Raw genomic sequence first — 123,822 nt, forward strand, 5'->3', positions numbered from 1 at the left:
TCATTGAATCACATGCACTTTGGTGGTATTTCCCACTTGTTCCCCAGGAAGACCTTGCCTCCCTAATGACATTTTACAGGACTTCGGCAGAAACCATCTGATTGTTCTCCAGGTTCTCCCCAACATCACTTACCTTAGAGGCCTGGTGAGAGACAGGTAGGTGGTCAATAAACGTGTTAAATTGAAAGGAATCTCTACAATACTAACAAACACTCCCCGATCATCAGTAATATATGCTTTAAGTCCCTGCATTTATTTTTTGAATTATATTTACCCCCAGGCATTTCTCAGCATATTCAATGAAGGTGTAAGACTATGGTTATGACTTAGACATCTCAGCTGTGTTGGGTGACCAGAAGCTGAGATAGCTGACAAGTCTGTTATCTTCAGTGCTCTTCTTAAAATTGCTTTGAAATATTAATGCTGTTTTATTTTCAAATGTAAGTAGAGTCCGTGTTTTTGTATCAGTTCCAAGATGGACAGTTTAAAATGCATTTTTCTGAATTGGGTTGATTCAGGTCAAAGCTTAAAAGAAAAATGCGTATACGGATAAATAGTCAGAGATTAAATCTGTAAACAACCCTCCATTTGCTAATGCTCTTTTGTCCTTCTTGGTTTTGTATTTTGCAACAAAATAACTTGAAGAATGTGTTGACATCTAAGCATATAAATGCAACTTATCAAATTGATGTAAGTGAAAAAATGTATTTTAGGGTAACAATTAGCGTTAAGAGTTAACAGATTAATATAGAATACGTAAGGTAATGGACACAAACCTGGCAGCAAAATTCTGCTGATCCAGCATCTACATTTTTCTCTACTAGAAGCTCCACATGCTTCATCTTTCTATTTAGACAACAGCTTGTGTTTCTTCCCAGTGTGTGTCTCTAGCTCTTCACAAAGAAGTATTAACTTACCTGCCTCAAGCTTGTACTAGGAAATTAACATAAGATATTTTCATTTGACCGTGATCACATGAAGCCCTCTCTAATCTCATTTGGCACATAACCCATCAGATTTATGGAAATTCTCAGTGAACTCTGACCTTGAAGTATAACCATTGCATAAACTGTATGTGAGATGCGGCTGTGGTGTTCACGAGGTATACCCTTGACCTTGGCGACTGGCTGACTCTTCGCCTGGGTCTAGTAGTCACTCGGAATCCAAAAGAGAATGTACAATCAACCCAGGCTTCCAAACCTATGACACTGGGGCTGATTAGCAGGGAGAGGGGTAAGACGGAATGAATAATAAGGTGAATAAAGATAGCCAGAAACTGCAAACAGCAGGAATCCTATTTCCACAGAACTTAAAAATAAAGTAATAATAAAGAGAGTAGTCAATTATTAAATAATTTTTTTCCTCTTCAATGATGTCCAGGTTATTTAACGTCTTGACTTCTTCAGTCATTTGGAACATAATTTCAGCATAACTATCAAAAGGAAAGTTGTGAAACTTTTAACAAACCCGTGATCGGACCCTGGTAAATAGTATCTTACAGAGGGAAAGAAAAATTAAAAAGGCATTTGGCAGCAAGATACACCATAACAAGGCTGGTATTCAAAGTCATGTGGGTAAGCTTCAAATGAAGGCATACTCTTGAACCTCATCATCTGCCACAGCTACCAGGTATCAGAGAGGAAGTGAGGAGAGGAGGAATTACAGGAAAAATGATTATGAAGTTCTTTCCAAATAAGCAGTATTATCTGAAAGGGCCACTGGATGATATCTGTAGTGATCTACTAAATCCAATCTATATTATCAAACATATGTATATTTTGAGTATTTTGAGGCTGAAAATAATGTGATTCAGAGCACAAAGTCAGCCCTCCTGGTTCAAACTCCTGTTCTGCCTTTCCTTCACATGTGTCCTTAGGAACATAGATTTCACCTTGCTATGCCTTGGTTTCCTCATTTTGTAGACCTATCTAACCTCTTAGGGTTTACATGAAGATTAAAATTAAATAATTTATACTAAGTGCTTAGCACTGGGCCTGACTCATATGATTACTGCTCAATATATTTTTAGCCATCTCCTCCTCCTCCTTTTCTTTTAGACAGCTATTCAAAACAGACACATTGTCTCCTGACTCCCTTCCAATATGTGTCTAGGTACATGCAGCCACTACTTTGTATTTTTCCACTATTTTAAAAATATTTTATCATAGACTTCTGGAACCATTGCTGATTGATCTCAAAAAACCAACCTTCTCCCAACAGATGAGGAAACTGTGACTCAAAAAAAAAGTAAATGGCTTAACCTAAGCAGTAATGCAAGCAGTAACTGCTTTCTAAAACAATAAAACAAGTTATATCATTCCCATCTAAACGTTATACCAAACCTGCCTTTGCTGGCCACTATAAACTACTATTCTGCTGTTCGGAGAAGCTCTTGAAGTAGATTTGCTAAGTTATCTAAAGTTTTTGCTAAGCAAACATAACTACTGTACTTATTTGCCTCATTGACCTGCCTTGCTTGAATTGTGTTTAAGCTTTTGATGGCAAGAGACAAGCTCTAAAACCCAACTACACATCAGAACCATCTTTTGCAGAACTTTCTCAAAAAAATACCTATTCCTTTTCTTGTCCCATCTAGCGAGTCAGGATTTCTACGAATGTGGTGCCTGTGACCGAATCTTTAGAACATTGTTTCTGTGATTCCAGCTCTTAGACAGTCTTTGGGAAACGCTGATACTGTAAAACAGCATCTTTTAGCATGGTGTCAAGCAAGTGAAACGAAGTACATTTTACAGAATCTGAAGGGTTTTTTTTGTCAATATTAACTCCCTTATCAATAAATAATAGAAACATGTATTTTCTTTCTTCATGGCATACCAATATGTGCATGTATAATATGTCTAAATAGCATTTTTCACTTGCAGTATTTTTAGTGCCATATTTACACTTCCACAGCCATAGTAGTATTGAAACCTAGAATTACCTGCTGCTATCCTGGTCCTATTGCCACTTCAGTCATCTCTCTATATTGAGATTACTTGTTACCCAATTTTTATGAAGCCATCACAGTTTATCAGTCAGTCTTAGATTGCTTTAAAAGAAATCCCCCGTCTAAAATGCATTACAAGTTCATGTGGATCTATACACATTACTCATATAGTTTATTAAAGTTAACTTGCATTTTAGAATTTCACAGCACTCTTGTGATGAATAAAGAAGACAATTCAGGGTATCATGAAGCCAGAGTCTCTGAACTGGAAATTATAGATGTTTAAGCTAACAACTGTGGCAATTTCCAAAAATACACTTCTATAAAGATGCTGAGAAGATAGAATATGTGGACACACTTCTTATGTTCTGCAACCCTTTAAACCCTCATGCCCCCTTTTTTCCCTTTAGTCTTTACTACAATCTCATTTCTGCTGAGTCTCCATATAACTTAAGGAAAACCCTCTTCTGCACCAGCACTGTGAGAGGATTCCAAGATTCTTGGCAGCCAAAATAGAAAGCCAGTCCTACAGCGAGTAAATTGACCTGTGTGTTTGAGTTGCTTACCCTCCTGGGTGAAATCGGCCCCCTGGGACACTAAGACCCTTCCAGAAATCACGCCTTGCACCTCACAATGGAATCCTAGAGTGAACCAGAAGCATCTCACTCAGGTATGAGATTAAAGGATCAGCCCAACGAGGTTTCAGAAGCAAGAGAAGCCTCCTCCCTACTTTGCTGTTGGAAAATTACTTGCACATATCAATCCTAAACAGCACCCACATAAAAGCGAGGGAGTATCTCTTGGATAGGCCAAGGGAAATATTAAATCAAGACTGTTTTATAGTTTGGGTTAGCCATTTGCTATTACTCTTTAGTACAATGAAACAAAGAAACATGAACGGGGCACTGTAACAGAGTGTGAGTGCGTACCCTGGGAATGCAAGCTTTCTTTTCTGCTATAATTGCATTTACTGGTGCTGTTCCATTCAGCATAAATGTGGCTACTAGTATTCATCTAAAAGATGCCCTAAGGCTTAAACCTTCCCCAAGTGGTGAGTAAGAATGGTGGGAATGTGGTTGGGGAATTTAAAACCCACTCAAACATCATTAATTAGAAATTCCCTGATGAAATTAAACCTTTGTATTTTGGTGGGATCATTTCTCGACATTGTGAGTGATTCTTTTTTTTAATTGCTGAGTCGCACTCAGAACTAAGTGTACCCAATTTCTAAGAAAACTTGCCAAATTAGCAATGTTTTTCCAAACATCTGAAATTAATGAATAAGTAAGTTAAACGACTTTAAGTAATTTCATATTCAAGTGATTTCAGTGTATTTAGCTCCAAGGCCTGAGGCAAGACTTCCAACCGCTGAATTTGATGCCATCACTGAATACACTTATCAGACAAATGACTGGAAGCGTGCACCATCAGCTTTCACGGACGTCACAGACATGCATGATCTGAAAGCAGAGCAGAGCAGGGGGCCGCTGTGCCTAGAAAAGAATACGAATTATTTTAGCTAATTTTAATTATATTTTAGCTTCTGTCAATTTCAAACACTAGAGGGAGATCATAGAGACTGGAAGGTTCAATTTTCCTTACCAAAGAGGGCAGCAGCAACCCATTCATCTCATGAATTCCATCATAATTGTACAAGAAATTGATCCCCATAATCAGTTTTCAGTCCAAAGCGTATTTCCACCAACATCTCCTTAGTAAGTTACAGTTTGAATTGTCTCCCACATCTTAATACGTAATTTTATTAATACTATATAGAGGCATCCATTGCTATTTATTAGTGGGTACTGTTCATTGAATGAATAATGTATGGAAGGAACTCTGCTAAGCATTTTATCCACCACGTCTCACATAATCTTCACCATAACTCTCTGCCATGGACATTATTACTCTCCCACCTAGCAGAAGAGGACTGAGACTTAGGGAAGCTGAATAACTCTCTTAGGTCGCACACCTAGTAAGTGAAAAAGCTGGAAAGTCCAACTCAGGTTCGTATGACTTACAAGTGCAAAATTATGCTCCCAGTAAATAATAAATGGAAGGCCAAGATCATAGCAAAGACTCACTCAGCAACTCCTGACACAATTTGCTCAGAAGTAGGCTTATCACATTACAGTTTCCTACTGATTCCTCTTCAACTGAACTTTTTAATTTGAGTCTACAAATGTAGATTAATGCATTATAGAATAGTATAAACTACTCATTTGAATATTATTGAATTGGGGTGTCCCAAGGAAGTTAGTGGAGCTAAGATTATAGAAAGATATTCATCTGATTGTCCAGCCAATAAACTACAGCTACTGATGACATAAAAAAGTCTAATATGTTGAGTATTGACGCACACACAATATTCAGAATGTACTTAGAAAAATGAGTATTTTCTAATAGCATTAAACTTTCCAGCCAGTTTAAATCTTCTTCCAAATGGTTTCATGAGGATACTTAGCTTGGAGATCACAGCCTACATTAGAGATCCTGGTGATGGATCTAGAAATTTTTAAGACTTAATTATCAACCATTATCAATGCAAATAGCACAATGGTGGAATCAATGATGCAACTGTCTGGGAGCCAGGAGAAGTGGTTCCCAGTCTTGGGTGGATGACGTTAAGCAAACCATTTAGCTTCTTGGGGCTTTAGAAGATTGGGTGGTTTTATTATTCAGGTAGATGTTTCTTTAAGAAACAATTTAAGCCGGGCGCGGTGGCTCACGCCTGTAATCCCAGCACTTTGGGAGGCCGAGGCGGGTGGATCACAAGGTCAGGAGATCGAGACCATGGTGAAACCCCGTCTCTACAAAAAATAGAAAAAATTAGCCGGGCGCGGTGGCAGGCGCCTGTAGTCCCAGCTACTTGGGAGGCTGAGGCAGGAGAATGGCGTGAACCCGGGAGGCGGAGCTTGCAGTGAGCCGAGATTGCGCCACTGCACTCCAGCCTGGGCGACAGAGCTAGACTCCGTCTCAACAAAAAAAAAAAAAAAAGAAAAAAAAAAAAAAAAGAAACAATTTAAATAGCGTTTTTTAAAAGTAATTGATCATTCAGTAAAATAAAAACTAAAATTCAGTAATTAGAAAAAAAAGGTGTTGTTTTTGTTTACCTCTGACACTATGGCCTAAGAATAAGAGATTGCTATCTTTGTTGCTATTTTTATTAGATAACTAATTTTAAAAGCAAGCTAATTTCAAGTGTTAGGTTGTTGTACATGGGTGTTCAAGTTTGCATAATATGTAGAAACCTTGGATGTAACTTTTATCACAAAAACTATTCATTTTATTTAACAAAAGTAAACAGATTTGTTGTACCTATGTAACATCCTAGACCCATGTAAGTGATTATAACAATTGGATTCCTATTTCTTTAAAAAAAAAAAAAAAAAAAGCCAGGTGCAGTGGCTCAAGCCTGTAATCCCAGCACTTTGGGAGGCCGCAGTGGGCGGATCATGAGGTCAGGAGATCGAGACCATCCTGGCTAACCCGGTGAAACCCTGACTCTACTAAAAAAAAAAAAATACAAAAAAACTAGCCGGGCGAGGTGGCGGACGCCTGTAGTCCCAGCTGCTCCGGAGGCTGAGTCAGGAGAATGGTGTGAACCCGGGAGGCGGAGCTTGCAGTGAGCTGAGATCCGGCCACTGCACTCCAGCCTGGGCGACAGAGCGAGACTCCGTCTCAGAAAAAAAAAAAAAAAAAAAAATTCCTGTGTTCTTTCCAGAGAAGAACAGTGATTAAAAAGAATATTTTCCTTCAGTAGAAAGAGGGTATTTGTACAAGTGAAAAATTAAGGTCAGAAAAAACAAGTGAGGAGCTTGAGCTATATATCTTCAGACCACACAGCTGAGCCAGAAGTGTCCTGCTTGCTTTGACAGTGGTTTATTCTCTGACCCAAAGACCCTGAGGTAGGATTCAAAGGCTGATGGGTTCATCTGCAAGTCCTGCTGATGAACTTGGGTAGCTGTGGCTTCCCAGCTGCTGAGACAAAGCTAAAATGGGAATGAAGTCTTGGGATGTCCACTCTTCTGGCCACTTAATGGAGCTAAAATGAAAGAAATGAAACAAAAGCAGTAACACGTTAATTTTACAGGTCTTTTTGTCTTCCAAATTAAATGTTTGTACTTTTTACAATTTTACAAATGGCATATTTTAATTTTTCATTAATTCTATGGCTTGAATGTCCCCTTCAAAACGCATGTTGAAATTAAATTGCTATCATGACAGTATTAAAAGGTAGGATCTTTAGAAGGTGATTAGGCCTTGAGGGCTCTACCCTCATAAGTGGATTCATGCTGTTATCATTTGAGTTGGTTACTTGCAGAGGGAGTGGGCTCCTGATAAAAAGATAAGCACAGCCACCATTTTCTGTCTGTCTCAATCATCTTCCTTGCCATATGCTGCCTGGTTCCACATTTTGATGCAGCAGGAAGACCCTCAGCAGATGCAGGCTCTCAGTCTTGGACTTCACAGCCTTCAGAATCATGAACCAAATAAATCATTTTTCCGTGAAATTACCCAATCTGTGCTCTTCTGTGATAGCAGCAGAAAATGGACTAAGACAACTAAAAAGAGAACAGTGAAGATATGGAAGCACACTACAAATGGTGTTTTATTTGACTAATTCATTTCAATAAGTATGTGTTGAGCCAAGTCCTAGAAATACGAAAGTGAAAATGGCCCAGTAATTGTCCTTAACACTGCATTCTTTTAACTTTTTAAAAATATAATATAATTTTCTAAAAATGTTGTGCCTTACAAAAACCCATAATCCAACAATGGCTCAACTAATTGGAAAAATGTGCCAAGTGAATCATTAGACAGAAGAAAATTCTTTTCCCTACCACAAAATAGAGTTACCTTTAGGATATTAGGTTTAATTTCCCTGCCAAGGAATTTGAGTAATGATTTACTGCAGTGGTAAACCTTACATTGTACAACCACTTCATTAGTTTTTGTGTAACTGGAAAAGGTAAATAATCCACCCTTGGCAGATATTTCTGTTACTTATCCCTTTTTTATATAATCTTTGAATAAGACTCAAGGATTTTGCTGTATAAATGATGCTCAAATATTTATGTACATTGTATGTTTTCCTCTAAAGCTCATCTAACATATATATATGTCTTTTATATATAAATACATTTTAAATTAAATATATTATATAATTAATATATACAACACAAAATATGTGGACTGGTATATATCAAAATGTAAATAATAATTATTCCATTGAGTCGAAGTCCAGATTATTTTTATGTTCATTTTTATGAGATATTCCAATATTTGCTGATTATGTATAACTTTTATAATTAAAAACATAGATTTGTAGATTCTTTCATTAATTTTCCAATGTTATACAATAATTATGTATTATATTTATAATCAGAAAATGTATGTGCTGTTTGTATTGTTATATATTATTTATATGAGAAGATTATAATTATGCTTCAAATATATACCAAAAATAAGAGATGGAAATGCACACACACACAATAGTGACCACATGTATAAAATGTAACTAATGGAAGTGATCCTTCTATTTTCTGGAGTTTTTTCTCATTTTGTAAAATGGGCATGTATTGATTTCATAATAACATGAGAACTTTATTTTTTAAAGACAAGTTTTTAAAAAGAAATACCTAATTGAAATACACTGTTTCCTGGATTTTTTTGTTTCTGAAAAGCTATGATTTTTTATTTAAAATCAAAATATACTTCAATGTTTATGGACAAATTTTGGGAGTAAAAATGAGTAAGTAATAGTAGATTTTGTGATAGATTTAAAACAAGAATGTGTTCAAGTATGCACTAAAAAGAAAATCTAGTATAAAGCATAGGAAATGAACTCAACACCATGATCACACAGCCAAAAATTAAGGCTAACATTGGAACACTGTAAGGGAGGTTGAACATCCGAGTGTAATATCCTGTCTTTCTAACTTGACGTGGAATCCATCAGTCTAAAGCCAGCCATATGGAAATGTAAAAGCCAGGTGGAAAAACACCTAGATAACTAAGTCCAACAAGTCTGAACTGCTCTACTTGGCTGAAGTGTGGAGCACTGATCTCAGTCGATAGAGCAAGGTTGGTGCCGTCTGACCAGATAGAAAGGAGAATGCAGGCTCACAGCAGTAAGAGGGTTTGGAATGGCATGGAGGGGCAGAAGGCAGAACTTGAATGGTCCCAGGAGCTGTGGAAAGCAGCTTCAGGGACATTTCCTAGAGTATCCAGGCCCTCAGCCACTGAGGCTTAGATGGGCTTAGATGAAGCCCTTTGAGACAAGAGGTAGGTACATAGTAAGTTCCCCCACATCATGGAAACTTCAGGAGGGCTTCAACCTCTGTGTGTATTAATTTGCCCATCTCTAACTTGGTGATAATTCTGTTATTTGTTTGTACATTTATTTAGCACATACTAGGTGTCAGGCATTATTCTAGGACTACAGTAATAAGATTAAACAAAAAAATGACAGTGATAAGTGTCAGTTTAAAAACAAGGCACAATACGGGGCTGGACTAAGAAGGAAATGATCTGGAGAGTTGTTCCTGGGAAGTGAGCAGAGCTCTGAATGGTAGGAAAGAGGGAGCCATAAGAACAGCTGCAAGCACAGCCTGAGCAGAGGCAGGTGAAGGGAGCGAGGTGCAGAGTGCCATGAGGTGAGAGGGCAGTGCCCACCAGGCACGTGGGAGCAGAAGGAGCTACAGGGATTGGCATGTGTTGGTTGAGGAGCTCACCATCAAAGGGTGCCCTGCTGGTAATGGGAAGCCAGTGGAGAAGGAGTTGAGAGGGAACTTGAGCCAACTTGGATTTTTAAGAGTTTACTTGTCTATGTGGAGGTGAGATTATAGGCGCACCACAGTGGAAGCTAGAAGATGAGGTCTAAGAGCCACTGCAGCTGTACAGTTCTGGTCCAGTCTGGGAAGACAGTGTTTGGGATGACAAGAAGTGGTCCAGTTATATTGAAGGTAGGGTGGATAAAACTATATGAGGGATTGAATATGAGGGAATGAGAGAGAAGGAAGAACCAAGAGTGAATCATAACTTTTGCCTAACGCATTCAGTGTATGTCAGTGCCATTTATTAAGACAGGAAAGACTGGAGGAGAACAGGGACGGGGATCATTGAAGAAGAGGGTAGAAATTCAAGATATGTTTTAGGCACATTCAGTTTGAGATCCCTATTAGTCAGCCAGGAAGAGAGGTAAACACGCAGTAGTGAGGCTTCTATTACCTCCCTCACAGGACTGTTGGCAGATTGAGGAGATGGTCTATGTAAAATTCAAGGCACATGGCAGGCACGTAGTAAAAGGACTGTATTTCTATGATGCTCATCTATGTGAATGAAGATGAGTTTGTGCTGTGATTAATCCAATGAGGGTGTTTACGTTCTATAAAATATAGCCAGAGTTTAGAAACAGTTTATAAAACTTTATTAACACATGAAACCTTTTGTGAAATCGACACTAGGTATTATTAACTTTTATTTAATTAAAAACCTGTCTGTGTATTAAAATGCCTTACAGTTTGATTAATGGAAATAGATTAGAAGGCAACGTTTTGTCATACTAAAGGTGCCTTCCATCGCACTTTCAGAGAGAGAGCAAATGACTTGGGACACCAACTAAACAAAAATCAGCAGCTACTAATGAGGCTTGTTAGTGATGCTAATCTATGTAAATGTTATTAATTGAGAACATCTATCTTTTATCTCTAACATTTGGTAATCAGGCAATTAAAAAACAATGACATTCCCGGTGGTGGTTCTTCCTGGTTTCTTTTTTCTTTCTTTCTTTCTTTTTTTTTTTTTTTTTTTTTTTTAGTGATCAAAGAGTTCAGAGTAAGAAAAAAAGAAAGTCCCTTATCAAGAGGTAGGCCTTGCCTTGGGCTACTAGGCCTCATTAAAGACAGAAAAGCTCTGTTGATCACCAATTAACCTGATTTGTAGGAACTCTGATAAAGACCTCCAACAACAGGAGTTTGCTTACTATGGTAAATGACACAGTTTGTTGACAAAAATAAAAGCAACTCATTGAAAAAAAAAATAAAAGAAGACTATAAAGAATTCATTGGTAACGAAAAGTCATTTTGTTCAGGGGCCTGTGCTTGGAGGAGAGAGGAAGTTTTGCCCGTCTGGTGGCCTAGTGCCCACACCAAGGGAGCCAATCACACCTAAGTCAGGTAGAACCAGAACCCAAAGATGTCTTTCTGATCATCTTGTCAAATCTCTGCTTGCTCCTCCAGGGGTAGCAAACAACTGATTTCATCAACTTTGTGAAGGGCGACTGGACCCTGTAGGGTGTACCACATTCCCGGACCAATGGAATTCAGACCTAGGGTTGCCTTGGGAGCCAATTGTTAAAGTTTTCAAGTATTCTCTTTTTAAATTTAACATGGTTTCAAATTATACTGGACAATGCTTGTTGTACGGTCTTATAGATCAAATACATAGTTAACAGAAATAGCATTAAAGACAGCAATAAGGAAACTACACCCCATTAAAGACAGCAATAAGGAGACTATACACACATTTGAATTTAGTGGAATTCAAATCTAGGATTGCCTTGTGATCCAGTTGTTAAAATTTTCATGTATTCCATTTAAAAATTTAACATAGTTTTAAATTATACTGGATAATGTCTATTGTATGTTTTATATATTGAAGATACAGTTAATAGAAACAGCATTAAAGACAGCAATAAGGAGACTAAACAACTACACACATTGCTTGGCACTTTGTCATGGATTACCTCTATTGATCTTCACAATAATCTTATGGCATGCATACTATCCCAGAAAGAGAGAGAAAGAGATACCCTGTATTTGACACCTCACCCAAAAAGTTAGTAATTCATCAAATATCCTTTAAACCATTTATTTAAGCAGCTCTTATTTGGTTCTGGCTTTCTTTTCCTTCAGAATCTTAAAGGGCTTCAAGAAACCCTTAACTACAGAAAGTAAAATTCCACTGGTGAACTGTGAACTTACCATTTGGGTGGTGAACATACAATGTCAATTTCCCTCAAATGTCTCAGTCCTCCAAGGACTCTGAGAAAAGCAGCCAAAGCATAGAGCAGCTGTTTCGAATGCAAACTATAGAAATCCCTGGTGGGGGTGCATGGAGGGCAATGGCTCACGCCTGTAATCCCAGCACTTTGTGAGGCCGAGAAGGGGGGATCACGAGGTCAGGAGATTGAGACCATCCTGGCTAACACGCAGAAACCCTGTCTCTACTAAAAATACAAAAAATTAGCCGGGTGCGGTGGTGGGCGCCTGTAGTCCCAGCTACTTGGGAGGCTGAGGCAGGAGAGTTACTCAAACCCGGGAGGCGGAGGTTGCAGTGAGTGAGATGGCGCACCGCACTCCAGCCTGGCGACAGAGCGAGACTCCATCAAAATAACAATAACAATAATAATAATAACAACAACAACAACAACAACAAATACAGTTTTAAAAATCCCTAAGAGGTGTAAAATTGTAGTAAAATCATTGTAAACGTGTGTGAATGGGGTGTATCTGGCTCCTTTTACTTCCCCTCTTGTATTCCCCAATGGCATCCTTCTCCTCCATCCTGTAGAGTGACCCTAAGAGGCCCAACGCAGGCCAGAAAGAAAGCAGCATAAGCACTGCCCCCACCGTCCTTAAAACAGTGTGTTTGCTTTATCATGATCCACTCAAGGAACAGCCTAAGAAGGAACATTTTGTTAGGAAAATCAGAATCTCTATTTGTATTCATCTTACATTAATTATTATTTGCATTATAATTTTTGGTAGTTGCTAGCTTCAAATCAGTATAAGTTTGAATATACTGCCACTTCCAAACATTGTTTTCTACATAAGAAGTCTCCATGAATTTAAAAAGTTTAAAATACTTCCTGTAGCATGCTGTTTTATTTCTTTCGTTTGATGGTCAAAGAGAGAAGCTCAAGACTGAAAGTGAACTAGTGATAAGCATAGCTCATTAGCCGGCTGGACTATTGTGAAATTGACTATGATTGCATTTCTGTAATATGATAAATGATGTAAACAAAAGATTTACATTTGAGACGGACTTCCCAGAGCTTTAGTAACTGCACATTGTAAGATATAGGTGTAGGTGTAGGATGGAGGAAAAAGCCTCTTGTCTCTTAATTGGGTGTTTGTTTCACTGAGCTGATAGATTCTGAATGCTAGATAAAATTTATAACAAAGTATTTCTGAATATTAACATAAGGCAGTGGTTTTCAAATTTTAGTGTCTATAAAAATCCCCTGGTGCTTGCTAAATATAGTAAATCCAGTCTGAGGACCCCAAAGAACTTTAACAGGCAACCCTTTACACACACACACACACAGACACACACACATCCTAACTGGTGATTCTGTTACAAATAGTCCAAGAAGTAAAAAAAAGTTTTCGTTTTTTGTTTGTTTGTTTATGAGACAGAGTATCACTCCCATGCCTGAGGCTGGAGTGCAAGGACACAATCTCAGCTCACTACAGCCTCAACTTCCTGGGCTCAGGTGATCCTCCCAACTCAGTCTCCCAAGTAGCTAGGATTACAGGCAGGTGCCACCACAGCCAGCTAAGTTTTCATATTTTTAGTAGAGACAGGATTTCACCATGTTGCCCAGGCTGGTCTCAAACTCCTGACCTCAAGTGATCTGCCCACCTTGGCCTCCCAAAGTGCTGGGATTACAGGTGTGAGCCACTGCACCCAGTTGTCAAAGTTTTGAGGCTAGTTTTACTTCATCCAAAAAATATGTGGTGAATGTTTAGTATGCATAAAGGGAAGATATCCAGAGGCTGTAAGATATGTATGATGCCTTTCCTTCTTCCTCTTTTATCTAAGAGATGATTACAAAATTAACTCAAAGTGAGAGACTTGGTGTCCCACTGTAAATTGTATTTATAAGCTAGAAAATCCATCTCAGGAGATCTGAATTAATGTTAAAATAACAATTTGGTTCTTGCATTACTTCTTGACATATTTTACAACAAGAAATTAATCACATTTGCTCCAAATCTAGGGTATTGGATTCTATTTCCGTTTTAAGGATTTACTGAGTAGTGCTAGGAAACATAGGCAAGAAGAGAGAAAAAAACAATGTATTGCTTAGTGATTTGGGGGAACCACCAAGTGACGTGGATATTGTGCAAAGAATACAGATGATTCCATCTGTGTTTTTTAAATACCTTCCTCTGCTTGGTTACCTCTCCATGATTTGTGTGAGAAGCATCCCTTGGACAACTGCCCACAATTCTGGCTTTCTTCAGGTCAACAAAACCTAGTTACAAGGTTTTAAATCATACCAGTAGGTAGCTGAGGTTTGTAGGAAGGGTTATACACTAGGAGGATGGGAAGAATGGTTGAAGTCAGGTGGGCATAATCTAGAAAGTTTTCCCTGATAAGCGAAAGCAAGCAGGACTCAGAAGAAGAGAGAGAGAGAGGAACGAGGGTTGCTTGGTGGAGATGATTCTGACAGCCACAAACGGAGCAGGAAGGGAGAGATTAAAAGTGACATACAAAGGGATTGCCTGACTTAAGGTCTTGAAACCAATAGGTAATAATTTGAATATGACCCAGAAGCTAATGGGAAGTCATTTGAGGGTCTTGAGAAAGGGAGAATGGAAACAGCAGGTATAAAAGATTATCCGAGCTGCAGAAGATTGGACCAATTCGAAGAATGAGAGGCCAGGGACTGAGGAGGGCTGGCAGGGAACCCCAGATCACAGTGATGTCCTACAGCAGTCGGGAACTTGGTGATTACAATGAGGAAGCAAAGCCATGCAGGTTAAGTGGCTTGTCCCCGACCCAATTGCTAGTTACTTTGCTTGCTTATTTGTATTCAGTATATACGTATGTGTATCCTGTCTTATTCTTAATATAAGATTTAATGTAGTTTGTTTATTGTGTCTACTCCACCAGTTTCCAAAATGTTTCACCAAATAAGCTATAAGCCAAAGTTCAATGAAATCCCAATTTCTGGGGGTGGATCTCAGACTTCAATATATATTTTTAAACTGCTGCAATAATGCTAACATGCAGCTAGGGTTGAAAACCACTTTTCCAAAAGCAGCAAAAGGAACAGATGCTGTCATGTCCCTGAGATGCTCAACACTGGCGACAAGATTAGGGACAGATTTCTGTTAGCTGAAGCCAAACAGGAAATGCCCTGGGCAAACAGCTTTCCTTTTTTTTCTGTTTTGTTTTGTTTTGTTTTTATTTTTATTTTTTTTATTTTTTTATTTTTTTTTTGAGACGGAGTCTTGCTCTGTCGCCCGGGCTGGAGTGCAGTGGCCGGATCTCAGCTCACTGCAAGCTCCGCCTCCCGGGTTTACGCCATTCTCCTGCCTCAGCCTCCCGAGTAGCGGGGACTACAGGCGCCCGCCACCTCACCCGGCTAGTTTTTTGTGTTTTTAGTAGAGACGGGGTTTCACCGTGTTAGCCAGGATGGTCTCGATCTCCTGACCTCGTGATCCGCCCGTCTCGGCCTCCCAAAGTGCTGGGATTACAGGCTTGAGCCACCGCGCCCGGCCTGTTTTCATTTTTCTAAAAGAAATGGTAAGTACCTGTTTCCACTGACAAAACTTTTAGGAGTAAAACTCAAGTCAGAAAGTAGTGCATGACTTTTCTATAAGGTTTTTGTGAAAAAGTCACTAAGGTCCGCTAGAATTTTTTTAAAGCAATACAAACACTTTGTACAACTGCACAGTTCCCCTGCGGACATTTATCAGTGCCAGTGACTAGGTTCACAACACTGATATACAATGGAAGGCATTACTCCAGAAAACTGAGCAAAATGGCCCAGCTAATTAAAAAGAAAAAGTATAAAATCCTAAATGAATATGAGATGTTTGAACAAACTTCCAGCAGATGCTGAATTGCCAACAGCTCATGAAATAATTCTCAGACATGAACCTATAGTGAAGATAGTTTATGATCTTATTTAAGCTGAGAACTGCGTGCTTTAATCACTAGACATGACGAAGGAAAAGGTTATTCATTTGTTGCTTGTGTTTTAAAAGTGAGATTTTTTTTCAAGTTCAGCAGGAGGCCAACCCTCTTCAAACTAAAACCAAAAGCTTTTTCTTTAGAAAAATGTGATGTTTTCATCTGAAAGTAGGTTTCTTTCTTTCCAATAATGCCGATACCTGGTTGAAAAGCAAAGTTGTATGTCTTAGAAAGAAACACGGCTCATCAGAAATCCAGCTAGAACTGCCACCTGCTTAGGTCTCATTTCTAAACTTTAGCTCCCCTACCTGCCTTCCATGCCATGTTTTCTTATTAGATGTTAAGATTGAACCTGCAACACAAACACAGGGAAAGAGAAAGGGGAGAAAAACAGAGACAGCAAGATTAGCCAATAGCGTGGGAGAAAAGAGAAGGCAGTAGGATGGGGGCGGGGGTGGGGGTTGGAAATTGCATGTGTTTGCCTAATGCCAAAAACTCCCAGACAGCAAGATTTGGAAAACAATTTTAAGAAAATTTCAGTGATCTAGATGCTTTGCCCACCCGACACCAAAAATCTGGTCACCTGGGGCATCTGGGAGATTTTCTGGATTCTTCATTTTCCATCCGAATGTTTGGCCATGCTTGGATGCCACCAGACAGCATTTGTGGACAGACTGGCTAAGAAGATGTCTACAAACGGAGAATCTGACCTCCTTTGTTAGAATCAAGTTAATCTGATTAATAAGGTAGAAAAGTTTAAACCCAGTTAGGGGTATGTCTGGTTAAATTTGGATTAACAGAAACTATACCATGAAGAACCCTAAAAAAGAACGGCAGTAATTACGCCCACATGGAAGAGGGGCATGAGTTAAACCTGCGCCACCAGACCAGAGAACATGCCTTCCAATATGGCAAGATTGTTGTAGATGTATTAATACAACTTCGTCTTAATTATATGATTGATGTGGGCTTCAAAAGAAAACTCAGAAGCCACAGTGCCTCCGAGGGCATGAGCATTATTGAAAGGATAAAGATAAAGACAGCTTCCCCAGAAGAAAACCACTCAAAGAGGAAGCCTGGGAGGTTTGCATGGCAGAACTAATCAATAATGTCTTAGTTTTATCTATATTAAGTTTAATAAAATTTGATGACATCCGTGATTGAAGATCACACACACAATTATGGCAACATCAAAGGTATTCTGCAGCATATATTCAGCCTGGGAAGTATAGCAAATCAGAGACTGGATGTATATGACACTGCACACCATGAGAACACAGAGAACCCCAAGAGGGGAGCATTCCCTGAGTGCCTTCTCCTCCTGTGTTTACAAAATAAGCAGGGTAAGCTTTCTCACCAGCCTTCACCAACCAACTTTTCCTCTCATTCTCTCAGTTGTCTGATGTCAGAATTTTAAAACAGTAGGTAAAAAATAAATATATATACTTCTTTTTTTAATTTATTTATTATTATTATTATACTTTAAGTTCTAGGGTACATGTGCATAACGTAGAGGTTTGTTACATATGTATACTTGTGCCATGTTGCTGTGCTGCACCCATCAGGAGTTATACCTGATATAAATATATATATACTTCTAAAGGTACTTCCAAAATCTGCTGAATAAACAAAAGCCTGCCCTGGATTGATTTTCCCTTTATTTTATCCCATGAAGCCAAAGGAAATGAGAGAATTTCAAAAGTGACTAAGCACAGAGGAAAGGGGGAAAACTGGAGAAATTGCCACCCAGTCCCTTGCAAAAAAGGGGACGAGGAATTTGTTGTCAAATTTCACATGCAACTCTGTAGAGCAAAAGAAGAAAATGAGACCTGCAATTACCTCAGCTTTAAGAGCTCAGTGAAAATCGCTTTAATCCCCCAGAGTCTGTACCACTGTCATATTTTACTTTCTCTTCAACAGGTGTACAAATTGTTTGGACTGGAGCTGGAAAACAGCATTCAGATCCTATAGGCTGAACGTGAGCAAAGTGTTAGCTTAGTTGCAGCTGGTCATCTCCTATCTTCTTTAGGAATGAGGAATTGGTGTCACGGTAACTTATTTTAATCAGTGTGGCAGCAAAAAATATTATGACTTTCCTCACAAAAGTGATTCAGGTAAGTGAGCCTTCCCGGGGTTTTATATCAAAGAGGTAAAAGCAATCATTGTTTGTTTGAATTCAATTCTAACAATTCAACTGAGGAAAACAGTGAGTGTTAGTCATGTTTTTTATACCTGTGTTTAATGCCATTTTATACTTGAGGATCTCTGATAAGCCAAACACCCAAGCAACATCACACATTATGAAATTTGAAGGGTTTTTCCTTTCTTTTTGCTTTGCTTTAAAAAAGTCATACGTCACAGAATTCCCCCCAAAAGGGTAGTAAAGTTATATTATTAACAAACTGAAAAAGTAACCATGCTTGTGACAGGAATCATATTCCTAAAACTGATTTGGGTCCTTTTTTTTTTTTTTTTTTTTTTTTGCAATTTTAGAACTTTTGATCAGCAATTAGTTCTCACCCACGTTGACTGTAGATTTTTTTAACGTGCTAAAAGGTACATAGGTACCAAAATATAGGGCTTATTTGGTGAATCTTCATCCTCATTACGACGTTTTCTGGACAACCGCATACGGATTCGGTATGGGACATTCCTTATTCCTTTGGCCCAGACAGCTTTGTTGAACCTGGTATCAATGTGCACATCTGGAGTTCCCATCTCCTTCATGGCAAATTTTCAAATCTCTTGGAGTACCCAAGGGAACACTTGTTGATGGAGTATTCTTGGGTCACCACCTCATTGATGGCAGAACGGCCCTTTTTCTTCTCACCACTCTTCTTTGCAGGAGCTATGCTGCCGAATCCAAGTTGGAAAGGAAGACCATTTTTATCTCACAAAGCAAATGAAAATTTTCTAAACAAAAGCTAAGTGATATATTGTTTTCAACAATGTCCTCATTTCCCTGCATAAGTGGAAGATCTAAGACTCTTAAGTAGGGCTTTTGATTCAAAAGCCACATTGCTTCTGTTATGCAGCTCTACCTTTAATTAAAGAAACCAACACAGGCCAGGCATGGCAGCTCACTCCAGTAATCCCATCACTTTGGGAGGCCGAGGCAGGTGGATCACTTGAGCCTAGGAGTTCGAGGCCAGCCTAAGCAGTATGGTGAAATCCTGTCCCTATCAAAAAAAAAAAAAAAAAAATTAGACAGCCTCATAACCCTGTCGATCAATAGATAGACAGATAGATAGATAGATAGATAGATAGATAGATAGATAGATAGATACATGGAGATAGATAGATAGATAGATAGATAGATAGATAGATAGATAGATAGATAAAAAATAAAATAAAGAGGCCAGGCGCAGTGGCTCACGCCTGTAATCCCAGCACTTTGGGAGGCCAAGGATCACTTGAGGTTAGGAGTTCAAGATCAACATGGCCCAAGGTAAAATCCCATCTCTACCATAAATGCAAAAATTATCCAGGTGTGGTGGCACACGCCTGTAATCCCAGCTACTCGGGAGGCTAAGGCAGGAGAATCGCATGAACCCAGGAGGCAGAGGTAAGCCAAGATCGCACCACTGCACTGCAGCCTGGGCAACAGAGCGAGACTCTGTCTCAAATAAATAAATAAGCACAATATTTTAAAGGTATGCTTCTTTCCAGGTTCCCATGCTATTCTCTACAGCTATTTAATAGAAATTCCATGACCATTTAGGCACTGAGAATGAGAGGACCTTCTCCTAGCACCACCAGGGTAAACAGCTTTGCATGGCTCAGTTCAGGTCCTCTGAGAAACAGAAACCAAGATAAAATTAGCCATGCAAGAGACTTGAGCGTTTAAGTTTGTGAGTCTTCTACTTTGGTAGAAGTAGGTCAGATCTTGGGATTTGAGTGTTGCTTCACCAAGAAGACTTCACATCTCTCTGTCCTTGAAAGAAGCTGTCTGCATCTTGTATTTCCTTGCCTCGTTGGGAGACATTCTATTTTGAACTGGCTGAAGCCTCCATCCCCAGTGAAGAGCAATATTATTAACTCTGATTGACCAGGACTGACGGTAAGAGAGTGAGAGTTAGTGCTACATGAATTACACAGAGTGTGTATCAAGATGAAAATAAAAGCTGCAATGTGCAGACAGGAAGGGCGAAGGGTCCATTGAAAATCAGAGAGATTAGCAACTCATCACATTATTTGTGGGTTATCAGGAGACAGAGGTAATGAAAGTGAGACCTATATCCTTGATCAATAAGAGTTTGACTGCATTTTGAGTTCATTTTCCCCTGCCGAGAGAGAGACAGCAGGCTTACTATTGATCACCGTGTTAATCCATAACCAGACTGGGCCTTAGCCTGGTGGAGCAAGCAGGAAAAATAAGATAATAAGCAGGAACTCTTGATCTTTTATTATGGTGTGCTAGATAAAGAGAGTGTGGGGGTTCAAGGTGGAATACTTTATAGTTAACCCTTACGGTCCCTCTTAATTTGAAATGCATGAGAAGAAGAATTGCAGCCCACCTTACTCTGACTTTTATTTGACCTTATTTTATCTGCTTCCTATCTAAAGTGTGCCTTGGCCCCTTTTCAAAGACTGCAGGCTGATGTAAGTGGGCCAAGGGACAGCCAAAAAGATGTTAGGCCCAGAGTAAAGGAGGAAGGCCCTCCAAACCCTGCTCGCAAAATTCAAGCGAAATTAAGCATTAATTGCATCTGTTTTTTATATTTTAGAGTCACTTGATCCAAGAATATTTACGTACATGAGTTGTCAATAATATGTGTCACTGTGCTGTTTCAATAGCAAGCATCATTTAGTTTTTCATTAAAGCATTTGACTAAAGCAGTCATTGCATTGATGTAGACCCATCTTAGAAAGATGGTCCACCTTTTCTTTCAGATCCATCAGAGTTCCCACCTTTGTGTAAACTAGACCCCGGCTATAATTTAGGCATTTCCTGACCTGTCTATTAAAAATCGCCAGGCACAGTGGCTCATGCCTGTAATCCTAGCTACTAGGGATGCTGAAGCAGGAGGATCACTTGAGCCCAGGAGTGGGAGGCTGCAGTGAGGTGTGATAGCTTGGGCAAAAGAACGGACTCTGTCTCTAAAAATAAAAAATAAAATCTTTCTCAGTGACTCAATATTTACTCATAGTAGTTTTTACTGAAATTTAGACTAATTCTACCACAGCTCCGATTAATCCACATTTTGACACCTTTGTGCAAATTAGAAAAATGTGACTCCCCCAGGCAAGCACAGCCTAAAAGCAACCAGATAAGATTTCCACCTACCCTCATCCCTTCCCCCAGGCACCATTGTGCCTAATCCTAAACAGTGCCCTGAAGTCGGGGCACCAGCAGAGAAAGCAGGAGGATCATGTGAATGTAGCCCATCTACCTGCACCTTGCACGGGAGTAGTTTAGTCTTCACTCTGTGTTTGTCCCAACTCAGCTGTCTCTCATTTACAGGCTTCCTGTGCTTTTCCAACTGAGTTTTCATCTGATTCTTCAAAACGCTCATCCTTTCACACAAGTTGCACCTATTAGTAAATGGCAACTTAAGTCACCCTAGAGTTAAGTATTCTGAAACAAAGGGAGAGAGAAGTGGTGTAGGTGTGATCACATTAGTATGAGAGAGAGAGAGACAGAGAGAGAAGCGGAGAAAACAGGATTTAAAGTGCTCTGCTTTGGAAACATAATACTTAAGTTGCTCTAATAAGAAAAATGGGGAGATCTATACAAAAATAACGAATTTAAGTATAAAGCAATTTAAAAGGAAATGTTTTGTGACCATTTAGCACTTTATCATTGGATAATCAAGGAAGTTAAACAACCTGAATGAGTTTATACAGTGATTATGTGGGAAAACGGGACCCCAACCCAGGACTTCGAAGCTGGAACCAATCATTTTTATAAGAGTTAGTCCAAAAAAAGCTGAGGCAGCAAAGTCTACTACGGAATTGATTTTCAGAAACAGGCAATGCTGCTTTGAACTATCATACTTAATGCTGATGATAAGTAAACGCTTCTGAAGTGGATGAAACACGGAAAGTTCTCCTCAAAGCTTAAGGATCCAGCTTGAGAGGGCTTGTTAGTAGTATTAATTTACATTGTGAATAAAGAAAAGATTGTTGAGGAAAGAGGATTTTTCTCCATTTTAAAATAACAAACGGCAGCCATTATTTATCTGAAGCCTCCATAAAACAAGACAATCAAGTCATGTAACATTATTTGGAGATGGAAGATAGAATAAATGATTGTGGCATCAGTTTAGAATAATGAATGCCAGACAGAATATCTCACTTGGATCAGCCAAAAGCTAGTTGTGAGACTTTGGGAAATTTCTTTGGGCTTTTCTCTCTTCTAGAATGATCCACATGATCTTTCCAGCTTTAACATTCCATTGTCTTCCATAGTCAAATGATCTTAGCAGCCTTCTCAGCACCCATATGTGATCAGAAATACCAATTATTGGTCTTTGCAGCAAAGTGATCAAAAAAGAAGACTGCCATCCAAAGAAGAAAATGAAGTTTGTTATCTGATCCCATAAGATGTTTAAGACTTGGGTTTCATTGGCTCTTATTTTAAGAAATCAAGAATAACTTAACAGAGTGGATGTCACCAAAAACAGTTCATGGAAACAGTCAAAAACACAATGGCTTTGGGAAAATGTTCATTTCCAATTTCATAAAAATGAGGATCTAATTTAAAATGAAAAAATGATGTTTGGATATTGCTATCATTTGAATGTCTGTGTCCCTCCAAAACTCATGTTGAGACTTAATCCCCAATGCAACAGTATTAAGAGGTGGGGCCTTGGGGGAAATGATTAAGTCATGAGGGCTCTGCACTTGTGAATGTGATCAATGCCCTTAGAAAAGAGGCTTCGGAGAGCTCTTCATCCCTTTTCCCCTTCTGTCATGTGAAGACACAGCATTTGTCCTCTCTGGAGTACACAGCAACAAGGAACCATCTTGGAAGCAGAAAGCGACCACTTAGTGGACACTGAATCCATCAATGCCTTGGCTGTGAACTTTCCAGGCTCCAGAACTGTGAGAAATTGATTTCTGTTATTCATGAATTACCCATTCTGTGGTATTTGTTACAGCAGCAGAAATAGACTAAGACAGATTGATTTAAAAACTGAGATAGAAGATCCTCTTGTAAAAAAACTGTTTTGCTCCAAAAGCAATTGCAACAAAAGGAAAAATTGACAAATGGTATCTCATTAAATTAAATAGCTTCTGCACAGCAAAAGAAAGTATCATCAGAGTGAGCAAACAACCTACAGAATGGGGGAAAATTTTTGCAAACTATCCATCTGACAAAGGCCTAATATCCAGAGTCTACAAAAGACTAAACAAATTTACAAGAAAAAAGAAAAACTTCATTAAAAAGTAGGCAAAGAATATAAACAGACACTTCTCAAAAGAAGACATTCACATGACCAACAAACAAATGAAAAAAAGCTCAACATCACTTGTCATTAGAGAAATGCAAATCAAAACCACAATGAGATACCATCTCACACCAATCAAAATGGTGATTATTAAAAAATCAAGAATCAGGGCCAGGCACAGTGGCTCACACCTGTAATCCCAGCACTTTGGGAGGCCAAGGCAGATCACCTGAGGGCAGGAGTTCAAGACCAGCCTGACCAACATGGTGAAACCCCGTCTATACTCAAAATACAAAAAGTAGCCAGGCATGGTGGTACATGCCTGTAATCCCAGCTGCTTGGGTGGCTGAGGCAGAAGAATCATTTGAACCCGGGAGGTGGAGTTTGCAGTGAGCTGAGGTCGCACCATTGCACTCCACCCTGGGCAACAAGAGTGAAACTCCGTTTCAAAAAAAAAGTCAAGAAACAATAGATGCTGGTGAGGTTGCAGATAAATAGGAACACTTTTACACTATCGATGGGAGTGTAAATTAGTTCAACTATTGTGGAAGACAGTGTGGTGACTCCTCAAAGATCTACAAGCAGAAGTACCATTTGACCCATTCTGTCATAAAGATATATGCACCTGTATGTTCATTGCAGCAGTCTTCACAATAGCAAAGACATGGAAGCAACTCAAATGCCCATCAATGATAGAATGGATAAAGGAAATGTGGCACATATAAACCATAGAATACTACATAGTCATAAAAAGGAATGAGATCATGTCCTTTGCAGGGACATGGACAGAGCGGGAAGCTGTTATCCTCAGCAAACTAATGCAGAAAATCTGCACATGTTCTCACTTATAAGTGGGAGGTGAATGATGAGAACACATGGACACAGGGAGGAGAACAACACACACTGGGACCTGCTGGGGGTGGGGCAGGGAGAAGGAGGGCACCAGGAAGAATAGCTAATGGATGCTAGGCTTAATACCCAGATGATGGGTTGATCTGTGCAGCAAACCACCATGTCAGACATTTATCCATGTGTGCCATGGTGGGTTGCTATGCAGTTTTTACCTGTATATCCTGCGCATGTATCCCAGAACTTAAAAGTTGAAGAAACATGAAGAAAAAGATAATAAGAGTTGGAGAAAAAATATTGTTATAAATAGAAAACAGATTCTTGACAAAAAAAAATGGCAAATATCAAAAAGTACGAAGAACAAAATATTCTAAAAGTACTCTGGAATCTGCGAACCCCAGTCAGTGCCACATCCCCAGTCCGCCGCCATGGTCGCCTATAAACTGGTGCTGATCTGGTGCTGCAAGGTTGCGTGGAATCTGGAGAACCGCTTCGGTGGCTGGTACCATGCCAATCTGAGCCCGGCAAGCCACGAGGAGACAAAGCGCGGAGGGGGGCAGGCACTGCCAGATGGTGGCTATGAGTTTGACATCTGCTTCACCTCAGTGCAGAAGAAAACGATCCAGACCCTCTAGACAGTGCTAGATGCCATTGATCAGATGTGGCTGCCAGTAGTGAGGACTTGGCGCCTCAAAGAGCGGCACTATGAGGGTCTAACCCGTCTCAATAAAGCAGAAACTGCTGCAAAGCATGGTGACACCCTGTAAAGATCTGGAGGCACTCCTATGATGTCCCATCACCTCCGATGGAGCCCGATCATCCTTTCTACAGCAACATAAGTGAGAATGGCAGGTATGCAGACCTCATAGAAGATCAGCTACCCTCCTGTGATAGTCTGAAGAATGCTATTGCCAGAGCTCTGCCCTTCTGGAATGAAGAAATAGTTTCCCAGATCAAGGAAGGGAAAAGGGTACTGATTGCAGCCCATGGTAACAGCCTCGGAGACATTGTCAAGCATTTGGAGGGTCTCTCTGAAGAGGCCATCATGGAGCTGAACCTGCCTACTAGTATTCCCATTGTCTATGAATTGGACAAGAGTTTGAATCCCATCAAGCCCATAAAGTTCCTGGGGGATGAAGAGACCATGTGCAGTCATGGAAGCTGTGGCTGCCCGGGGCAAGTCCAAGAAGTGAAAGCCAGCGGGCGGGCTGCTGTCCCCAGGAGCACCGTCCCTGCCCGTCGCATCCCTCTGCCGCTCCCTCCTGCACCTGTCACACTGACCACATCAGTAGACATCTTGAGTTGTAGCTGCAGATGGGGACCAGTGGCTCCCATTTTCATTTTAACCATTTTGTCTCCTGCACCCACCTGTTTCATACAATCTAGTCAGAATAGCACTTCTAGGGCACAGGTTCTCAGTCCAAGCTGTGGAAAAGCTCCCCTTATTCAAGAGAGTTTAAAGGTAGTGACTTGGGTTTTTGCAAGTGCTTTGTTTACTAAGGACTTGTGGGGAGGAACCATGCTAAGCCATGACCAATGAGGAGAGGCAAGAGAGACTGTCTGCCCCCTGGAGCCAGTCCTGTGCTCTTCTGCAGTCAGGCTACTGCCTGGCGGCTCTAGTCATTCCGGTGAAAGAGGAATGTAACCTGCATGGTGATGTGACAACTGTTTCCTTTCTGACCCCAGAGAAACTTGCTCTAGAAGGTTGAATCAATCCTGAATTTAGTCAAGGTGTTATATTTTTAAAAAAAGAAAAAAATTATAGTATATATAAATAATACAAAACGATAACCCTTTTGGGGTTTCTCATGGCAGTTGAAATAATCCCACATGTGGTCATCAGAAAATAAGCCATTCCTCATACCAACATGGAATAAGCTCCTTGACCTCTGAGGGGCAAGAGTGCTTCCCACTGTGTGTTTCAGAATCCCTCCCCGCCTCGTTTTGTGGCAGTGAAATGCTTCTTGGTCCTGTCCAAGTATGTCTTTCACTGATTTCTGAATCATATTCTAGTTGCTTGGCCCTGCCACATGGGTCCAATGTTCATTTGAGTATAACTGTACTAAATTCTTTTTCTAGATCAGTATAATAAAGGAGTGATGTGCAATAGAAAATAAAAAATTCGACCGGGCTTGGTGACTCACACCTGTAATCCCAGCACTTTGGGAGGCCGAGGTGGGTGAATCACCTGAAGTCAGGAGTTTGAGACCAGCATGACCAACATGGTGAAACCCCGTCTCTACTAAACATACAAAAATTAGCCTGGCATGGTGGCAGGCGCATGTAATCCCAGCTACTCGGGAGGCTGAGGCATGAGAATGGCTTGAACCCAGGAGGTGGAGGTTGCAGTAAGCCAAGATGGTGCCATTGCACTCCAGCCTGGGCTACAGAGCAAGACTCTGTCTCAAAATAAATAAATAAAATAAAATAAATAAATAAATAAAGCCATTGCTAACATCTTATAGCATAAACTCATTTTTTGTCCTATGCTCATATATACATACAAAATCTTGACATACAAAATCTTGACAAAATTGGAATCATTTTGTAAGTATCATTTAAGTTGATTTTTTTCACTTATCTTGTGTAATTACCATTCCATATTCTTGAATATTCTTTGAGAAGCTTGAAATCTTAAGTTGTACTCTCTCCTTCTTCTACATTTTTGTTGTTGCTGTTTGAGACATGGTCTCATTCTGTGACCCAGGTTGGAATGCAGTGGCACAATCATAGCTCACTGCAGCCTCAATCTCCCAGGTTTAAAGGATCCTTTCACTTCAGCCTCCCAAGTAGCTGGGACTACTGGTGACATGCCACCACACTTGGCTAATTTAGTTTTATTTTTGTAGTGATGGGGTCTCCCTACATTGCCCACGCTGGTCTCGAACTCTTGGGCTCAAGAGATCCTCCCGCCGCAGCTTCCCAAAGTGCTGGGATTACAGAGGTCAGCCACTGTGCCCAGACTAAAGGTAAAGCCTAGTTTCCCTATTTATAAATGGTTTGGTGTTACTGGGTCAAATGATAAAATACATAGAAGATTAATTTTCAAATAGCCAGATCATTCAGTAATTAGAACATTTATTTCTTCAAAAAAAATCAATGAAATAATCATTTCCAATTTTGCTTTCATCTAACAGTTATTTCTAAGTAATTTGGGGTATAACAAATAATAAAACAAGTCCTCTGTGTTGAATGGATTTTGATTTCTGTGATCAATAAAGTACTTGTTGCTGTAGACTGTACACTTGGGTGCCATAAGGCACTCTCTTATTCATGCCATGTAAATATGCAGAGACACCTTTGTGTCAAATAACATAGCCCTTCTAATCAATGTTTTGGCCTCTTTTCTTTTTTTTTTTCTTTTCTTTTCTTTTCTTTTTTTTTTTTTTTTGAGACGGAGTCTCGCTCTGCCGCCCAGGCTGGAGTGCAGTGGCCGGATCTCAGCTCCCTGCAAGCTCCGCCTCCTGGGTTTACGCCATTCTCCTGCCTCAGCCTCCCGAGTAGCTGGGACTACAGGCGCTCGCCACATCGCCCCGCTAGTTTTTTTGTATTTTTAGTAGAGACGGGGTTTCACCGTGTTAGCCAGGATGGTCTCGATCTCCTGACCTCGTGATCCGCCCGTCTCGGTCTCCCAAAGTGCTGGAATTACAGGCTTGAGCCACCGCGCCCGGCCGGCCTCTTTTCTTTTAACTTGGCTTTTTTCACTCGATATATAACAACCTGATTTTAAGTGCTTAATTTTTTTTCCTGTGCCTATACCCTAAAAATCAAAGACTAATGAAAATGCTCACTCTTGCGTTTGATTTGCCAAGCCTGGACCTGCTGTTTACCTGTTAGATGAAGCACTTCATCAGAATTCCACTGTGCTGTGGTGAAAGAGGCTTTATTCTACCAGTGTGGTTAATAAATGCGCATTTTCCAGAGCAACTCAGATATCTTGAAGTATTTTCCATGCTTAAATTAATCAATGCATCACAATTTTGATTGCTAATTTTCTCTCTGTAGTCCCAATAGCCTTGTAAGCAGGCAAAAGTCCATGTAGCACGTTCACAGGAAAACAAGTAAGATCCTTCCTATGAATTTTCTCCTTTAACCACAGTGTTAGCTACCAGACATTGTGTGGTAGGCATTTTAAATTTATTCTCACCAACTCTGAACGACTATTCAATATAGATAGTATTAGCCCCATTTGATAGATGAGAAAATGAAAATGCAGGGATCTGGAAGCCCTAATTTAAATGCATGCTATCCACAGAGCAGTAACAATTCACGTTCACTTGTTTTACTTAGAAGGCTCAATCAGCACTGAAGGAGCAGGCTTTCATTTCTTAGGGTGTCGGGAGAGAATATGGGAGCCTGAAAAGAAGAATACATGGTCCTTATAGACAACTTCCATTTGACTGTACCCATAAATGTATTTCCAATGGAAGTCTTCAATCTCCACCCACACAATGCCTTGGCATCCAAGTGGTGGATATTACCTCAGTGTTTCACGACAGCTAGATTGAACATCTTCTAACAGTTCTTCCCCTCTTGAAATTCTAGAACTCCTAAACCATCCCACAGATGCACTTGACATGAAGAGGACTGTTGCTGGGAAAGCCACCAAAAGCCTGTGCCATTCCAAACACTGGGTTGTCTTTGGTGAGTCTCATTACACATCAACTCATGAAGCAAGAGGCAGAGTGTTGCTGAATCTGCAGAGCATTATTTAAGTAGAGAAGTCAATGTTACTTCCAACTTTTGATTGTGGTATTTCCAGTTATCATCTCATTTGGTTCCACAATCCAGGATAGCAACCTGTATCCCATCTATTTTGCAAATTCATATACCATGGTCATAAGAGAGAAGATGGAAGAGAATGGACTGTTCTGTTCAAATACATCACACAAGCAAAGAGGTACTTGCCAGCACTGGAAGAATAAAATATTATTCTTCATTAAAAGTTCTAGACCAATGATTTCAGAGGTACAACAATTCTCCACGTTCTTTTCTCTAAGCCAGAAAGTAGACAAAAGAAAACAGAAAAAAAAAAACTAAAAAGTTTATATCTCCATTCAAATGGTTTTGTTTTCTCATTAAGAAAACAGTGTTTGAACATGCTTTCAACTTTATACTTGAACAATAAAATATTTCCAATTATAATACAGCAAAAACCTAACAGTAAGAAAATAAGAAATCATTCTAATCTCTTAAGCAAATATTATCATATGATCATACACATATCGTTCACTCACTTCCCCAACTCACTAATGCTAGAAAAATGATTTTTTTAAAGACAAGAGCCTACAACAACAGGAAGAGTGGATGACAATATTAAAGTAGTAAAACTTTTGGAGCAGGAAAACAGGTGGAAGACTAGTGATTGAATTAACATATCCTAGAAAACTGATTTATAAGCCAAGCCTGGGGGAACCTATGAACCATGTAATATATCATATACATTACATGAGAGACTCTTCAAATGTGCAGGCATGGGTGGTACCAGGATTTCCTGAGACAAAAGTAAAGGGGACGGGAAATGGCACAGTAAAATAAGAAAAGCTTGTTTAAAAATTTACTTAAGAATAAGTCAGAAAGGACTAGTATCCAGAATCTACAAAAAAAGAAGAAAAAAAAGCTTAAATCAGCAAGAACAACAAAAAAAATCACATCCAAAAGTGGGCATGAATAGACAATTCTCAAAAGAAGATATACAAACGGCCAAAAAAACATGAAAAAGTGTTCAACATCACTAACCATCAGTAAATTAAACCACAATGAGATACTACCTTACTCTTGCAAGAATGGCCATAATTTAAAGGTCAAAAATAATAAATGTTGGCATGAATATGGTGAAAAGGGAGCACTTTTACACTGCTGGTGGGAATGTAAATTGGTACAACGACTATGGAAAACACTCTGGAAATTCCTTAAAGAACTAAAAGTAGAACATCCATTCGATCCTGCTATCCCACTACTGAGTGGGAAAATAAGTCATCATACAAAAAAGACACATACACAGGCCAGTCTATAGTAGAACAATTCTCAATTAGAAAGATATGGAACCAACCTACATGCCCATTGGCCAATAAGTAGATAAAGAAAATGTGGTATATATACGCCATAGACTACTACTCAGCCTTAAAAAGAAATGAAATAATGTCTTTTGCAGAAACTTGGATGGAACTAGAGGCCATTTATTCTGAGCGAAGTTACTCAGGAATAGAAAACCAGATATCATATGTTCTCACTTATAAGTGGGAACTAAGTTATGAGGATGCAAGGCATAAGAATGATATAACAGACTTTGGAGCCTCGAGGGCCCAAGAAAAGATTGGGAGGCGGGTGAAGCATACAAGACTACATATTGGGTACAACGTACACTGATTGAGTGATGAGTACACTAAAATCTCAGAAATCTCTCCTAAAGAATTTATCCATGTAACCAAAAACTACCTGCACCCCCAATACTATTGCAAGTCAAAAATTAGCCCAGGCACAGTGGCTCGTGCCTGTAATCCCAGCACTTTGGGACGCAAAGACAGGCAGATCACTTGAGGTCAGGAGTTCCAGACCAGCCTGGCCAAAATGGTAAAACCCCATCTCTACTAAAAATAAAAAAATTAGCAGGTCGTGGTGTTGCCTGCCTGTAATCCTAGCTACTGGGGAGGCTGAGGCAGGAGAATTGCTTAACCAGAGAGATGGCGGTTGCAGTGAGCCAGGATCATGCCACTGCACTCCAGCCTGGGAGACAGAGCAAGACTCCGTCTCAAAAAATAATTTTAAAAAATAATTAATTTAACATAAAAATAAATTTCTTAGGTTGTTTTACTAAAAAAAAAAATAATAATAACAAGTCAGATCTCTAAATCTCCTCACCAGCTCACGTAGCCAAGAAACGTCCCAACACACACACGCACACAAAAAGGACCCAAGGATCACAACTACATTAGTTTTCTGGCTTATGAGAAAAGAAAAGAAAACTGAGATAAGTGTAGGAATAGTGTTTTAAGGTTCATGCATGGAAATGGCATGCATCTGTTCTATTCCCACTCCGTGACCCACATGAGTATAGCTAGCTGCAAAAGACCACAGGGAAATTTAGTCTCTGGCTGGTCAGCCATATGCCTAACTTCCTTGCCATCAAAGAAGGGGAGAATGAATTTTGATCACATTTTGAGAGCAGGACCAATTGTCTGAGACTCTAAATTCCAACATTTAACACAAGAATATTATTCCCAAAAGGCCAGAATGGACCAGCTGCCTTTTGTTGTTGTTGTTGTTGTTGTTATTGTTGTTGTTGTTGTTGTTGTTGTTGTTTTGAGACACAGTTTCACTCTGTCGCCCAAGGCTGGAGTGCAATGGCACCATCTCGGCTCACTGCAAACTGTGCCTCCCGATTCAAGTGATTCTCCTGCCCCAGCCTCCCAAGTAGCTGGGATTACAGGCACCCACCATCACGCCTGGCTAATTTTTGTATTATTAGTAGAGACAGGGTTTCACCATGTTGGCCAGGCTGTCTCAAACACCTTACCTCAAGTGATCCGCTCTCCTTGGCCTCCCAAAGTGCTGGGATTACAGCTGTGAGCCACCGTGCCCGGCCCCAGTTACCCGTTGTACATGCAATTCCTCCGCAGAGACTAGTGTGACTATAGAGGGTGTCATGTAAAGCTAAGTTTCCCCCATCCCCAGCCACCACAAGATCACCCTGGATGTCACCTTGGAAAGGAGCAGAAGGAAAAGAAGGAAGCCCAAAACACTGTGCATTAGCCCAAAAGAGGCTGAGTTTTCTCCCCAGTTTAAAACAGACAAGACTGTAGTTGCATAAAACGGCATGTAGAAAGTTCAATCTTCCACCACTAACCTTACCACCACTCTGCTCTCCAATAAGTTAAGGCTTCATAAAAGCATTCTATGAGGTACCAGGAAATAGAAAAGCTGTATTCTCTTTGCATATCTATGGTAAATATGTATTATAACCAATCCCCGTTAGTAGACATTTAGCATGTTTCCGATTCATTGCTGTTTTCAATAATGCTATGATGAATGTCTTGTGTGTATATCTGTGTGTATATTTCAATACATTTGCCAGGTTTTTTTTTCTTTGCATAACATCCTAGAAATGAAATACTGAATTAAGGGGAATACGTTTTTTAAGGTTGTTGATATAGTTTACTAAACTTTTACCAGTAAGATCGTGCCAACTTATAATTCCACAGCAGTGTACTGAATAACTAACCTCTTTTCATCCTGAATATTGGAAATGTCTCAAATATTTCACAGTAAATTCTTTGTTAAAAACTAGATAATTTTGTTTTCATTGAGCTGACTAGTAGGGAAGAGCTTAGCTCAATAATGAATATTAATTCATTTATAATTATGTAATAAGAAGTTCTATGAGAGGCACAACAGAAAAGATACTGAACTGAGATGCAGAAGTACTACCCTCAATAGCTTCTTCTGGCAGTAGACTGTTCTGTAATATTGATAAATCAAAACAAAAATAGGGGATGGAATTAAATTTATTAATTTCTTGTCCCACAAGGTAGCAGAAACCTTAATGATAGTACAATTTATAATTTTTGCTGAAACCAAAAACACTACCCTGAAGACTTAGCCATGCATGATTGAAACAGACAACTCAAAGCAGAAGAAATATCTCATTTTCTACTGTCACCAAATAATCCCACTAGAAACCACATTATTAATGATTCCCCTATGCAAGATAGCAACTGCTGGCTTAAATTCAGATGGATGGCTGTAGCTAATGTAAAATTTTCAGCATCATTTCACTTAAATTCGAAATTCAAATTCAACAAACATTTATCGTGCCAGGAGCCATTCCATGTGAATATGAAACAATGGCCCTGTCCTGAAGAAGCGGACAACATAGTTAAGCCATTTTCTCACAGTAGGTTTTTCAAAATAGAATAGTTTCTACTTAAAATAATAAAGCAGAATACTGGGACCAAGAAATACTAAAATTACAAAATTGCCAAACCATCTCAAAACTGAAGCTCACTTTTTAAAGTTACTTGCACATTTTTCTTAATATTTAATGTATTTGCATATATTATAAAGAAATATTTTAATAGATTTGAACTGTGTGTGTGGTATGTATATGCCTATATAGATGCATATATAAAATGTATATAAAATCTTATTGGTAACCTGTACTAATTTTAGGGTTAAAATTAACTACATATTTAATAATGCTTGAGTCTAAATTAACAGAGAAATATGATTGACATCAGAACAGCAACATGTTATAAAATATAATTACTTAATTTTAAAAATTAACTTCATATAATTAACTAATACACCAATAATTAAGAAATACGTAATTAAATTATAGTCCCTACCACTTAGTCATTTAATCATAAAAGCAAAACATATTTTTATAAACAAATAAAATAAATCTGAAATCTATTAATTAAATGTGTGGTTGGAGCTAAGAATAAACATTAAGAATGAAAATTATCTATTTCCACAATCTCTGTAATTAGAAAACAAGTTTTATGATGAAGTGCCTAATTATTATACTGGTATAGACTAGTTGGTGTGGCTCAGTTCCCTAGTTTGAATACTAGCTCTGCCACTTGGCAGCTATGATGTGCAACTTAACCTCTCTAAGTTTATTTCTTCATCAGTAAAATGAGGATAATCGCAGCGCCACTTCAGGCAGCTGTTGTCGGAATTAAATAAGATAATTCATGGATAGTGCTTGCTATAACCCTGACACCTGGAAAATCCTAGGCCCCATTATTATCTAGCCAGTTTGGAAAATGGTCTGCTTCATACATAACTTGGTATTAAATCAGAATTCTGTGATACCATTTATACAACCAACCAGGTTCATCTTTTTGATTGGTAGGGAAAATATAAGAGTGGAAACTGGAATATACTATTATTTTGGTAAAAGTCCTAAAAAGTCTTCTTCTTTGGTGAATTACCCCTTTCTGTTTAAAGAAAACCAAGATATTACTACTGAAAGTTTGTCAGTTTCATTTGCAAACTACTTCAACAAACTAATTCTGATAACTATGGGATCATGCTTCCAGAAAACAGCGTACCTATGGGTTTTTTGAGGAGAGACAACGACGACAAATACTCTGGCTAATGTAAAGTGAATAAAATCCCTTGACAAAATATTATAAACCCAGGTTACTTTCAGAAGGGCTGGAGAACCAGGTTTGAAACCAGGCAGGAACAGAGACAGCTCCACAGAGTGGATGTGGGCCCAGGAGGACCATCCTCATTGCAGGAATCACCTGGTTTGAGCCAGTCACTGGGGAGAATGAGGTCTTACCCCATTCTCCATGTTTGCAAGGCTCATCTTATACATTGGTCTGTACCAGGACAGAGAAAAGAAAGATTTGTCCCATAGAATCTCTCCGGTGGGAGGGAAATACCTGAACATCAGTCCCAGAACACTGTGCAGGTGGGATCTTTGAGACGTGTAAATGGATTCTGAACAGGCTCAGACCATGGGGTTTTCACAGTCAAATACATGAAGAATCTACAAAACTTTGTGAAGCTTAAATATAATTCCACTAATGTTACTGGAAAGATCACGGGTGTAAGCTCCCGTTTGGGGAGCTTCAGAAATCACAATACTTTGAAGGATTCTCATTTGAGGAAGGTACCAGAAGATGATTATAAACTAGCAGAGTTGTGACATTTTGGGGATTAAATAAAACCATGCCTATGAAATGCCTTCATAAAATACAGCACACCATGTGAATGTAAAGTGATATCAGTATCAGTAGAAGTCTGTTAGAAAAGTAGACACCACATTTACATACAATCAGTTGGAGATAAGACATTCTTTCCGCCCAACCATTGTTTCTCCATATACCAGCTCTCTTCCCTTTTGACAGCATCTTGTTTTAATCACAGCAAAGGTAGAATTTTAAGAACGTCATTCAAGAATACATACCCTCAGGGTATGCTAAATACACACACATACACACATCTCATATTTTAAAGCTATTCATAAAGTAGTTCTCTTCCGGGCTGAATTAGCAATGTTCAGATACTGCAAAGAAAGAACCTAAGAATGGGAAATGCTTTCTAATGAGGCTGTCTCTGAAGCAGCAATCAAACAGGAATTCAGGGAATGTTCTGACATTAGTATTAAGAGGACTAGTTTGTTTGCATCTGCTAAATTTACAGTGCTTAAGTTTTCAATGCTGGGATTGTCATATTTACAGGAAATGTTTTATTCACTGTTTCCTTTGTCTGAGAAATGAAGCTATCACTGAAATATTTCCAAGGAAATCCCAGTAGAGATCTTTATAGAGAGAGAGGTAAATTCATAGATGGAATGAATCAGCTCTGAGTCTTTGTACCTGTTAGAAAGACAAATAATATTCCAATGATACTGAAGTTAACAGATCTGGGTTTCAGAGGTAAAAGTCACAGAGTAATGAAATGCTTAATAGTGGAAAAGAAAATCAAGGAAATTTTATGCAAGAAAGCAAGTTAAACCATATCTTTTGGAAGAAAAATTGCAAATTATGTATTTTGCTAACTATTAAGAAGTCCAAATGAGGCTGGGTTCAGAGGCTCACACCTGTTATCCCAACAATTTGGGAGGAGGCCAAGGGATGATTGCTTGAGGTCTTGAGTTCAAGACCAACCTGCTCAACATAGCAACACCTGGTCTCCACAAAAAAATTATAATGCTAACTAGGCATGGAGGTGTGCACTTGTAGTCCCAGCTATTCAGGAGACGGGAGCAGGAGGACTACTTGAGCCCAGGAGTTGGAGGCTGCAGTGAGCCATGACCACAGCATTGCCCTCTAGTCTGGGCAACAGAGTGAGACTCAATCTCGAAAACAAAACAAAACAAAACAAAAGCAGAAAAATTCAGGCTGGGCGCAGTGGCTCATGCCTGTAATCCCAGTACTTTGGAAAGCTGAGGCAGACAGACCCCCTGAGGTCAGGAGTTCGAGACCTGCCTGGCCAACATGGCGAAATCCATCCTCTAATAAAAATACAAAAATTAGCTGCGTGTGGTGGCATGTGCCTGTAGTCCCAGCTACTCGGGAGGCTGAGGCGGGAGAATCATTTGAACCCGGGAGGCAGAGGTTGCAGCAAGCTGACATGGCGCCACTGCACTCCAGCCTGGGCAACGCCTGGCCAATGCACCTGGCCAAATTCTGTAATTTTATACTAAGTCTTGAAATCAGGTAGTGTGAATTCTCCAACTATATTCTTCTTTTACAAAATGTTCTTGGCTATTCTAGGTTCTTTGCATTTTCATATACATTTTAGAATCAGCATGTCAATTTCTTAAAAACAAACAAAAAGTCTGGAGTAGAGCTACAGTCTAGTTCTGGACTTTTCCATGAGGGAGAAATAAAATGTCTTGTTTAAGGCCACTTGCATTATAGATATTTTTTACTGAAGACCAAACCTAATCCTAACTGATGCACTGATGCAAGCTTTGTTTCACTCTGCTGAGCCCTCGACCAATCATTGTAGCCAATCATTGTAGCCAGTAATGTATGACGCAGGTAGTTCCACCAGAGACACAAGAACTGATTGTGAAAAAGAGATGGCTCCCCAGGAAAATCAGGGCTAGAGCTAGAAGAAATTGAAAGGATACTAGGTAAGTAAAGCATATACTTATCACTCTGCCAACATGGCCTGAAAACTAAACAAACTGGAGGTTACAACTGCCTTGATTACTATCCATTTCTTAAAAGAGTCATTCAGTTTACAATGTGCTTTCTAGCTATCAAGTTGCTTATCGACTTTGAAATACAAACAATGGCACCCAGAGTGAAATATGCGAAAGAGACACAGCTATAGAGTGATCCTAGAGATCCCCAAAAATCCCAGATCATGGTCTGCTGAAGAATGCGGCCAACTCAGCTATTCGGAAGCAATCTTGCTTTTTTTTTTTTCTTTTGCAACCGAGTTTCACTCTTTCACCCAGGCTGGAGTGCAGTGGTGCCACCTTGGCTCACTGCAAACTCTTCCTTCCTGTTTCAAGTGATTCTCCTGCCTCAGCCTCCCATGTAGCTGGGATTACAGGTGCCTGCCACCATGCCCAACTAATTTTTGTATTTTTTAGTAGAGACGGTCTTTCACCAGGTTGGCCAGGCTGGTCTCAAACTCCTGGCCTCGTGATCCGCCTGCCTTGGTCTCCCAAAGTGCTGAGATTACAGGCATGAGCCACTGTGCCCAGTCTACCAATCTTGCTTTTGAGGATGACTTTTCCACCTGAGGAAGACTCAAAAGGTACTTTGTTTCTTTGCATGCCCTTTTTGTTTGTTTGTTTTTTAAATGTAAACTAGTCAAACAACAAGGTCAAACAGAATTAGGCAGACACACATTTTCGAATTGAGGAGATGAGATTGGGAGGTCACTAGTGAAAGCTTAATTAATTAATTAATTTTTTTCTTTTTTAAGACTGGGTCTCCTCTTTGTCCCCCGGACTGAGATGCAGTGGTGCGATCACAGCTCACTGCAGCCTTGACGTCTTGGGTTCAAGGGATCCTCCCACTTCAGTCTCCCCAGTAGCTGGTACTATAGACATGTGCCACCATGCCCAGCTAATTTGTTTTTAATTTTTTGCAGAGACAGGATCTCCCTGTGCTGCCCAGGCTTGTCTCTAACTCCAGTGCTCAAGCAATCCTCCCGCCTCAGCCTCCCAAAGTGCTGGGATTACAGGCATGAACCACCATGCCTGGCAGTGTGGAAGCTTAATTTCAAAAGCAAGTGCTGGGGACGGGGTGTGGTAATTCAGGCCTGCAATCTCAGCAATTTGGGAGGCCCAAGCAGGAGAATTGCTTAAGCCCCGGAGTTTGAGACCAGCCTAAACAACATAGGGAGACCCCGTTCCTAAATCAAATTAGCTGGGCATCGTGACATGTGCTTATAGTCTCAGCTACTAGGGATGCTGAAGTGGGAGAATCGTTTGAGCCTGGGAGTTCAAAGCTGTTGCGAGCGGTGACTGTGCCACTGCACTCCAGGCTGGGCAACAGAGTGAAACCCTGTCTCAAAAAAAAGCAAGTACTGTTGGGATGGCTTATGCCAAATGGTTTCTGAAAACTCAGATAAAGTCATGAAACGTAGACGTGGCAGATCGACAAACCTTATGGCAAAACCCAGGCCAGTCTCCCTATTAATGCCTGGTGACGTCATATAAGCACTGAAATTGGAATGTGATGTTGAAAGATGACTCAAGTGATCCAGTTGGCAGAAGATCTAAATTCCTTGGAAATGCCTTCAGCCTTGGTTCACCTCTGCCCTGAGCTGGTTGGCTGATCTTCACAGTGCACAGCTATGGGATGAGAAAATCGGCTCTATCCTGCAAATCACGGGGCTGCTTCAGAAGCTGCTTGGCTACATCTCAGATGGACCCTTGGCTCTGGTGTTCTGAGCATGACTTTCTGTTCTTTGGCCTTTGCCCATCTATGATTCCACCAAATCACAGTCCAACTAGTAATCATCCAGAGTGTTAAAGCTGAAACAGAGCTTAGAGATCAGTAGAATACCAGTCCCCTTGTTTTCAGATGAGAAAACTTCTATACTAGGCTCTCTGGGAATATTTCTAAATGCAAGATACTTCTCTTGCCCTTGAGCAAGAAATGTTCTTGTTTTGTTTGTCTTGTTTTCTGCCATGGCTGTTTTTGTTTCTTCTTCTGAAATTACCTATCCTAAAATCCTCTGTATATTTGTTTTTTTGTTGTTGAGACAGAATCCTGCTCTATTGCCCAGGCTGGAGTGTGATGGCGCAATCTTGGCTCACTACAACCTCCACCTCCAGAGTTCAAGTGATTCTCCTGCCTCAGCCTCCCAAGTAGCTGGGACTACAAACATGAGCCACCATGCCTAGCTAATTTTTGTATTTTTTAGTAGGTACGGGGTTTCACCATGTTGGCCAGGCCTGTCTTGAACTCCTGGCTTCAAATGACCTGCCCGCCTCAGCCTCCCAAAGTGCTGGGATTACAGGGATTACAGGCTTGAGCCACCGCACCTGGCCTTCCTCTGTATATTTCAACCAGCTGAATATATTGAACCTTAAAACAAATGAAATTGGAAGATCAGTGAAGGACTTCACGTGTTACACCGTGTAAAGGACATGATCTTATATTTGATATAAAGCAATTAATCTGAAGAATTTTCATCAATCTGAAGGTACTATTTTAAATAAGAACCTATCAGTCTACAGTGCTAGGGCACATAGCAAACAAATTGAATTAAATAGGCAAGAAGCCTCACTTCAGATTGACAATACCATGCAGGTTGCTTTAGGTCAATGGAAATGAATGTTCTTAATAAGCATCATCTGCATTTTCTCCATTGCCCTCAGATGCAGATAGATTCATGAGCACCAACGTACCCATTTCAGGTAGCCACAAGCCCAAGAGGGCATCCTAAAGACCAGATCAGGATGCATATGAGAAACGAGACAGCTTCATCCTCTTTTACTCCCCCTCTCCCCTCACATGGCCCATATCAACAAAGATGTAGCATGGTGCCTTAGAAACTGCTCTTTTTTATAAGCTCAGAGTCAAGTTCATGACTACTCACAAGAGAATATGACTTTATGGAATGCCATTTTGTATTCTTCTTGATTTATTTTATTTGTTCCTAATTTTTTAATTTAGCAATATGATTTACATTTTTGTTAATCACTTTGAATTCTTTATTCAGGAAGGTATGACTTGTATTATATGTTATACCAATATAATTAATGTCTGTGCATTAATTATATACAATTTAGGAGTATGACAAAAGAGAATAGGCTTTGGAATCATACTGCCCTGCTTTAGATATCTGTCCTGCCGCTCAGTACCTATGTGACCTAGGACAAGCTATTCACCTCTCTGAGGTTGAGTTTCTTCACTTGTGAAGTAAGGATGAGAATGTATCTACCTTGGAAAAGGTCACTGGGACTGAAGGTAGTATAGGTGAAATACCTTGTACATTGCCTACCATCAAGTAGTTACCCATGTATCATTAGCTGTCCTTATTTGTGAAGTGGCTCATCTGCAATGTATTTAGGGGTGATTCTATCTTCTAAATAGGATTGAGCATTTCCTGCCAAGTCAACAAGGCTGAATCTAGCAGTATCAACACTCCACTATTTCCCTGTCTCAATGCAAAAGTGTAAGCTGTGACCATTTCTACAATGTCATATTGACACTGGAAGAGAGGGAAATAGGAAGAGCAAAGAGGAGAGGAGTCAAAAAGACCCCCTGAATTAATCTTCATGTGAGTAGCCAACAAATGCCAAGTCAACGGAGGCTCCTCACTTGCATGCTCACTGGCCAGGGTCAGTCTCAGCATCAACTGGAAACTTGTAAAAAGTGTCAATCAGAACCTCTTACTGTGGACCCCAGGAACCTGTGATTGAACAAGCTCTCTGCATGACTCTTGAGAAGCACCGCTGGAAAACAGCAATGTTGGAGGATACCTTTAGCTGTCAGCCAGCCCAAACAGAAGGAGCCAGTAACACCCAGGTTGGATCCAGGCCCCAGGACTATTTATTTGCAATTGCAAAATGAGTTTTTCAATGGCCACGTTCATATTTTGGAAAATTGAGTTTTCAGGTTATCTTGCAAAATGCTAAATGATGGCAACACTGAATCTGCATTTCCACAGGATTACATTTAACAAGAGTTAAATCACAGTGCACTTCTTTAGAACCAGAACTTTCTAGTTTGTCATAGTCCCCACCAGTCCCTCTTATTTTACATCTGCTCCACAATGCCCATCTCTAGTCCCAGCAAGCCCCCTGTGAGCATTTGGTTTGGCCACTCCTGATCTAGTTCAACCTCTCCACTCCCCATTTAGGAAAGTACACTTAGGGTCAGAGAGTTTAAGCAAATTCAGTTAGCAAGTTAAGAACCAAATAATGTATTACAGAAATCATAGCTACTATTGCCACAACATTTGTAAAAAGAAAAATAATTTGGACCGGAATGCTAATTTTGTGATACCTTCTATACTATAGCTCTGCATCCTTATCGCTTGTCACTAACCTTGATGTTCATTTTCATTCCTCCATGACAGAATGTTATTTGAATAAAGGAGGCACAGTGAGATTTGCTGAGTTTCACAGGGGCCAATGAAAAACACAAGCAAACAATTTTGCTCTCACAGTGACTGGATCTTATCTTAGCATTACATAGTCAAGGTGTCTCATTTCTAACAAATACCAGAAATTACACTTGTAAATGGCAAGTACGTGTCTGCAAAAGAAGACATTTCTCAGGTATCCATAATGTAGATATTTAAAAGTTTCCCAGGTGATTCCATTTTATGCCACCAGGTTTGGAAAACAATGATTTGGTCAACTGTGACATAATCCAATTATCCTCCCTGCCACCCTAACAGATGGCATGATCATTTTGAAAAATGTTTTCAAGCCGGTTGAATTGTGAGTACTTCCTTATATTGAGCTAAAATCTACTGCCTGCAATATCTGTCTTCTACCTACTTCCCTTAGAAATCCATTGCATTTTGCCTGTCCCGATCCAATTGTCGCTCAACTGTTCTATAAGTGATTTGGTTTCTGCACTGAGATCCACTGTGGTCACCAACCTCAAGAGATAATAATGAGATTCATCCTCTATGGAAACCTTGTTCTCCAACAGGCATAGCATTAGGGATTTTGGATCCCTTCTGTCATATTCTCAACAAGCTAGAGAAGTGGGTTTTATTACCCATTCTTTAACTGCCAAAGCCAGAACTGGGACTGAGGCAATTACGCTAGTAAAGCTATGTTGGCCTGGCATCATTTGGTGGCTGGATCTGGGCACATTTTAAAAAAATTTTTATTTTTAATTTTTGTGGGTACATCACAAGTATATATATTTGTGGGGTACATGAGATGTTTTGATACAGGTGTGCAATGCAAAATAATCACTTCGTGGAGAATGGGGTATCCACGCCCTCAAGCATTCATCCTTTGTGTTACAAACAATCCAATTACACTGTTTTAGTTATTTTAAAATGTACAATGAAATTATTGTTGACTATAGTTACCCAGTTGTGGGATCAAATAGTATGTCTTATCCATGCTTTCTATTTTTTTGGTACCCATGAACCATTCCCACCTCCCCTCAGCTTCCCACTACCCTCCCACCCTCTGTTAACTATCCTTCTACTCTCTATGTTCATGAGTTCAATTGTTTTGATTTTTAGATCCCACAAATATGTGAGAACATTCGATGTTGGTCTTTCTGTGTTTGGCTTATTCACTTAACATAGTGATCTTCACTTCCATCCATGTCATTGCAAATGACACAATCTCATTCCTTTTTATGGCTGAATAGTACTCCACTGTGTGTATGTACCACATTTTCTTTATCCATTCATCTGTTGATGGACATTTAGGTTGCTTCCAAATTGTGGCTATTGTGAATAGTGCTGCAACAATGGGCATCACATTTTTTTTAAAGTGGAAGCTTCCTGGTCTAAAATACTATCTTTCCAGGTTAAGGCTAATAAACAAGTCTTAGCATAATTTGTTTTAGATCTAACCTCACATCGAACCAGCTGGAAGGGGAACCTTGCAAGCTGTCTGCAACGGCTTGCTGAGGACCAGGGTTTGATCCATCATATGCACCCACCTGTAAGTGTGGGGTGCCAGGAGATGAGTTTCTAGGCCCTTAAACATGAGACAAGAGCCCTGGCAGAATCAGGGAAGAATAACTAAGTATTCATTCGTGAGAAGCCTTCATGCGGGGCTGGATGGCAGGCACTAAACGTGAGTTTTAACTGGTAAAGGATGCACTGTATATGGAACGTGAAGAAAAAAGGAGACGGTTGGAGGGAAACAAGCCTGGGATTTGTTTGCTTTGATTTTGGTTTATTTTGTTTTTTGCCAGGCCCTGTTCTGTTTTTCTCCACCATTGTCTATTTAAAAATAATAAGCAAATAAATAAATAATTTTAAAAGGAGCAGTAATCTCTAATTCCAATGAATGCTCCCCCAAATAAATTATAACAACTACAGGGTGGTCTAGAGTGCTCAACTAATGTTCATCTTCTTTTAACATGTAATCATCTACAGGGAGAGGAGACGTCATAAAACCTTATGCACTCCCCTGCTTGGGGTTTTGTGCCTCTTTGTCAATATAGCGATTAATTTCAGAAACTTCACAAATTTTTCGTAGGATTTTATGTTATGGTACACACCTTTTGGGACCATGATTTTTACTGAAAATGCATTTGTAAGAGGTTACTTTTATACTGTTTAGAGGATGGATTCAAGTGTGTTGAACATACTCTATCCCAGATACTGTTTTAAATTCTACCAAACAGCCATTTTATATAATGCTCAAATGAAAATTAAAGGTGAAGTTCAATTTATGTTTTTGTTTTTAAATAGCTGATATGAATTGATTTTTTTAATTGAAAGTTATATGATTTGATGATTCAGTCTCAATAACAAAAACAAAGTCAGTTTGCAACCATTTGATTTATTTCATGTTTTGTCACTCTGCTATTATTAAATTAGTTCACCTTTTAATAAAAATAATTTCTAATGTTGAGAAAATACAGGTAAGTAGAGAAAAGCTTTATTAAGATCATCAGTATTAAAACTAAATCCTTTTTTCTCATTAAAGGAGACACAGTCAATTTAATTAATGCACATTAATCCCTAGTTGACATTAAATTCATCTAAAAATCTACACTCATATAGATTATTAACACCAAGGCATAAAAAATGTTTAAAATGATTAATATATAGATGAAACACATTTCTAGAGGTTCAAGTGATTATAATTTAAAATGTTCTATAAATGAACTAATCATTTGAGACAACTTCTTCAGTTTATCAAACACTTTTGATTCAAGGGGGACAAAAGACCAGAAAAGTATCTCTCCTAAGGAAAAAAAAAAGGACAGAAAATTTTACTAGGATATTGATTTAGAGTTGATATTTATCTCTAAATTAACTTAAAATCATCATAGTTGAGCCCAAAATTATCTTTACACTTACATCATTTAAATTCTTATTTCTGAAAGAAGACTGTATTTTGTGTAACCTTCAGATGTTTTCACCTTTACTTTTTCTAGAAAAGGAGAATTATTATACGCCAATAAAGAATTCACCCCCAGCATTTAAAAAAAATGATTCTAGATCGTAAAGCTGTTTTGTTTTAAAATATCTTTCTGTATGAACTTATTTTAACTGGACTTTAAAAACATTCTGACCTCTAATTGTAAGTATATTCCAAGTGGCATATTTTGCATTCTGGTTTTATCAATCTATTTTCAGGCTATAGGTTACTTTACAAAGAATGTCATCATGTATTTTAACACTAATTTCAAATAACGATCTCATCGCAAGTCCAGGCCAATCGGGCTTAGAAAAGTTTAACTTCTATTCATGAGCTCTTTTACATAGGGCTCAAATCTTCCAGCAGAGCAAGACAAGCCAAACAAAATAACTGTCTTTCCAATGTACGTTGACTTAAAGAACCTACCTTTCACATTAAATAACAACAACAAGTAGACTTGTATTTTATCCAGCTTTTCAATTTCATGATAAGCTCTAGAGCTAATTAATTTAATAGACTACAAGATGCCAATTTTCTTTATTTACCTTTTTTGTCTTGATAAACATTAGTGTGCTTGAATGGACACCTCTATTTTCCTTGGAGTTTTAAAGCTTCCTTTCATGTATGTGAAAAATGGCTAAATATGTCAGGGTTTATCAAACAGAGCCTTGCTTTTTTGGCTGGTCCCTTTCGCCTTATCTAGCAAACACATTACCCTCTCCATCAAAATGTGGCAGAGCAAACACTGCAGTGGGCCCGCACACATAACTAGAGCTACCTTTAAACAGCCTCTAGACTCTTTAAACCCAGCTAGAAAGCTGATTAGGTCCCAGATCTTTGGGTGTTATCTTATTTTTGATAGCTGTGCTATGAAAAGGCAATGAAGAAAAGCTGTCTAATAGGGAGGCACGTTAAAGTGTCTGCTTACTTAAGTGCTGTGTTTAAAAGGAAGAAAAAAAGAGAACTGTGTAAACTAGTTTAACTATTTGCTAAATCTCAAAAGGAACAATGTTTTTAATAAGTTTATATGGGACTTAAAGGAGAACCATATTTTCTTAAATTTCAGCCTTCACATACAGAAAGCAACAGATCACCATGGTTTATTTTCCTTTCCAAAAATATTCTAATATCTTTGTTTAGGGTCTTTTGTGCAAATCTGAAAAGATTATTAGTCCAAATATGAGAAAGTCAAAGATTTATTTCAGGCCCATGGAGCAACCATGAAAAGACACAATAGGAAGTTATGCGTATTTCACTAAAGTTACCTTTATCTTTATTTGAAAGGATGAATTAATTAAGTAAAGAGTAAGAAAACAGCTACTACTGAAGCTGAGTTTAAACAGCTAAAATTCACTTTGTATATGAACTAGAGCAAGACAGATGACATTTAGGAGACATCTAAACCTCACACAAACTCCCCCTTCTTAGAACTTCACACATGTTTGGCATGCGCACCAAGTAGAAGCAGACTGTCTTGCAACGTTGAACATGTTGAAAGGGAAACATGTGAGTAGGACGTGGAACACCGATTTAAAGAGAGGAGGGGTGTGGTTCCAAGTGGCAAAGTGAGCATGAACACGTGTCAGAAAACGCCGGTTCCCGTCTGGACTTGTTTGTGTGAGTTAGTGTGGGGAGTGACATAAAATGAAAACTACGCATACCTGAGGTTTTGTGATCGAATGTAACAAAACTGAGTCATATTTTATATCCATGGAGGGTGACCTGGAGAGAAAGGGAAGGTACTGTTAGCTGCCTTTCAAACATCCTGGTTTCACTTCAGCTGTGGTCTCAACTTACTGTCTAAAGTGGCAGAGCAGCTCAAAACCAGAGAGAAAGACACCCCATAGTTGAGGTAATGCTGATACCATTCCCAGTCGAAACTGGTTTTGTCTTCATTTCAAAAGCCAGCGTGAGGGGTGTGGATCAAGCCCTGAAAGATTTTATTATTTCATTCCATTAATTTTTACACCAAGATCCTAGTTTAAATCAATATGCTAACCTATTATCAGGACATATATCTTTCCATTCAAAATAAATTCAAACTTGGACAACCTAATAAAAGACAGTGCCTGGCACATATAAAACACACATCCTAAAACCCAGAGGATGTTAAAAATATGCTACAAAGGACTTAGGTACTTAGCATAAGGCAAAAATGAGGAAACAGCATGCTGACATCCTTACCAAATAAAGTGGCTGGATGGCAAGTCACATTGTGGTTTCTCTTTAGGGGCTATTGGTAGCTTTTTCTTGTGATTTGGTGTATAGACATTTTCATGGCATTACCCCCACTCCTTAGAGCTGCATTTTAGCTTGGCATTTACATATAAGGCTATGTGGTTTATCCGAGGCTCAGGGAGCCAGGACAGTGATCACTTTGCCCCTTTGGGGCAGTTTTGTTAATCTGATGCTTAAGCTCAGTGCAGATTTGAGCAAATCCACAGATATTTAAACAAGGTCTTAATAGAAACACTTCAAATTTCAAGTTTACGTTTTGAAGTCTAGTCACAACATTTTACATGATCAGAACAAAAGCACTGTTGTCGATAATAATATTAGCAAGACATTAATGCCTACTGTAGGCCATGAGTAACAGCTGATGTATGTCTAGAAATTGCTACACACCAAGCACACTTTAAGAGCTTCATGTAAGTTAACTCACTTAATCTTGACAGCAACCCCTGACATAGGTAATATTGTTATTTTACAAGTTGAGAAAACTGAAGAACAGAGAAATGAAGTAACTTGCCCAGAGACACACAGCCAGGAAGTGGCTAAACTTCAAAGAAGTTCATTGTATGTGTTTCTATGTGTGAGCATGTATTAAATATGGTCAAAGTGTTTCCTTGAAAATAAGTAGAGCCCCACTAAATTAATTTGACTCTCCAGGAGACAACATATGAAATTATTTTCTGCTTTATTATGGGTAATGTACATAATATTCTATTAAATAAATCTGACAGTTGATGGCTTTCAAAGATTGATTTTCAATGCAAACCAATGATTTCTAATTTTTTTGGAAAATGATTACAAATAGATTCGTGTGGTACCTCAAAACTTCTGTGATTAAAATGTGTAGATTTTGTACATCACAAATTGGCTTTTCTTTCACACCTTGCTTGGTCTGCCTTAGTACCCCTAGCTGCCATTGAGTTAAGGGTAAATATTATCCTTGACAGCCTACCCTTTCTCTTTCTCTCTGAATATTGTATCTGTACTTGCTTTTGGTTAATGGCTGGTTTCTCACAGAAAAGTACATCTTTCAGAGTTTTGAAGTATTTTGGACTTTGTCACTGAACATCATCTAAGGATAAATAGCAACATCTAGGGATAAAAAGAGTTGCTGTACATGATATTATCAGCAAAGAAGGCATACCATCAGAATTTCCCAAACCTCCCCTAAACAGGAAACATTAAGAAAGGCTTCAGCGCCAGCACGAATAAGGGACATTTGATAAAAGAAGATATTAACTGGAATGAGAAGTGTACATCACATTTGGTTGATGTCTTTATCATCATTTTCAGGTACACAATCAAGCCAAAAGGTATGCTTTGGTGAATAATTACGTTTGAGAATGAAGAAGTTTTAACGATCAATGTTGCCATCGTCTCCCAGTATTAACCTAAAGGCTGAAGACCAAAAAAAAAAAAAAAAAAAAAAGGCTGTTTTAGATGTGTTGGATTATTTGGGGAGCAATTATGTACTTAACATCTTTTTTTAAATGCTGTGAATCTCCACCCTCCAGTGCAACATTATACACACATGCAATTAACCACCTTGGTAATGTCTTTCCCATCTGACCTAGAATGACAAAATAAGACTCTAATGGGCAAAGAGACACATACCGGTGCTAAGATTGCCTTTTTAGACTTCAAGAGTCTCTAAAAAACAAACGCAAAAACACCAAGCACAATAAATAGCATCTCTGTCACTGGAAATCAGCACAGGCCTGAGATTTCACTTTTGCACTCATAGAAAACAAAATATTGCTAGCCAGAATAATAGTAATCCAAGATGATGCAAAGAAAAATGTGTCCCAATTTTATCATAGCAAATAAATTTTTAAAACACACATTAGTTGGTACATAAACATGTGCTCTGTTGATGTTAACAAAAAAAAGAAAAAAGAAAGAAAACTGTCAAGGAGATGGCTCCCACCTTTTAGAAATCTCACAGGAAGTAATATTCATTGTTTCTGCACTAAGTCATGCTAATTTCAGGTCACAACTTTCAGAACTGCTAGGATATGCCCAGGCCATTGGGATTATTTATTTGAAAAGACACAAATATTATGAAAGCTTATTTTACACACTGAACAGATTGTCACCTGGAAAAAAAAATGTTTCCTCATCCATGGGGTTTGGAGTGTGTAGGGGTAGTATAAATCCAGTTTGCTGCCAAAGGACCTTATAAACTAAATCCCAAAGCAACTTCAGGAGAGAGTCTGTAAAAAAGAATCATTTTGTCAGCCTTTCTACTGCTTCCACACCCCAAGCCTGCTATTGAAAGACAGAGAGTGAAAGAGAAGAAAGAGAAGCCCACACTATTTGATATTATCCCCACCACCACTCCACCCCCGTGCCACCCCCCTACACACACACACTTAAGGAAATATTGCTCCAGCCATAGATTTAAAACGAATAATCTGATCACATTTCAGGAAACTAGGGTAAATAAAGGTTGTGTGCCCTGTAATTATTAATTATACAAACTGAACTATCTGCAGGGGCATTTAAAATATTTGGGGGTTGAAGGTGGAGAAAGGTTTCTTGGCAGTAGTTGTTCATTGAAATCTCTTACAGGATTTTTTTTTTTTTTAACCTAGTCTGTGATGCAGAACCCGCTGTGCTAAATTATGAACCAAAGGCTTTGGGGTGGGAACAATCAATCAAAATACCTGGGGTAGTGTGTAATGTGCATGCTCTTGTCAGCGTGAACAGGCTGCCCCTGAACACAGTCCCCCAGCAGGTTAAATAAATATGATACCATAGACAAACCGACAGGATCACACGGCTGCATCAATCAGCTGTTGATAAAACACAATCTCCCTTTAATACACGCTGAGAAAGTTATTTAACACTTACAAAACCCATATCCATTTCTTGTCCTTTTTTTTTTTTAAGTCTTCTTAGAAAGTGTAACTCTTTTAAAGGGCAAGGAGAAGTTGCAAAACTGGCGGGGGTGCGTGATGCTGATTTAATGACACCAGGAAGGGTGAGGCGCAACTATTGAAGTAGGTAGGGGGAACAAATAACGGCGGTTGGGGGCGAGGGAACTGGCCAAAGGGTCGGTGAGAATGCAAACCACACCTGAAGCATTTCAAGGGATCTTGAAACCCGTGGGTACCTTGTTGGAACAATTCCTGCAGTGAAACCCCTGGTGCATTTCAATTCCGCTCTTAGTTCAGTTCATTTCAGATCTGCAGTTTGCGTGCATCTGGAGCAGATGAGAAAACTATTCTGGATTAATTGGGGGGAAAATACCTGGGCAGGAAATAATTTAAAAGGGAGGAACCTCCCAGGGAGCTTAAGAGAAAAAGCAACCCCGTAGAGCTGGTGGTAAAAGGGAGATCTTCGATGACTTCCCATCAGTGAAACTTGGGGGTCAATAACAAGAAAATAGGAAGACAATTGCCCTGAGTTAGCAGCGAGGATGTTTGCGCCTGTGTGCTTTGTGGCTTAAGAAAAGCTCCTCGCTATGATTAAGGACTCCACTTTCCCCACTTGCGAACAGGCAAAAATGAAAGGCGTTGGTGCCAGGGCCGTCTTGAGTGCCGGCCCAGGCTGAGCTCTGACTCCAGTCGATTTTGACTTTAACCTTCCACTCGCGCCTGGCGTCTGCAGCTCGCTCGCCTTGCCCCAGTTTAACCCCAGGCTCCTCTCCTCTGCAGTGCGGCTCCGCGCGTCTTTGTGAGGACCAGATTGGGGGTGGCCGCGCGCTGGGGGAGGGCGTTGCACGTCGAGAGTGGGAGAGCCTGGTAAACGCTGACAGACTATCTCTTAACAAGTGAAGATTAATGCCCCATCTAAAACTAAGCTCTCCTAAGTGCGGTCGGTACAACATAAACACTGGGAGTGGGGAAAGGCGTCGCCTGCCACTCAAATAGTACGCTCTTTCCTAGCCTGTTGAAATAACTCGCCGGGGCAGCTCGAGGTGTTGATGGCCACGTTTGTCAGCGCGTCGTGCCCTTCTCGGGGGCGACAGGAGCTCGGAACTGATCCAATCTGGGCGTTCCCTGCCCCAGTCAGCGCAGCTCCTTCCAGGTCTCCACGAGCCTCCCCTCCGGTTTCCCGAAGATCCACGCCGGGGCAGAGTTGGGCCCCGGGGTTTAGGGTTCGAGAGTCGGCGGATCACTGCAAACTGGAGCCCCTGGCGTCGCAGGCTCCCCTGGGCGGCCGGTGCCAAGTGGGCTCACATGGAGTCAGCTGGCGACCCCGGGACGCGGGCGGGTGGGAGTACCTGGCGCCAAATCCCGGCCTGATCCGCCGCCTTGGCACCTCCCAGGCGCCCTACCCATCCCTACGACCAAATCTGAGGCCCGTGGGGCGGGCAAGGGGCGGGAAGGGATGGTGGTGAGAGTGGGAGGTAGTAATCTGGCTGCCATGGTAGCGTTTTCAAGCCCGGAAATTCGCTTGGGGTTCGTTAACACACGCGCTTGGGGTGGTCCCCTCCCCGCGGGTACAAACCCGTCCTGCTGCAGCGGCGGCCCAGGCTTCCGTGACTTGGCGAGGTGCTGGAACCCTTGTAACCTTTTTGGAGACTTTGCGCTTTCAAGAGCTCTTTACCTGAAACTGACACCCGCAAGCACTCTCCGGGGGCCTGTTGGGCAGATGAAGTGGCAGGGCCAGGCGGGGCCTGTTGGCGAGACACGGGGACATTTGTCATGGGTGACCCGGCGCCTCGGCTTCTGAGCCCACGCTGGCGCGGGGAAGCCCGCGCTAATGTAATAAAGCGAGAGCGACAAGAGGAAAGGCCTCTCTTGCCCCGGGGCCGCCACATGCTCACTCCGTTTTACTGTCAGGGCTGGTCGAGGCTGTGGCTTCATTTCATATTCCATTAATATTTACAGCAGCTATTGAATTTCCCATTACAAAGTTCACCATACACACTGCTAATATGAAATTTTAATACTATTGTGCACATTATGAAAAGTCCCACCATTAAGAGGGGCGGGGGAGGGTCCTAGGGAGAAGTTGCCCTGGGAAGTTACCCACCACTGAACACTCAAAACTCCCCCCGAACGTATTCATTTGCAACTATTACCATAAAGATGTGAAACTATTACCAAAAAGATGTATTTTATCAATATTGAAATCAAAAACAAGTGAGGAAATTAAGTGTGTACCAAGCAGGCTGACTAAATGGAGTCTACGAAGTTCTGTGTGTGTGAGAGGCTTTGCCCCTAGGTATAGATGTTTCTGTTTTTCCACTTCGCTAGTGAACAAGCAGAAGTGTACAGGTTGTGTTGGGATCTGGCTGCAGTGGAGGCTGGAGGGCTGCTGGGACAGATGTGTGGCAGTGGTAAAGTGCCTGCACTCTTCTCTGGGCATCCCTCTCCTTCCATCCCTCCACTCACCTCCAGCCTTGGTCCTCAGAAGTTCCCAAAGCTCCAGTCCTGAAGGTGACCCCAGGGAACCAATTCTGCCAAGAACTGCGAATCACCTATTTCTCCCTCTGTGGTGTTCAACTTTTCAGGACTGGCACCCTAAGATCAGGTGGTGTTTCAGGGGTAGGGTTTTCCATGTGATGTGCAATCCTGCGGAGGAACTTGGACTGAAAAGGGGAGGAAGAACCGAGAAAGAGAGAGAGAATGTGGCCTGGACACTTAGAAGTGTTTGTTCACAAAGCCCAAGCCCAAAACCTTGCTGCCTAAAGAGGCCCAGAGGTTGGCAAAACAGAGGTGGAGTTAAATTTCTCTTTCTGTCCTTTCAAGGACTGTACAGTGAAGCCACAAGGTCAGGCGCATGGCAGCTTCCAGCTCCAAGGGCACTTTGTGGCACAGAGGGGCAGCCAGGCATCATCCTCCTCTGCAAGAGCTGGCAGGCACGTCCATGGGCATGCCCACCTCCTAGTCCAGTTGGAAGCCAGCCTAGAGCCATTCCACAGCAGGTGCCCGATTGCCACTGGCTCTCTGAGGTGCGTTGGGCCTTCCCACTTTACCTGGAAGGACATTCAACTTCCTCAGAGAGCCAACTAGTTCCCATGCCTCTGGCTTTTTGCAGGTAACCTTGCCCTAGAGTGGGTAGATAAAATAGAAGGAAAGCACATGCATGTTGTTTGGGGGTAGGATATGCCATAATTTCTCTAGTCTGCACCAAGCTTTCACATGGCCTGCCCACCCACCCTCACACCATCCCCTCCTCACACTCCTCAGGGTGTAAATTAATGACAGTACTTTGAGCGCCACTGTGGTGTCTTAATAAGCTTCTATTTCCGCATTGAGAGGGCAATTTCTGAATCTTTAGGTTACTTTCCTGCTAAAGGAAAATGACAGTGCCAGAAAGTAAAGATGGGTGACATTTCCATAGGAAGATCTGGTGTTGATTTTTTTCTGGGTTTTAAAAAATATTACTATTATTATTATCATCACCCCCTCCATTTTCTTTGCGGTTTTTTTTTTTTTTTTTTTTTTTTTTTTGTTAAAGCCCCTAAATGTGTCATGCTTTGTCACATCCTCTGTGTGTGTTTTTAGAGAGCATTTGAATAAAAGGCTCGATGCCAGGTATTGGTGACACAGGGGGTGGAATTTTCAGCCGTTCCACAAAGAGTTGGCCGCCTCTATTTGCATAAGGTCAGAGTAGTGCTTCTGATAGAACTTTACCAGCATCTCTGTCTCTTAGCAACACTCTTGCACTCTTGGTCCCTGCATTAAATTGACTGGTCCCTTCCTTTTCTTCCTTTCATTGGGAGGCTTACAATAAAATGTCACCCTTCCAACCTGTGCCTGTCACCCAGTAGGTCATCTGTATCTCCCCCTTCCCCCTCCCCTTTCTTCCCCTCCTCCTCCCTTTTCTCTCCAGCTCCAATTAGACGATGAGATTATTCATTTGGTGGATTCCCAAAACAGTTTCATTTTATTGTGTTAATTAATATTAATACAATTTCTCTCTTTGTTATTAATAAAAAGCTATCATAAACACAGGCGCGATAAGGAGCAAATTGCCAGCACCTACCAAACAAAGGGCCTGGAGAGGGGTAATAAGGAGAGTGGAGATAGAGAGAGCAGGGTTTAGGTCAGGCTCCCCACCCATTTGGTTGACACGGGGTTGAGCGCAGCATGGAAGCCCCTGGAAGCACACTTGGAATATGCCAGGCAGTCCTCTTGGCTCTGGGATGGGAAACAGTGACAGCATCCAGATGCTGATAGGTGGTGTTAATGGAGGGTCACGTTTGGACAATAGTATCCATCACTTGCCTCCTGGCTCTTCTGTCAGATGGAGTCATTTCTGACTACTCCATCACTCAGATTTTGGATAGATTCAATCATTACCTTCACCTTGGCAACAGGATATACAAATCTATGCCCAAAAGACTAAGTAATAATAGTTTGGGGTTTTTTTTGTTTTTTTGTTTTTGTTTTTTGTTTTTTTTGTTTTGTTTTGTTTTTTTTTTACTGCACTTCTCCTCTTGTTCATTTTAAAGAAAAAATCCCTAAGGGTTCAATACCTTTCTTCCTATTTTATTCTGAAAACATCTGCCCAGTTACTCAACCCCACAGGATAATGGCTGGTTAATTAGCACAAATGTTTGTCTGAATGCCTGGATGATTATTGCTGATTTTCATAATCTTACCAATGGCCCAAATTAAGTAGTCTCTGTGTGTTTTCTAAAGTTTTGGAAGAGTCTAACTTAGAAAGCGTCTGGGTGCTGTCTTTATGGGGTTTTTCCCCTTTTGAGAAGTGTTTGCAACTGAGTGAAAACAAGAATTGTATTGAAAAGGAAGGGGAGGAAGAGGAGAAGAGCTTATTATATTGCCATTGTTCATAAAGTTAAGAATTAATTTAAATCAACTTAAAGATTTTTAAAAAATTAAGACACTGAGAAGTTCTGCCTAAAGGAAGTGAGAATCAGAGAGATGTAGGAGTGGTGTTGAATGCCCTTTGAATTCCGTCTCTGCTTTCTTCCTGGACAGAGAAACCAACCTCCTTCTTTAGAGGAATGGTTTGTTTTCTGTAACATATTACTCATCCCCTTGAGTAGTGCAAATGGTAAGGTAAAGCATCCTGCCTTTCCCTGATATTTTCACAAAGCCCTCGCTTTGCTTTCTGCTGTCTTCTTCCTACCCTGCATGCCCTGTAATTCTTGCAGTGTGCTGCCAGATAAATTTGCAGGTAATGGGGTCTGAGAAAAGCAACCAGGGTTAAAAGTCAACTAGCTCCTCTTTAATAATTCACGTGTCATATTTCTTCCACTATGTCAAGTTTGCTAAAGAAGATGGACAGGGGCTGATGGGCGGCCACTTGAGTTTATTATCCCAAGCCTCAGAAGGGAGGAAAACTGTAAAAAGAGATGCCCCCACTCTCCTTACAAAGGGACGAAAACAGCCCAAACCTTCCTTAGAGTGCCTGGTCCCCTCTGCCTCACCTTGCGTTCTGGCACTTCTCCAAGTTGCCAGGAAGATTTGCAAAGATGGGAGTGCAAAAAATATTCCTGGGAACTTTTCCTATTTTCAAGCACCCCACCTTACTCTTTCCTCCTTACCAGTATCTTCATTCTTATACATTATCAAGTGACAATTCTGTTCTTTTTTTTTTTTTTTTTTTTGCCACATACGGAAGTTGCTAGGGCAACTTCACCTACAGACAATGGCTCTTATTTTTACTTTCTTATAGATGACCTTTCTTCTTTTTACAACTGTTTTTTTTTCTTTTTTTCCAGCATTGCTGGTGACAGTTTCACATGCCTTTGACTTAAATCTCTCTATTCTCTTTCTTTTTCCAAGGGTGTGGGGGAAAGTTTGAGATGTGTGGGATTTTTTTTTTTTTTTTTTTTTTTTTGGTTTATTGGAGTTTTGTTTTGTTTTGTTTTGTTTTACTTTCAACAATTTGCTGTTTCCAGGGAGGGGGAGAGACATGGTATGCACAGACAAGACAAGAACATGTGAAACCAAGGAAGTTTTAAGCATATTTGAGCTCCATTTTGGAGTATGAATTGATATATAATCAGATTCCAGAAAGGAAGACAGAAGACAAGGAGAAATAAAGACTGAGTCTTACCTGTTCAGATTTTGCCCAAATGTAGAAAGGAGCATTTTGCTCCATCCAGTTTGCATTTCACTATTGCTCAGGTTGTCCCATCAGAATTTTAAGGATCCCAATTTACACAGATCAAGCCAGGGAGGTGATTTCGTTTACAATTTCTCTCTCCCCATCTCTTCAAGAGCAAAATATTAGATGAAGGTGTTCTATCGTGAGAATTAAAACTTTCCATGTGTTACTTATTTAATGAAAAAAAAAATCCTATAGTTTTGGAAACCTGTTTCCTGATTAGTGGCCCATGGATAGACATTTGAAGAACAACTATTTTCCTTCCTCCTCCCCCTTTTTCTTTAGTTCTGAAGAATGTTAAAACGAAATAACACAAATCAGTCGTTTGGGAAATATAGTTTTATCTTCAAGTATAATTATCACTAGTGGCACATCATGACAGAAAAATAAATAGTATCTCTCATTCCATTCGTTCTGTGACTACAATGCTATAAAATCTCTTATATCTTTTTTTTCTGGGGGACTTTTCCACTCACTTAGCTTCATGGCTTTTAAATTTAACCTAAGTTTTTGCAGCAGTTGCTCTGCTCAGGATGATAAGGGCTTGCTTTTCGGGCTCAGTTGTTTTAATATGAACCTTCTCCAGCTTGTGTCACAAATTCGAGATGGAGGTCTGTTTATATGTCTGATATAAGTTGTTGGGGGGAGGTGTAATGGAGAGTTCCAGAGGGAGAACAAATAGTTAAGGTTTATAAAAATCAGGCACACTTTGACAGGAGGAGAATAAATAGTTCTGAAAGAAATTTATAGTAAAAGATTGGGTCAGGGTTGGGAAAACAAATTTGTAGTGGTGCTGGTCTGTAGCACAGTAGGGGGAGAGGGTAAAGTGTGTCCAAGATCACCACTCCAAGAAACAGCCTATTTGAAACAGCTATTTAAAACTTTTCCTGATTGTTACCTTTAAACCGATTAAACGAGCAGGCAAGTGCTTGAGCAATTTTTCAAACTCGGGCAGCACCCAATCCTCCTTCAGCGAATTCCTGATGGACACTAGCTATGTATTTGCAATGTATCTACTCTCTCCCTCTTCAATGGTAGCGTTAGACAAGGTTGTTCACATTTTATTTACATAGATTTTTTTAAGGTGGGGAGAAAAGAGGACAATATGTAGTTTATTTTCAAACACTTTGCCATAACGTGCTATGTAGCTGGTAGAAACTTTCTAGTTTCTGGCTTTGATTGAGCTCAAATCCTTCAAGAAAACGAACTTTGTAAGGAGGTTTGCTTGTGAAACTACTAACCACGTCTTCTCTAGATTAGGGCGATGGAAGGGAATTAGGATACACGTATCACCCCTTTGGGAATACAAGCTTGCTTCCCCACCCCCTTCCTCCTGCATTTCTCCGGATAATTGCCCTCCCTCCCCTCACTAAATTGATATTCTCAGGCCACCCCGGATCCTGCAAGCCCCGCTGCCAGTTGGGATGCTGCTCTGTGTTCTTTTGGGGGTCCTCCACCTCTCTTGAGTTCAGGACAGGGCAAGGCTCTGCAGGTCTGGGCACTCACGCAGACAGAACTATTTTCCACTGCCGATGAAGCATTTGAAAAGCTGCCGGGGAGGAGGATGCGTTCCCTACCCTGCAGATCAGCTGGGTCAGAGGGACCCTGGGCGGAAAACTGACTATTGCACTGACTTAGCAGAAATCCACAAGGCAGAAAATAAAAAGTCTTTGGCGGGATTTCACTTTTTAGATGAGAAGAGGGACACTCGGAGAAAAACCAAAACTAGTAAAAAATAAAATTAAAAAAAAAAAATTCCTCTAGTGGAAGAGCGTAGGAGGCAAGACCTAGAGTACATGCAATCCCATTCTCATATTGATCCGGAAAGACCCGGAACCTGGGAGGGAGCGCAGTGTAGACTTCCTGCCTGGAACTAAAACACAAAGTAGCAAATTTGAGCAGAGGGAGTTGGCGCTGATTTTCCGGGGCGATCTGCCGCTGTCCAGACTTAGGACGTTCGGAAGAGGAGGCGGGGTCGGCTCCGGGCCGCGAGGGGCTGGTGGGCGGCGCGGCGGGGGCACCCTCAGCCTCCCCAAGTCGGGCTCCCTGCCCGACCCGGCGCCATGCGGTGCAGCTCCCACCCAGCCGATCCCGCAGATCCTATCTCTAGTCCTGCTAACACCTATCATTTGAAGCCATCTTCGCTCTGTCTTCCAAACATCTCGAGCATTTTTGATTCCGCTCGCCGCTCCTTCTTATTGAGTTCTCCGTGTCTCTCTGCAACTTGTCATAACCTATAATAAAATGCCTTTTCCGTCGGGAGTTAAAGTCCAGAGGGCAGCGGTTCTATTTTCAACTGACAGCCGAGAAAAGGAGCCGCGGCGGCCTCCCTTTTGTCTGCCTCGGTGTTTAACTCCTGCGGGACCGGCCGTGGAGATCGTGCCCAGTGCCGGCAGCAGGCTCCTGGGTCCGGGGTCGGGGGAAGCCGCCACCCTAAAGACTACCCGGTCCCCAGCTCCCCGGCTCTGCTCCGCGGGGATTACAGCGGTCCGGACACGGTTGCGGGAGAAAGTTCTGGGCCTCTGGGGCTGCATACACACGTGCTGCTCAGGCGCGTTCCTCGAAACGAGAGGTGCCTATTTGCACTTTTCCTTTTTTTTTTTTTTTTATTCTTCTTCTTCTTTTTTAATTGGAGGGGGGCTTGACCGAGAGCAACACAAGGGATAAGTGAAATAGAAGACTGATACCAAGGTCACGTAAGCCAGCCTCCCGGCAGCTTTTCACTGGGCTAGTGATGTAACTGGTTCAAACCATTTTCCTAATTAGCCAAACCCATTCTGTTATTATTTTCATAAACCTGGAATTGAAACATGAGTATTTGTTGGAATTTTTCTGTCCCACGTGTGCAGGTGAAGGGCTAACTCAGGTGACTAATCAGATGGCCAGGGTTGGGGAGCGCGCAAATGCGGGATTCAGTATCTCTCCCCCACCCTTGTAAAGGAATCCCGAGCTCAGGGTGTCCCTTGGACCGCGTGGCCCAGGTGCGCGGTCCTCAGCACGGCCAAGTGCCCCTGATCTGGAAGTCTGGCTTGGTCTCCTCCTGACCAACACCCCTCTCTCGCTACTGTTCCCCATTTAGAAGTTCCCCACCCGCACTTTCTTCTTACCTGACCACCTGCAGAGAAGTCGCCTTAGAATACACTAAGGTCGCCAGTGGGAGCCTGTGAGTCTCCCAGGCTTTTTTCATTTGTCTTCAACAGTTTGTGACAGAGAAGCCATGGCTTTGATGTCACCCGATATTTGGGAGTAGGCGGGTAGGACGTGGGTAGGAATAAAGAGGCAAGCAACTTGGAGAGGGAAACCAACGCTGAACCCGGGCAGCTGCCTTCCTACCGCTTTATTTTGTCCTTAGTTTATTTAAAGAAGGCGGTGGGGGCGGGCGCGGTGGCTCACGCCTGTTATCCCAGCACTTTGGGAGGCCGGGCCAGGTGGATCACCTGAGGTCAGGAGTTCGAGACCAACCTGACCAACATGGCGAAACCCTGTCTTTACTAAAAATACAAAAATTAGCTGGGCGCGGTTGCGTGCGCCTGTAATCCCAGCTACTTGGGAGGCTGAGGCAGGAGAATCGCTTGAACCGGAGAGGTGGGTTACAGTGAGCTGAGGTGGCGCGATTGCACTCCAGCCTGGGTGACAGAGCATGACTCCGTCTCAAAAAAAATAAATAAATAAAAATAAGAATAAAGAAGGAAGTGGGGCAGCCCCTGATGGAGATAGTGTCAGAGTGTCTCCTCCCTGACCCTTAAGGCCTCACATCCAACCCGGGAACTCCTCTTGGGGGGTTCCAAAACGAGGAGAGAGGCTAGGAGATTGTTCTCATTCAGTCAGCCATTGAAACGGAAACAGCCTACCCTGACCTGGCTTCATGGCCGGCCACCCTCCCTTCTCAGGGCATCTCGCCCCAAGAGAGATGCTCACAGTTTCCACCCAGTGCCCCCAATTCAGACCGCCTGCCTCTCACACCTCCTTGCCCACGCCTCTTACCCAATTCACACACTTTCCACAAATTTCTCTCTGCGCTGGGAAGCTAGCAAAACCTTAAGAAACAATACTTTCAAAATCCAAAACACATTCTATTCTCCAAAGGAAACCTGGAGAAATTGGCCAGCTGAATTCCGCAGATGACTTCCATTGAGGGGTAGAGTGGGAATTGGGGGCGGTGGGAATTTTGTGTCATGAACTGTGATAAAAGAGGGAACATAGAAAGATTCGATTTGAGAGTTGTGGTTATTTGACATTCCTCCACAAAGAAGTCAATTCTGCTCAGTTACAAAGAAAAAACATTTCCGTCTTCTGCATCTGCAGACAATGGTGAGATATAGTAAGGAGAAGTTTAATATCTGGAAAAATAGGCAGAAGGGGTTTTTGTATCCGCCAAAGAAGAAAAAATTAGAAAGAATTTAGAAAAAAAATATGCATTTGTGTTGGAGTAATCAGTTTAGAAATACTATATATACTTCATCGTTTATTGTGATCTCTCATTTCTCTTTTTATTTTATTTCTCAAGGTTGATCTCTGGGTCTCAACCTGGGCTCTTAACGTGAACATCTTAAAGTGGTATTTCACCATCAGTTGTGCAGGTGCTGCTGACTTTACAAAGATGATTATTTCTGTCCTCTTTAATCTCTGGAAAAAGCCAGAATCCCCTTCCCCTGTGAGACCTACTTTTGGAGAAACTATGAAGCTGCAGTTACTGAAAACGGTATTCTTTTAAAATACTGGTCAGAATTACTCAGTATATATTTGAGGATCCATTCTCTCCCATTGGCTTATAGGTTCTATTCAAAGAGAAGCTATTTAGGGACATGTAAAAACCAGTAAATTTCCTGGTATACAAAAGAAAATGGTGCTTTTTGCCCACTGCCTATTTCCACTCAAAAGTGAATAATGCCCCAGTTACCACCAGGCCTGACTTGATTTATCTTGGTTAATAGGATTAACGTGTCAGCCTCTCTCAAGAATTTCTAAATGCAGATCCAGAGTGTCACTGACTCGCTGGTGTCTTTTTTCCTCTCTGATGGGCATAATGACGCACCTACAAGCAGAGGGGCCTTTGTCCGGTGGGAGCAGGCAGATTATCTGTCTCCAGTGAAATAAGGCGTGATGCAGCCACCTTTGCCAAGACTCAAAGCCAGAACCCAGTCACTATAAAATAATTGTGTCACTACCTCACCACTGTACTGTCTGTGTTTCATTTATCTTTTGACTGTAACTGAATGGTTGAAAAGCAAAAATGTAGACAAATTCCAGCTGTACTGAGATCTGTTTCTTCCTTTACTACCTCGGCCCATCATTAGATACTTTCCCTCTCTGCACAGGAGGTCAGAGTGTATAAATATAAATTGCATTTTGCATTACTTCTAGATGAGTGAAGCTGTCAAAGCAATAATATGAGCTTTCAGTCCCACATTCTACCATTTCTTTCCCATTTTTTGGCCAGGAGGTCATGTGCAAATTGAACGTGACAACCCAGAAGACATGTCCAACAGACTTGTATTGTTACTCAGTTCAGCCGCCTGGCTCATAACAACATTAAATCCACATTAGTTCCCAGTCTTCCCCAGACAGGAGCTCCTAAACACAGGACTCAGGCTTCTCAGAAAGTTTGCTTCAATGGCAACAATTCATTTCACCTGAAAGTAATAGGTGGCACTGACCTAAAATATGTTTTGCCTAAGATTCATGAAGATGTCAGACTCAGAGGGACCAGGGCAGTATCTTATTAAACAAAGAACAAGGTGAAGGGCCAAAGAAGAGCCCTGCAACACACACACACACACACACACACACACACACACACACACACCCCACAAGCACACGCATGCGCACAGGGGAGGAGAGAGGAAAGTATACTGGCTTCTATTTGAAAGTATAAAAAGTTTTTCAGTATCTGGTAGTGATGTGGTTGGAAATCATTTTTGTTGTTATTACAACAAGGAAAATGTCATTTGGGAAGCCATCTTAAAATATGGATTGGCCGTGTACTCTCATTAGCAAGTTCTTGATAGTATTGTTTTAAGAATCCACTTGCATAACAAAAAAAAATAAAGTTTTAGCAGCTTATTATCACTGTCATTAAAAGATACCCTTTCTAAGACTACATTGTAGGGAAGGGATCGGAAACTTTCATCAATCTGAAGAAAGCTGAATGGCTTGGAGGATCAGTAATTGTCTATCGATGTGACCCATTCATGTCTTGCCCAGATTGCAGTGAACGGAGAGCTGTTGTTCGCTGACAGGGTGTTTGATGGTTTCTAGAAAATGAGTGGCTGTTTTCATTCTTGTTCCAAATAGACAGGTGTCTACATCAGAATTGGCAACCTGGTTGGCAGATTCAGAGTGGCCAAGGAGCAAATTGTTTATGGAGAATAAACTTCCCTCCCTCCTGTGATGACTGTGCACACGTGTGAGTGCTGGCAGTGGGGAGGAGGGAAAAGGGGAAACGTTGGAAATGGAAAGATTGATACAGGTCCATAAAACATAAAGAGGCTGAAGCCCCTTGGTTCTGAGTGGCGCCATATGCAATTGCACCTCTCTGGGAGCCCAACTTTTGCTTATCCACATTGTGATCTACGTGCACGAATGAAAGTTTGTGAGAGGCACTTAGTTTCCCTTCGGATGTTCATAACAATCTCAACAAATAAAATTAAATGAGATTTTTTGCACTTGGTTAAATCAGCAATATTTTCATTCATCTTTCTTGAAGAAAGTATCTTTATTTTCATTCCCTCAGATGAAATAAAAGTGCTTACATACTGAATAGGAAGAAGAGGTAACTGTAAGAATCACACCTGGGAATGCCTAATCCAAAGAGGGAAATGGCCCTCTTGTCCTCAGTGGATAAGGCCGCATGTTATCACATAATACCTAAGGGTGACCATTAGATATATAAACGTAGTTATCTCTTCTTTCACATTTACACATAATCCTTACAATCTCAGGTTATCATTCATGCTAATGGTTTTGGCTTCCTGAGTGTTATTCTAAAGCAATATATGATAATACTCTTTTAAAAAAGAAGTCATTGTAATACCCCAAGATCTGATATCTTTTATTGTCTAAGCTCTACTTTCACATGTATTAAAGTTGTGTTAAATTTTGGAAAATGTTAACAATAATAACAAAAATCTCTATGACTATGAAACTACTGCTGTCAGTATTGTTGACACTGAAGAAAGTTGCCCTTAATTTTGGGCAACATTTTATGGATATCTGTAGTTATTAGGAATGTTTAATTTTTCAATACTTATGATTTATAAGCTTCCAGTCATAAGATTTTATAGTTCTTCTCCTTTGTCCTAACATTTTTCTTCTCTTCTTTTTTTTTTTTTTTTTTTTTGAGATGGAGTTTTTGCTCGTCACTGAGGCTGGAGTGCAGTGGCACTATCTCGGCTCACTGCAACCTCCACCTCCCAGGTTCAAGCAGTTCTCCTGCCTCAGCCTCCTGAGTAACTGGGATTACAGGTGCGCACTAACACACCTGGGTAATTTTTGAATTTTCAGTAGAAACAAGGTTTCAGCATGTTGGCTAGGCTGGTCTTGAACTCTTAACCTCAAGTGATCCACCCACTTCAGCCTCGCAAAGTGCTGGGATTATAGGCATGAACCACCACATTTGGCCTCTTTTCTTAATAAAAGAATTTGTGTAAACCTGACATTAATTTTCAGTTCATTTCTACTCTACTACACGGCCAGAAATTTTAACAATGAAGATCAAAGACTTTGGAGTGAAGCTAACTCCTCCTCCACCTCTGTATGATGCATTCTGTGACCTTGGGCACATCATTTAATTCTCTAGGCCTCAGTTTCTTCAACTGTAAAATGGGAATGTTAATAGTCTTATTTTACAAACTTGTTTGAAGATTTGTGACATGCTTACCCAGTTGTGTGAAGATTTGCGACATGCTTTCCATGTTTTAGGAGCAGAGTAAATTCTCAATCAGAGTTAAACACCATTGTTTCTGTTGATGATGGTGATGGTTTTGTAACCTCAAAGTGTCGATATCTTCATCTTCATCCATGAAACAGAAACAACACCACCCAAAGGGTTATAGACCATATTTAAGTTTAGTTAAAGAGTGTAACGCATTTGACATAGTGGCTGAAGCAGAGCCTTCAATAAAGAAGTGGTGAGTTTCTTGTTGCTTTATTCAGGGAACCAGTGAAAATCAATGAAGTATTCACTGTGGAAAGAAAGTCCATTCTTCAAGAGTTCCACTTGATAGTTCTTCAAGTTTGACTCTAGAGGCTTAACTGGTAGAAAATGGCATGAATGAAGCCAAAGTTGAGAATCGTGCCCGCTTAGCCTCCTTTGTTCTGTGACCACAACTCATACCAGCTGTCACATGAATTCACACGTCTGGGTAGTAGTGAGACACCTCAGCAAGAGTGGTGGGGGTGGACAGCCCAGGTCCACTTCTGTTCCTGAAAAATAAATTACATGAAATAAAACTCCAGGTACATGGTTTGCTGATCCAAAAACGTGTCTTAGAATCGGAAGGAGGATGTAGAGAGTTTAAGCGTAATGCTTACTTTCTCATATGATTAATTTACTTGTAGAGATAGGATCATACCTTTTTTATATTTGCATTTGCACAGAAACTTTGATGCCATCTAAAGATTCTTCTTAAAGGACCCCAAAGGCACACTCAAGTCAGCAGCCTTCAGCCCCTGCAGGAAGAATCAGCACTTCTCTGAAAGCTTTCTCTGCCTGGAAAAGAGCCATCAGTTTTGGCTCTTTGAGAATTTTACATTGAGCCAATAACAAAATTGTATCAAAGCCTTTGGGGGCTCCATATATCCCAAATACAATTCATGTTGAAAATAATATTCCATAGCTTCAGAAATCCCTTTGTAGATCAGAGTTCATGAATATAATCTCCTCTGGGGAGAAAAGAAGAACGGAAAGTTTCCAATCCAAAACTGTTTGTGTGTAACACAACTAAATAAGATTCTTGTCATGACTTATTCTGTATTTAAAACCAAGGATTCCTCAACTGATTAGATAGAAAAATGGGTTGTTCAGAAAGCCCCAATTGCATCAGATTTGTGTGTGTGTGTGTGTGTGTGTGTGTGTGTGCCACTTGCATCAACACTGTTCAGTGATGTTTAAAACCTCTAATGTCTTCAGTTCAGCAAGAAAGCCAAATGGAATTGGGTTTGATCCATTTTCTCTAAACATAGTTGCCTCATTCTCTAAGAGTAAATTGGATTTGGTGAAGATTAAAAGGAAGGCAAAGAGAAGTAACTTCTCTACCAGTTATCACTGACGACCCACACAGCCAAGTGTTTGGCATGTGCTTGTTGTCTGTTTTTCTGACCGTAGGGAGCAGCTCAAATGACAGGCACACAGATGGACGCGTTGTGTGATTAATGGCGTCTCCCAGGCCTGGTGGAGGGGATGCAGGAAATGGTGGCATATACAAGCGAATCCTCTTTTTAGTTTAGTGCTCCTTCCACGGTTGGAAGTAGAGAAGAATCAGGAGAAATTCCAGCCTCATTGTTTGCTAGAAAATATGAAAGTACCCTTCTTTCTTTTTCAGGAATCACTTGCCAAATCCAGGACTTTAATGGGATACCACACCGGCTTCCTGATTTGCCCATCAAAATTATATTCTCTCTCCCTCCCTCCTCCTCTTCCTTTCATCCTTTGTTCCTTCCTCTCTCTTTCTTTGTTCTTTTCTTTTTCTTTGCCTTTGTTTTTCTCTCTCTCTCTCATAACACTACCTCACCTCAGCAGCCTCAAAGTGGATCACTAGAGTTAGCTCTCTGTAAAGTCTCTGAGGAGTGAAACAAAGTGTGTGGAGCTGGCTGGGTGTGGGGGCTCACGCCTGTAATCCCAGCACTTTGGGAGGCCGAGGTGAGCAGATCACCTGAGGTCAGGAGTTCGAGACCAGCCTGGCCAACATAGCGAGACCCTGTCTCTACTAAAAATACAACAAAAAATTAGCCAGGCATCATAGTGCACAACTGTAATCCCACCTACTTGGGAGGCCAAGGCAGGAGAATCACTTGAACTCAGGTAGCAGAAGTTGCAGTGAGCCAAGATCGTGCCACTGTACTCCAGCTTGGGTGACAGAGTGAGATTCCATCTAAAACAAAACAAAACAAAACAAAAAAAGTGTGTGGATCTGGGAAGGGCAGGAGCAGGCAGCATGAAGGCCTAGGGACCCCCAACCTCGTCAAGTAGATTCCCCTACCACTTTCTCACCAAGGGGATCATTCTTGGGTCTGGTGCTTCTAATGTGTCAAGAACAAGAGATCATAATTTCATCATTAAAAATGGGTCAAACACAAGGCCATATCCTCAGGATCATGAAGATGAGATTCTTTCCTTGGCTTTACATTTTAATTTATTTTGTTTTTATTTTTATATTTTGAGACAGTGTGTTGCTCTGTTGCCCAGGCTGGAGTGCAGTGGCAAGATTACTGCTCACTGCAGCCTCAGTCTTCTGGGCTCAAACAGATCCTCCTGCTTCAGCCTCGAAAGTAGCTGGGGTTACAGGTGGGTGCCACCATATTCAGTTAATTTTTTAAAATTTTGTGTAGAGACAGTGTCTCACTATGTTGCCCAGGCTAGTCTTGGACTCATAGGCTCAAGCGATCCTCTTGCCTCAGCTCACAGCTGTGAGCCACCTCTCCCAGCCTAATTTATTTTGAATACCAAATATTAATAGAAACACTGAAATGGCTTTTTAAAAATTAGCTTCTTTTTGAAAAGATAATAGAAACATGCAAAAAGTAGAAAGGGGCGAAAATATTCTTCCAGTCCTATCTCCCAGCCCCTCTTACTCAAGTTCATCAATGTCCCTTTTAAAAAGTCAATAAGCTTTTTTTTTTGGTAAGGAGTTTTAGGTTTATAGAAAAATTGAATGGAAAGCACAGAGATATATATTTCCTCATCAGTTTCCCCTATTGTTAACATTTTCCATTAGTCTTCATTTGTTACAGCTGATGAGCCAATATTGATACATTATTATTAATGAAGGTTCATAGTTTACATTAGGGTTCACTTCTTGGTGTTGTACATTCTATGGATTTTGACAAAGGTATAGTGACATATATCCATCATTACAATATCATAGAAAATAGTTCTACTGCTTTAAAAATCATCTGTGGGCTGGACGTGGTGGCTCACACCTGTAATCCCTGGCGCTTCAGGAGGCTGAAGTGGGAGGATCACTTGAGGTCAGGAGTTCGAGACCAGCCTGGTCAACATGGTGAAACCCTGGCTCTACTAAAAACACAAAAATTAGCCAGGTGTAGTGGTGTGCACCTGTAGTCCCAGCTACTCGGGAGGCTGAGGCAGAAAAACCGCTTGAACCCAGGAGGTGGAGGTTGCAGTCAGCCAAGATCACACCACTGCACCCCAGACTAGGTGACAAAGCTAGACTGCATCTCAAAAAAAATTAAAAAAAAAAAAAAAAGAGAGAGAGCAAAAAATCTTCTGTGTTCTGCCTGCCTATTCAACCCTCCCTTTCCCTAAAACCCCTGGAAACCACTGGGTTTTTGTTTGTTTGTTTGTTTGTTTGTTTTACTGTCCCTATAGTTTTGCCTTTTCAAGGCTGTCAGAGCTGGGATCATACAGTATGTAGACTTTTCATACAGGCTTATTTTACTTAGCAATGTGCTTTACTATTATTATTATGCCTAAGCTGTGCAAAAGCTCATCTCTTGTTATTGATGAATAATGTTCCATTGTCTGGATGTATCACAGTTTGTTTATCCATTTACCTATTAAAGGACACCTTGGTTGCTTCCAAGATTTGGCAATTATGAATAAAGCTGCTATAAACATTCATGTGCAGGTTTTTCTGTGGACATAAATTTTCAACTCATTTGAGTAAATACCAAGAAGTGTGATTGCTAGATCATATCGTAAGAGTATGTTTAGTTTTGCTTTCCACCCCAATGCCCCTTTCGGTAGTTTGCAAGTGCATGTTAGCACAATAGGTACTTAGCGGAGATGGAGATGCAGCCCCTGCCAATAGCTCCAGATGGACACCAAGGCAAGCGCTGCCTCCATCTAGAGGAACATGGGGGTCGCTGTGAGGAGCATGAACTCCATCAGGCTACAGGGGAGGTTTGCGATTTACTTGGTCTGCGACCTCAGGCAAATTGCTTACCTTTTTCATGATTTCGTTTTCTCAACAGTAATTAGGCTTGGTAATAGCACCCAGACAGTAGGTTCTGAGAATTACCTGAAATATTCCATGCACATCTTAGTGCAACACTTGGTACAAGTAAGTGCTCAGTAAATATTAGGCATTTTTATTTCACATGACGTAAACCAGCATCTTTTCTCCCAAAACAGCCAGTACGTTCTTTAGAGATAAATTCGTGTGGCAGTGCATTCGGGAACACCCATGACAGAACAACTAGACACACTGAGGAATCTGGTGAGAAACAAATGTGTAGCAGTTAAAATAAAGGAAAACTAAAACTAGGAAGAAAATGGCCTTAAGTGAAATTGCTTCCTCCTCGGAGGTTTTGGTCCACGGTATAAATTTCGCACTCCACTCTCAACCCTGGTTCCCATTACTGACTTGGTGGCTCAGGATCCCCTACGATCAGTCCTGGACTCTGAGCTGCCCTGTCTCTGGTGGTCTGCCAAAGCCTGACCCCAGACACCCAGGCTAGCCTGGCACCCCCACAAGGTGAACAGCATCCTCACCCCAATGGCCTGGCTGATGTTCATGTTTTTTCTTTTTTCAGGCAACTCTGCAGGCAGGTGGGAGAAAGGGCATAAAGCCATCCATGTGATTTTAAAACAATTTATTTGAGTGGTTCTCATGCAATGACAGAGCGATAGGTGCTAACAATGCAAAATAAATGCGCCATGACTGTATCTTCTTTATACTGGGTTCATTTTGAAAATTAACAAGTAAACAAAAGAAACAATTTTTCTCCTGAGCATCCCTGATTAATAATCTATGGTTCCCTACATTGCAGACACTCCAGTGGAAATGGAAACATTTGAGTTTGTCTACCAGCTGAATTGCCTTCATGATATCAAATAACTAGTTTTCCTGTTTTAACTGCACAGGCAGGGCTTAGGTGTCAGGAGGTCAGAGCATACGGATTTTTTTTTTTAATCTAAGATAAACAGTGAAACCCAATAACTTATGCAGGGCAAGTGGCTCCAAAACAGACACTCACTAATATGAGTTATATCGGCATTAATAAAGCATGGCACCAAGGGCATATTTGGATCAAAATATTTGGAATAAGTGCAAAACTAAAAGATGACAGCAGAGCTCAGAATTCTGCCTAGGAATTACAACGTAGGCTTGAAAAGTTGAACTGTAGGAGACAGGGGTCTGCAGGAGTCCCCCAAAGACATGACTATAGTCATGTTTTAGGATTGTTCAGCTCATTAGTCCCGTGGGAAGAAGGATGGAAAGAGGGCAGGGGATCTGAATGAGCAGAATCTTTCTTGTTTAGCCTCCTTACCCCACTCAGGTGTCCGTCATAATTCCTGGTACAATTCAATAAAGAGTTGTGAGACGAAGGAAAGGAAGAACAAAGGAAACAAGGAAATAATAAATCCCAAGGACAGGACTCTCACGCTAAATTTGCTTTGAGTGTAATACAGCCCAGAAAAATTTCTCTTCATTTCTAGAACCTTCTGTGCCTTAAGGTCCAGGCTTGTGAGTCTGGGTAATGACTAACGACACAGTCTCCAGAATCAGACTAACTTGACGTGGGGTCTGGGATTCATCTTTCACTAACCCTGTGACTGAACAGTTCTTCCCTAAGGCTCAATTTCCCTAGTTTTGAAATAGAAATAAGAAATGTGAAATAGGAACATATTGCCTCCAGATTCTGTAAGGATTACATACAATAATAATGCGTAGCACAGTCTGATGCATAGTGAGTGCTCGGTCTAGGTCATTATTACAGTATTGTTGTCATCATAGCTATTCTGAATTGACTACCCCCGTTATGGAATTTTTTCTATCTGAAACTGGAAATAAGAAAGGGATTAGAGGCAAGGTTCAGACATGGACACTGGGGCTGGGTATTCTGACATCCTTAGATGCCCTCAGCTGTGCTGGATCAGTCACTTAATTCAGTTTTGAGGACTTTCTCTGCAAAAGACTCCAAAAGGGGTTCCGAGGAATATGTAGGGATCCAGAGGAATATAGTGTTGTCCAGGCCTGATAAGCGCATTATCTGCCCAGGGTGATTCCACAAGCATTGCTATCCAGTTCAAGTTGCTGTTATGTAAAGTTCACTTCAAAATAAATGATGGGCCTCTTTGAATCTGAATTAACACATATCATCCTGACCCTGAGATCAGCCTGACCAACGTGGTAAAATCTCATCTCTACTAAATACAAAAAATTAGCCAGGCATGGTGGCACATGCCTGTAATTCCAGCTACTTGGGAGGCTGAGGCAGGAGAATCACTTGAACCTGGAAAGTGGAGGTTGCAGTGAGCTGAGATTGCACCATTGCATTCCAGCCTGGGCAACAAGAGTGAAATTCTACCAAAAAAAAAAAAGTGCTAAAGTCCGAAACCGGATGATGACTGACGAGCCTACACTGGCTCCCTTAACCAAGCCCCAGAATATATCCCTACCTTTGCAAAAGAGAATCTGTATGTTTGATAGTCCTTCTAACCATTTGTTTTTGTTAGCCCAAACAGAAAAAGACATTGAAGGCTCAACCAAGAGAGATAAGCAGATAGTTCATTAGACTTGAAATTGAAATGACTCAGCAAGATTTAAAATGATTTGGGAAAAGGGGATGTACCCAGGCCGCGCACTCTTTTTAGAAACAAGTCAGGCCTCCATCAGACAGAGCTATGCCCAGCTCTGAGGAGGCCTTTTCCAGCAAATTTTCTTCCCCATTTGAAGCCAAATGTCCCTTGATCTGCTGTCAGTCCTGGAGACGTGGTGAACGAAGAGTGGAGGGGTATTGGGCTTTTATCTCTCCATGCAATCAGAGCCATGCAATTATCTTTCTGCACTAATAGAAGGATGGGCAAAGAGAACATGACCCCAACCTTTAATTTCCTCTCATTGTCAACATAGTGACCCTTCCCCTGGGTGGGAAATCTCAAATTGCTTAATTTTTATGACTTTTATGGCTTCGGCTACCAAGTGAGAAAGCGAGAGAGAGATCGAGAGAAAGTTTAAAAGTATTCAGGCCAGGCGCAGTGGATCACGCCTGTAATCCCAGCACTTTGGGAGACCAAACAGGAGGACAGCTTGAGAAAGGGAGTACGAGGCCAGCCTGGGCAACCCCTACCTGCACAAAAAAATAAAAATTAGCTGGGTGTGGTGGTACATGCCTGTAGTCCAGGCTACTTGGGAGGGTAACACAGGAGGACCACTTGAGCCCAGGAGTTTAAGGCTACAGTGAGCTATGATTGTGTCACCACACTCCAGCCTGGGTGATAGAGTAAGACTCTGTCTCTAAAAACAGTTATTTTAGTTAAAATTAAAATTTAAAGTATTAAGTACCTGAAAAAGTGTTTTATATGGTATCCCTAAATTGTATGTCCCTAATGCTGAGAGGAGAGCCCTGAAAGACAAATCTCTCTGCACCTGGTGAGCCTCTTTGCCAATTCACAACCCTCGTAGCCTCCAGTGCACTCAGCTCATCCCACTGGAATGCCCATGTCACATGTTCACGTCCTCACTTAGGGAGAGGGGACAGGGATGCAGACATTTAGTATATTCTTGAATTTCTAACGTTCCCCTCTTTAGAGTTCTGTAACTATGTCAGATAATCTTATTATAATGATTCCAACTCTACCTAATCTTCGCTAGATGTAGGAAAAAGAACACCCTATCTCCCCAACTAGTTCTGGCATTAATGACCAGCACTCCAAGCCTGGATAGACTTGCTGGAGAACTCTCCATCTGGAGCCCTGTCCATCAGCCTTGCTGGAATTCCTTCAGCTCCTCTGTGATGAGCACCTTCTGGTTTGGGGATGATTTTTTATTCTTCCCTTACTTCCTCCCCCTGGCCACTTCCACACATCTTTCACACATTAGCTTTAGCATCATTTCCCACAGGAAACCCTCACAGCCACACGTGCTCCTTGTCCATGCATCTATGGCTCCTCCTGGATGACTCCTAATACAAATGCTTTTGGCTGCCTGGTTCTGCTCTGCAAGTTCAGGGATCATGTCTATCTTTTCAGTGTGCCTAGCACAATAACCTTTGATGAAAGTGAAAAAAAGAAGGAAAAGAGGGAGGGAAGGAGGAAGGCAGGAAAAGAAGAAGGAAGAGAAGGAAGAAGGTAGAGAGGAAGGGCAGAAAAAGAGATCAGAGCGGGGCACAGTGGTGGCTCAAGCCTATAATCCTAACACTTTGGGAGGCCGAGGCAGGTGGATTAACTGAGAACAGGAGTTCGAGACCAGCCCAGCCATCATGGTCAAACCCTATCTTTACTAAAAATACAAAAGAAAAAAAAAATAGCCAGGCATAGTGGCATGCACCTGTAGTCCCAGTTACTTGGGAGGCTGAGGCAAGAAAATCGCTTGAACCCAGGAGGCAGAGGTTGCAGTGAGCCAGGATCATGCCACTGCCCTCCAGCTTGGGTGACAGAGTGAGACTGTGTCTCAAAACAAACAAACAAACAAACAAACAAAAACAAAACAAAAAGAAAAGAAAAGAAAAGAAAAAGATCAGTGCAGAGCCATTCCCAATTTGTCATACCCTAAATATGCTATCTCCCCCCTTCCCCATTTTTCTCTCTCCTCATTCTTCTCACAGAAACTCCAAAATTAAAATAAAATTAAAATCAATCTGTCTGTACGTACCCCAGTTTGGTCTGTATTGTGGGGATTTGTTTGTTTTTGTCATTCTACACCCTGCCTCCACAAATTCAAGTGTATTTCAAAGCCAATGTACTGGACGAGTGTGAAGCAGCAGGTCCCTCTCACACACATCCCAATAAATAAATGACAAGATCTGTTTTATTGAAATATGATTTTTTAATTTAGGGCTTGAAAATCTTACAAAAGTTGTCTTAAGCTTTCAAATAATTCTATCTGGACAGTGACATTGCAAAACTAATAAAATGAAAAACACTAGAAATATTATTTGGAGGTGCAGGGAGATGAGGCACATTTTGGGGCAAATGTAGAGAAAACATAGTACTTGGATAGTTAGATGTTTTATTTATATTTTTGTTTCATTAGAAACTAATGGTTGAGGTGCCTATTTATTTAATAAAGTAGATGTGTATTTCATTTAATAAAAAGAAACTTCTCCCCCTCCCCAAGGAATGTAGAAATTGGAACAAAGATACACCAAAGCCCTGTTAGGACATTTTCCAAGGGATTAAAAACAAATCCCAAACTGTACAATGCTGTAAGAGGTGTACAATTATGTAAGTTATTGTTATGTAAGTTATGTAAGGTGTACAGTTATTACACTGTATGTAAGTGTGACTAGATAAAAATCTTTCAAGGAAACTTTCCGTTGCTTTGGATGAATTTCCTTCTTTTGTGCAGAGAAATCAAGAGAATGAAAAAAAGAGGGAATATAATACAATAGCATTATAGGAGAGAATAATACATGTTCACTTGGATTGGTGTCTTCATCTTTCACTTCTTCACCTTAAGAAATGTAGTGCAGGAATGGCTGAATTCCAGGGCAGAGCACGAAATAAAGTGCAGTGTAGATTTGATCATGACAGGAGATTTCAAAAGTCAGAATTACTAAGCCTGGACTGAAAAATAAGAGAGATTTACTTAGGCATTAAAGGTATGTACTAGGCAGTAAAACTGATAGATCCTTATTACATTGTCCCATAAGAGACTGGGCCGCTCAGAGAAGTTAATGCTAAGGAAATTTAAAGCAAGTTATAGGAAATACTTCTTCACTTGGTAGAATTCATGCTGAGGAATTTGCTGCCACTGGCAGCCATAAAATCAATCACTGAGTTGGATTTTTTCAAAGGGCCAGGATAATGTATGACCTACTCTTCTGGCTAGTTGGGGAGGACAGAAGCAATCAATTCCCCTGCTTCTAGGAGATCACAGTTGATTACAAGTGGGGTTAGCAAAAGGATGTCCCCCACACTTGATCAGGATAATTAAAAAGTGTTTGCCCATGCTCACAGGTCCTAGAAGAAGACTGGAAATAGAATAGGATCAAATGGCTTGATCCAACTTGACAGATTTTGACCAGAACAAAGAATTAAGCAACACACACACACACACACACACACACACACACAAATCAATTCCAGCAACAAATTAAAGATGTTCCTCAAATATTTTTTCATAGAAGCAATTTTGTTCCTGGTAATAGAAATATTACACAGTGTTTTTGTTTTTAATCTCACTCTCCAACAAGTATTTTCAAAGTGCATCTGCTAAACTTGAAAACAGCAAGCATGCATAACTTTCTTTTCCCCAAAAGAGAGTAGAGTGTAGTTGAAAAGTTGTGAGTAAACTACAAATATCAGCAAGGTGATGTTAATTTTGAGGTTATGTGGAATGTCAGTAGGAAAGTCCTTTGATAAAGTCATCACAGTTTGAATTCAGATTTTTGTTGTTGTTTTTTAGCTATTATCGCCCCCATCTCTTTAACTTTTTCTTTCTTTTATTAAAATAGGATAAAGTCTCCAGGACTTCACTTTGTGCTACTGCAAATGCATCAAAACCAATATTGTGTCTTTGGCATTCTAATCCATGAACTGATGAAAGAGAAACCAAAAAGCATGTCAGGTATGGTTAGAGTCCACATTTTCATTTGGGGGCAGAAGCATGTCACACAGTCTTCTAAAAAGATAAATTTTGCTTTAAAAATGACACAACAAAATAAAATCCTGACTAAGTCGTGGTAAAAAGTAGTCTTTGAATTTGAATAAAGTGTAGCAGTGCTGCAAAGGCAAAGAAAATGTTTCATTTTCACTTCTTGAGAACCAGGAAGCGTTACAGACTTTAACAGACAATGACCTGTCTGATTTCATTACCTATGTTAAAGATAGAGCAAAAGTAAAGATAAGGGGAGTTTGAAATCTCTTCCATGGTAAACCACCATAATTTCCAATAGCTGTTATAATTTGTAGCTTAAATACATGCTTATTTTGATAAGCACGTTTTAGTGAAACATTGTCCTGACTACTCCACCTTTGCCTTCCACCACCCTTCCCACCCCACAAAAAGAGATGAAAGAGTTGCTGTCTTCATGCAAATGTCAGGGGAGTGCTCTATAGTTGCCATGGCACTGCAATAGAAGCTCTGCAGGGCATTCCTGAATCAGCTCACAGGACACCTAACTGCTACAGCCTTTTTTATGGAGGGGGACTCTCTGGAGCCAGACCACCTGGGATCCAGTTCTGCCTCTGCCTGTCATCAGCTGGGTTTCCCTGTGGAAGTCATTTACCTCCCCTTGTCTCAATATCCTCACCTATAAAATGGGCAGAACAATACTGCCTACAGCATAGGATTGCTAGACGTTTAAATCACTATAATATAACTAGAATTGTGCTTGGCACGTCGTGAAGTGCTGAGTCATTGTTGCTTTCATTTAGTCCCCAGAAAGCCTGGTGCTAAGGGAATTTATCTTTCCACTGGGAGACAGAGGAACAGTGGGGTCACTTCCACTTTCATGAACTTACGGGTAGGCATGGGAGAAGTTTTCACTGTTATACTCTCTTAGGCATTAAATATATGTACTAGGCAGTAAAACGGATAGATGCTTATTACATTGTGCCATAAGAGACTGGGCCACTCAGAGAAGTTAACGCTAAGGAAATTTAAAGCAAGTTATAGGAAATACTTCTTCACTTGGTAGAATTCATGCTGAGGAATTTGCTGCCACCAGCAGCCATAAAATCAATCACACAACCAGCAACCTATTTTGGCCCTAATTCCTTATGCCCCTCTCCTGTCAGGTTTCTCCTAGAATTCTGCACGCCATAAACCAGCGAAGTTCATTCCATCCTCACAGCCCTTGCATCCTCTCTTTGGGCCTGAAATAGTTGCCTCTTCCCTCCTCCCAGCAAACACTGACTTGCTAATCCACAGTCATTGGTCAGCCCTCTGCTTAGATGTCACCGTCTCTGAGAAGAGTTCCCACAGTCTGAGTTTGGTGCTCCTCATGCATGTGCTCACATTCTCCCTATACTTCCATCACCATCCTTCATTGCCTGTTTACCTTTCTGTATCCACCATGAGAGTGCAAGTTCACTTGGCAGGGATTTGGTCTTGTTCTTCCACACTTGTTCTTATTCATTTCTGACAGGCTGTTCAATGGTTCTGAATGAATGAAAGAATCAACCACTGTCAACAGGAAAGACTGCACCTTCCCAGAACATGCTATTTTCATTTGCCTTTACTCTACAAAACCACCAGGATCTACCGAATGAAACTGATGTTTTGACCATTACTATATTCAAAGCCAACCTTACAGAAGAACCAGTGTTGGAGGTATATGGAAATAATTGGTTCATCTCTAATAAAACCAACACTGGGAAAAATCTGTAATGCACTAAAACTGAGGAAAGTTCAAAACAAAGTAAAATAGGAGAAATGCTTTCATTGGGGCTTATTTAGTCTAGGAAGAAAGACTCAGATGATTACTTTTGTTTCACTGTTTTTAACATGGCTATATACTTAATTATTTAATCAAATTGTAGAGTTTAGATTTATTTCTTAGAATATACCAATTACTCTTACTCTTACAATCTTTGGAACATATATAACATATACTTGGCTTTGTGATGGACAATCAGAATGGGAAGAAAAGCTATTAGAAGGCAAGCTTAGCAAGGTAAACAACTGATTGGGGCAATTCACCCTTGCCCCCTACCCATGCTTGAAAGATGTGGTTAATAGAGGCAGAAGCTTGGCACCGTACAGATGAATGATTCAGTTCTTTATTTCTCTTTGTGAATGCAGGTTGAATCTGGATTTGGACATATACAACAAAAATGACATAACTGATACATTCAAGCAGGAGAGATATACGAGGCCCTGCCAAGTGCCATTCATGTGTTACTTCGTTTAATCATCACAAAAATCCTATGAGGCAAAGAATGATTTAACAATATAGACGAGTAATCTGAGGCTATGTGATTAAGAAATCTGCCTGAGGTCACACAACCAGCAATCAGCAGAACCAGGCTTCAAACCCTTAGTCTTTGGATTCCAGAGTTTTTCCCAGTCACTTCTAGCCAACACTGCCACCCTCACCCAAACTCAGGCACCTTGAGAACAACCTAAGGTCTAGAATCTGAAGACTTACATTAACTATTGCTCATATCATCTTGAGTAGTTCACCTCATCTCTCTGGATCTCTATTTCATCACCTATGATATGAGAATAATAATATGATCTGCCCCACCTGCCTTCCAAAGCTTCCATGATAATCAAGTGAGATGGTTTACATGCCAGAAGATAGAAAACAGGAATGTGTTATACAAATATCAGTTGATAAATTTTATTTAAAAGCATAGTCTGGGCCAGGCACAGTGGCTCATACCTGTAACCCCAGCACTTGGGGAGGCTGAGAAGAACAGACCACTTGAGTCCAGGACTTTGAGACCAGACTGAACAACATGGCAAAACTCTGCCTCTACTAAAAGTATAAAAAATCCCTGGGCATGGTGGCACATGCCTGTAGTCCCAGCTACTTGGGAAACTGAGGTAGGAGGAGCAATGGAAGTCGAAATTGCAGTGAGCCATGATCGCGCCATTGCACTCCAACCTGGGTGACAGAAGTGAGATCCTATCTCACAAACAACAACAACAACAAAAAGCACGGTCTGTTGGGTTTGTATGAATTTAGCTGGTTGGTAGGGAGTATTTTACTTGTGACAGTTGAAAATCTGTTCCACCTAAGCCAAATATGGTCAAGAGATGATAGTGATGGACTTTGCCCACACAGATTAATGGATGTGATTTGAGGGAGGAAGTGGCTGTCCCATAACCATACACTCCAGGCTTGAGGAGACAGTAATTGCCACCTGTAGAAAAATAGGACACAAAGACAAGGTTCCCATTCTAAACATAGTTGTGCTTGGAATCAACACTGTTTGCAGATTAAGCAAAGGTGAATCACAGGGATTTCCCGGGAGTTAAAAAATAATCTTATCTAAAGAACAGACCAGCATCTTTACATTCATATATTAGTAAATATACAATGATTATCTATTTGGAGAATACTGATCACTTACAAGGTTTTAAAATTTTGTTTTATAGCCTACATAACTTCTCTCCACCAATATATTTTTCTGTAAAAAATGCAAATGCAAAAGATGTTGTCTAATCCTACTACATGTGCAAAGCTCTGGGGAAATGTAGTGTTAAAGAGAAGATAACTTGAAAACGTTTAATCTATCAGATTTTTCCACCTGTCCTTAGCATCATAACCCTCTTTGCTTTCAGTTAATCAAAGTCAGGTCACCCTTGACTATAATAATTTATGTTCCCTCTTGCATTTGTTGAGTACTAAAGCATGTAGCTGAGTCCTAGAATAGGTATGTGTAATTTTTCTCTGTCCAGTTCTTTGATTTTTCCTTTAGGATACCATTCCCTTTCTCCTTTTTTGGTCCTTAAGGTTTAAGTGGTGCTAACTCCACCCATTGTTTCCAGCAGTTGGCAGGTGACCTAAGCCCAGCCAATCAGAATGATGGTGATTTTTTTCAAGGCTGGATATGTTACCCAATCAAGACCTATGGATATCAACTCTGAAATGTTTAATGCAACTATTGAGAAAGAGGCTAAACTAGTAAGATATAACTTTTGAAATGCTAGTAGCCATCTGTGCTGACATTTGAAGAGAATCTACTAGAGAATGAAGCCAACACAAAGAAAAGCAGAGCCAAGAGATAAAAAATAGTGTCCTATTGTATTTGCATACTTAGCTCTTCTCTGATCTTTTCTATTATATAAGCTAATACATTCTTTATTAAATTAGGCCAGTCTCTAGTGAGGTTCTATTACTTGCAACTGAAGGCAATCTCACTAATCTAAAATAATTTATCAGTTGTGCAAAATTTACAGTTGTTACATTTATAGTCTGTCAGGACCCGGATAGTTTCTAAGGACTGGGGAGTAGAAATATAAAGAAAATATGTAGATCTGGATTCACTCCTTTTGTTTCACTACCTTCTCTGTTCCTGATCATCTCATTATGTTGAGTATTGTATACACAAAGCACATGCAATATAACAACTTCTTGATTATGGCAAGAAATCCAAGCTGGTACTCTCCATTTACCCAACCCCACCGCACCCCAGGTTTCCACAGCTGTAGCTGAGCCCTACAACTTCATCCTCACCACTCACACCACCCTAGAGCACTCTGATTGTGCTTCATGGCAGACAATGAGGACATCTATGACATCTACCATAGAAATCTCAATATTGAGCACCCAACGTACGTTAACCTTAACTGCTTTATTAGCCAGATTGTGCCTTCCATCACTGCTTCCTTCAGATTTGGTGGAGCCCTGAATATTGATCTGACGGAACCTCAGACCAACCTGGTACCCTATTCCCACATTCACTTCCCTCTGCTCACATAGGCCCCTAATGTCTCTACTGAGAAAACCTACCATGAACAGCTTACTATAGCAAAGATCACCAGTGCTTGCTTTGAGCCAGTCAATCTGATGGTAAAATGTGAGTCTTGCCATGGTAAATACATGGCTTGCTGCCTGTTGTACCATGATGACGTGGTTCCCAAATATGTCAATGCTGTCATTGTCACCATCAAAACCAACCACAGCATTCACTTTGTGGATTGGTGTCCCACTGGCTTCAAGGTTGGCATCAATTATCAGCCTCCCACTGTGGTACCAGGTGAAGACCTGGCCAAGGTACAGAGAGCTGTGCGTGTAAGTTGAGCAACACCATTGCCGTTGCTGAGGACTGGGCTCACCTGGACCACAAGTTTGACCTCACATATGCCAAGTATGCATTTTTTCACTGGTACATGAGTGAGGAGATGGATGAAAGACTATCTCAAAGTAAAGGCTTTAAGATTTTTAAAAAGGAGAAGAATCTAGAAAAAGCATTCTAGATTAAGAGCCAAATTGTTCTTGTTACCCTGTTACTAAAGAGCTCTTGGTGCTTGGAAAATGTCATCCAACTATTTCCATTCACATTAGGAAGAAATCTACAATCCCAGGAAAAGGGAAGAAAATGACTGGCTTGTGCTCTGGCATTGGTCTTGAAGATCAAAGTTCTGGATTTATTTTTTTCTAATATCAACTTATTTTAGACTCAGGGGGTACATGTTCAGGTCTGTTACATGGGTATATTGCATGATGCTGAGGTTTGGGGTATGATATGATCCCATTACCTAGATACTGAGCATAGTACCCAACAGTTAGTTTTTCAACCCTTGTCCCCTTCTCTCTCCCCTCTTTATAGTAGTCCCCAGAGTCTAATGTTGCCATCTTTGTGTCTATGAGCACCCAATATTTAGCTCCCATTTATAAGTGAGAATATTCAGCATTTGGTTTTCTGTTCTGGCATTAATTCACTTAGGATAATAATTGCCTCCAGCTGCATTCATGTTGCTGAAAAGGACATGATTTCATTATTTTTCATGGCTTTGCAAAGTTTTGGATTCTAATCCTACTGTCACCATTGGCTGGTTTTGTGAGCTTGAGCACATTGTGTCCTTGCCCTGGGTATCTATAAAATTAAGTCAGTGACACTGAACCTGCTTATCTCAGATAAATTATGGGGAAGCAAGGAAGAAAATATATTTAAAAATGCTTTGAGAAGTTTAAGGTTCTGAGTACATGCACGATATTGTTACTAGTAGTAATAGTAGTAGTAAATGTCAATGTTTCACATTTGTCTGAATAAGAGAGAGAAAATTTCCCTCATCATGGCATTAGAGGATATGGCCTGGAAATCACAGTGAGGTCATTTTTCCTCTACTATTTTTTTTTTTTTTTTTTTTTTTTTTTTTTGACAGGGTCTCTCTGTGTTACCCAGACAGGAGTACAGTGGCACAATCACAGCTAACTGCAGCCTCAACCTCCGAGGCTCAAGTGATCCTCCCACCTCCTCCTCTAGTTCTTAAAAATGGAGAAAAACTAACCCTATTCATTTACTTAACAATGTTTTTTGATGCTGAGGACTTTCTGCTTTAATAAGGTATAATTTATATTTTTATATTTAATTTTTATTTTTTAAAACTGTATTTATGTTCTGCCTGAAAGAACTTTACCTACCCTATGTTCTTAAAGATATAGTCCCTTTTTTACTTCTAGAAATGTACAATTTTTGCTTTTATTTTAGATCTGCAGTCGTTTGAAATTATTGTTTCTTCATGTGAAATATAGATGCCACAGTTTTTACTTGGATAGCCAATTGCTCCAGACCATATATGGCACATACACACAAAATTCATTGAATCACCTTGTGTGGTTGGTGAAAATTAACTGACCAGGCTGGGCTCGGTGGCTCACGCCTCTAATCCCAGCACTTTGGGAGGCCAAGGTGGGTGGATCACGAGGTCAGGAGATTGAAACCATCCTGGTCAACATGGTGAAACCCCGTCTCTGCTAAAAATACAATAAATTACCTGGGCTTGGTGGTGGGTGCTTGTAGTCCCAGCTACTCTGGAGGAGGAGGCAAGAGAATCGCTTGAACCCGGGAGGCGGAAGTTGCAGTTAGCCAAGATCGCACCACTGCACTCCAGCCTGGGCGACACAGGGAGACTCCGTCCCCCCCCAAAAAAAAGAAAAAGAAAATTAACTGACCATGTACGTGTGGATCTATTTCAGAACTCTATTTGTTGCATTAGCCTACTTGTCTAACCTTGCATCATGCAACACTGCTTAATTATTGCATTGTATTGTATTGTATTGTATTGTATTGTATTGTATTGTATTTTGAGACAGGGTCTCACTCTGTCACTCAGGCTGGAGTGCAGTGGCATAATCACTCAGGCTCACTGCAGCCTCAAACTCCTGGGCTTGAGTGATCCTCCTGCCTCAGTTTCCTGAGTAGCTGGGAATAGAGGCATGCACTACTGTGCCTGGCTAATATTTTTTATTTTTTGTGGAGATGGCGTCTCACTATGTTGCCCAGGCTGGTCTCCAACTCCTGGATTCAAGCGATCCTCCCACTTCAGCCTCCCAAAGTGCTGGGGTTATAGGTATGAGCCACTGCACCTAGCCAAGGTCATCTTTTCTATTCATGTTTAAGGATTTATCTATAGCTCTGCAACATGTCTGTGCCATCAGTTCCTACACAGAAAAGAGTAACTACTATACAACAACAAAAAACCTTACCTATTACCAAAAGAATTGGGTTCTAGTGCTACATCTGCCACTAGCTTCCTTTGTGACCTAGTGTACCAGCTTTCTCTAGCCCTCAGTTTCCTTTATCTACATAATAAAAAGATTAAATTATGTAATGTGGTGGCCATCAAGAATGCTCACCGATGTCTGGCTCTCCTCTTCCTTTCAGGCACACAGAAGACTATATTTTTCATACCCCATTCTAGTTATGCCTAGCCAGGTGATTAGTTCTGGCCAATAGGATATAAGTAGAAGAGACATGTGTTATTTCTGGGTATTTCATTGCCCATAAGAACTATTCCAGTGCTCTCTTCCCCTGTGATTTGATTTGGTCCAGTTATTGATAGCGTTCTCTCTATCATCTTGGGCCCTTTAGTGGGTACGTGAAATAGAATCACCATGTCAACATGAAATTGATATGTAGTGTGACTGAGAAATGAGCCTGAGAAATTGTTTTGTTAAACTATAAATATTTTAGTGCTAAGTTGTTACAGCAGCCTAATCTGGCTTATCCTAACTAATACAGGTAATTTCTGTATTTTCTCTCAATTTTCATATACTGCAATGTTATGCATATTTTTTCTATACTTAATGAATTTAAAGCAAAAAGAAGCTGCAAACCTCACGGATCTGCTAGGATATTTTTTTAATTAAGTGATGTGAGAGACGAGAGTAAGGAGAGGCACCATGGTGTTTGTCTACCACTGTGAGAGGAGGAGGACATTCTACAAGATCTTGTTAAATATGTCTTCTAATTCTTCCCATCAGGACTTTAAACAATAAATTAAAAGATGTACTCTATATTGTCTTCTAATTCTTCCCATCAGGACTTTAAACAATATATAAATTAAAAGATGTACTCTATATTACTAAGTATCGGAAAATAGATGTCAAACATGAAAGATACGTGTGCTAATACAAAAATGTGCAGAATGTAAATGTAGGCTTAATATAGACATTGTATTTAATGCATTAGTCATATTTATTTGCAGATGTCATCCAAAGGACTTAAATCATAAGCACCCTTTAATAAATCTAGTAAATAACATCATATTCCTAACTGTGCTCATTATATCTTTACCCTACTACCAAGGAGTATGTTGAAACTGACTGATGTAAAATAAATTTCATGTATTCATGCTTTTTGAGGTATTTTGTTTGTTTGTTTGTTTGTTGTTTGTCTGTTTGTTTTTGTCAAAAGATGAGAAGACCGATTCAAGGAAATGCCAAATAGATGAGAATAAGAATAATAGTGTGTTTGTAGCCAAATAGCAAGCCAAACAAAAAGGATGTTTTGTTCACTTTATCCAAAGACTTACTTTATTTTTTTGAGCCCAAATAAGCCCTAGACCTCTACTCAAATATAAATGGATTCATCTGAAACAAGCTCATTTGCTTGGCAAATTCCAAAGTGCCTCTGCTATGGAAGTATGTGACATGAGTAAGAAAAAAGAAGAAAAGAAAGGAACTAAAATGGTTACAGTCCCTCTTGTTTTCTTAGCTCCTACCTCACCATGAGTGAGAGATGAACAGAGTAGAAAGGAAGGGGAAAAAATGAACAAAACTGGCTAAGAAGGCAGGAGGATTGCTGGACCCCAGGAGCTCAAGACCAGCTTGGGCAGCCCAGGGTGACCTCATCTCTACAAATAATTTTTTACGAATTAGTTGGGTTTTGTGGCACATGCCTGTGGCTGCAGCTACTCAGGAGCTTTAGGGAGGAGGATTGCGTAAGCCTAGGAGGTCGAGGCTATAATGAGCCATAGTTGCACCACTGTACTCAGGCCTGGGTGACAGAGTGAAACAAGAAAGAAAGAAAGAAAGAAAGAAAGAAAGAAAGAAAGAAAGAAAGAAGAAAGAAAGAAAGAAGAAAGAAAGAAAGAAAGAAAGAAAGAAAGAGAAGAGAAAGAAAGAGAAAGAAGAAAGAGAAAGAGAAAGAAAGAGAAAGAAAGAGAAAGAAAGAGAAAGAGAGAGAAAGGGAGAAAGAGAGAAAGAGAGAAAGAGAAAGAGAGAGAAAGAGAAAAGGAAGGAAGGAAGGAGAAAAAAAGAAAAGAAAAGAAGAAAGAAAGAAAGAAAGAAAGAAAAGAAAGAAAGAAAGAAGAAAGAAAGAAAGAAAGAAAGAAAGAAAGAAAGAAAGAAAGAAGAAAGAAAGAAAGAAAGAAAGAAAGAAAGAAAGAAAGAAAGAAAGAAAGAAAGAAAGAAAGAAAGAAAGAAAGAAAGAAAGAAAGAAAGGAAGGAGGGAAGAAAGAAGGAAGGAAGGAAGGAAGGAACGAAGGAAGGAAGGAAGGAAGGAAGGAAGGAAGGGAGGGAGGGAGGGAGGGAGGGAGGGAGGAGAGAGATTGAGGTGGGTGAAAGTAGAGGAAGAAATTGGCAAAGTGAGAAGGGTTAGTAAGATTAACAGAAAGAAGGAAAATGCAGAGAGGCTCACAGTTTGAACCATGGTCAAGTTAAGGTAAAGCAGCCAACTAATGAACAAGAAAATATTTCTTGACTCTTTTACTAAATGGCCCTGAAATGTTTTAATTGAGCTATTTCTGCAATGGCCCCTATACCTCACCTCTCAGAAGTGTAGGTTAGAGACATGCAGGAACCACCATTAAGGTCACTTTGGTACAAGAGGAGCCTCCAAATGGTCTCTTAAGAGAGACCAACCAACGGGCGGGAACACTGTGGGATGGAAGGCCATGTGGAGTGTGAGGACGCAGCATAGAGACTGCCCTTGTGTCCATGTTGCCTTTATCCCATCTCATCAAGCTCCTCCTAGAGCAGCTGAGAAGGCCAACAATACTCCAATCATTCCTCCTGACTAGATTTTCAGACAATTCTGCCATACTGATGTTTAGCTAAAAGGAGGAAGGTACACATAAGCAGAAAAGTGTTCTAACAATGTAGGAGACTTGAAAACCTCCAAACCCAGCCCGGCCAACATGGTGAAACCCTGACTCTACCAAAAATACAAAATTAGCTGGGTGTGGTGGTGCATGCCTGTAATCCCAGCTACTTGGGAGGCTGAGGCAGGAGAATTACTTGAACCTGGGAGGGAGAGGTTGCAGTGAGCCGAGATCACACCATTGCACTCCAGCCTGCGTGACAGAGAGAGACTCCATCTCAAAAAAAAAAAAAGTAGTTAACTTTTTTTTTTTTTTTTTTTACAAGATAGGGTCTCACTCTGTTACCCAGACTGGAGTGCAGTGGCAGGATCACAGCTCACTGCAGTCTTGACCTTCCAGGCTCAAGTAATTCTCCCACCCCAGCCCCTGAGTAGCTGGGACTACAGGCATGTGCAACCATGTCTGGCTAGTTTTTTGTGTTTTTTGTAGAGACAGGATTTTGGCATGTGTCTCAGGCTGCTCTCAAACTCCTGAACTCAAGCAATACTCCCACCTCGGCCTCCCAAAGTGCTGAGATTAGAGTCGTGAGCCACCGCGCCCAGACTTTTTTTCTTTTTTTTTGAGCTAACAATTTTTCAAGTACCTACTATATGCCAGGCAACAAGCTAAACCTTTTGCATGCTTTGTGTAATTTAAAATCTCTACAACTAGTCAGTCATGGTGGGTGTACCTCTAGTCCTACTTACTCAGGAGACTGAGGCAGGGGGGATCACTTGAGCCCAGGAAGTCTCAAGGCTGCAGTGAGTCATGATCGCACCACTGCACTCCAGCCTAGGTGGGACGGAAAAAGACCGTATCTCAAAAAAACCCAAAAAGCTCTAAATCATAGTGTTTACTTGCTCAATTTATAGATGAAGAAAATAAGGTCAAAAGGATTCAATGAGTTCTATAAATTCTCATAGTTTGTAATGGCAGCGGTAGAATTCTAACCCAGATCACCTGACCCCCAAACTAACTTTGGCCACACTTCACACTGCAGAGACTATGAGTGAGCTACATTTCCCCCAAATTGTTCCAAGTAACTGTTGAATGCCTTGCATTATTTACACCCATCCTTATTATTCCTTATTAGTTCAGTGATGGATCCCATTCTCACCCATGATTACTTTAAGTATGTCAGTATTAAAATAACTTCTCTCCTTTCACTAACCCTTCACCTCTCTTGGTCATCTGTGTCTAACTAACCTGACAACTGGGTTTTAACCTCTATAGCAGAGAGTCTTTCAGGGAGAGATTCAATAAATGTATTTTTATGAAAGCTTGGCAGATACTTAACTGGGCTCACAAGTATTTCATAGTTGAAGAAAGTGGTTCATTGACAAATAGTAGCAGTAATAAATATTTGTTGAATGATTGAATGTTTAATAATTAAAGAGATCCTCTCTCAGAAACACTCTTCTGTTAAGCTACTTTCAAAGAGGTTATACAAATGAGAAAGGTGTAGAAGGACATAAATTAAACTTTTTATTTATTCATTTTAATTCATGCCTTCCACAAATATTTATTAAGTGCCTTTTCTAGTCAATACCAGACACTGTACTAATTTCACTCATAGAGGTGTACTAGTTGTCTATTGCTATGTAAAAAATTAACCACAAGTTTGGCAAGTTAAAACAACAAACATTTATTTTCTCCCAGTTTCTGAGGGTCAGAAATCTGAGAATCTCGTAGCTGGGTGGTTTCAGTTCAGGGTCTCTCCGGAAGTTGCAGTCAAGCTGCCAGGTGAAGCTGAGGTCATCTCAAGAGTTGACTGTGGTAGAAGGACCTGGTTCCAAGCTCACTCTCACAGTTGGCAGGCCTCTGTTCCTTGTGGTGATTGGCAGAGACTTCAGTTTCTCACCATGTGGGCCTTTCTGTAAGGCTTCCCAGAGCCAAGGATCCAAGAGAGGAAGAAAGAGAAAGAGCATGCACCCACACCAGAGCCAGAATGGATGTTTTATTACCCAGCTTTTTATTACTCAGCCTCCAAAGTTGTACAAAGTCACTTCTGGGACTCAGGCCCCACCTCTTGAAGTCGGGAGAATCAGGGAATTAGTGGATACAATTTTAAAACTACCAAGAGGAAGCCTGGTCCAGTGACTCATGCCTGTAATCCCAGTACTTTGGGAGGCCTAGGCAGGAGGATTGCTTGATGCTAACTGTTTGAGACCAATTTGGGCAACGTAGTAAGACCGCATCTCTTAAAAATTTAAAAATGGCTGGGCGCAGTGGCTCACGACTGTAATCCAGCACCTGGAGAGGCTTAGGTGGGTGGATCACCTGAGGCCAGGAGTTCAAGAACAGCTTGACCAACATGGAGAAACATCGTCTCTATTAAAAATACAAAATTATCCGGGCATGGTGTAGCATGCCTGTAATCCCAGCTACTCAGGAGGCTGAGACAGGAGAATTGCTTGAACCCAGGAGGCAGAAGTTGCAGTGAGCTGAGATTGCACCATTGCACTCCATCATGGGCAACAAGGCGAAACTCTATCTCAAAAAAAAAAAAAAAGTAAAAATTAGTCGGGTACACTGCATTGCCAAGACACTCCTAAGCCAAAAGAAGAAAGCTGGAGGCATCACACTACCTGACTTCAAACTATACTGCAAGGCTACAGTAACCAAAACAGCATGGTACTGGTACCAAAACAGAGATACAGACCATTGGAACAGAACAGAGCCCTCAGAAATAATACCACACATCTACAACCATCTGATCTTTGACAAACCTGACAAAAACAAGAAATGGTGCTGGAAAAACTGGCTAGCCATATGTAGAAAACTGAAACTGGATCCCTTCCTTACACCTTATACAAAAATTAATTCAAGATGGATTAAAGACTTAAATGTTAGACCTAAAACCATAAAAACCCTAGAAGAAAACCTAGGCAATACCATTCAGGACATAGGCATGGGCAAGGACTTTATGACTAAAACACCAAAAGCAATAGCAACAAAAGCCGAAACTGACACAGGGGAGCTAATTAAACTAAAGAGCTTCTGCACAGCAAAAGAAACTACCATCAGAGTGAACAGGCAACCTCAGAATGGGAGAAAATGTTTACAACCTACTCATCTGACAAAGGGCTAATATCCAGAATCTACAAAGAACTTAAACAAATTTACAAGAAAAAAAATCAAACAATCCCATCAAAAAGTAGGCGAAGGATATGAACAGACACTTCTCAAAAGAAGACATTTATGCAGCCAACAGACACATGAAAAAATGCTCATCATCACTGACCATCAGAGAAATGCAAATCAAAACCACAATGAGATACCATGTCACACCAGTTAGAATGGTGATCATTAAAAAGTCACGAAATAGCAGGTACTGGAGAGGATATGGAGAAATAGGAACACTTTTACACTGTTGGTGGGACTGTAAGCTAGTTCGACCATTGTGGAAGACAGTGTGGCAATTCCTCAAGGATCTGGAACTAGAAAAACCATTTGACCCAGCCATCCCATTACTGGGTATATGCCCAAAGGATTATAAATCATGCTGCTATAAAGACACATGCACACATATGTTTATTGCAGCACTATTCACAATAGCAAAGACTTGGAACCAACCCAAATGGCCATCAATGATAGACTGGATTAAGAAAATATGGCACATACACACCATGGAATAATATGCAGCCATAAAAAAGGATGAGTTCATGTCCTTTGTAGGGACATGGATGAAGCTGGAAACCATCATTCTGAGCAAACTATTGCAAGGACAGAAAACCAAACACTGCATGTTCTCACTCATAAGTGTGAATTGAACAATGAGAACACTTGGACACAGGATGGGGAACATTACACACCGGGGCCTGTCATGGGGTGGGGGAAGTGGGGATGGACAGCATTAGGAGATATACCTAATGTAAATGATGAGTTAATGGGTGCAGCACACCAACATGGCACATGTATACATATGCAACAAACTTGCACATTGTGCACATGTGCCCTAGAACTTAAAGTATAATAAAAAAATAAACAAAAAAAAATTAGTCAGGCACAGTGGCATATGCCTGTAGTCCTAGCTACTTGGGAGGATCTCTTGAGCCCAGGACTTCCAGGTTGAAGTGAGCTATGATTGCACTGCTGCACTCCAGCCTGGGTGACACAGTGAGACTCTGTTTTCAAAAATTAATTATAAAAAAAAAAAAAAAAAAAAACTATGGAGGGGAGGTTGATTAGAAGGGGAAACTGTTGAATTTTATTCATATACTTTTAATATCTTAACCAATTATAATTGTAACCTAATTTTCCATTAATAGACAATATATAGCTGTATACTCAGGATGAGAAAGGAGATAATTAGACATGGATCAGGGGTGGGGTTGATCTTCCTCTACTTTCTCACACTCTCCACAGAAGACCAAGAAAGCTTCCATCTCTCATGGAGATCTTTGTTATCTTTTGATAAAGGATGTTATTTTCCATTCCTATGTCAAGGTATTGCGTAGACACAAAATTCCAGCAAAGTTGCATATCTTAGTAGTGCAGAGAGAGTGGAGGAAACTTAAGATGATACAGAAAAGGCCATCAAAATGATTATCAGGGAACCTAGAAACTGCCATATAAATGTATTTCCCAATGAATTTTAACATCCAAATTCATTTAACTTTTAGTGGTCTGACTATATTTTGACCTGCTGAACTGTTTCGCAGATTCAAATTTTCATCATTGTCCTTCACATCAAATAATGAATTTGGAAGCAGAATTTCCATCTGTCAGTTTAGAGAATGCAGCATCTCATCTCTGTATTGAAATCAAGTCCCTCTCACCTTTCAACAGCCAAAGAACCACTTCATCGTCAGCAATGTGGAAAGCCACAAATCAATTAAACTTACCTCGCGTTTATGAGTACCCATGAATTGCACTTACAATGGTTGTACAAAAGGGTATGGTAGTGCCAGGTTCTCAACGACGGCTCCCAAGTCAGGTAACAGCACATCTGGGGTCAGTGATACTTTCCCTATTTGTCCTGTCTGTGACTCAAGCAGAGTTCTTCAGTTTTTTTATTGGGCTCACCGCCACATCAACATTGCAGTATTCCTTGTCGCCGTATTTAAATCTAAGAAGAAAACCGCATGCAGGTTTTTGAAGAGCCACATGTGGCTAAGAAAGCCTCAGGTTGGAATGCGGCCCTGTAATCCTCTCACAGGGGTGGAGAGGAAACAGCTCCAGAGAGGGTTCCAAATGCACACCAATGCCCCTTCGAGCTACATTTTGCATTTCGTTTTCTGCTTTAAAATCTCTCTTGGCTTCACATCTGAGAAGGCTTAAGAACATAATTTATTCCATATAAGGTTCCCAGTAATTTATGCTCAGTAAATTGGCAACATAGGAAGAATTTTTTCATTGACTACCATGGAAGATTATTAAAGGCCATCTTGTGCAAGTAGACAGTTCAAGCAGCCATACGTCATACAAAAGGAAATTTCCTAGCATCCTGTGTTTTAAATGAAAATAATTTATATCTTTTGAATTTATAAATGTATAATTTTAGTTTTTACACAATTGCCCATTCGCACAAAATTCTTCTCTAGACAGTCCAACTCCAGGATATACTTCACCTTTTATAGTCCCTCTCCCTCAAAACCAGGTAAATCCAAGAAAACCTCAGGTCTATAATTCACTCTACTTCTGTAATTTTTTTTTCAGTTTTAGATTTATGCCAAGATAATAGCTCACTGTCCTAAAATGCTGGTTTTCTGGACAGGTAAATATGAACTCTTTGTTCTCAGCTTTGTCTTTCTCAGCAAGTGATAGAATAGTACCAGCTCTTCCATTGTTTTGTTCCTTGATGAAAAATGGATTGAATTTGTGTGCACAACGCCAGGTTCAATGGTTGTAAAGTAGGAACTGTGTTCCATTATTCAGGCACAAACTCACAAACATTTAGATATTTATAGTTTTTATTCCAATGGTTAATGAATGTTTCATTTTCCTCTCTTTTTGCTTTTGTATCCAATAAATACGGCTATGGGTTGAAGGATGTTATTTGTAACTATTCCATAATGAAGTAATAGAACTTCTGTCCTTATTATTTCTTAGGAATGTTTGCATTGAGAGTATTAAATTGATGTATTTTTTGTAATAATTATTTAGATTCCTAGATATAGGCATCTGTGCATGAACATAATTCTCCAAAGTGGCAAAGGGTACTATATTGGTTTCATATTAGAATCATGAAAGTGAAGTTGTCAGCCAGGCACAGTGGCTTATGCCTGTAATCCCAACATTTTGGGAGGCCAAGGCAGGAAGACTGAGCATGAAGTTTGAGACCAAACTGGACAACATAGTGAGACCCCATCTCAACAAAAAATAAAAAATTAACTGGGTCTGGTGACAAGTACCTATAGTTACAGCTACTCGAGAGGCTGAGCTGGGGGGATCACTTGGGCCCAGGAGGTCAAGGGTGCAGTGAGCTATAATTATGCCACTGCATTCTAGTCTGGGCAATGGAGTAAGACCCTGTGTTAAAAAAAAAAGAAAGAAAAAAAAGTAAAGAAAAAAAGAGGAGGGAAAGAAGGAAGGAAGGAAGGAAGGAAAGAAGGAAGGAAAGAAAGAAAGAAAGAAAAGAAAGAAAGAAAGAAAGAAAGAAAGAAAGAAAGAAAGAAAGAAAGAAAGAAAGAAAGAAAGAAAGAGAGAGAGAAAGAAAAGTTAGTCATTTTTTTAAAGAAATTTTAGACATGGGGTCTCACAATGTTGCCCAGGCTGGACTTGAACTAATGAGTTCAAATGATCCTCCCACCTCAGCCTCCTGAGTAACTGGGACTACAGGAGAATGCCATGGTACCCAGGTAATCTATTTTTCATAGACTTGCAACCTAGTGCAGGAGGATTGCCAATTGACTGAAAGCTAGATTTCCCATATTTGGCATTTTGTCATTCAATCTCATCTGAATCTCTTACAACAGGCTTTCAGGAGTCATATTTTAGTATTGATAATAAGAGAGTTTGATTCTGTCCTTGTCACTGGAGTCCCATAACCCTCAAAATTTGGCCTGTCTTTGAGTCATCTGTTGGTAACTGGATGATATTTGTACAGTACCTCAGCTGTCTGGATACAAAGACACAAGCCAGTATCTCTGAAATGATTATCAAGGCTAACATGGTCTTTTCAACTCAAAGCAAACAAAAGCTATAAATTTCTTTACTGAAAATGTTTACTGCTCCCTAGAGCTATGAACAGCAGTAAACATAATGCTCAAAAATGTATTCTATTTCACTTGTGAAGTCCTCTGCAATTTGAATTTTTAAAAGAGAAATCACAAGAGAGACAAAGTGGTGAGGAGAATTTTTTTTTTAATGAAGAATATATTTAGAAAAGAAGAATGAGAAGATGTCTTGCCACTGAGCCAGTGGGAATTTGAAATTACTCCAAGCCAGGGAGCCAATAGAGTGTCTAAAACATAAGGTAGAATTCAGAGGGAGCTGATCATGTTTTGATCTCATGTAATGCTTTTCTTCACGCTTGTTTCCAAGATCTAATTGGTGGCTACCTTGGAAAATATTAACTAAGGCAGAGCCATGGTGAAAAGAAGAGAATCAGAACTTCTTGGGTGAATTCCTCTACCTACGTAGATCTTGACCTTTCCCTGGGACGGTAACCATAAGATCCTAACTATTAAGAACCCAGGTTGGCAGGGCACACTGGCTCACGCCTATAATCCCAGCACTTTGGGAGGCTGAGGAAGGAGGATCACAAGGTCAAGAGATAAAGACCATCCTGGCCAACATGGTGAAACCCCGTCTGTACTAAAAATACAAAAATTAGCTGGGCATGGTGAAGCGTGCCTGTAGTCCCAGCTACTCGGGAGTCTGAGGCAAGAGAATCACTGGAACCCGGGAGGCAGAGGTTGCAGTGAGCTGAGATCACACCACTGCACTACAGCCTGGTGACTCCATCTCAAAAAAAAAAGGAGAACCCAAGTCATTGCCATTCCCTAAGTTTTCTAAACTTTATATGGAAGCCATGGGGCAAAGAAAGAGTGCAGTGGTGAAATAATATGTCACTGCAGCCTGCAACTCCCCACAACTCCCCAGGCTCGGGTGATTCTCTCACCTCAGCCACCCGAGTATCTGGGACTACACATGCATGCCACCATGTTAATTTTTGTATTTTTTGTAGAGGTGGCATTTCATCATGTTGCCCAGGGTGATCTTCAACTCCCGGGCTCAAGCAATCCTCCCACCTTGGCCTCCCAAAGTGTTGGGATTACAGGCATGAGCCACCTTGCCCAGCCAGATACTGTCTTCTTAACCCACTCTTTAGTCCAACTAAGAAAACATCTTGACTAGTGCTCAGACTATACATAAAATGACAAATAACAACTATGAGAAAACATACACATAAAGATTATGTTGTGTTTCAGTCCTGTAAGATTCTATCATGGCTCTGAATGGTAGAACAACCAATATAAAGAGCATGATTGAGACTTTACTATCCCTCTGAGAAGTGACTAAAGCAACAAATGTGATGGTATTGATTTAAAGCCTCTTGGCCAGTGATTTTCATATTGGGTGCTCTTGAGTTTCTTGGAGGTGACTGTCCAAGGTCAATGGAGAGTACACAGTTTAACATCTGCGTTCAGGCCCTTCAGTTCTGCCAAGCTGGTCCCGCCATACATAATAGCCAGTTGGACAATGGCTACTTTATGCAATCCCAATTAAAAACCCCAAATGCAAACATAAAAAGATATTCAGATGCTCCAGCTATCATTAACACAAATTAAAAACCGATATTCTTAAACTTGCATCATGAATTCATTCATAATGTACGGAGCTCTTATGTGACTGGCCCTATTCCAGGGGCTGGGAACATGAGTGAATCAGCCATACACCCAGCCTCCAAGGAGCTTCCAGCCCGGAGGGACAGTGAGACACATAGGGAACTAACCAAAACAGCATGTTTCATCTGTTCTGATAGGCACAAGCACAGAGGAGGAAGCCAAAGGTACCAATACTTCTGGCATTTCTGCAAAGTTAGGAATACATTCTGGCAGGATTTTTTTTTTTTTTTTTTTTCCGTAGTTCTCCATGTACTAATCTCCTCTGATAATTTCACAACCTCGTCTACTTTTATGTGTCCTTCTCTCTGCCTTAAGCCTTCAGGTAAATGTCCAGGACACAAAGAGCTGAATTTACTCACTCTAAATGGAAATCTAAATTTGACAAAAAGAAACTCTATCTTCTTGGAAGCCATTTCAAATCTACTCCTGTCTTGATTCCCCATGAAATTTGACAGAGATAAGACACACCCTAATGAAGAACTATGTGGCAGAACTGACAGGATGGCTCTCACGCCTGTAATCCCAACACTTTGGGAGGCCTAGGTGGGAGGATCACTTGAGGCCAGGAGTTCAAGACCAGTCTGGGCGACATAGTAAGACCTGGTCTCTAACAACAACAACAACAAAATTAAATTAGCCAGGCATGATGGTGCGTGCCTGTAGTCCCATCTACTGGGGAAGCTAAGGCAGTCCAGGGATCTCTTGAGCCCAGGGGTTTCAGACTACAGTGAGCTATGATCATGCCACTGCACTCCATCCTGAGCAACAGAGTGAGAAACTGTGGTGGTGGCGGGGGTGGGAGGGAACCTATAAAGAACAATGTGAGAAACCTATAGCTTATTTGCACAAATCCTAACATCTTTGATTGTCCCCCCCAAGAGAAATAAGAACATGGTCTGGGCTGGGCGTGGTGGCTCACTCCTGTTATCCCAGTACTTTGGGAGACCGAGGCTGGTGGATCACCTGAGGTCAGGAGTCAAGACCAGGCTGGTCAACATGGTGAAATCCCATCTGTACGAAAAATACAAAAATTAGCTGGGCGTGGTGGCAGGCGCCTATAATTCCAGCTACATAGGAGGCTGAAACAGGAGAATTGCTTGAACCCGGGAGGCGGAGGTTGCAGTGAGCCAAGATCGCGCCACTGCACTCCAGCCTGGGCAACAAAGAGTGAAACTCCATCTCAAAAAAAAACAAAAAACAAACAAAACAAAACAAAACAAAACAAAAAAGAACGTGGTCTGACCTCCTCCACCTTTGCTTTGTGCTTCCCTCCAGTGGGATTGCCATCTGTCTCTTGTCTCATCCTTGCTCTGCTCCTACTTCACCCATCTTCTGAGCTCCAAGTCAAAATCATCTCACTGTGAAGTCTTTCCCAGGCAGTTATTCATGGCAGGACAGACCACTCTCTCAAACTTCCAAAGCTCTTTGTACTAATTACCAGGGTGTATTATATTAAATCATATCAGCTTTCTTGCCTCTCCCTCACTGATCTAAAAACTCCTGGAGGCCAGGGACTGTGACTTATCAGTCTTTGTATCCACAAGTGCCTGGTACCATGCTGGCCACATCTTGCCTGCTTAATAAGTGGAGGTTAAATAAATGCACAAATGAGAAAGTTTCCATTTGTGTAGAAGAATTATTGTTTTTCACCCACTTGATTCCTGCATTCTCCATGCTGTACGTTCGGACTCATGGCTCCACCCACATTTCCACCTCCTCCAAATTTCCCATGACCCACTTCCCAAACCAGGAAGGTCTAAATCTGGAATAGGCCTGCGGCATAACCAGGTAGACACAGCTGATCCTGTCTTTGAATATTCCCCTAGGACAGGCTGACCATCTCCAGATGGTCACACACTTAAATGGCCAGAGGAGTAACACACACTTGAATGCCTTATTTTTATAAGCTGAAGATTTGAATGCTGTCTCTCACTCTGTTGCTTTGAGTCAACAAAATAATAATTAACTAGGTACAATGATTTCTGCTTCACTGTGGCCTCAGGAATATTAGATGCTTAGCCTCATGGAGAGCTAACTTTGGTTTGCATCCAGCCACCAAATTTGAATCTGAGTCACCAGTTTACTTTGTTTGGAATTTTCCCTTCAGTTTCACTGAACGTATACTTTCAGGTGGCTTCCAGTACTCTACTGACCAAAACAAAGAAAGTTGGAGTTTTCTCAACTTTGTGAACCAAGCTTCAAAATTCTGGTTTGCATCAATAGGCTGTGTTAGAACCAGCCTGAGCCAGCTACCAAGGGAACAAGGTGGTGACTCCTTAGCATCCTGGCATCCATGTAGGTCCCAGTCATCAAGGATCCTCTCCCAGCAAGGCCGTTATGAGCGGTAGCATACCTGTGAGGAGCAGGCAAAAATCCTTCTCACAGAGGAGAAAAAGACCCCAAGCAGGCAGCAAAACAGGTAATAATTCAGGCAGCCTTCTGAACATTTGTGAAAACCTATGCATGTGGCATTACACCTGAGACAGAAAAGGCATTTGAATATTTTAAAGCAGTGAAAATTTTGAAGACAAAGTTATGGAATGAAGAGTTGAGGCAATTTGGGGTGGGAGAGGGAATACAACTATCTTCACATTCCTTGCCTTTCAATCCACCTAATCCCCACCAAAAGAACGTAATTTTGAAATAAATGTCTTTGCATATAGCTTTCCCACGGACTTGATTGAAATGTAAAACTTTGTGATATGGATTTTTTTTTTTTTTTTTGAGACAGAGACTCTGTCACCCAGGTTGGAGTGCAGTGTCATGATGTCAGCTCACTGCCTCCTAGGTTCAACCGATTCTCATGCCTCAGCCTCCAGAATAGCTGTGACTACAGATGCACGCCACTACACATGACTAATTTTTGTATTTTTAATAGATATGGGGTTTTGTCATCTTTGCCAGGCTGGTCTCGGACTCCTGACTTCAGGTGTTTTACCCGGCTCAGCCTCTGAAAGTGCTGAGATTACAGGTGTGAGCCACTGTGCCTGGCCTGTGATACGGATTTTATGAGCAGAAACTCTGTGGTCAGACGGTTTTGATTCAAACCTTGTCTCTGCCACTGACTAGCTGTGTATGACTGTGGGCATGTGAGTTTTCTGTGCTTCAGTGTCCACATCTGTAAGATGGGGATAATACAACTAACTGTGTCATAAGTAGTTGCTAGAGTTAAACTCTATGACAAATAAATGAAGTAGGAGCCTGCCTGGATCACACAGCTGAAAGGTTCTTCAGATAAGAGGTAATACTTGATGCTATAGGTTTTAATATGAGAAGTGATAGGATACAGATATAATTGACCTGATACGGCTCACTTGTTTCCAGTTGCTTTTCCTGGCTCTACATGGCTAATATCAGAATAGCCATGGGCTTTGTTTGTTATTTGAATGAATATATATACACACACACACATACACACACACACACCCCCTAAGACACACCCTATTTATACATACTTGTAGGGTATTTTAATATATGTGTGTGTGTGTGTGTAATATATAGATAATATAGAGTTCAGTCTGGGACCAGAGCTGGCAGGAGCCAGAAGGCCTAGCACTGTTTCATCCAGACTTGACCTGTTCCTAGCTGGCTGGGCTTGGTCAGCGCTCTTAACCTCACTGAGCCTCAGCTACCCCAGCAGCAAAAAGTTGACTATAGAAGTGTTTTGAGGCTATAAAAGAGATAAAGCAAGTAAGTGCCTTAGCATTTTACACAGTTGCAGGGTATTTTATATATGTGTGTGTGTGTACGCGCATGCGTGTGTGGTGGCTTAGCATTTTACACACTTGTAGGGTATCATATGTGTGTGTGTATATAAGATAGATAGATAGATAGATAGATAGATAGATAGATAGATAGATAGATAGATAGATAGACAGCTGATAGGATATTATCTTAAATTCACTAAATATGAACCTTCTTAGCATAAGAAACCACCCACATAAGAAAGGTGAAAAAGACAAAACTAAAAAAGACAAAATTTTAGGGTGAACACTATCCATACCAATTTTGTAGGATAATTAGTGGTTTTCTGTCCTTGCTACTACACAAATCTGTTGTTACCCGAAAGGCTTAATCTGCTTTCCTGGCTGAAAAAAAAAAAAAAGTTTAAAAGTCTTTAATTCCTCATAAATCTGCAAAAACAGCATGAAAGTAGATTAAAAGAAGAAGTAGAAAGATGCTTTCTTTGCCATTTGTCCCTCCATTAGCACCTGTAGACAGGTAGTTATAAATGGACAGCACTGTGCCCCACCCTGAGAACATTCCTTGGGTCCCTTAAGGAAAATGGGATGTCTTAAGACAAGGAAAATTCTCCTGTGTGTGTTTCCATCAGTGTCTCTCCCCATCATAAAAGGGGGCATGTTGGAGTGTTTGAAATGTGCTTGTTTCCATTGGGCAGATTGCACCGTTAGCCATTCACCAACCTGTCTTCATCTCCCAGGAACAATATGTTGCCCTGTATTATAGGTGCTTTCCTTTATTTTTCTCTCTCCCCCTCTTCCAAATGCAAGTGGCCTTTTAATGGGTTTTCACAAAGGGATAATTTAATGGGGACATACTTGTTTAAGGCGTACAAAGCACAGCAAGTACCCCTCGTTCATCTCGAAGATGCAAAAAGGTCACACTGACTCAGTGCCCTGGAAGCAGCAGGTTGTGCCATGGATGGGGATCACTTGCCCTCCTGCCTCCTACCTCTCAGAGCAGTCAAGGAACTGGAGACTGCTAGGAAGCCTCAGTCTGGCTCCGTGCAGGCTGGGACAGCTCTCCTGGGATGAGCTCTGCTCTGCCTAGGAGAGAATCTGCATTTAGCCATCCAAATGATCTGATTTGTCTCCTGAGTCCTGTCTGGGACCACAGCTGGTGGCCAGAAGGGCCAGCCCTGTTCCATCCAGGCCTGGCCTATTCCTAGCTGCCTAGGCTTGGTTGGACAGGGCTCTTAAATTCGCTAAGCCTCAGTTTCCCCAGCAGCAAAAAGTTGACTATAGGAGTATTTCTGTCTTGTCAGTGTTGTGAGACTTGTCGGTGTTGTGAGGCTGTAAAAGAGATAAGGCAGGTAAGTGGCTTAGCTTTGAGCAGGGATCCTGACTTATGTCAGTTCTCCTTCTTTCTATTATTCTTCCTATCTTTTCCAAAAGAACTTTTGTAGCTGTTGACAATCGACTTTGTTGGCAAACATTAGGACTAGGCAAAATTTGCTCCAGAGGAAAGTCTAGAGATAGGAAGGTCAAAAATGGAAGGGCAAGGATTCTGTCAGGATGGGGGGAGTGGAAATGGGCAGCCAGGATAGATGGAGCAGTGCAGTGAGGTGAGGTTGGAGCTGGAGCAGCTGAGCTTCCAGGTGATGAGGTTCCAGGTGATGGGGTTCTCAGGTCAGCCAGACCACCACAGCCTTGCTATTGACCCAATGCGAGCTTGAAGCTTGGTCCTTGAGTCCTTAACGCACTAGGAAGCATTTTCTCCCTCTGGTGCCTGCTAATGCTGGCCACATTTCAAAGAGGCAGCTGCCAGCCTGCCTCACCTCTCAGACATCAACGTGCAAATTGAAGACTCTGGGGCTCCCTACAGAGAAAACCGAGTACAGATCATTTGGGTAGAACCTGCTTTTTCCCTGCCCACAGGTGAGCCTTAAAGCAATCTACCTCCAACACGGCCTCAAGGCCTCCCCATCAAGCCAGAGCTTTGCTTTCCTGAATTCTTGCAGTTATTACCGCCCTCTCCAACTCCACCTCCAACCTGTTCCACTCCGCAGGAAGCCATGGATGGACCAGACAGCGGGGAATCCTCCCACACCCCATCTTCCGGCACACAGGAAAGGAACAGAACTTTGTTTTGCAGAAAAGTGGATGTAGGTGTAGGTGTCTGGGAGTGGGTGTCGGGGTTGCTGCATGCCCTCCAGCTCTCAGGACCAAAGAGCAATGCTTCAGTTGCCGGATGCCTCCAAGAGCAATGGGCTTTTTGGGTGCAAAAACAACCTTATGTCTAGCAAACCCTATAGGAAGCTGAACAATTCCCTAGGAAAAGGGATCAACTGGTGTCATATTGGAGTGTGATGGATGCCAACCCCTCCCCAACCATCTTCCACCCATCTTACCGGCACCGTCGCCCTGGCGCCCCGGGGCACACACACCCTACAGGTGAATCCCAAAAGACCGTTATAAGGGCCAGGCCCCACACTGTTTCCTCTTCTCCAGGACTGTTTGCTCCTTCTCTCCACGTCCTGTCCTTGGATTGCAATCTCAACTCCCCTGGACAGTACTTTTGGGTTTTTGTTTGTTTGTTTGTTTTGTTTTGTTTTTTTGAGACGGAGTCTCGCTCTGTCGCCCAGGCTGGAGTGCAGTGGCGCGATCTCGGCTCACTGCAAGCTCCGCCTCCCGGGTTCACGCCATTCTCCTGCCTCAGCCTCCCTAGTAGCTGGGACTACAGGCGTCCGCCACCACGCCCGGCTAATTTTTTGTATTTTTAGTAGAGACGGGGTTTCACCGTGTTAGCCAGGCTGGTCTTGATCTCCTGACCTCGTGTCCCCCCGCCTCGGCCTCCCAAAGTGCTGGGATTACAGGCGTGAGCCACTGCGCCCGGCCTGGACAGTACTTTTGAGACACACTTATTTCTACCACGAACCTTGCGGGTCGCTGGGGGTCCAGCGTAGTCGTGGAAGTCTCTGCCTTCTCCACCAGACCTGCGTGGGCAAGACTGAGCATCCCCAAGTCCATGGAGTACCCTCTGGGTCCCTCACGCTCTTCTCAGCGGCACTCTGGACACCCTCCCAGCACTGGTGAGGTGCATTCTAACCTCTAATTATTTTATTTCCTTTGTAGATTAGTTTTGTTGTTGGTGGTGGTGGGTTTTGTTTGTTTTTGAGACAGAGTTTAACTCTTGTCGCCCAGGCTGGAGTGCAATGTCGCATTCCCAGCTCACTGCAACCTCTGCCTCTCGGGTTCAAGCGATTCTCCTGCCTCAGCCTCCCGAGTAGCTGGGATTACAGGCGCCCACCACACGCCTGGCTTGTTTTTGTTTTTGTTTTAGTAGAGATGAAATTTCACCATGTTGGCCAGACTGGTCTCCAACTCCAGACCTCAGGTGATGTGCCCACCTCGGCCTCCCAAAGTGCTGGGATTACAGGGGTGAGCCGCCGCACCCGGCCTCCTTTGCAGGCTTTTTAAGCTGGACTTCGGGACCCGATTCGGGACTGGGGGGAGGGAAGACCGTCTTCCCTCTGCCACCCAGCCACTTCTTTCACCCTGTTGTGCCCCTGGAGACTGCATCCAAGGTGGTGCTGAAATTCAGAAGCCCGTTGCTGCCCTGGGGAGCGTCAGAGTCTACGGTTTGCTCTCTGTGCCTGTGGAGCTCTGTGGAGCCGAGAAGGGCCTACTAGGGGCGAGGAGTAGCAGAGAAAAGGATTGGGCCCTCTTGTCCAAAGGAGAACACTGCTGAGGGATAGAGGAGAGGAGACAACAACGGGTGGGAGAAGTGAACAAAGGTTTGGCAGGCCAAGAAAAGCGGCCAGAGGCTGTGTCTGAAAAACCGAGGTGGCGGATCCTGCAGCTCCCAAGTTCTTCCCCGACTCGCAGAGTGGGAAACCGGCGCTGAGGAGATGGATTCCAGCGGGACTGGGCACCTGGGGCAGGGCGGGGAGCACAGGACTGAGCGTCACACTCAGCAAGGAGCCCCAATCTCGGGCTCCTAGCTCCAGGCCAGGAAGCTTTCCTAGTTCCTTAATGCGAGTATGTTTCCGGAGAGATCCTGCCAAGGCTGGGCAAAGGGGGTGGCAAAGGTGGCGCTGTCCAACCACCCCCGCGGCGGGCAGCTTCCCAGCGTTCAAATCAATGGAGAGAGGGAGGGCAGAGCCCTTGGTCGCGCGCAGTTTACTCCCGACCACGTATTGATTTTCTATGTCTCTGCAATTTCCGGTCCTACCCCAATCCTTATTCAGGTTCAGCTTCGGGTTCTGGCCCACTAAGGGACCCCAGTACTCCTAGGCAAGCCTAGGGACACCGAATGCCCGGAAAGAATTCGCCTGAAACCAGGCTCCTCGAGCCCCACCCGAGGACCCACCGAGCCCTGTGTCCCCATCCCCGTGGGGCAGCTCTATCTAGCAGGCGCAACTGCTGGCCGCACATGCAACTTTTTTTTTTGAAACGCATTGCTGTCCCTTTGCAAGGTGTTATAACAGCAATTCAATTACAGTAAATGGCGCGCATCGTCCTCGCAGCTGGAAAGTCTTTAACTAACTGTGACCGAGCAGTGTAAAAGACTCCGGCTAGACAAACGTTACTTTTATTTCCCCCCTTCCTTCTGAATTTTCTCCTTTCTGTCTTCGCTCCGTATTAATTGTGGCTCTACCACAGGTTAATTAACTCCAAAGAGCTTAGTCTATCTGGACAGAACACACTGGGAAATTGGCAAGAGATCCTAAAAAAAATGGAACGTGGCGTCAAAAAGATTGCCCGAAGTTCCTCGCGTTCCCTTCCGTGGCTAAAGTCCTTGCCTTCAAGGAACACAGCTTCAGTCCTCTGTGGCAAAGACTCCTGGGGGTGTGGTCATTCAGGCTTAGATCTGGGCTTAGATCATGAAGCCTCCTGTGGGGAGATGGTGCACACTAAATCCCACTTGGCGTGGTCTGCAGGCATCCAAGAAGAGGTCAAGTCTGCTCCTGATGTGTTTCCACTTCTAGTTCATTGACGATAACTCGCCACTTGTGTTATAGCACGTGCATTTCATGCTAAACTTTAAATAGCATTCCATGAAATTAATATCAACCAAAGGGGAAAAAAAGCAAGATGGGGATTGGGGAGGTGGCGGCTGGCTTTCCAGAGTGGCGGTAAATCGTGACTGTACTCCGTATGTTAAAATCCGGAGGGAGGGCTGGAGGAAGGGGAGAATCCCTCACCAGTCAGCCTCTGCAATCATTTAAATAAAGGTAAAATTAACATTCGCTCTTTTGAAGTTAGAGTGAAGATGGCTTAAAAGAGGATTTTATTTAGTGAGTGTCATATCAAAACCTCGAGAAGAAAGGCGATGCCTCGCCTGCAGTTTTTAGTTTCATATTATTTTTTAAAACATTATTTTAGAAAAGGCCAAAATGGCAACTCAGGTATCCCACTGCGTTCTCACGGCCCCCTAGGGCCGTGGACCTCTCCCTACAGGCACAGAATGCTCAGTTTTCTCGCGCTGGGGGTAGAACACCCAGAAGATGCCTCGCAGGTTCCTTTCTCCCGACTCTACATTTGACTAGGACCCGGAGAATGTTTGTGTCTGACTCCTGGAGGGGGCAGGACCCAGGGCACCGCACTTGGGACCTGGCGGCTGCCCAGCCTCTAACCCCCCCTTGACGGTCCACCTACGCCTGGCGCTTTTCTTGCTACCAGTGGCGCCCCCCACAACCAGCGTGCTGGGTCAGGAGGGGCAGAGCAGATGAGAAGAAGGTTGCATTCGGAGTGTCCCGACTCGGGACCAACCAGACAGGAGCGAGCTGGGGCCAAACCCTTGATATAGCTCCTGATGGGGCCGAGCCCTTGATATAGCTCCTGACGGCCCCGGAGCAGAGGGTTTGGCAACTGCCCTGCCCCAGGCGCACCGGAGGAGCTCTGGCCCATGCGCAGCCAGACTAGTTAGGGTTGTTTTCGGCTTTGTTTGCTTTTAAATCTACGGGCGCCGTTTCATCTCCAGCTCTGCTCAGCCTCTGACCTCCTGTTGGCAATTCTCCTCTGGACCCTGACTTTTTTGGAGGGGGGCGGGTTAAAGTGAGAATGGGGTGGAGAGAGAAATGTTACTCGCGTGTCCTTGGCTCCCAGGGCTGGCGATGGCAGGAAAAGAGGACTCATCACTATAACCGGAGGTCGCCGGCCGCCTGTGATCTGGGGTTGCCGCCCTCGTCCCCCTGAAGGTCCTACATAAGAAGTTGCAGAAAACACATCCCACACAGGTCCCTAACCGGGTCCAAGTTGCCTGGGTCTCGCCGCCTTTCCTGGCTGAAGAAAAACCCTGTTTTGTGAGCAAAGTAGGCGGCCCTCAAGACCGCTTCTTGTAGTGTTTTTACGGAGGCTCCTGCCAGCTCTGCATTCTCACGAAGAGTTATCCCAAGACCTCCCACATCCACCAGAGGAGACCTGAATCCTTCTCCGGCCTAGTTCAGGGGACATTCCGGGCACTCAGCACGCCCGCGGGGACGTGCATCCCAGCGAACCCTAGCCAGGCTGCGAGGCCTCCCTGCTGGGGCCAGTTCTCAGCTCAGGCTTGGAGGCGGCACTGTCCCTATTCGGTCGAGAGTCCCCTCCTACCTCTCCCTGCTCCCTTGCGGTCATCCTGTCGCCCGTTTTTCTCTTCTAGAGCTTCTCCTGGACACCAGGACGGGCCCCATCGTATTTACTGCACAAAACCCCGCTTTTAAAGCCCGGTTAGGGGCCTCTGTCCTTTGTAGGAGACTTAGAAAAAGTGAAATTGAGCGCCCTGTGGGTGGCCCTTCTAAGAAGAGAAGACTCTCCTTCGTTTGCGTCTCTGCTCAAGTGCTTTAAAGTTACACTAAGGACCTGCTCTCTATTCCTTTACTGTGGACGGAGTGGGGGGGGGGGGGCGCGGCGGAGGGGGGAAGGAGAAGCCGATCTGAGGGTAGTAGCTGCCCTGTAGACATTGGCTGCTCTCCTCCAAAGCTCCAGGGTGGGAATTTCTCCACCAGAATTGCAATGTGGGTGTCTGGAAGGTTTCTGAATGTAGGACTTTAGAGGCACTCATACTCCATTTCACCTCCCCAGCCCTCCTCCTGGAGTCACCAAACTCCCTGTCAGGGCCAAGTTGTCCTCCCTGGCTTTGCATACCAGAGCTGTTCATCTGGGACCTGTCCAGCCTGCCAAGCAGTTTTTGTGGTTCTGCCTCTGTCTCCAAGTCCTGGTGTTTTGGGTGGCTGCCCCAGCCTGCAGAAGTGAGAGGAGTAAAAGCTTTGAGCTTATAAATCCACTTCAAGCAACTATTACACTTTTCTCTTTCTGACCATGTGTGAAACAATACATATTATTAACGATTTGAGTCTATAATTCAGGAAACAGGAGATATTTTTTATACAGGTCTCTTCTTTCTCCACTGTGGGGTCCCTCCTCAACAGAGATGCCCTAATATATGCAGTCAAGGAGAGGTTTCAGGAATCCAACATCTGTTCCTGTTGGTTTGAAAGTTAATGAAACTCGACTATAATTCTGATTATTTCCAAAAGTATCTTGTTCATTTGTCTGAAACAGCCAGGTAAAAATTACAACCTGCAAACTGATGCTAAATTGGTCCTTTTTCTGCTCACCCTAAAGTTGGCCAAACTAATAGCAAATAATTTTAGATGATTCACATTTTGGCGTAATTGCCATCACATCTTGTTCCCAAGGTGTTCTCCAGTTGGTCCGCTGACTGTCTAGCCAGGTCTTCTGCATCTACTCAGCCTGGTTCTATTCCAGAGTTCCTTAATTTGATTTGGTCTCATAGAATCCCCCTCTCCAGGTCCCCTTATTTCCCACCCCGCCCCCCGCCACCAACACCACCAGATCAGTCGCAGAGACAATTGATTTTTTTGTGTCCTGTTCAAACCAAAAAGTGCTGACATCTTGGGAAGTGGGCAACAACTCTCATGGACTATCAGACAAACAGGCCAATGTTCAGATTTAGGGATTAAAGTTGTTTGTGCACACATATATGTTGAAGTACATATGCATGTAATCATGTTCATACACCTGACTGTGTATACAAATGATAGTGTTGAGAAATTGAGACAAATTTTCAACGTAACACCAGAATGCAAACAGAGTGAGAAATCATATCAATCTGGACAAATGAAGAGGTGAATCACACCTAAATGTCTAGGAGTAGATCATTAATTATGAAATCCGAGACTCTTTTGAGCATCCTATGCTTGCTAGAAATGAATTATCTTTTTTTTTCTCTCTTTTATTGAAAATAAGACCCTAAATTCCTTTTGACTGAAAGGAAGTTACCAGACAAGATGCAATTTTCTCTTTCTTTTCTGACAACTCTGTCATCCAAAGGATCACAGCCATGTCAGGGTGTCTGTCTTGGAAAGAAAAAAAAAAGAGAGAGAGAGAGCGCTAGGGAGAGAAGCCCTGAAGCCCGTGGCCATCTTTGCATCAAAATTTTCCAGACCTCTATTTTTGATTGTGATCCCACTGATCTGAGTTTGAAATGCGAACGCAGTGAAGCCCCTAAGCCTTCAATCGTGTGAAATTTTCAAAAGATCTCTAGAAGCAATCTCAGGCTGCCTGACCCCTGACAGGCACCGATCTCTTTATTCCTCTCTCTGCCAGCACTTCATTTGTCGGAATATCTTTCAGATTTGCACCTCCAGATGACAAACCTGAGTGTTTATTATGTGTACATGAATCGGAAATCTTCAAGCCCGCACAAAAGCACCATTTTAAACATAATATTTAATTTACCAGCCTAAGTGTCTGCTTCTTTATTTGCTTTTCATTAGCTTAAATATTTTTTCCAGGTCTCCCCATGTGTCACTTTGATATTTAGATGATTCTGTCTTCTAATCATCATTTCCCCCTTGAAAAATCCCCGGTTGCCCGCGACTGCTGGGCTCACACGGCAACGTCACCGTGCGGCGGATGGCGAGGACTCATAGCTCGACGCACAGCAGTTCAGGGAGTGCGGGGTGGGGGGCGCGTCTCCAGACAAGGTAAGGGCCAGTGGGGTGCCAAAGAAAGACTTGCTTTTTAAGCCAGAGGCCAGGACTGGGGCCCAAGGCAGTGAAGACCCTCCCATCTCACTCCATCCTTCTGCTTCAGGCCTTTTTAATTCCCCATATTACTTTTGAAAAAACAAAACAAACCCTCAGGTGTCTTGAGAAAGTGCTGGGGGCAGCTTTAACTAATTCGTGTGTGCTCCGCTACTGGTCCTCTGAGCGTGGGCGTCCGGTTTAGCCATTCCACCCGAACCAGTTAGACTCATCCCTGTCTCGGGACTTGTTTTTCCGCCTGCCTTTCTGTGGGTACCTAAATCCTGGGAGCTTGAGGGCACTAGAGGGCAAGGGGATGGAGGGCGCTTCTTGAAAGAGGGCTGCTTTGTTAAAATGTCCCATGCCAAATAATTTCAGGGACAAGCCTTTGGGGTCGAGATGCCGCCCACCCCTCCCCCAACCTCAGCCCCAGATCGGGGCTTTAGATCCCAGCCTGGCACCCAGGTGGACTGAGTTGAGACAGGGACGAGCTCCAGCTCTGCAGAACCCAGAGGTGACTCGCCACTCTCAAGCACAGTCCCAGGTCCAGAGGTGGTGGGCTGAAGCCTGAACCCCCCTCCCTGTGCGTTTGGATGGGCCATGTTGCTATGATTAACTTATTAAACCCCCTGATAATTATTTTAATTTGACTCGAAAAAATACTTTGGGCGGCGTTGTGATGTGTTTGTATTTATCCATCCCCCCTATAAAACCTGTGTTAAAACAAATGTTACTTTTCTCTCTCTGTACATAGACCCTCCCTTTTTGAAATAGACCGCAGGGACTGCCATTAGATCGAATGGCAAGTCTTTATGGAAAGTGTTTTGCATAATTACATACCAAAGCCAGAACAGTCACCTCCACATTTTATGGGTCACAAACCATCAACAATTGCCACATTATTGTCCACGAAACCTTAGTCTCTTCATTGATGGAGCGGACTCCACTGCCTAATCTAGAACAGGAGAGGATGGAAATTTCTTCTAATAAGAACCTGAGAAGATTATGTCCCCACTGACAACGTGTTTACATGTAGTTATAAAGTTCAGAGGACCGACCGAGAGAGGAAAGGAAATCGGACTAGGCCTGATTAAGAACGGCGCATCGGTCTAATATAGATAGCGCATCAAAAGGAGCGGCTGAATGCCTCTCCCCTTTTCAGATCCGACCCCTTTTCTACCTTTGTGATGCAGTAATTAAGATATTCTTATTTAGACAGACAGCTTCTCTGGTAACTGAATAATATTAGCTCCTTTGATGTCAAACTTTTGACAGTTATCACACCAGCACTGGGCAATTTAGCACAAATGCCCTCCTTAAAATAAAAAAAAAAAAAAGAAAGAAAGAAAACCCCCATCGGCTTTGAAGAAATCTAATAAGTGTGATCCTTATCACCAAATGATCTAAATCGCCGCCGACAGACCGCCTAGCTATAATTTACATTCGGTTGTACATAATGAAGCCGAATTTGGGTTTTAACTCATTGAGGCAGCATTGGTGGAAAGTGGGGTCGGAGCCCCACACTTACAGCTCCCCCATTCCAGACACCCAGAACTGCTGACGAGTGCAATAGAAAAACCCCACATTCTACCCGGTCAGGGCGGGGATGGGGCAGAGGTGCGGGCAGGTGCGGGTAGAGTTCACCGCCCTTGCCCCAGCCCCGGAGAGCCCGGCAGGACCAGCCACCTACTCCCGGGATGAGCCGTCGCTGTTGCTTTCCGAGCTTGGTCGCCAAATTTGGGATTTGCCAGATGGCAGGATTATCTTCGCGTCTGTTATATTATGTGTGCGTTGCGGGGGGAGCGGGGGTGGAGAGCGAAGACAGGGAAGTCCAGAGACCGCGCTGATCCCTTTAAAATACACGCATGTTCCCTCTTTGCCCACTCCCGGGCTGCCGCCGCCGGGACCCTTACCGGAGTTCCTGGCACCTCGGAGCGGCCACGGCAGGCAGCAGGCGGAGCCTCTGCCACCCCTGCCCTTCGGTTCCGGCCCCCTGCCCGCATCTCTAGACCTGGGGCCCTGTGCCCAGATGCGAGGAACTGGGGGTTGGGAGTGCGAATGTGAGAACTTACCCCAGAGGAGAAAGGGGGGAGGTATGAGAGTTGGAAGGGAAGGGGGCAAAGAAGGCGGGTTAGGAAGGATGGGACTGTGACAGTGGCACCTGGAAGGCATTGTCCTAACGAGCGACACCTGTCAATCTCCGCTCCGGGGTCCCGGGGCCGGGGGCGGGGAGGCCGCGGGTCTCTGTGGTGATGTCATCTCAGAGTCCTTTCCCGGCTGAGGGCGGGAAGGCTGGGAGGGGCGCGGAGCTAGGAGAAGGATGGGGGAGGAAAAGAGAAAATAAACAGAAGTCGCTCTCACTCGCCACATCCTCTGTTCGCAATTTACATGGAAATCAAAAATCCAACTTTAATGTTATTTCTAATTTTGATTGATCGTCTTGCCTTTTCACTGGGGGAGGAGAAACAGGGTTGCTGCATCTCATCCCACAACCCACACAATCTGTGGGGAAGTCTTGTTGCCCGAAAGCTCGGAGGTGACTGATTCTTCTAGACCCAGCTCCCCTCTTTCCCTGGCGGTTGTTCCAAGCTTTAGGCTTAAAGAGGAAACACTTGGAGATGAGTTTTGAAAGTCTTCCGATATTGCAGGGGGCAAGGAGGGGGAGTTAATTAACTCTGGGTTTGTTCAGCGAGTGGGAGAGGGGGACTCGGCGTGGGTGGGCGGGCCAGGTCGAACGCGGGGGAGCGCAGTGCGGGAGGCTTGTGAGCCCAAAGCCCCTGCTTGCAGGCCCAGGTTGGGGGGAGGAGGCCTATGGTGGCCTGGGCCGGGGGTGCGGGGCGGGGATGTTGCCGAGGTACCCCAGGGAGTCTCCCAATGGTCCTAGAGAAATTCTGATCTCCCACCTACTGAGTCCCCACCCCCACCCCACAGTGCGCTACCGAACTCTCCCTCTTTCTATTCTTTTCGGCCCGAGCTAATTAGCAGCCTGCCAGCGGCCTGATTTATGGAAACGCTCGGGCGGGCGGAGACCCGCCGCTAGTCTAGCCGGGCTGCCTCGGGGCGGAGTGGAGGAGGAGTCTCGACCGGCCCCCTCCGTTGAGTTTCCCTTCTAGGGGTCGGAAAATGGAAGTTGTCGGTCCCCTACTGCCGTCACCCGGGCTGGTCTAGGAGACTCCCACGCCCTCGCTGCCCCCGCCTGGGGTGCAGAAAGCCCTGGCGCTAGCGGAGCGGGCGGAGGCCAGTGGCTGCACAGCGTGCTGCGGACACCCGAGGCCGCCAGGTTCCAACTCCAGCTAACTCCGAAGGCGGGCTGGACCCCGATGGGGTCCGAGCCGCCTGTGCCCGAGTTGGGCGCCTAGCTTCCCACCTCCAGATCCCCAGAGAAGGGAAATTAGACCTGCAAGGGGAGGGGTGCTGCCCAAGATCGGCTTCACCTCTCCGCATCCCTCCAAGGCCGCAGAGAATCACTAGGCCAGGGTGGGGCCGAAAGGAGCCACTGGCCCTGCTGGCCCGGGAGTCGCTGGCTAGCGCCTGGGGAGGGCGTGGTTCTCTCCACTTTCCCTCTGGTGCACTTTCTCCAGGGGCGTATCCTCAGAGGGCTCCTCTAAGTAGGAGTCTTCAAACAAGAGTTGGAATTTCTCCGAGGTGAGTGCAGGTCACAGGCCATTTCTGGAGCCACCCGGCGGGGCATTTGCCCAAAGACCCGGCACAGTCTCCTCGCCATCTTCGGGCTGCTTTGGATAGTCAAGGGGGGAGAGGGGTCGAGGAGTATTCCCTCTTTCCCATTTGATCCCAGAAATGAGGATGGAGAGCAAGCGGAGTGAACGAGCCGGGAAAGAAAGTGCAGCAGGACCTGTTGCTGGCGCTCAAGCAGCCTCACCTAGGAGGGAATGTTGGACACCTTGATTTCTCCAAGGAGCACCAGTGCTCTCCCCACCTCGGGGAGTCTTGGGGGAAAGAGACTAGCAGACGCAGAGGGCCAGAGGCCCAGGGAACTCTCCCGGGCTTAGGTTTGGAGTGCAGACAGGGACAGAATGGGGTGAAGTCACTGTGAAAAGGATAGCGTCCCTACACCCGGCTAAGACTGAAATTGCAATTGTAGGGAACTGGGATCTCCAAAAGAGTGTATAAGGTTTACTTTAAAACACCCAACCAGTTCATGTTTTTCAGAAGGCATTCTGGATGCCCTGACGGGGGCATGTCGGGAATGGGACCCTTCTTCCCTCCCCACAAGAACTTCAGACACCTGCTCTATCCTGCCTTCAGCCCCCAGGCCCCCAGGACCCCTCCTTCCCGGGTTTCCCTCACATAAGAGAGTCATTTAATGTGATAGATAAATCAGTCCCGGCTCAACTCACCCACCCACACCCTGGGGAAGTTTAGTCTCCTCATCCTCCTCACCCTCCTGCCACCATTTCTAAAGGGTTAGTAAGAGTCCGGGAGTCATGCAGGCCCTGGGCTTTCCCCAACCGGCTAGAAGAAGGAAGTAGACGCCCTTAGCCAGCTGGGGAGCTGGGCTGGGCGCCGATCTGTATTTCGGGGTTCAGTCCCATGGGCGGCAGCCTGGCTGAATTCCCAACTGTGGTAAGGGCTGGGGTCACCTGCCCAGGACGTTGCATAGCCCAAACCCATGACAAAAGTCTGAGTGGAAATGGAACCCTCTTTCTCCCACACACCAAAATGTCGCCTTTTGGCAGTGCGGCCCCCAATCCTGCATGTCGCCTGAGGGTCACACCGCAGGCGCAGGGCTTCGCTGGGTCCTGCCCCCTGGAAGGTGCTCGCAGACCAACTCCAGGGTCGACAGCCGGCACAGCAAATGCTGGCGGTTAGGTGCTCAAATAACATTCTTCATTCCTCTTTTTCAAAGTTGATTTATAGCAATCGACAGGTTAAAGCCTCATCTGACTTCATTACTTTTAAAAGCTGTCTATTTCACAACTGTCACTTTTCATCACTTAGCTCAAATAAATACCTGAAGAAATGAATTGGAAGAGACTTTCAGATCATGTTTATAATTCTTGGTCGCTGCGTTAACATTCCTAATGACCTGACCCTCTGAGTTTCTGCAGACTTCTAAATTGGGCCGAAAATTCCTCCTTATATACTAGAAAACTTCAAGGAAGGTGAGGTGGCCGGAAATGCGGCTCAAGGGAGAAGTGCAGCGGCTGCATGTCGAAGGGGCAGCAAAACATCCCAGCAGCTGCGAGAGCCCAGGCCCGAGACCCAGGGCCACAGAGACAGGGACAGCTCACGGGTCAGGGGATTCCCTTGGAACCAGCTGCTGACAGGAGGGCCCCAGCCTCCCAGCCGCGCCGCCTGCCCGCGTTCCTCGGGTACCGCCAAGCAGGCTGCAAAACCACGAGAAAATTCATGCCAGAAGGAAACGCTGTTCATTGGGACTATTACTATTATTATTTCTATCACTGTTTCAAAAATGATTTTAAAGGGCCCCCACGACCGCAGATTAGGAGTGGCAGAGTGAGAGCCATTTTCTCCCAGTCATCTTTGACTCAGAGTTTGTGAGACACCCAGAAAGAGCAGAAGCGTGGAAACGAAATTGTACGCCCTGAAGTCCGTTCAATAAATTGAAATAGTTTCTTCAATTTTGTTACCATTTGCCCAAGCCTTCTAGTATTACCAGCCGGTGGTAATACTTTCACTTTCTCTCTCTCTCACTCTTTCAAGCTCTATCTCTGTCTCTCTCTCACACAGACACACACACACACACACACACACACACACAGAGCTCTAAGAAAATAGGGGGAAGAATACAGAAAAAAATAAACGAAAGGAGAGGTAAGAAAAAAAACTACAGAAAATAAAAGGAAAAGGAAGGGAAGAAAAAGGAAATGAGAGAAAAGAAGAAAGCCAGGAAAAACCAAAAAGTTTTTTTTTTTCTTTTTTAGTTTGGGGGACAACTATAAAACACATATTTTCCTTCTTTTATTGTTTTCTTTGAAAAAGAACAACAACAACAAAACCCTAAGCTGCGTCTCTGAGCTTTTAGTGGATTGGGCGCTTGCTCGGTGTGCCTGGGCCGAGGCTGACTCCAGCGCGCCGCTCCCCGAGCCTAGGGACCTGCAGCCCCAGCGTCCGCCCTGCCCGGGAATTTCGAATATTCCCCCCGAGCGGCGGTGCGCGGAGTGTGCCTCGGGCCTCTCGCCACCACAGCTCTCCTCGCCGCCGCCAACCTTCCCCAGTCTTGGCCTCCGACCTGCGCCCACCCTGCGGACCGCTCGGCCGAGGTGGGTCTGAGCGCTCCCGACTTTCCGCTCAGAGGCTTTAGGAACCCCGAGTTAACGTTGCTCGGTGGCCGCTGCTTCGCGGCGGGGACTCGGCGGAGGATGCGCTCGGTGGCGAAAACCCGGGCGCGCTGCCGTACCTTGGAGCGCCACCTAGCCGCAGAAACTGGAATGACGCCGCCAAGCCTCCCAGCCTGCTGCAGCCTAACTTGAACGTCACCCGGACTTTTTCCCTAATCGAAACCCTCAGAGAAGTCGCAACGCACAGGCCTTCTGACGGGTTAAAAACCATTATCTGTGACCGACAGATCCCACAGTGGCTGCACTGGGATGAAGGGAAAATAACAGGAGAAGGAGAAAAATATATAGGCACAATTTCACCAAGTCTAAAGTAGTCACTCAAGTTGGGGAGCTGCTTTCCTAGAAAGGATAAAATAAATGAGACATGGTCTTTAGGAAGCCACTAGTTCGGGCCTCCGTGTATTTCGGGTCATGCAGTTGCGGCCAATGCAGATATCTCCCATGAGGTGGTGCCTATAAAGTCATCCCTTCCCAATTATGATTTCCACCAAAATTCACTTATTCTGGTCAGTCCAGCATTAAAGGCGTTCTGCAGTGCCAGTCGCCAGCCTACTGGGACACTGCACCCACAGCTTTTGGCTTTGCTGACTAAATAACCTAAAATATAGCCCCCCCCAACATGTACACCTATCCGCTGGTGAAAGTAGTAACTGACAAGAATTGCAAATTACACAGCCTTTCTTTCCAAGGTGCAACTGGGCATTTGACACTATTTTATCCAGTTGATAACAGGTTTGCCCCGATCTTACATCCACACGACCATAAAATACACAGAAAACTTAATCCACTTATATGGTGAGCCTTTGCTTCAATTTGTCTTCGAAGTGCACCATCCCAGAGATGGGTGTTTTAAGTTAAAACAAATGTTACATGCCCAAAATGGTTTTAAAGTAGAGCATCTCTCTCACAGTCCAGTGAGGATTTGTGTGGTTTCTTTGTTTTGAAGGGAGGTGCAGAACCTTTATTTAATGTAGTTTTTATTACAAATTTCAAATCTTTTTATTTTTTAAGGAGCTCTGTGGACCCTACAAATAATAGGAACTGAACTGGGGACTATAGGGTGGAGTTACAGTTTATTTGGTGTTGTGTAAGCCCCTGTATTTCCCTGCCCGAGCAATCCCAACATAGAGATCGCTTCTTGAAACTCCGCAGTCCCCTGAGTTAGCAGAGTGAGCCCCCAAAGGGCAGGCAGGGTATAGACTGAGTGCCCTTTCTCACTGTAACCACGGCTCCTCCTTGCTGATTAGGAGCTCTCAGATCTTGCTCAGAAATTACGCCAGAAAAACAGCCAGGTTGGCTTTCTGGCTGGCTTGTCTCTTCTCCATCAGGCTAGGAAAGATTCCTGTGAGACCACACAGAAGAAAGGCCCCAATTTCCTAGCAGAACTTGAATGAGCATTCCTAATAACTGCCAGCTAAGGAGGGGTGGCCCGAGCCCTGGGGGTCTTGAGGCCTGGGCATGGGGGTGGGGGTTGGTGCTAACATGGGGAGAAGGCAGCTGATGAAAGATAATAGGAGCGCAGAGGGAATTCCCAAGAGGGTCCTGGGGCCCACTGATGGCCAGCAGTGAGGAACTAGGACAAAAACGGAGGAGAGGAAAGCATAGAAAATGATATGTGTGAATCTGCATGCCTACAGTTTGGAAAAGGAGTTCTGAACTGGAAAAGGTTTTTTCTCTCTCTCTCTCTTCAAACTCCCCCACCCCCCTTCTTCTCTCCCTTCATTTCTCTGTCCTCCACCCCTTCCTCTTCTCACGTTAAGGTTTTCTGTTTGTTTTTTTTTTTTTCACCCAATAATGCCTGGAGATGAAAAATGATTTTTATTGCTATTACACTTCCTACCGCAAGATGCAGTGCAAGGCGGCCGAGTTTGTATTACAACTATGTCACAGTGTTTCACCGATGCAAAACATGTAGCCAGAGGGTGTTGCTAATGACTCCTGGATTAGAGTGAGATTGAGACTGGGAGAAAAAGAAAAAGAGAGAACAAGAGACAGAGGAAGGGAGGAGAGAGACGAATTTCATTAGAGAACGGGAAAATCACTGTATAATCAGCTCTAATAATCTAATCAGGATATTTTCAGATTTCCAGGTTCTCTCCACGCTTAAGAGTGTGAGCTAGAGAGAGACCATTATCCTTTTAAACACCACAAAGGTTTTTTTGCATGTTAATAACTATTAATTATGTTTACAGCCAGTTAAGTGAAGAACTCTCCTTTGGAAAGAAACTTCGGAAAACGCTTAAAGCAGACTAAAGCTTTTTCCTGGAGCCAAGGTCGCTTGGAGGGAGGTGGGGGCAGGGTAATCACCCAAGGGTGTGCCGAGCCCGAGGCAGCTAGCAGAGGCTTAAAGCCCCTGCCCGTGGTCGTGCACACAAATGTGCAAACGCCTGTGACGGCCTGTTGGGGTCCAGGGTGCCCCGTCGGACCCGTGGCGGAACTCGTAGGCGCAGCCAGCCGCCCAGGCTCGGCTTCCGCTTGGTCTTCGCAAAAATGTCCCTCCGGGCTCCGAACTCCCCGGCGCCCTCCCCCGAGACCAGCTCTATTTAGGGAAACGGGAGGTTTCGCGGTTCCTACCGTGGCCCAGGCCGGTCCCACCGCCCAGCAGTCCGCTTCTGCCCCCCGGGGCACAGCAAGGAGGGCGTTCCCTCGGGGCTGCAGCCCTTTGAACCCGGGGAGCCCTCGACTCCCGCCAGGACTCGCGGAGCTCGCTCGGGGCCCGGCTGCGGAGCCGAGTGTGGGTGGCGGGTGGCGTTGAAGGGGAGTGGGGGAGGCTGGAGGGGATGGAGGGGCGGGGGCGGGAGCCGGGCGTTAAGCCTGGAAGCTTGGCTATTTACCCAAACGATTTTCCTTTCAGACCCGAGACGCCAATGAGACAAGATCAAACTCCCCTTCTCGTAGTGCGTGTGTGGGGTGTGTGTGTGTGTGTGTGTGTGTGTGTGTCCTCTTCCAGGAGGGGTTTTGTGAATGGGGGCTCCAGGTTGTCGGCTGGGAGGGACCAGAGGCCGGCCCGGGCACCAGCGCCTCCTCCCGGGGACTGGGAGAAGCCGGTCCGAGGGCTCGAGGTCTGAGCGCACCGAAGGGCGCGGCGCCCCAGTCACAGTGGTCCTCTGGGAGAGAAGGGAACAACAGGAACACAGGCCACGGAGAGCGAGGGGCCGTGTCCCCAGAGGCCCAGCCAGGAGACACATGGTCGTGTGCAGGAGGGGGAGGGGGAGAATAATATGAATCACATCCTCCTTCCAGTCCCTTAATTTCCGATCCCTCCAAAGCCACTGGTTTCTTCCCGACTCCCTCGCTCGAGATCTATTAGCTGCAAATTAGGCCAAGGTTTTGGCGATTACGGTGCAATTCAGGCCGAGTGACACGCGCCGCCTGGCCTGCGCCTGGGTCTCTCTTCGCACTGCAAAATGGTTAGAAACGAAGACAGGATGGGTAGCCTGTATTGATAAGACATTGGTCATTTTAAAAAGGGCCCCGACCGAAGAATATCCATCAGCCTGGGGGATCTGGGGAAGGGGGAAGAGGGAAGAGGAGCCGAGCAGGCTGAAGTCTGAGCTGTGGCGCAGCAGGTGACAATAGTCCTGGGCATGGCTCCTGCAGTTGCTCTGGGGACGAACCGGAACCGGGACTAAAATCTCGTTTAAACAACAACAACAGTATTAATATCACTGATAAAAAGAATCAGAAGGCAGCATATTTATTAAGATCATAAATGATTAAAATCTGGTTACATGAACATTGTATGTATAGTTAATGGCACTACCTCCCACAACTCATTGCTCACCGAAGATCGATTAAAGGCTAAACTAAAGAATTCTTTCTGGAAGAAAAAGGTGTTATTGCGATGCTCTGACTCAGCCTCTATTGCTTCTTCTGCATCAGCCTGGCCCTAGTGCCCCCCACTCTTCCCACATATGCATCCCTTACTGAAGGATTCTCTCTTTTTTAACTGACCAACCACCAACTCCCTGTCCAGAATATTCTTATTTAACCAGAAATCCCCTCCGCTGGTGCTGACATGGATGGGGCATATTAGGGACCTGCTAACCCTTCTTCAGGCCTCTGTGTCTTCTGCTCAGGTGTCCCAGGCCTGGAAAACACTCTAGGGGGGACTCTAGGGGCCTCTGGCTTTCTCCCGCATGTCAGGGGTGGAGGGCTGCAGCTCCAAGGCTCAGAGGGAGCAGAGGCAGCTGATGGGCCTCTGGGTATGAGTAGAGGTGCTTAAGGACCTAGCTAGGCATGTTATTGGCCTGGAATAAATGTGTGTAAGAGGGGAGATGCTCATGGAGGAAACCGGATGTGCCTAATAATGATTGACACCACCATCTAACATTTATTAAGCGCTTACTACGTGCCAGTCACTGTGTCCACATCTCTGAGGCCTCCAAGCCTGAGGACAAACCACTGTGGCCAAGGATAGGCCTCTGAGCCGGGTGGCTGGGCCAGGGCAGGCAGCCAGCCAGATAGGTGTCCTTGTGTGGCTGAGGTCAAGGTTTCTGCTTCCCCGTCCGTCCTGGGGTGGCATCCAGGAGCCAGACCGAGGCCTCCTCCCCACCTGCCCGCCGTGGTCCCCTGACAACCAGTCCGTAGCGTGTGGCCACGAGCTGTGCGGGCTTCCAGGCCAAAGGGGAGGTCAACAGGTTCTAGCCACGTTCGCTCTTCTTCGAGCTCAAGTCCTTAAAAGAACTTAGACCGGGCCGAGAGGGCCGCGGAGGCCAGGCTCGGGCAGATGGGGAGTGCTCAGTGCGCCGAGGCCAAGTCCACAGCCAGTCCAGGAGCCCCGCGTCCTGTGCCTCCTCCCGCTCAGGTCGCGGCAACGCTGCACCAGGAGAGGTGCGCCTCCCTCGCGGTGCCAGAGGGCGCTTGACTGACTCCCGGGCTTCAGCAGCCGCGAAGGCGGCCCCCGGCTTTCGCGGCCTGGTGCGCACCCAGGGCAGGGGCCAGGCGCGGCACACGGGCCGCTCTCCACGCCCCACCCCGCCGGGGTGTTCTAGCCTCCAGCTCCAGGCAGCCAGAACGGGAGTTTTCCTCCATTCTCCGACTCTTCTTCCCATCCCCCTAACGCAGGAGGCTGAGACTCGCCGGTGACCCAGTGCCGCGCCCCGTGAGAATGGAAAAAAGCAGGCGCTGCTCTCTGTCTGGAGACAAAAGGCCTCTGCTTTCAGGCTCCCTCGGGCTTGGCCACTAGGTCTTTCGCACTGGCTTCCACCTATGCAGAGGAGGCAGGAGCAGGTGAAAGCGGCGATGCAGCGAGGGCTCAGCCAGCGAGTCTTAATTGATCCCAGAAACTGAACACCTCCGAATCCACGGGCATAGGTACGACCAGGCATCTGCTGCAGAAATACACAGTCTGCCCCCAGCACCCCTCAGCAGCCCCCATCCAGCCATCTTCTTATAAAGGGGCCCCTGGTTGCCGGTGTTTTCCTTCTAGTCTGATTGCAAATCACCTGGCAGCTAGAAACCCTGATATCGACCTGCAGAGGTTACTCCTTTCCCTAAAAATGACTCTGGCTTGCTTTCTTCTACTAGACCCACGGGAGAATTCACTGGTTTTTACATTAAAAAACAAAAACAAAAAAACTTTAAACGCTTTCTGGGTGTGAGATGTGGTTGGAACTCTCCGAGTCTCCTGGTTCACCACACTAACTCTCTGCTGCTCCTGAAAAGCTAGTCCTCTGAAGAAGAAATAGTCTTTTCCTGCAGTCTATCATTTCGGTATTACAAATAACTACCGTGGAGCGAGAAATACCCACGGCTTGAGAATATTGATAGATGATAGTAGCGATATTCACAATCGATCCCTTAATAGGCAGACGTCATAAATCATGTTCAATGCCCTGACAGCAGAGTACTTCACATAATAATATAATTAAGATTAAAACTCGAGAGGTATTGGAGGCAGCGGGTATTGATAGCTTCAAAAATTACATTCTGGATATGACAATGGCACAGAAAAGGACCTTGGGAAACTATAACCCCATTCCCCAAAAGTGGAGTCTTCTGGCTGCTCCTGTCTTGTGCTGAGCCCCTCCCGCCCTCCTGTCCCTGAACACACTCTTTTTCCCCACCAGTAACCCAAATCTCCCATAGGTCTGAGCAGAGAGTAGGCCCACTCTTTCTCAGAAATGCTATCCAGTAGGATAAGAATTAATAGGGTTCGAATGAGTTTCTTGGATTTAGGAACTGTTTAAAAATTCATTCCTTCAGCCTTGAATATTAAGTTTTAAAAAAACGTTCGGCAGACCTAGGAAATGATGCCGTTTGTTCTTTCAATACAATTAGGTTCCTGAACAAAGTTTGCAAAATTACATATAAATAACTGAATATATGCAGATATGCCAATCCACTTCATCCCTGAAACTCAACTGCCTGTACACCTTCCGGGAACCTCGGGCCTCAGGACAAAACTCCAAACTTCACATTAAGAGTAAAAGCAGAGTGGTCACATCCCATGCAGCAGTGATAGTCTGCTCTTTGCTTCATGAGTAGAACTGATTATAAGTGCAGCTGAAATTATTTCAGAGTGGAATATTAATCAAATCAATCAGAGCTGACAAATGAGAAATATTTGAAAGTCAGTGGCAATTTACAACTTTGTTATTGGTTAAAAATCTTTTGCCTTGTAACAGTAATTAATAATGCTTAGAAAAGAACGATTTGGAAATCCCCTTCCCATTCTTTTTATTTTTCTCTGGCTCTTAAAGAAGGAAAGAGAGAAAGGAAGCAAATGAGTGATCAGTAGAAACAGGAAAAACACTGAGTCGTTTGTGGGGAGAACAAAACTGGGAAATATAAAAGAAAGGGAAAAAAGATTAACCCCATGGGAGGCCATCAGGAAATAAAGAAAATACAGGAGGAGGGGTAGTAAATCAGAAAATGAATTCTGTAACCATACCCCATGAGCAGGCTGGCTGAAGGTTGAATTTCAAATGGCCCAGAAACCCCATCAAAATGAACAGTGCTGCTAAAATATCTTGAAAGTAGCTCAGCTCTGAATCCAGGCAGAGCTCAGGGTATTGTCTGTTTTGTTGTTGTTAACAATGTATTTCTTTATGGCCCAGGAGCAGCCGTGTGCAGGCTCTTTCCCAAATTCAATCCCTGGAGACCAGACTGGCTTTCATGTTTCTGGTGTTAACTCTTCTTTTGGTCATAGCCAATCTCCCCACCCACCCATCTTACATTGATTATTAGATTGTCTCAGCCCCACCTAAATAAAATACCCAAATAATGACTTGTTGAATAACTATAAATCATTTTGGCCTCTGAGTTTGGAAAATCATTTCAGTGAAAAGGCTCTGCTGTGAAATGCTAAAGAAATTCCCAGCCTTCTGCTCACTGAGGAAGAGCTGCTACTTTTATTTGTTGAGCTTTAATTTGTTGGATGTGGAAATTTTTCAGGTTGGTTAAAAAGGATGGAGGGGAAAAAACAACTTTGGCAAACTTTATCTGGACTTTACTATAAGCCCCAGTTTTGTCTCATTGAACCCAAGCTGGGTCTACAAAAAGTAGCTAGAGATTGAGATTTATTGGACTCTAAATGAAAAGATTCATTTGATATAAGAGGTTAACTCAAAGTTCCTACACCGTGACTAGCTTCAGCAAATGCCTTTGTTGGGTCAGCACAAAAGCAGTTCAAAGAAATCTTAAAAACACACCGAGATATAGACACACAAACACATTCTCCCAGTTAAGCCACAAATGCAATTCTCTTTTCTTTGTCATTTTTTTTCTATCATTACAAACCTCTAGCTTCTTTCTAAATGGCTGGGATGGTCTCCCCTAACTCATCAAACTTTGCCATTTTGTATCTTTTGCTTTTGCTAGAACTCAATGAAAGAATGAGGGGGTATGAGAAAGTAAAAGGGGGGAAGTGAACTAATTTGGATAAAGCAGAACACTTTGTAAATGAGGTACATGGAGGATAGAGAGATACAGATGGAGGAGAGGGGCTCTAGGATTAAAAATCGGCATACTGGTTGGAAACTGATGAAATGGGTTTTCAGCGATCAGTCTATGGATTCAATAGGAACCTGGCAGAATGTAAGGATGTGATGAGGAGACCATGAGTGAGAGTGAATTCGTCAGAGAGAGTGAGAAGGGAGAAAATAGCAGCAAGGACCTGAGATCCCTTGCAAGGAGCAGACTATGGAGATGCTAATGAGGGAAAATTAACCTTGGGGTTGGGTCTGTGACATGGGCCTTCCACTGAATGTCTGATCCAGGGACTGCCAGCAGCTTCCCTCTGCACCAGCGAAATGAGATAATCACTCTGAAACCTCCCAACCTTGGTGCAAGCAAGCTCTGAGACTGTTGTGGAGAGCAGCTAACTAACAGCTCCTTCCAAAGAGATAAACAAATAGCAACTAGGACCACAACCAGGCACCAGAGCAAACCTGTAGCTGTGGGTACATTTGTTCAACTCTAGAGCCCCTCTATGCTGGCACATTGAAGGAAGGGAGGAGCAGGTGTGGAAAACGAAAAAAATACCTTCATCTCTGTTTGTTCCAGTCTGTCGCCAAAGGCCCTGGATAACCGGGCCTCAGTGAGGCAACACAAGGGATAAATGGATTTTATCTCCAGGAGCGTGGCCACTGGGCCAGGGGATTATTGCCTAGCCAGAGAAAATGTAGTGGGGAGGGGAATAAAGAAAAGAGAAGTTGAGGAGGACAGACACAAAAACAAACAAACAAAAAAGAAATTCAAAGGGAAATTCTGAAAGTGGTTTCCTGTCACATACACTGAGACATTAAAACACACACACACACACACACACACACACACACACACACACACGGATTTTATTAAACAAACAAGCCAACAACCAAACGCACATCAAAACCACATTTGCTCCTGCTGTCATAGGAAAAGAGGGTTTGGAATGATTGTAGGGTTCTGATAGGAACCCTTCTGGCCTTCACTACTATCAGTACCTCCCCACCGCCCCTACCCCCACCCCTCGCCCCAGCATTTTCATAAATGCTCTGAAGTCCCCGCTGGAGAAGGGGCCGCACTAAGGGCTGCAAGCAAGGGGAGGACTCCCTGTTGGAGGCGAAGGGGTCGGGTTTCCAAGTAGAGACATCAGCAAACCACAATCTTAGTGACAGTGACAGCGCAAAATTATGTTTAATGTTGCAAGGGGAAAGGGGAAATATAAAATTAGCGCAAAGAAAATGTTTCCCAGACCTTCCTCACAATTAGGGCAGCAGCATATGGATGGGCACAACGGCGGGGTTGACAGCGGAGAGGGTGGGGCCTAGCAGGGCGACTGTGTTGGAGGGAGGCAAAGGCCGGAGTCCTCACTCCCCAGGAGGAGAAGGAAAGCTTCTGGAGAGAGATTAATGACAGGCCGCCCAATCACTTCACTGGGTTCGGAACCTTTTTTTGCAGAAGAGGGGATGTTCTAGATTTCCCATCCTGGTGGAGATGACAGTTGAACGACCGGCCTACTCAGTCCCAAAGCCACAGGGCGTTTTAATTAGTGATGAGGCTGGTGAAGGGGCTGACGGAGCCTGGAAGGCGGAGAAGGAAATGCAGAGGGGGAGATTCGCAGCCCCAGACCCCTCCCCCTCCTCGCCGGAGCCTCGGGAGCTGTAGGGAGAAGATGCTGAAGCAAAGTAAGAATTACTTAATAAATTAGCTGCCCCTCTTTAGAACTTGCTGTCAGCCCCGCCTCGGCAGCCACACGTCGGCGGGGCGAGACCCCATTGCCTTCTCACTACGCCCCTGGATCTCCATAGGCGCACCCCCACCCCCAACCGGGGCCTTGGACAGGCAGACAGCCGACAGCCCAAGGGATTGGCCCAGAGAGGTGGGAACGGTGGCATTTTCAAGGAGGAAGCAGTTTCTCTTCAATGCGGGAGATTATTTCCTAAGCTGCTTATTTAAAGAGACAGAGATGACAGAGAGAAAGAGAGGTTGATTCCCTTCTTGTGGTTAAAAAAAAATTTTAATTTTGCCTTTGTCTAGAAACCACTGTATTATTGTGATTATTAAATAACATAGTTTCCCTTCTTACTGCCAGGCGAGGGGAGGGGGAAGAAAGAGAGAGGATAAGGAACCATTTATTTTAAAAATAATACATATTATAAATAAATGCATTTTTAAAATCTAAACCAGGCAGATAAAGGCAGATGAGAAACTGCAATGAGAGAAAAGGGTTGTGGGGGGGAGAAAATAGTTTGATTATTTAAAGGCTAATCTATGCAGAAGAATCAGAAAAAAGAAACTTGGGGAAATAAGGCAGCTGCCATTTCCTATGTGATAGCTACATGACTTGAAAAAAATAGGAAAAGAAGCTATTCTTAGGTATAGCCAGGGTTGTAGTTTTATACTTTGATTTTAGCAACAAGTATCAAAAGATCTAAAGTAATTGATTGCTGAGTTCCTTGGCCCTTTTCCAAAGAGCAATATAGATTTAATTGTATGTTGCTTAAAACTCCATTTCTCGAACAGTGTGAAGCATGTAATAAAAGTCATAAACCGTATCGGAGATTTTTTTTTCCTCCACAAGCATAAATACCCAACTGACACTTGGAAATCTTAGCTAATACTCCTAATGGGTTAAAACAAAACAACAACAAAAAAGGCATCTTCGAGGGGTAGCCACATAATAAATTCCAAACTGTTAATCCATTTTAACTCATTCAAAAGAACCTGCAGTTGCGGATGGATGTTTTGCAGAGGCGGGGTTGGGGTGAAGAGACCCCACATCAGACACTTGATTTGCTCAAATTTGGTCCATCTAAACCACACTCCCCCAAAGGAAAGAAGTCTGGCCTACAAAAAGACACCAGAAATATCTCCACCAGAGAAAATGGATCTGAAAGTTGCAGCCAAACTGCCTGGCCAGAGCTCTCTCTGGCCAAGAGACAGGGAAACCACTCCGCGGCTTTCGCTCTCCGCTGCCCCTAGCCTGGCATCCCCCAGGGAAAGAGACCGGCCTGGAGACGCCGCGGGAGCGCTCCAAAGCGGTGCAGCAAAATCCACCCCTCTCCTCCTCCTAGGCAGCTCTCCCTTCCCCATCGTCCTCCGTTATCCCTGACCCCCAGTTGCTGTTGGGGTCCAAAACCACCCGTGGCTCCCCCTCGGCCAGCTGTATCTTGGAGAAGCGAAGAGTCCCAGCCACGCCTGCGATTTTGTCGGAGATCTACCGCTGCAGCCAAGTTCGCGGCCGCCATCAAGCTGGCGGCTGAGCGCGTCGCGGGCCGTGCCCTGGCGTGGCCAAGCGGGCCGGCTGCAGGCGGAGATCTGTAAAAATCCACGTGAGCCGCCCCCTCCTCCTGCTGCCCGCGGCCCCTGACACTGTAGCATTGAAGCCTGCCCGGAGGTCCCCGAGGTCTCCGAGTGTGACAGTACTCAGCATAGCGGGTAGATGGCACAATTTTCTAACATTTAGAGAGAGGAACCCACGCTGGGAGCAATAAGTCCATTTAAAAGCCCTTTATTTAAAAGGAACAAAGATAACTGACAAGCGAAG

At 42.8% G+C, this 123,822-nt stretch overlaps 1 protein-coding gene and 2 pseudogenes across 4 annotated transcripts; 2 read left to right on the forward strand and 1 right to left on the reverse strand.

Moving 5' to 3' along the window:
- The first annotated feature begins 24,551 nt into the window (after positions 1-24,551).
- LOC103231248 (phosphoglycerate mutase 1-like) lies at positions 24,552-25,316 on the forward strand (annotated as a pseudogene).
- Positions 25,317-60,891: 35,575 nt separating this feature from the next.
- LOC140710673 (uncharacterized) lies at positions 60,892-115,537 on the reverse strand. 4 transcript variants are annotated; one of them, XR_012091780.1, is made up of 2 exons: positions 65,391-72,039; positions 60,892-63,829 (listed from the first exon to the last, which is right to left on the reverse strand). XR_012091780.1 is itself a non-coding variant. In XM_073012979.1 (2 exons), exons 1-2 carry the CDS (start codon positions 115,532-115,534, stop codon positions 63,757-63,759), a joined length of 687 nt encoding a protein of 228 aa, XP_072869080.1. In that variant the 5' UTR covers positions 115,535-115,537; the 3' UTR covers positions 60,892-63,756. The 4 variants fall into 4 exon arrangements, 2 of the variants coding, with proteins under 2 accessions (XP_072869080.1, XP_072869079.1); XR_012091781.1 differs by lacking the exon at positions 65,391-72,039 and adding an exon at positions 63,979-65,381; XM_073012979.1 differs by lacking the exon at positions 65,391-72,039 and adding an exon at positions 114,921-115,537.
- On the forward strand, positions 78,682-79,404 carry LOC103231507 (tubulin alpha chain-like; annotated as a pseudogene).
- Positions 115,538-123,822: the final 8,285 nt, after the last annotated feature.

This window comes from Chlorocebus sabaeus, chromosome 29 (assembly GCF_047675955.1).
Source record: "Chlorocebus sabaeus isolate Y175 chromosome 29, mChlSab1.0.hap1, whole genome shotgun sequence".
In the NCBI taxonomy this organism is placed as follows: Eukaryota; Metazoa; Chordata; class Mammalia; order Primates; family Cercopithecidae; genus Chlorocebus; species Chlorocebus sabaeus.

Excerpts from the sequence above, each read along its gene's own strand:
- LOC140710673 (XM_073012978.1), bottom strand. The coding sequence starts at position 115,534 with ATGTGTCTCCTGGCTGGGCCTCTGGGGACACGGCCCCTCGCTCTCCGT. Across the intron at positions 89,585-114,920 it reads TGGGACCGGCCTGGGCCACG|ATTTAAATACGGCGACAAGG; the intron begins GTAGGAACCGCG and ends TTTTCTTCTTAG.